Raw genomic sequence first — 144179 nt, forward strand, 5'->3', positions numbered from 1 at the left:
ACAGCTAGGAAAGTGAGTGCGGAGAGGGTAGATATGTGAAGAGTTAGAGTGAATATGATCGAATAGAGTTTCAAAAAATTAGTAATATAATTAGCTTAAAAAAACAGCATGGAGACAGTGCCTTAATATGGCCCTTTTAAGAAAGTAATGATATTCATAGAATACTTTGTCTTTGAAGTGTTTGACTTGACACTTTGAAATAATCAATGAAAGAGCCTCCCAAAGGCTGGCTTTGCCAAAAATCAAGGGTTTGTAGGTGTGTGAATTAATATCAGGGTTTTCTATTCGATTCCATTGATCTATTTTTGTGCCAATACCAAGATGTTTCAGGACTATAGCTCTATAATAGAGCTTGAAGTCAGGGATGTTATTGCCTCCAGACATTCCTTTGTTGTTGAACAGGCTTGTTTTGGCTATCTGGTTTCCTTTATTTTTCCATATAAAGTTGAGAATTGTTCTTTCAAGGTCTGTGAAGAATTGTGCTGGGATTTTGATGGGGATTGCATTGAATCTGTGCATTATGATGTTTTCTGATTTCTTTCTCAGCCCTTTTATTGTCTGTATATAGTGGGGCTACTGATTTTGATTTTGTTGATTTGATCTTGTATCCTGCCACTTTGCTGAAGGTGTTTACCAGTTTTAGGAGTTCCCTGGTAGAGTTTTTTTTTTGGTCACATATGTAAACTATATTATCATGGGCAAATAGTGAGTTTGAATTTTTATTTTCCAATTTGTATCCTCTTGATCTCCTTTTGTTGTCTTATTTCTCTAGCTAGAACTTCCAGTACAACATTGAAGAGGTGTGTAGAGTGGAAGTTTGATGTTGGCTGTTGGTTTGCTGTATATTGATTTTATCATGTTTAGGTTTGTTCCTGTTATCCCTGATTTCTCCAAGACCTTTATTATGAAGGGGATTTTTTCAAAGGCTTTTTCAGCATCTAGTGAGATGATCACGTGGTTTTTATTTCTCACTTGGTTCATATGGTGGATTACATTAATGGATTTTCTTATGTTGAGCAATCCCTGCATCACTGAGATGAAGTCTACTTGATCATGGTGGATGATTTTTCGGATGTGTTCTTGGATTCGATTTTCCAGTATTTTATTTAGTATCTTTGCATCAATGTTCATGAGGGAGACTGGTTTGCAGTTGTCTTTCTTAGTTGTGTCTTTGTGTGGCAATTAAGCCAGCCAAGAAGACCAGATTAGCCTGACTGAGAGTGTGGAGTGAGCAAATTTTTACTCAGTGATAGCCATACACCCAGATGTAGACACCAGATACCTCATGGCAAATGACTTTAAATTATGAAGTGATAAAGGCACAGTGTCCCCATAGATGTTGCTCTTCTGACACTTTTTTGAGGAAAGAATCAACTCAAGTAATGGAATCTTTACTTTCTGTATTTGATCTTACTATGGGTTCTATTGTAGTGTTTCTTTAGCTGTGCAAAATAAGCCAGTACATACAAGAAATGATGGGTATAATACTTCAGAGATACTGCCCACTCTCTGTAAAAATATTCCCCAATATAATATTAACTCAATGGTTAATATTTCTTATAGATTTATAAAACAATCTGCAAGACTGACAGAAAGTATCAGTGAGATAGACAGAGAGAGAGAGAGAGAGAGAGAGAGAGAGAGAGAGAGAGAGAGAGAATTTGAAAAAATAAAAGTGTAAATCTGGTAAGAGTTCATAATGGTAAGTTCAAATCTAAATTGCATTCAGTATATGTCTGAGTTTATCCTATATCTGAAATCTACATTCCAAATGTGCTACTAATCAGCTGATGTTCTTTTATTCTATTCACATAGCAAAGTATAAATACAAACATATCATTTGCTAATAAACAGTAAGAGACCTTTTGGTCAGTATCAAATAAGGTCTTTACCTTCCATCTCCAGATCTTGGTGCTCTGGCTTTATCTCCCAGTTGTCCAGCTCTTAGTAAATAGTGTTCAGAGCTTTGCGTGGTAGGACACTCCCTGCTCTCTTTGTTACACTAGAGGCACAATGATTCAATGCTAAAGGTTAAAGTTCCTTGTTAGTTAGAGGTGGTAGCTCTTGGGGGCTTGTCCTGACTGTTCTTGTGGCCAGGTTTGCTGATTTTTGGCTCTTTATATCACCTTGTGTTTTGATTTCAGCATTCTTTACTTTCTTAACTTCTGTGCCCTTCCACAGTCTTGCTATCTAAATTCTTCTCTGTTAGTAACTCTGTGGAGTCCTTCAGCTGACTTCTATCTACCTATCCCAGTAGTACTTGGAAGTAAGAGGTAAAATATTTTCTTCCCATTACCAACTCAGTTCACTGATACTTTGCCAAGAATCACACATACATGTTATACATTTTGATAAGCCATTTGTTAGATGCAGCACTGATTGAGATCAAGGGACAATGACAAATTTCCCAAACTGTTTCACATAGTGTGAGAGCAGCACAGCCATGCACGTGAAATAATGCCATAGGTGAGAGTGGTGTTTCTTACAACTCAGACTGGGGATCACTGTGAGGAGGTCTGGTGTGGGTGTGGCTGAGGGTCCTCCAAAACATCTTTGTGTGGGGTTATCTGAAGTTCTTATACCTAAAGGAAACTCTACTTGTACTTGTAGCATATGTGGAATAGTCTTGGCTAACACACAGCACCACCAAACAATGTAGCAGCTGGCCTACTTGCCATGACTGATGCAGTTTTCATGACTGGGTTAGACTCTTTCCAGCTGACAGAGGCTACTCTAAAGTCTTCTGACAGCAGTGGAAGAGTCAGTCTCTCTGACCATCCCCAAGGGCTATAAGAAAAGCAACGTTTGTGACACGAGGAAAAATTGACTGGGTGTGTGGGGAGCTCCTTAACTAACAGCTCCCACAGTTCCATGAGCATACTGATGTGATGGTGATTTAAACTGGTTCAGTCGAAGCAACAACATCTTCATTCTGGATGCAGTCATAAAGGAGAGCACACATTGAACCTGGCTAGGTCTTCCTCCACCAACTACCTATGGCTGTCCTAGTGTTTGCCTCCAGTCCCAGGCAGCTTCTACTGCCCCAAATTTTTAAAGAGCAGACCTGACATATATAAATAAATCAACCTAACTGCTTACATGCCAGACTTAAAGATTAAAGAGGAAAAGTGGTAAAAGTTCTTATAACAAAAATTTAATATGAACTTAACATCCTTTTTTCAGTATTTTTTTAAAGAAATTAACCTGAAAACTCCAAACATACATCCTCAGGGAAGGTTAGGGCTTTCTTATCAGTTTCACAAGGTCATTTTCATTTGTCAAAATGTTCAAGCACACTAAATGGTGTAGATAACTTATCTCCTTCCTTACTTAATGATATAAAGTTATACCAAAATTTCAATTATCTGGACATCCTTCAAATGTGTTGTGGGCAGAAGATACTAATAGCTATCAAGAAGGAGTTTCAGTGTGGATCAACAAAAGCCTACACCTGATTGGATTAAATTGGGGTTATATTTACAACGGTTTTAGTCACTTTTCTCATTGCTGGGACCAGATACCTGAGCAAAACTACTTGAGGAAGGGAAAATTTTACCTGAGGGCCTTCAGGGTTTTAATCTACTCTGATTTCTTCTATTTTTCTAAGCCTTTGATGAGGTACCAGTGTATATGTGAAGCTTTTCCAGGCCTATGATGAGGCAGCACTGTCTATGTGAAGAGTCTCCTTGTAGAAATGAAGCAGGGAGATAAAAAAATGTTTTAGAACCAGGTATGATATTTAATGTCACAAACCCTCAATGACCCCCTCCTACCCAGTAGGCCAAATATATTAGTTTCCAGAACATCCAAAACATACAGGAAGTTAAACTTGCAAAAGCCCATGGGACCTTTGAGACAATTCATCCATGCTGTTCTCTATTAAGATGTGAAATGTCTGTGAACATCTCTTCCTTCATGGGACCTTTGAGACAATGTGTCCATGCTGTTCTCTATTAAGTTGTGAAATGTCTGTGAACATCTCTTCCTTTAGGAGCCATTAGCACTTCCAGTGATACAACCTTCCTTCCTATAAGGGAAAATAGCAGAAAGTTCTGTAACTAGTTGAACCAAATATTACTGAATATGATAATTAATTACATTTTTCAGGCCTTTTCATGTTTGTGCCTAGTGTGTTTTCCATCTTTGAATTGGATACTCTATAAACGTACTTATTTTGGAGGAAGCATGTAACTTATAAACAAAACAGTATAAATCTGTTTGTCTTGGTTAACATAACATATTTATTTGTTTCTCCTTTTTAGTACAAATAATTGACCCTTCTGTTTACAACATGAGAAATGTTGGCAGAGGATTTACAGTGACATCATTCTCCATGATCTCCTAACCATATGTTATCTCTTCTAGTTGCAAATGTTATATCAAGCCAGAGGCAGACTTACAGAATATTTATGCCTAAATTTGAGTTTATATTTTATTCCATGTTCTCCTGGTGGCTGTTATGATATTATAGCTTCTTGTATTCTCATGTGGCACTATGTAGACATCACAGATTTACAATGTGTTGACATGCACATAACTGACATTTCTTTTTGTTCCATTGTAAAAGCCATTTCAAATAAAACACATCTTTCCAAGTGTTCATAAACTGGTAACATATGGCATGAAGTTCATCTTATTTTTTTCTCTCCATATTTTTAGCAAGAGATGGAAATTCACTAACTAAATTTAACATAGTTTTTGGAGATTGATCTTTTTAAATTTGTAATGCTACAAAGTATCTGTGATGAATTTTAGGAATGGTACAGAAATAATGGGGAAATTGCAATCCATACTTTCTCCCATTGTATGAAGAGTTCTTAGATATATAACATGATCTCATACTTACTGGCTATTTCTCTCTGTTCATGTTTCCATTTCTAAGTCAATGATTTTAATGAGCTACAGATTGTATTCAACAACTTATAACTATTTCTAATGATCAATTTGCATATGTAATGCTGAGATTTTAATGTGTCATCCAAAGTTCACATGCTGTTAATTTCATCCTAATGGAACAGTGTTGAAAATTATGACCTGTATGGTGTCATTAGGCTTTGCCATGTCTAATTTTATGGATGGGTTAATGTCATCATGAGTAAGTTTTTTTGTGAGAGCTTTGGTTCTTTTTCATCCTCTTTCTATTTTACATTTCTAACTTCTAGCATGGAGGACAAAGACTCTGCAGATTGTAGCCTTGGGAGTCCTCATCTTTCAGAACCAGAGAGCAAATCCCCATCTTTGTGTTAACTCCATGGTATTCTATTAGTGTTGGAAAAAACAGACTAAGACAAGCACATCGGTCAAATCTCCCCAAGCCGCAAGCATTAGAATATTTTGTGTTTCCTTCCCTTATGAAGTTGTTTCATCAATTCCAAAATATGATTGATTCCAGGAACTTCTCAGAGGATGACTGTGGTGACACCAGGAGTAGAACATTTATAATATCTTCTTCATGGCCTCACCCACAGACATTTTTCCCTAAGTAAGAAAAACACCCTCTACTCTTTAAATACTGCTACAAGTTCTCTCTGCATCCTATGTGATCCAGTTAACATCTGGTGATATGACAGCTCTACTGACTTGTTTTAGGTCATTAAAGTGCTAAAACACTAAGGAGTACTTACTAATGTCAAATTAACATTGCTATCTATGTTCTTCACAAGAAAAGCTGGATTCTTTTATTTTTATTTTTACAGACTGTTACATTTTTTCATACGATATATTTTGAACATTTCCAGCACCTTTCAGAATGCCCCCACCTCCTTATACACCTAACTTCATGTCTTTTTCCTTTCTTCCTCTCTCTCAGAAACATCAAAACAAATGAAAATGAATAAGACTGGAAATAACATACCAAAGAAAAGCAATCCAAAACAAAAAGTGCAGAGAGAAACATGGAGTGCATCTTCTGTTGTCCAAGGACTCTTTGACATGGAATATGATTGACATACCCAGTGATATGTCATTGGAGAAAACCGACTTTCCTTTTCCCAGTAGGTATTAATTGCAAATGGAAAGTTGAAATCCTTAATCAGAATTAACAAATAGTTTTGGAAATTTTATCTTTAAATTAACACTTCTTTACTTCATCTCTAAACTTCAAAATAACTATCCTGCATTTGTCAGTAATTGATAGTAAATATCCATTAACATAACTTTTGTATCAAATGCCCTTTCACTAAGAAAGTGTTTTCTGTTATTAGAATGTCTCAATATATTCTGTTATGTAGTTTTAAACCTTCATTTGACTACTACAGAGGCACTTCCACTGTTTGAGTAAGTGGTCAGGTCATAGTTATTTAAATGTATCTGTCTAGTCAAAGCTGATTTATACTGAATTAAATATGGGCATAGAAGTCCTTATAAGCTTGTTGTGTAGAAGATATGGGTATAAGAGTTTAATGCTGTAACTGTCTACTTCACTAGACTTAGATTAAATATTCATACAAGAGAGGAAAATACTTTTGTTACTATAATATTAACAAAAATGGATTTAGAATAATTGCAACATCCTTAATGACTGGCACAAGTGAAGCACACAATAAAATGAACAGAGTAACAATGTATAAAGAACATGACAAATTATTAACCTAAGGTTCCTTAGGTAGATTCAGGAATTTGGCTTGACTAATAAAATCCAAAAGTTGGTTAATACGTGATTTTAAATAAATTAATAATTGGTCATGATGTCTTTGTTTATAAATACTTCAGAACAGACACAATGATTTTATTTCTGTTCATTCAATTATACTCTAATACTAGGCTAATCAGATGTATATAGAATTCTCAATGCGAAGATTTTCAATAAATGTAACATTAGAAGCCAAGCACACTCTAAATAAAGTTACCTTATTCACATTTATACCAGGAAAATGAAAAAAAATAAAAAATCTCATCGACGGCTATAGAATTATTCTGAGTACAGTTTTTGTTAATATTACAGTAACAAAAATATTTTCCTCTCTTGTGTGAATAGTTTATCTAAGCCTAGGGAAGTATAGAGCAGCAGTATTAAACTTTTATACCCATGTCTGTAGCTGGATGATTTCTGTCCTGCCCAGTTCCCTAGATGGTTGTTCCTTAGCATGGGACTCTTTTAGTGACATTCTCAGTTCAGGCTCCATCATTTCAAGAGAATATAAACTTTCACAAGTTGAAATCTTTTATAGGTGGGGTCTAGTTTTCAGGACACATAGACAGAGTAGATATCATGGTACTAGCCCATTTAATAATCTCGGGTGATTTCTCAGTACCACTTTTTAAGCAACTTTGTTTAAAAGATTTTCTAAATATTTTTATTTATGTGTGTGGGTGTATCTTTGTGTAAGTATGTGTATGAAAGTGCAGGTTCCTGTACACCCTCATGGATGGCCTCACCCTCCCTGGGGAAATGAGGGGATATTGGGGGTGTTGGGGGGGAGGGCACAATTGGAGGGGAGGGAAAGGGAGCGGCACCTGGAACTGACTTGTGAAGCAACCTTGTTTCTCATCTAAATTTAAACTGAAAAATAAAATAAAATAAATTAAAAAAAACAAAGTGCAGGTTCCTGTAGAGACCAGAAGGTGTTGGATCCCCAGGAACTGAAATTACAGGCAGTGGTGGGGCACCGGTCCTTAATGCTGGAAACCATGCTTAGCCTCTCAGCAATCTCTCCATCCCCATCTGTCTAGGACTATAGAATCCTTCCTTCCTCCAGCAAGAGATACGGTTTCATATCTCTTTTGTTTCACTTGTGCTCTCTGTCACTGTAGAGCTGCATAAGAGGACTGAGTAGCAACCAAGACATAGTTTGATTTCTGTAGTCTTGCGATTTTGTCTATTAATACAATTAATATGATGCTTGCAAACTCACCCTGACTTGGGTTCTTAGGACACCTGTGGAACACAGTAAGATGTCTTTCTAAAATATAACAAGAGTGACCCCTAGATTAGGATTGATGGACAAGAGTCTTGTGTACCTTTGAAAACCCATTGGTAAGGCATTTGCTTTCTGGTTCTTTTTTTTTTTCTTGGCATTTTGCTCTTCTGTTCACCCACCAGAAAGTCTGTGTACAGAATTCTTGGGTATTTCTAAATTGTAGCTGCTCATTCTTCCTTACTCTTTCTACAAACCTGTTCTAGATCCTAAAGCCCACATGTTTGGGTTAATTACAGTAACATATTGTTCTAAATTATTTATATTAGTTACTTTTCTTATTACTCTGACAAAATATCCATCAAAATAATCTTAAAGAAATAGTCTATCATAGTGGGGAAGGTATGTGTCAGGTTATGAGGCAGATGGTTACATTGCATTAGATTAAACATACAGCAGGTACTCATTCAACTACACTATGAATATAAGTTATCTAAAAGAAGTTTTTACCTTAGCAGCCAGAAATGCACTAAGGTAACCTAACTTGTGAGTTTCTTAAAGTATACAAAGGAGACAGTCATTATAGGCTTGAGGTGAGAGCTGATACTAGCGAGTCCTCCAGAGATCTACAAGGATAAAACCAACTGACAAAGTAAGCAATAGTGGAGAGACTACACTAATAGCCCCTCCTTGATGATAAGGTTGATGGCTACCTTATATGCCATCCTAGAACCTTCATCCAGTGACTGATGGAAGCAGAGACAGATACCCACAGCTAAACACTGAACTGAAATCCTGGAACCCAGTGACAGGGATGGTGAAACCCACAAAGGCAGCTGAATGCATAAGGGGGAGCTCTTGAATCCCAGACTGATGCCTGAGAGGCCAACAGGGGCTGATCCAGACTCCATGAATGTAGTCTCAGTGAGGAGGCCACAGAAATCACTGGGGCCTTGGATAGTAAATCAGTGTTTATCATGGTTTATGAATGATCTTTGGGAGCCCATTCCAAATAGAGGGATGCTCTCTCAGCCTGGACACATGGGGAAGGGCCTAGGTCCTGCCCTGGATGAAATGACAGACTTTGGAGATCCCCCAAGGAGGGCCTCACCCTCCCTGGTGAATGATATGGGGATTTGGTGGGGGGATGGGGGGCTAGTGGAGGAACAAGGGAGGAGGGGTGGGAGAGGGAGCTGGGATTGATATGTGAAGCATTCATGTTTCTAATTTAAATAAAAACACATATTGAGAAAAAAAGATCTGTTAATTGAAGGCTTAACTCAAAGCAGATGTTGGTCTTATAGGATTAGTGTCATCATCACAAAAGACACTAGAGGGCTCTGCTCCCATCCCCATGAGAGGCCATACTGAGAAAACAACCAGAGAATCAGGAGGTGAGTTAAAGGCCATTTGGTCATGGACTTCTGGATTACACAGATCCAAGAGAATGCACTCATGCTCTCTAAGACCCCAGTCCTTTATATTTTATTGTGAACTGCTGAGCTTACTGCGAAGATAGAATGAATGATGTCCGATAAAATTCATCAGTTGAAGCAGCCATCTCAAGAAAAGGATGTAATTATATCCTGAGAGACATGGCCACTTGGAGCTAATGGGATGGAGGAAGCCGTATGGAAGGAAGGAGTGAGGATAGGCTGCAGAGGTTAATTCTGCAGTCAAGCTACCGTATTTCAATGTGTGGTCTTCAAGGAAAGGGAGGAACTGAGCCTCCAGGAACCGAGATTATCTTACTTGCCGCTCCCATCTCAGACACAGGGTGGAGATGGCTGGGAGGAAGGGATAGGAAGCCAAAGAAAACGGTTTTCTGTACCTCGATGCTTTAGAGTTTACAGTTGACAATGGAATAAGCAAAATGTGACTGTGTTTTGCATGTGATGAGGTCATGAGTTTTGAGTAGATCAGCAATACAGTGCTGTGGATAGAATCCACGTCTCTTAGGATTTCATAGAGAAAAGCCCTTACCCCAAAGCTGCTGTATTTGGTAGTAACTACAATTCAAACACATGATATGGTTAGGGTTTTGGTCATAAAGAGGACTCACACCAAAAAGCTGTCTATATTTGATTTGCTGTAAGTGAATGCATGTAAGAAACCCTATTTATAATATTCCTTAGGGAATCCCTAGCAGACTAATAAACATGACTAAGCAGTCCTGTTTTAAAATGCTTTGAACAAACTCTCTCTTCCTAAAATTCTCCAACCTTGATTGTATAAAGAAACTTTTGGTGAGACTGGTGATAATGTCTTCAGTCCTTTCTTTCTTTCTTTCTTTCTTTCTTTCTTTCTTTCTTTCTTTCTTTCTTTCTTTCTTCCTTTCTTTCTTGACAGGGTTTCTGTGTAGCTTTTGAGGATGTTGGAGTGCTCTTTGGAGTCATTGGAGTGAATATAGTTATTCTTATGAAGTGACCCAGTTAGCATTCACTGCAAAATAAATTTATCTTACAAATGAAGAATGTAAGATGGATGAAAGCACTGTGACATCCTAAAATAGAATAAAACTTAGTGGCACTTATCTTTTGTCAAGAAGAGTTCAAACTGTTTTGCATATACTTGCTAATTTCATTTCCTAGTGAAGGTTTGGCCTGTCCTGGAACTCACTCTGTAGACCAGGCTGGTCTCAAATTCACCTGCCTCTTCCTCCTGAGTTACAGGATTAAATCTGTGCATCACCACCTGACTTCAATTCATTTCTTATGGACTAGTGGCACAAACTGAATTTTTAAAGTGAAGCATTTCAATAAGACAGCCATGATTCTTTGAAGAAACCCAAGGGAAGTAACTAAGTCATCCACATTGCTTTTCTTATAAAATGCTTCTTTATTGTCATATCCCCACCTGAACAGACTATTACAGCCGGACTGGTAATGTAGTAATTCCTTACTGACACTCTATAGAGTGAAAATTACAAAGGAAGTCTCTGGGAAATTGCATTCTGAAGTAGGTTTTCACGTCCTAAAGCACATTTTTTCTTAAATACTTTATACACTTATGAAAATAATACCTTCCTAAAATCCCAGAGTTAACCAGATCATTGCTGTTCTATGGAGTCTAATAATTTCCCCAAAGCATGTTTGACATTTCCTTATGGTTATTATTTGAGAAATAATTTTTGTTGCTACAAAACTGTATTAATTTATAATCACTGACTAAAGAATGTTAGTAGAAGAGAGTGTGAAAGGCAACATTGTCAGAGATTGTTTGAGCTTTCTTTCTCCAGCAACTAGCGTGGATTATATTTGGTGTGTATGTGTATGTGCACAAGCTCACCATCAATAACTATAAATTACAACATTGGGCATTAGTCTTTTGTGGAACTCCCCTTGTGGATTTCCCCTTTTCTGTAATTCTTTGATTGAAGGATGTGAAGAAAATAGGAGCATATATAACATTCAACTTTTCTAAATGATAACAAATTCTTCTTTCTTGATGTTTTTAGCCCCATTTCTGCAAAATGGCAGTTACTGTAGTAGCTGTTTAAATAAAGCAAAATTTTATATCTATGTAGTATAATACTTTTTGTTAAAAGGGTAAAATTTTTTACATACTTAACAAGTTTTTATGTAACAATTTGGGCAATTAAGTTTTTTTGGTTTTTGTAATGTTTTTATTTATATTAGAAACATGAATGCTTCACATGTCAATCCCAGCTCCCTCTCCCACCCCTCCTCCCTTGTCCCTCCACAAGCACCCCCCCAGCCCCCACCCAATCCCCACAACATTCCCCAGGGAGAGTGAGGCCCTCCTTGGGGGATCTCCAAAGTCTGTCATTTCATCCAGGGCAGGACCTAGGCCCTTCCCCATGTGTCCAGGCTGAGAGAGCATCCCTCTATTTGGAATGGGCTCCCAAAGACCATTCATACACCATAGTAAACATTGCTCTACTACCCAAGCCCCAGTGATTTCTGTGGCCTCCTCACTGAGACTACATTCATGGAGTCTGTATCAGTCCCCTGTTGGCCTTTCAGGCATCAGTCTGGGATTCAGGAGCTCCCCCCTTATCCGATAGGATGTCTTTGTGGGTTCCACCATCATAGTCTTGACTTCTTTGCTCATCAATCCTCCATCTCTGTCACTAGGTTCCAGGAGTTCAGTTCAGTGTTTAGCTGTGGGTATCTGTCTCTGCTTTGATCAGTCACTGGATGAAGGTTCAAGGATGGCATATAAGGTAGTCATCAACCTTACCATCAAGGAGGGGCATTTAATGTAGTCTCTCCACTATTGCTTAGTTTGGAAAATTAAGTTTTGTTTTTGTTTTTGTTTTTTTGTTTTACGAGACAGGGTTTCTCTGTATTGTTTTGGAGGTTGTCCGTCTAGCCTGCCTCGAACTCACAGAGATCTGCCTGCCTCTGCCTCCCGAGTGCTGGGATTCAAGGCGTGTGCCACCACCGCCCGGCGGAGAATTAAGTTTTAAAGTACATTTTTAAACTTCATTTTGACTCTCACTTTTCTATGAAGGGCCATTCTTTAAAATAATATACAAAAACAAAACTTTTCACACTAATGCAGGAAGTCACAATCTACATTTAATAAATATTTTTATGGTAGCTGGGTGGTGTGTTGTGTAGCACACCAAGGAGTCCTTTCTAGCTACATAGAGTTGAGTCAAGTCTTCTGGAAATGTTCCGTATTTAACACCTGGTTTTTCTTCTGAGACAGATACTGATCAGGAACATCCTACCCACCAATCCTGCCTCACCTGTCAAAGATGTGCCAAACTCTTGAACACCAAAACCATGAACACCAAACAATTCTGCATTATCTAATATTTGAAACTAAGGACATTCCCGTGTTGTCACCTTACACTTAATTCTAAAATCAAAGAGCTGGATGAAGAAGTCATGTTTTAGATTTCTAGCAATACTTGTTTCAGAACAAGTATTTCTCTCATTGTCAAAGATAAACAGTTTACATCATTTTCCTTTCAGGTTCCAAGTAAGAGCTTCTAAACATTATCTCCATCATTTCCAACAAAGAACACAGATTATGAGAAAAGATGATCATGCCAAGTTCATGTTGGCATTGAGACTATTTGAAGAGCTGTCCACAAGTTTTTTCCAATTTTCCTTCTGTTTGTATGTCAATTATATTTACCTGGTACTTCTCAAAAAAATCAATTCACTTACACACACACACACACACACACACACATATATATATATATACACACACACATACACAAAAACATACAAATTCATGACATATTTTCATTTGAATTCAGTAGCTTATGAAGAAATTTACAAACAATATGTCTAGTGTTTATAGAAGGAGACAGCAAAATCTTGCTCATCTATCAGTTACTAAATTGGACATGTTTAGACTTCACGCATTTAAGACTTCAAACAATCACCCAAGATTAGTCAGTAACTATTGTTGGCAGTGTTTAAAATAAAATTTATGTCATACTAAGAAATATTTGGTTAGATTCCCCATGGTTCTTGCCTCCCTATTATATTCATTTCTGAAGAAAACTGTGTTTTTCTTCCTTCAGCCAAGATTTAGCATATACCTAACAACATTTTTTAGACATTGGGAAGGTAAAACACAATTAATATTACCATAATAGCAGCTTTGGTTTCTAATACAAGACCTGGACAAGTGCAAGCTGAAAAACACTGCAACATGGAGAGCAAAGGGGTTATTATTTGATAACATGAGTGGCCTGCATTTGTCACTGGAAAACTTTCAAAATGTAATTCGTAATATCCTTACCCTGGATCTTTGCAAATCATTGGTTCCTGAGTCCAACATAACAAATACAACCATTTGGAAACCTTTCAAAACGTGTTATCAAAATTGATTCTCGGTAATTTCATACATTATTATGATGCATTTAGATAGTATTTTCCTCAGATTCTCCTCCATATTCCTCCCATACAACTACGCCTACACCCACTCCCAACTCATGTCTTTTACTTTTAAAAACCTGCTGAACTGAGTTAGTGGTGGCCACATGCACATAAGTAAGGGCACTAGCAACTGGAGCATAGGCAGCCAACCCTGGGTCATACCACAGAACATAATGGACTCTCTCTTCTCCAGAAGCCATCAATTGCAACAAGCCATGAGTCAGGCCTTCTGGACCACTTTCCTCTCCATATTGTAGTATTTTTTAGATTGATCTTATACAGGTCTTATACTAGAAACCACAGCTGCTATAAGTTCCCAATGGCTACATTCTTGTCATGTCCAGAAGACAGTAATAGCTTCTGGCTCTTAGAGGCTTTCAACCTCTTTTACCACTGTTATTTCCCAAACCTAATGTCAGGCTGATATGGAAGTCCCATTTAGAGCATACCAGTACTAAATCACATATTCACTGTATGTGAATAATCATCAGTCTCTGCCACCAGCTGAATAACAAATCTTTAATCATGAAGACTTAGACTTGCCCTGTGGGTGTAAATATAAGTATTTACAAGGAGGTTTGAGACTATGTCCCTTTAGCAACACAATACTAGTGTTGTCTGTGACCTCTCAGCTAAGAGTTCTAGGTCAGGTTTACAGCATGAGTTGTGAGTTCCATTCTGGATAAGACCCTATATCAAATAAGAAAGCCACTGATTACCTTTATTTGTTGTACAACTGCCGGTCTTGCATATATTACTAGGTCAGTCAATTTTGTAGTTGAAGAGGTTCATTGCTGGGTAAGACTAGTGATTAAATGTCTCCATCAGAAGGCTCTGCAATACCGTTTGGTCCTATGATTGTTACCTAATAGGAAGGATATTTCAACATCAATGCTAGCTTGATTTCTCCATGTCCTGTTACCAAAACATGTGGTGACTTCAACAATGTGATCTTAAGCTCAATTTCTTATACCAAACTAGGATCAATGGGAAAAACCTGAGTTATTTGGGACACCTCCCTAATCACTAATTAACAACCCAAAAGAACATATCCCACTACTCCTACTGGGCTTTCATTGCTGGTATCTTGTGTCTTCTGGGAAGAGTATTGCTTTCCATGTAGGGTGACTAAAATTAAATGTGCACACGTGTGTGTGTGTATGTGTGTGTGTGTGTGTGTGTGTGTGTGCGCACGCACCTTGATGTTGATTTATTTATAAAACAGCAGTTAATATTGATCTCTTTTGAGGGTTCATTTCTACTTATTAATTTTGTTTATTTGGTTAAAATTTTTTTTTTACTTTTACCAAAAATAGAAATTTAATGTGGAACTAAGCAAACTGAGCAATATGACCTGGCACCAAGTGCTAGTGCTACTTTTTTTTTTATATTTTATTTTCCAGTTTAAATTTAGATAAGAAACGAGGTTGCTTCACAAGTCAGTTCCAGGTCCCTCTCCCATTCCCTCCCCTCCTCCCGTGCCCTCCCCCAACCCTCCCCGTTATCCCCTCATTCCCCCAGGGAGGGTGAGGCCCTCCATGGGGGTGTCCATAGTCTGTCATTTCATATTTATTTGGTTAATATTAACATTGCTTTATTAAAAATGGTCCAAGATATTTGAATCAAACTGTGCTTACTTTTCGTTGTGTGTATGTATATTCAATAAGTTATTTTGACATTTGTGAGCTGGGATTGCTTTGTAAAACATTTTAGTCCAGCTTGAAATTGAGGGGATCACTGCTTATGCTCCTTGCCAAATCCTAAAGCACAGTTTAGGGAAGAGATGGGACCCCAAAATTAAAAGAAGAGGAAAGATTATAGGAGTTAGGGGGTGGAGGACACCAAGAGAACATGGCTCACCGAGTCAACTAAACAGGGCTCATATGGATTCACCAAGCCTGAACTGACAAGTACAGAGGCCTGCGTGGGTCTATACCAAGCCACCTGCGCATGTGTTAAATCTGTTAGCCTGGTGTTCTTGTGTGACTCCTAACAGTGGGGATGACTCTTTTGCCTGCCCTTGAGACTCTTTTCCTCCTATCGGATTTGCTGTGTTCAGCCTTGATATGAGGGTGTTTTCCTTTACATTTTATATTTTATTTTGTCTGTTTGGTTGTTTTCCTTTGAAGGCCTGCTCTTTTCTGAGGGGAAACAGAGGGGCATTGGATTGGGGAGAGAAGGTAGACAGGAGAGTTGGAAGTAGTGGAGGGGAAGTAAACTGTGTTTACGATCTATTGTGTGAGAGAAGATTCTATTTTCAAAAAAAAACGAAAGCAAAAACACAAACAGAAAGATCCAAGCAGTGTTGGCTCTTTAACCTGGCCTTGTTTCCATCTTGCCATATTGTTGTCTTCTTTTCTACTTTCTCATTCCAGCAAACATATTTTTAATCTTCACAACTATTTTGCTTCCAGCTAATTTCAAGTGCTTAACTCTAACTTTCCTTAAATGGACAGAGCTCTTGGCTCTCTTCACCATGCAGCGGATTTTTGTGAGATTTAGGCATACAACTAAACAAAGCTAAAACAGTTTCAGAAGTGAGTCCAGTTCTTGCTCTCTTAGTAGCTGGTTGCCATAGGTTGATTGTTACATCTCAAATCCCAACGTATGCGGGGTCCATAGGAATTATGTATTAGAAAGAAACTATGCAAATGAATCGCTGTAGAGAGACAGTGGTTCGAACCTTCTTTGTTATGTGTGAGCTAACCCAGTCACAGAAAGACAAGTGTAATATACACTCACTCATATATGGACATTACCAGAGAAGCTAGAAAATAAGGAGGACCTTAAGAGAGACATACATGGTCTCCTTTAAAAGGGGAACGTGCTGAGAGCTGCTGAGAAAATTGGGAGCACGGGGCAGGGGAGGGGCAGGGAATAGGAGAAAAGAGAAGGGAAGAATAGGAGGGGGAAGACTACCTTAAATGACATCCTAGAGCCTTCATTTACAACAACAATACATCAATCTGGGAAAGGCAAGAATTAAAATATGTAATGGGAACACCTTCTGGTTCAGCAGCACAATCAACATAGATGGAATCATATCCTCTGAACATATACTTCTTCCATGAAACGATATTAAGTTTATAACATGTTTTTTTTAGCATGGAACTGTTTGTTTACTTTGGGAGGAAAACATTTTCCTGTTTCAGAGTTTCACCCCAGAATTCCTTTGGAAAATTATTGGATCAGGATGATACATTCTTGACAAGCAAGGCCAGAATCCATAGCTAACATAGCTGGGGTTTGACCGACATCCAAGTTTCAATAGCTGGCTTGCAAGGTAAGTCCTGCACTAAGAGAACAGACTGCTATGTAGGCTAATGGAGACATGTTATGCATAGCTGCTTAATGATTCTGAGAGTAGGTGGTTTGGATTAGCGTTGGCATTAACTGCCTGGAGGGAAAGTCTTCTTCAATTTAAAGTTGTTTTTCATGTAGAATACTTACAAAGAGATCACAAATGGCTGTGCTTTTCATATCATACCCCTTAATGAGGAGGTGGTTAGGAGTGACAGAAATGTTTGCTTAATGATACTCCAGCATGTATTAGATCACTATAGTTACCTCCACAGCATCATTGATGGCCTAGAGAGCTTCCTGCCGTGTTTCAATGCTGACTTAATGAACAGTTTTCCACCTTCACTAAACTTGATGTTGGTCCCCAAAGGCCTTCTGTTTCTTAAATAGTTACATAAGTATCTCTAGCATCAAGTTAAAAATTAAATGACTGACCTCATGCCAGACAGTAGAAAGCAAATGTTCTTTAAGTACATTATAGAGATTTATTAAGAATGGATGTTGAATATTGGGCAACAATGTTCTATATTAATTTTATCCTATGACTTTAAAATCTTATTATCTGTTTCAGACTGATGAATCTTGAATGTTAAATTTATGTATTGGTCTTGTTAGATAACTATCAATTTATTTTTCCTCTCAAAACTCAGGTTTTTAAATTTACTTTTGTAAGTTTTATATTTTCAAAGTTCACTGATTTCTATTAAAATCAAAGGTAGTATAGGAGATTAAAGTTCTCCTAGACTTCTTAGATTAGGGGTAGCATAAAGGACACATAAGAATGGTAACTTCATGGGGGAACAGGAAGTTGAGGGGGTGGGGGTAGAATAGGGGGAAGAGGGAATCATAGGATCGAAGACAGATCAGGCACCAGAGTGACCTCGAGTGATCTAAAGGTATAACATCAATTGGCAAGCTAAGCAATAGTGGAAGGACCACCTCGAATGCCCATTCCTGATAATGAACTTGATGTCTATAACTATCCGGGAGCCTTCATCCTGGGACTGATGGAAGCAGAGGCAAACACACAACTAAGCACTGAACTGAACCCAAGGAACCCAGTGACAGAGAGAGAGGAATGATGAGCAAATTGGCAAAGAATGGGCTGGCAAAACCAGCAGAGACAGCTGATCTGAACAGGGGAGTGCTCTTGGACCCTAGACCGACAGTGGGGAGGCCAGAATGGGACTGATCTGGACCCCCCAAATGTGAGTGTCAGTGAGAAGGCCTGGACAACCTATGGGGCTCTGAGCTGTGGATCAGTGTCTATCCCTGGTATACAATCTGTCTTCATGTGCCTATAGCACAAAGAGAGATGCTCTCTCAGCCTGGACTCTTAGGGGAGTGCCTTGACCCTACCAAGAGTAAAATGATAGACTCTAGACATCCCCTATGTGGAAGGATTTGGCAATAGGGTGGGAGGGAGGGTGGAAGGGGAGTGCGGGAGGAGGGGAGGGAGAGGGAACTGGGATTGACATGTAAAACAAGCTATTTAAAATTAAAAAAAAGAAATATTAAATAAAGTACAAGCTCCAGCAAAAAAAAAAAAGAATGGTAACTTGAATCATTTAAAATATTTTGTAAAGCTTTCAGTGGGTCCAAACATCAAGATTTTGAAAGCAGCTGAACCTATTTCATGGGTATTCTACTACCTGGATCTTGTGTTGATTTTGATTAATAAAGGGCGTATAAGTACCAATACACAACAGTAACAGGAAAATATATTTTAGTAGTAATGAATACTACATGCTATTTTTTATCTTATAGAAATGCTAAGGGATGATTGATATATAAGCAACAATTAAACATCTTTCATAGTGGAAGGTGGTCTACAATAGAGTCTGAGAGCTCCTATTTAGCAATATGATACATCTATTTTCATTTGTTTAGTTAATGTTTATAATATAATAATTATATGCTTCTTTTGATACTCTTATTGCTTAGACAATTAAATATGAGTGAAAGGAAACTTTAGCTAAATTGGTAAACATGTGCATTACATTGTGCTGTAACACAAACATGCTATAATATGAATGCATTTGTTCCTTTTGATGGATAAAAGATACTCTTGAAATCTAAAAATGTAAATTAAAAAATGACCCTTAAATGTTATAGTCTCTGAAATTATCATGTATGGTAAAGGGTCAATATAGACTTCAAATATGTCTTCTCTTGAATATTGTCCTCTGTGTAAGTTAAACTAGCAAAGATGTGAGAAGCCAAAGGAAATTTATACCCAACCCTAGGAATAGTTATGCAGAAGGAAATTCCAAGCATTGGAGAAATGAAACTCTCTTTTAACAATGTACTTAGAGAAGGTTTGTATTTCCTGTAAAATGCTACTAGAAAGGTATTTCTGATTCAGTATTTGAATGAAAATCCCTAATACACTTGTCCAAATCTGAGGTCTCTATGAATGAAATATATAAAGCAAACAAGTTTGGGATGTGCCCATGACTGAGTTCCACATCCCTTGGATTCTTGCAATAGAAAAATGTTTCAGACATAGTACAGAGTTTATCACTCTTACTTTTTTAAATCTTGGTTGCATTCACTGAGAAGTGTCAGATTGACACTTGATGCAGCAATGTTTAGAGGGTTATCTACTAGTTAGTAACAGAAAATTGTGCAAATATTAGGAAACTATTGTTCAAAATGTCACGTTTTTATTGGACTGACTGCAAATTCTATCCTGGACCATCAGAATCAGAATGAGAAGCAGATATAGCATGATTTTGCCATGATAACATTGTTATGTTCCGGCAGTGATTTCTCAAACACCTATAATACATCTAGCTCTGAGTTTTGAGGATAAAATATATTGAGTATAAAATCCTAAAAATACAATCCTCACCCAAAACCCACCCACCACACACTCCATAGAACATATCATTGAATTAGGAGGAAAGCTGAAAAGATGCTTGTGTGATGGCTCTAGCATAGAAAGACGCCAACATATACTCTTCTTTGCTATTAAACAGATAGCACTGCAGTAGGGAAAATTGCCCTCTAATGTGAGAAATGTGCAAAGGATAACTGGAAGGAGCTGATGAATCTGCCTGGAAATGAACATTTCCTATGTTCTCAGGATGATTCTAAATCACTCTGTTACTGAGAGTCTGTGGGCAGAACACTGTAGAGAAAGAGAAAGCACTAAATAACAGTGCAGAAAAGCTTGTACCGAGACCCTGGCTCATTCAGAGGGAGTCAAAAGCCCTCCCATTTCAGCTTCCCAATAATGTGTGATTAATAGCATTTTCCATGTATACATTATAAAGCGACTCAGACTCTTTCAGATCAGAACAGGGTTTGTTTTTAGTTTGTAACATTTCTAATCTCTGGAAGATTTCTGAATGCAATTAAATCCTCCCTGGAGAAAATATTTTCCACAGGAAAAACAATGTTAGTATTTCCATTAACGTTAAGAAGCATGTTCAGAAATATATTATTGACAGCTATAAGATCAGAAAAGCACTCTTAAGTCATCATGTCTATTAATCATTTAGGCGGGATAAATTATTAGATAGAGCAGAGATAGGAAGAAGAATTTAAACAAAATGGAATAATTAAATCTCTAAAAATTCAATTAGTAGTGAGGTATTAGCTTTTGTGTCTCAATAAAAATGAAAACTATCATGCCAACAAAAGTTTAATCTTCTGTTTTAAAAATGAATTGTGGTAACACATTAGAAACCTTGCTTAGAATATGAACCCTATAAAGTTTCTCTTTGCCCTCTATCAATTACAGATGCATTGCAAAAACTGAACATATTAACACATAACTTTGAGCTTTCAGCCAAGAACCGCTGATTCTGCTTTTTCCTGAACAAATGACAGGATATTGGAATATCATGCAGTAAAGATGCTGAGAACAGTCAAGATGCCAAGTTAGTTGCGACCAACTTGAGTTACTTTACAAGCAATTCAACAATACTTAAGCAAACACACCACATATACACCTTGCTATTAATACAGCACAATCTGTCCATGAAAAACAAGAAACCCTCCTTCCCAGGACTAAAGTACAATCTGAGTGGTTCCTAAAACAAAAGAAAGCAAACAAAAGGCAGACAAGTGAGTTTAAGAAGAATTGTCTGAACTCTGACATTTAAGTCCTTCCACTTACTTTTTAGGGGAATCTGTAATGATTGGGAAAATTCTACATTGTCAAAGGCAGGCATATGGACATGCTTTAAACCCCAGCACTGTGGAAAATTACCAGAGGGAGTAATGAGGAGGTTACAGGGTGGGGTGGTTAAGGAGAGTCTCTGTGGGAGCTGAAAAACTATTTCGTGAACCAGTTAAAATTGATTTCCTTTTCCCACGATTTATCACTGGATGTAACATCAGAGACTTAGACTTCCCTTTCACGCCATGTCAGAATTAGGGCCCACTCCCTTCTTTTTGATAAGATTAGCTTCAACAACACTACCTATCTACCTTCTCCCTAGCTATTACATGCCACTCTCCTTATGCCACAAATTCAGATCTAAAATGGCTATTTCTTTCAGTACCAGCCAAGTAATTGTTCTCTTGGTTAGTCTTACAAATCTCCTTCCAACAGCAGGTAAACATGGATTCTTTGATAATTCAATAAATTGGTAGTTTGCACACTATAAGAAACTAGGAAAGCTGAAATCTTTAAAATTATTCAAGTTTACTTACACAAAAATTTAAAATCATCATTAAAGATAGTAGTTGTACTACACAAAGTAAATATATCTATATTTCAATATTGCAATTTTGCAAATATGCAAAAATGTAAAAATGTAGTTCTTCTTAATGTTCAAGATTAATCCATAATTTTATTTTATAATTGTAGCATTGCATTGTGTGGAAGTGAAATATGTTCCCAGAATTTGTGAAGAATTATTTATTATTTGTATATAGGAGGGCTACTGATTTTTTTTAGTTAATCTTGTATCCTGCCACATTATTGAAGGTGTTTACCAGCTATCAGAGTTCCCTGGTAGAGGTTTTTTGGGGTCACTTATTCATACGATCATATCATCTGCAAATAGTGGAAGTTTTGATGTTTTCCTTTCCAATTGCTATCCTCTTGATCTCCTGTTGTCCTGTTTCTCTAGCTGTAGCGTTCAGTACTATATTTAATAGATATGGAAAGAAAACAGACTTGTGTTGTTCCTGATTTTAGAGGGTTTGAGTTTCGCTCCACTTAATTAGATGCTGGCTGTTGGCTTGCTATATATTGCCTTTATTATGGTTAGGGAGGTAGTGACTGGGAAACCCACAGAGACAGCTTACTAGAAATTGTGGAATCCCATTGTCTCTGAACATACAGCAGGGAGCCCACATGGGAACCAAATAGACACTCTGCATGTGGGTTATAGTTGTGTACCTTGGTCTGTGGGATCAGGATATTCTTGGGACATTAGCTGGATTTTGGAGACAATTCCCTATGGTGGGATATCTTGCTTAACCTTGATACAGCGGGGGAGATTGGGAGACCTGCCAGGCTTTGTTGACTCCCCATGGGATGTCTTAACCTTTCTGAGGAGTGGATGGGGGATAGGTGGGGGGAAGGGATTGGAGTGGGAGGAAGGTAAGGAGAACTGTGGTTGATATATAAAATGAATAAAAATTAAAATAAAAAGAATATGTATTAAATGAGACATTGATGGGAATATACTTCATTATTTCATGCATTGAAATTGATAAATTACATTTAATTCATAACATTTAACCAACATAATTTTGTCAACAGCATATTGCCATGAAATTGTTATTTGATGCCTTTATACTAGAGGAGGTTTTGTGTTTTGTTTTGTTTTGCTGTTTTCTTCAAGACAGGGGTTCTCTGTGTAGCTTTGGCTCTCGTGGATCTCACTCTGTAGGCCAGGATGGCCTCAAACACAAATATTTTTTATTTATCACTTTAATTTTCAGTAGCTTGCTTCACATGTCAATCCCAGTTCCCTCTCCCTCCCTTCTTCCCACAACCCCCCCCCACCATCACCCTCAGCCTCCCACCCTATCCCCACTTCCTCCCATATAGGGGATATCCAGAGTCTGTCATTTCACTCAGGGCAGGGTCCAGGCACTCCTCTAAGAGTCCAGACTGAGAGAGCATCCCTCTTTGTGTTATGGACACACGAAGGCCGTGTGTATGCCAGGGATAAACACTGATCTACTGCCCAGGGCCCCATAGGTTGCCCAGGCTTCCTCACTGACTCTCACACTCAGCGGGTCTGGATCAGGCTCATGCTGGCCTCCCAGCTGTCAGTCTGGGGTCCAAGAGCTCTCCCTTGTTCAGATCAGCTGTCTCTGCTCGTTTTGCCAGCCCATTCTTTGCCAATTTGCTCATCGCTCCTCCCTCTCTGTCACTGAGTTCCATGGGTTCAGTTCAGTGTTAACTGTGGGTGTTTGCCTGTCCTTCCATCAGTCACTGAATGAAGGTTCTAGGATGGCATATAGTGCAGATGTCAAGGACATTACCAGGAATGGGCATTTAAGGTGGTCTCTCCATTATTGCTTAGCTTGCCAGTTGGTGTCATCCCTTTAGATCACTGGAGGTCTCATTGGTGCCACATCTGTCTTCTAACCTATGACTCCCTCTCTTATGGTATTTCTCATCCTGTTCTCTTCCTATTCTACCCCCCACTCAACCTTCCTGTTCCCCCATGACCTACTCTCTCTTCCTCTTCTCCCCCTCTCTTCTTCCCAGCTCCCACTCCCCCCCCACCCCTCGCCTTGTTCCCAATCTGTTCAGAAGATCTTGCCTCATTCCTCTTCTCTGGGGTACCATGCATATCTCTCTTAGAATCTTTCCTGTTTCCCAGACTGTCTGTCAGAGGAAGTACAGACTGGCACTATCCTGATCCATGTCTAAAATCCATCTATGAGTGAGTACATACCATGTTTGTCTTTTTAGAACTGGGTTACCTCACTCAGGATGGTTTTTTCTAGTGGCATCCATTTACCTGCGAATTTCAAGATTCCATTGCTTTTTCTGCTGAGTAGTACTCCATTGTGTAAATGTACCACATTTTGTCTATCCACTCTTCAGTTGAGGGGCATTTAATAGTCAAACTCAGATATCCATCTTCCTCTGCCTCCTGAGTTCTAGGATTGAAGGCATGCACCCCAACATCTGGTAAGAGGTTTTATTCAATACAAAACTGTATCAGGGCAAAATATACTACTAAAACAGCATGTTGTAAGAGGGGGAAATAAATATTTAGAACACAATCGTGATCTTTGGGAGAACTACTCTCTCCTTCAAGTACCATAGTATCGCAGAGAAACGAGTGATTCCAATGGGGAGAATAATGGCACTTAAAACGAGCAAGCTCAGCCGGGCGGTGGTGGTGCACACCTTTAATCCCAGCACTTGGGAGGCAGAGGCAAGCGGATCTCTGTGAGTTCGAGGCCGGGCTGAACCAATAGCCTCCAAAACAATACAAAGAAACCCTGTCTTGTAAAAACCAAAAAAAAAAATGAGAAAGCTCAAAGAAAGCATGATTGCTGTTCAAAGCATGGCCCAAAGGCTGGGAGCTCTATACATTTGGTGATGAGAAAAACTGCTGTATACACCAAAAAATAGACAAAGTCATCTTGTTTTCTCAGAATGATTCCAAAGTTGTCCCACTGAAAACTGACAGATTCAAAATTTCCCAAACTGAGACATTGGAACACTTGTTCCTCAAACCTCTAAATCAGTCTCAATCAGTCAATATCCACTAAGTCCAGTGTCAATATTAATCTTGACTTGAAAAAAATTATAGTTGCAAGTATTTGGACTGATGATGCCAGAAGGAAGAAAGGAATCGCTGCTAATGTCATGGCGCTATGATGTTAGTGTCTTAGGCTACCTCAACATGCCCTTCTGTGTTCACATGCAGGAAGTGATGCTGCCCAAAGGACAGCAACTCCTGGTTCCATGTTACCTCTGATGATGTGTGAGTGCTGGGAGGAAAGCAGCCTGGAGGAGGATGAAGCTGGCAGTCAAGAGTCTGGGGTGGGGACTTGGACAAGAAGAGAACACTTAGGTGTCTATCTTCAGAGCAAGAGTATGAAGAGTCAAGATTAGGACATGGCAGCTGGGGAACTACAATCATCTAAATGCTGGAGTGTGGTCTGGGTAAAGCCTATTTACAAATAGAACTGGAAGCAAGCCAAAGTGGGAGAGGAGTAAAACTAAAGTGTTCTTTTGGGATGAGGGTACAACTATGAATATAGGAGGAAGTGTTTGGTTGGGTAAAAAGATGAGAAATTCAAATTTAACATGCTAATGCCCGGTGGAGTTATTGGTAGACTGTGGTTTGCCTGTGAGGAACTTTAAAACAAACACATTACTTATGTATGTTAATACTTCACTTCATTCACACATTTGTCACTCTATGTGAAGTAGGTTAACACATTCAGGTAATTGGACAAACACTAAATAAAATGAAGAGTTGGTTTAGAAAGGAATAAGACTTAAAATTAAGTAAATTGGCAAAGAGCTGAGATTTTTACTCATAAAGTTGACTTATAATTTCTCACTGTGGACATTACTAATTTCATAAACCAGAAAGTCCCTACAAGTCTGTGGGTTTCCTCATTTTCCAGATGGCTTTGTAGGCTTTGGGAAAATGAAAAACCAACATTGAAGGACATGTGCCAAAGTCAAGCTTAGAGTCTTGCAAAATTATGAATGAATACGGTAATGTACACAATGAGGAACTGGGGATTAGAATATGGAACAATGTCTACAGGATGAAATGAAAAAAAGTTGCACTGTCCATATAAAAGTATATGAATGTATTTGGGTAGTTGATTGAAATATTAGCTTTAAAGTGGGTATTTATTTAACACCCCAAAGGGCAAACAGGTCATTTTACTCCTGATACTGAAAAAATTACTCATAGTTATTAAGGTAAAATTCATTACAGAAAATGGATTGTCAAATTTTGTGAATTTTTTGGTAGCTTGCTTAGATTTTTTTTAGTGAACTTTAGACTTAATTATTCACAAAAAATCCCTAGCATCATTCTTTTAGCTGTGATGTTTCAGTCTTCTTTATTTGAATGCAGTAGGTAAAATATCAAAGCCTGAACATACTCAGCCTATATATTGAATTAAATTTCTAAGCAAGAAAAATTCTAAAACTTGTGCTAGTGTACATAATATGTTCTCAGTATATCCAAGTATCATGATATATTTTATTTTTGGAAATTAAAAACAAGTACATTATTTCTAATAAATACAAAGTTTTCAAAACTAAAATAAGTTTTGATTTAAAAAAACTTAGTGATGAGCATTGCCTAGGCATAAGTTCTTTAGATTTTTTTTCCTATTCAGATGAGTGTTGGCTTAGCAATTGTATAGACGGATTTTTATGTAGGTTGATGAACATATTTTGACCCCCAGCTTCAGCAGTTCTGTAAAATCATAACTGCTATGGTGATTTTAATGCAAGCCAATCAGTTTCAAAGAGTATACACAATACATTTGGTTGTAGTGATGAGAAACATGCAACAGAAGTTGGTGGCTTGTTTTGTGTACTTTCTGATTGTGAAAGAAAATGATAAAGAAATAAGGATAAGAGAAAAACATGAAGTATATCTAATATTTACATGTTCATACATATATATTGGCTCCCATAAGCTCCTAGGGAGTGGCACTATTCGAGATATGGCTTTGTTGGTGTAAGTGTGGCCTTGTTGGAGGAAGTGTATCACTGTAGGGGCAGGACTTGAGCTTTTCTGTTCTCAGGAGATCTGTGTCTCAGTCGATTTCCTGTTGCCTGGAAGATGTGGGACTCTCAGCTTCTTCTCTAGCACCGTGTCTGGCTGCTTGTCACAGTGTTCCCTGTCATGATGATAATGTACTGAACCTCTGAAACTGTAGGTGAGCCACGTCTATTAAATGTTTTCCTTATAAGAGTTGCCATGGTCATGATGTGTCTTCACAGCAAAAGATACCTAAGACAGAAGTTGGTACCAGGGACTTGATATTTCTCTGTTATGCCCGAAGATGCTTTTGTTTTGAATAATTTGGACTTAGGTAATTTTGGTTATGGAAACAGTGAAATTTTTTACGTGGTGCTAGTAGGAACATAGAAAACGGTGCCGTGAAAAATTTGAATTGTGGGATCTAACTCAAGAAGATTCAGAGGAGAAGAATTTTAGTGTGATGCTTAGAGATTGTTCTTTTGACATTTTGATGATGAAAGTGACTGCCATTTTCCTTTGTCCAAAGTGACCACCTGAGGCTAAAGTAAAGTGTTTAGGATTAATTCCATTGGCACAGGTAATCTAAAAACAGCATAGTATAGACTTTGTTGTGTGGTTATTAGTAGTAACTCAAATGAAGATTTATAATGAAAAGGAGCAAGCTGAGCATGGTAAATTACAAAATGCAAAGGATGAGGAGAAAATGAGCACCAGGAAATGGAACGGACTTGAAATCCTGTGTTCAAGGAGATAAACAGATTACGAAGGCACATGCCTTTAATCCCAGCACTCGGGAGGCAGAGGCAGGCGGATCTCTGTGAGTTCGAGGCCAGGCTGGAAAACGATACAGAGAAACCCTGTCTCGAAAAACCAAAAAAAAAAAAAAAAAAAAAAAAAGAAATGGAATAAAGGACGTGGTAAACTCAGGGTAAGATCCCACCCAGACAAATTTCCAAGTTTATAAAGGAACTAAAGAAAATCTTAGATCTGCCTATGGTGGGGCACACCCTTAATCCCAGCAGCCTGGTCTAGAGATCCAGTTTCAGGGCAGCCAATCTGCCCAGAGGACAAAAGTCTGGAAAATACATAATTGAGCAAGGGAGCCATGTTCTAGCCCTAGAAAGCAGCAGAACTCAACAGATTTGGTCATGTTGTTCTGACTTAAGATGAAAGGATAGAAGTGTGTTGTGAATTTACCTCCATGCCTAAGGAAACCTGCTGAGGCCAGCCATGGATCAGAGTTATCCCTGAATGGAAGCCTAGAGAGGACATTGCACGAAGTTATGAAGTTGAAGCCTGGATGGCCTTGGAGACCCCAAGATGTTAGAGATGCCAGACCTGTGGATACTTGCTGAGAAGAGCTGAGAACAATAGGAAAGCTGTGGAAATAGCCCAAGAGAAAGAAGTGTGTTGCAGTCAACAAAGCTGAATGGAATTGGAGATATAAAGAGCATTTTGACATAAGAATTGGAAATGCAGAGTTTAGAGTTTGCCCATATGGATTTTGGTATTTCTGTGGTCCAGTATTTCCTCAGAATGCTCTCTTTCCTACATTTTGGAATGCTAATGCATATTCTATGCTATTGTAATTAGAAGTATGTGATCTGCTTTTCACTTTTGATTTTATAAGGGATTACAGTTAAGAGACTGCATGAATCTCAGAGGAGACTTTGAACTTTGGACTTTTAAACATTGTTGAGACTGCGGTAGACTATGGGAACTTTTGAAGGTGGAATAAATGCATTTTACATTTTGGTATTGTTAAAACCGTATGGGGGCCAGGGTGTCGAATATAGTTGTTTCAAATTATTTGGCCCCATTTTCTCATAGGGAATGGCACTATTAGGAGGTGTGGCTTTGTTGGAGTGGGTATGGCCTTTCTGGAGGAAGTATGCTACTGTGTGAGCAAGTTTTGAGGTTCCCTATGCTCAGGATACCACCCAATGTCTCAGTTGAATTCCTGTTGCTTGCAAGATGTAGGATTTGCGCTTATTTCTCCAGCATCATGTCTGACTGAAAACGGTCACTCTCTCCACCATGATGATAGTGGACTGAAACCCTGAAACTGTAAGAAAGCCACTCCAACTAAATGTTTTCCTTGTAAGAGTTGCTGTGGTCATGGTGTCTCTTCACAGCAATAGACAATCTATGATACACATGAATATGGGTACACATTACATAAATACACACACAAATACATTTATATACGTATATATCATATATTAATCATTATGAAAGATCACTTGTTACTACACTGTCTTATATTTTCTATAAACTTCTAAATTGGTTATCAGTGGAATCACATAATCGCTCTGGTATGCATGTGCCTCCTATGTTTCGAAACACTCCCTAATCCAACAGTATTGAGATATGAAGTTTTGTAAGACTGTTATGGTCTTGAGAGTTCTACCTTCACTCATTGGTTAGTTGCTAAAAAGACTTGACTGGAGAAGAGAAGCTTCGAGCAATATGTCACGCCAGTACAGAGGGCTCTCTATAGTCTAACTTAATCTCCAGAACCTTCTTAGGCAGCTCAGCCTCCCCAAAGCATGAGATAATGAATTTCTACTTTCTATAAATTATCCAGCTTGTGATTATAGCAGCACTAGACAAACACCCACCAGTATAATCATGTGACCAGCTTATTCATCTTAAAATTTGTAGGGGGCATGGTTCTATGTCAGTATGTCTTTAAAATTCTTATTTTACAGGCCACGATTTTCTGTGATTAAGAACTATTAAAACAATTTATTTCCTCATTAACTTGAAAGTTAGAACAATTTATTCCCTCATTAACTTGAAAATTGAAACAATTTATTCCCTCATTAACTTGAGTTGTCCTTGAATACTCCTTTGTCCTTGCTTTCACTAACAATGGAAAATGCTTTACACTTTAGTGACCTCAATATTGAAAATAACTAATGTGTGTGTGTGTGTAAACATGTATGCTTCCTAATCATTTTAATAATGTGCTTCACATTTTAGGAGGAAAAAGAGACTAGATACATATACATACACATGCATACATACACATGTATATATTTGTGTATCCATATATATATATATATATATATATATATATATTTAAATGCTGGGTCTCTAAACATTACTGACAATTTATAGTAATTCAATTTTCTTATTTCCTCTTTGATTTGTAGTTGTAGTTGGCATTTTGAGGTACTATATTAGAGTAGATTTTACTTTTTAATCCATAAAAGTCTTTAATAAATATTAAGTTACTAACAATTTGTTTTCTCCTTGCAGAATTACTCTCAAACTTGACTTTTGCCTTCCTACATAGTTTAGTAGGATACAACAAGCAGACCTTTTTAAACATTCAAGTCTGTTGCACTATAATAACCCTTTCTCACTTCAGTTTTTGGTATCATTTTCAGCTAAGTTTGCTAGTTTGCATATGGTTTTAGTTTTTTACATTTAAGTCTTCAATCAAATAGGAATCTATTGTTTGTCAAGGTTGTGAAACAAGAATCCATCTTCCCTGCTATTTCCTCTCAAGTGTGTAGTTGACTTTGTCACCCCATTTTTTATCAGTGTGTGCTTGCCTCGTTTTTTAAATGCCACTTTGGCAATTAATTAATTTTGATATATGCAGCTGTGTATTCTTGAAATCTTAATTGAATTATTTTGAGCCATTTGTCATTTATGTCTTAGTACCACAGTCTGTTATCATGATTTAATCTGGTTTGATAATTTTTTTCCCTAACAAACCCAAGTTTAATGTGTATGTGAAACCATACTCTTCCAGGACACTGTGGGGATGGATTCCAAACACATCTTATACATCTGAACGAGGGAGAAGAACAAAAAGCTTTGAGTGATGGATTTTATACTACATGGAAACTTTACTGTCTATCACATTACTTTAAAATTTTTAAAACTACTTGCTTGTTTATGTGAATTTGTGTTTTGCCTGTATGTAAGTATGCACATCATTTATGTGCTTGGTGTCTGTGGAAGAGATAAGAGGGGGCATCAGATGCCCTGAAACTAGAGTTTGGGAAGTTGTGATTCCCTTGTAAGTGCTATAAACTGAATACAGGTCCTCTGCAAGAGCAGCAAGTACACTTAGCCTTTGAGCTATCTACCCAGCCCCTCATATAACAGCCAGTGACCATCTCTCTCCTACCCATTTCCAAAATCTTACACAGCTGTTAAAAGATTAGTTTAAGAATAAGAGGGTAATTTCAATTAACATATAGACATGCATTCTGCCCATAACTAATACTTAAATAATCCAGCAGAAGTGTTATCTCATTATGTAATCAACAGAATCAGCCACTAGAGGAAGTAAAAGCTTTGCATAGCTCAGCTATAGCACAGGAAGTGGCTCACTGGAAGCAATCCTTATACATTTCTGCCTACAGAATGCCCAGACTCTCTTGGAGACAGACACTACATTTACAGTTTGGTCACTAAGTTAACGCATATGAATAGACATAAAAATTGCTATAATTAACTAAAGGAAATTATAGAAATCTCTACACATTGTGTGCAAAGAACAAAAGCTGTCATCTCTTCTGGGGTCATATATTTTCAATTATTTAATTTACAAAATAATTCAACATCCTATTTTCCGGTTAAAACTGTGATTACTATAGAATCATAGGATGAACAGACAATAAGGAAACTTTCTCTACAGCACTGACAAAAATAGCTTTTGAGTAATTGAAGTAGTAAATGATTTTAATTGTAAAGATCATTCTGTGGAAATGGTTCGCGTCTCAGAACACTCAAATGCCATTCTGTACACAACCCCAGTTCCCCGCAAACCTAGAATAACCAGGAGACACAATCCAGCTAATGCAATATAACTAATAGATACATGTGCTCAATCACTTGATGTTATTTAGCTCTCACTGTGTCCAATTAGTGCTGCGCATGTTTTCATGGATGAGAGTAAAGCAGCAGGGGACTCCTGTCAGTGACCAAATCTTCAAAAGACCATGACATTCACCAAACAAAACTAATTATCAATTGCCAGTAGCCCCTTGGTAATGGTTGGGGCCTGCAAACCCTGTACTTAGCTATAACAGAAGTTTGACTGCTTTGGTACTGTGCAGGGTTTGTATTTGATAACTGCAGCTACCGGGAGTTCAGGAGTATGATGGCTTTGACACGTCAAGTAAAAAAGCATTGTACTGAAGCCTTTCCCATCTCTGTCTCTTACATGATGCTTCCTCTTGTATGATGTTCCCTGAGTCTAAGTGGAGGTGGCAGTGAGCTTGCTTATATAGATATCCCAAATAGGACTGAGAATTGAGCCTCTTATTTTCAATACTTTGATCAGTTATGCATCTCTCCATTAACTGCTGCCCACTGCCAAAGGAAGCTTCTCTGACTGAGGTTGAGAGCATTCCAGGACTATGGGTATACCATAAATATTTAGAAGGCACTAAAGACCATTTAACAAGGTAACACTATCAAATTCCCATGACCTCCCTGATCATGGGCACTTGACCAGAATTACAGTATCAGACATGGAATCCATTCAAAGAGTGATTGGTTTACCCCATAACAGTTGGGTCATTATTATAACAGCAGACAGATCTTTTCTGTCAGGTTGATTCTACAGTGTGTAAGACCATTGTTTGTTTTCCCTTTCAACATCCTGCATGGCACCTTCAAGCACTATGAGAGCTGGCTAGCAAAGGAGAAAGTTTCCTGATAGGTATGAGATTGATTTTTTCAATGTCCAAAAGCTAAAATGTGTGATGTCTTCAGCAATTGGGTCTCACCACGTAGTTATAGAGAATTCATGGGCGAGGACATGGTTTTCACTGTGATTGTTACTTAATTATCCCAGTCTTCTGGGGGTGACATTGTCCACCCATGCAGGATAATAGAATTGTTATTTTTTAATGGTTATATAATGAGATGCCACTGCAACTCATAATGTTTGATTCAGTCTGCTATATTAACAGAGTAAGAATTCTGTGTAAAAACGTATGGGCACACCAGTGAGGCAGATAAGTGGCTACTAAACTTGTTGACCCCAGCTTAATTCCAGCAACCTATGTAGGAGAAGAAGAAAAAACAATTACAACTTGTTGATCATAATCTGTACATGCTATGGCATGCACACACACACACACACATGCACACTGTTAAAAACATTACTTACATGGACATTTTCTTGAGAGTACATGAAACAGCAAATAATCATTCCTTAGGTATTTTCATGTATGCAACTTTTTGTACCTTTTACTATTTTCTCTATCAATATTAAAGATGACTAAATTTTCCCTTTGTTTAGGTTTGGCTGACAAGCAAAATAGAGGAATATTAGAAGCCATAATTTACTCAAGGAAATATCAGAGGGTTTAAGAAATTTTTGTTCTATATATAAAGAAAAATTTCCATTCTTGAAGTAAGATTGGTACTTGGAGAGAAGCTTGATTCTGGAGGCACTGAGCCTGTTTTTTTAATCTTGGACTCCAGGGTCTCCATGCTTTGTTGTTCATGTTAACCTGGGGAAGAAATCGTGTTTGGAGCACAGGATTGTTAAAAGTAGGCATTTGATTAACATCTGTTAAGACCTTCCCTTCTGGGGCCCGGCTTCAGACCCTTAGCCATCAAAGTCTCCACGGACTGCTCCCCACCACTGAGGTCACAGAGCCTACAGCACCGCCATCTCTCAGTGTTACAGCTCTTGTTGCATTGTCTCAGGTCTGCTTTCTGTGTGTCTTTTTCACCTTCAGCATCTCCGGTTCAGCAGAGGCGCGGGATCCCACACGTGCAGCTTAGCTACTGTAGAGGACAGCAGAAGCAACTCGTTGCAGAAGCAGCTTCACAAGGGAGAGCTGGAGAGTAAGTGCTTTCTCCTTCCTTACAACAAATAGCTGATGGGTGCCTCAGTTTACCAACCACATAGAAAACAGCACCATTGTTCAGAGTGCCTGATCCCAAAGAGAAGACAAATGAATCAGAAACCAGTTATTTTTGTTGTTGTTTTTGTTCTGTTGGCCTCCTTCACCCACTCACTCCTGTTCTCCTTCCTGCTTCATGGGATGGATGGATCCCTAGAATGAAGTGTCAGGACACAGGAGCTGCGGGAAGATCTATTTTCTGCCCTATTATGCTGAGAAAGTGCACAAACTAGGTTATGTTGAACAAATACTGCTTCATAAAAACCTCTCAGTCTGTGTGGGTTTTCAGAGCAGTCCGTTTTGAAAATTCTCTCCCCTGTGGCATCTCTAGTGCATGATGTATTGTACAATAAAGATTATTGCCTCTCTGGCTGGAATATCAACAATGTACTCTGAGACCATTTTCTTCACCATATATTTCAGTAGCAAAACTCCATTTGACAGAGCATATCTGTCATTGTTTAATGGTCTGCTAGGAGCTCTATTTGAAATTGCATCCTCCCTCTGCCTGCTTACATCAACTGTTCTTTGTCTTTTCTATTTTCCAGAGTATTTACCACTTTCTACATTATATCTAATTTGTCTTTTCTGACTTTTAATTTATTATGTATCCCACTCACTAGTCTGCAAGCTTAACAATGCCAAAGTCATTTTATGTGTGCTGTGCTTCAGTTTTGATTACCCACATATATATTCATAATGATCCCATGGACTGTGCCCCTCATATAACGAATTGTACTCAGTAGAGGAGAGTGCTCAGAGTGAGATCGATGAAGACTTTCTGTTGGTCCTATAAACACTCAACCAGAAATACTGTAATCTGAGTTCACGTGAATTCACTTGCTACAAGAAGACTCACACAATAAAACGAACAAGATTTAAGAAGAATAACATTGGACCCTAAAAAAATGCTAACAACACGTTTCAAAGTATAATGTGGCTACCAGTGTCTCCTAAAATATCTCCCAAACATTCCTGCAATTTTTAAGTTAAAATTATTTCTTTTTTGAGAGTATAATATAATTACATCACCCCATTTCCTTTCTTCCTCCAATTATCCCATATGCCTCCTCTTGCTCCCTTTCAAATCCATGGCATCTCTTTTCATTAATTGTTGTTATTCATACATTTGTCTCTGTAGTTTTTCATCTTCCCACATCTTACCTATGTATAGATTTCTTTCAAGTATATCTGTATAATGATACCTACCCATACATAATATACTAAATTATGTGGAAATGAGATGTTATTGATGTTTTCATCATTTTGGAAGACAGCTCAGAAACTGTGTAAGCAACTTTTTCTCCCTCCCCACCGCTGCTTGCATGGAGTTTGTATTTTCCTTTCTGGTACTGAGTATTGGATGATTTTGATTATAGAAAACATGATATAAATATTTAAAATGTCATAATATTAAAAATGATTCTTTTTTGTATTTTTAATTGAAACTTGTTCCTTCTCTTATACAAAGCACCCTGGCCATAGTTTCTCTACTTTCCTCTCCTATTTGCTCCCCCTCCCTCTCCTCTCCTCACAGCACACTCTCCCTCCATTTCCTCTTCAGAAGAGAGCAGGCATCCAAGAGATGACAGCCAAACATGACAAAACAAGGTACAAGAAGGCAAGGTAAAAGCCCTCACACCTAGTCTGGACAAGGCAACCAAATAGAAGGAAAGGAGTCTCAAGAGCATGTAAGAGTCAAGACATACCTGCTTTCACTGTTAGGAGCCTCAAAAATGCCAGCTTAACAGCCAAATGATTCTAATCATCACTTCTAGTTACACTCTAATATCTGGATCAAGATCCACATGCCCTCACTCTAAAGCTTCACATTAATCTACCACTGCAGGTAGAGATTCTTCAATGCCAGCATTCAGGAGACAAACTTGATCATGAGCCTAGGCCCTTGGATACCACCCTGTCTCATTGAAACAATGAAACATTTACTAAGGGAAATTTCCATTCTGGTCCTTTTCTGCATTATCTTTAAATATCACCCAACTCGGGCTTACACACTGCTAAGACTATATAGTCTATAGTTTTGCATTCTTTAGTTTTATACTGTTGTTGTTTCCTGGATTGAAATCACTTGTTCAACACCAGAAGTGGCATGTGTATCAGTGTTCAGTTTATAATAGTGCAATTTCTTCTCACATTGATTTCAGATCTTTGTATTTCAAAAGCAATTACTAGGATTTCATATGACTGTCTAAAGTCTCACCCGGGGTGTGTGCTGGGGCTTTCTTTATTGACATTGCTAATATTGATTTATACTGGTATTAAGCCTTCTCTTCCAGTGCACATGAAATACATCCATACTGTTGACCCCAGGTACAGATGAGCAACAACAAATCATTTTTACCCAATTTCAAAGAGGAACTTCACTTTTTAAAAATTAGTATTAATCTTACTGCTAATAAATAGGACAAGGGGAGTGCCACTAGCAATATCTTGGCTTAGAACTGTAATCAAACTTAGGTGAGAGACTTTCACACATTTTTTTAACCATAAAGGCAGAGCAAACCAACATGGGGAGAATGGTTTCTTGCCTGAAGTACCCAAGGCCAAGAATCTGTCAAAAGAAGAGTTTAGATTAACAAAATCTAGATGTTCAAGGACTCTGTTTTTTTATACTGTTTGTTATTACTTTAATTTTAAATAGTTTGCTTCACATGTCAATCCCAGTTCCCTCCCCCCCTTCCATAACCTCCCACCTTCCCTCCCAGCCTCCCACCCTATCCCCACTTCCTTCCACATTGGGGATATCTAGAGTCTGTCAATTCACTCAGGGCAGGGTCCAGGCAATCCCCTAAGAGTCCAGGCTGAGAGCACATCCCTCTTTTTGTTATGGACACACAAAGTCCGTGTGTATGCCAGGGATAAAAACTGATCCACTGCCCAGGGTTCCATAGGTTGCCCAGGCCTCCTCACTGACTCTCACACTCAGGGGGTCTGGATCAGTCCCATGCTGCCCTCCCAGCTGTCAGTCTGGGGTCCAAGAGCTCCCCCCTTGTTCAGATCAGCTGTCTCTGCTGATTTTGCCAGCCCATTCTTTGCCAATTTGCTCATCGCTCCTCTCTCTCTCTCTGTCACTGGGTTCCATGGGTTCAGTTCAGTGTTTAACTGTGGGTGTTTGCATCTCCTTCCATCAGTCACTGGATGAAGGCTCCAGGATGGTTATAGACATCAAGTTCATTATCAGGAATGGGCATTCGAGGTGGTCTCTCCACTATTGCTTAGCTTGCCAGTTGGTGTCATCCCTTTAGATCACTAGAGGTGTCACTGGTTTCAGATCTGTCTTCTAACCTATGATTCCCTCTTCCCCCTATTCTACCCCCCACTCAAACTTCCTGTTCCCCCATGACCTACTCTCTCTTCCTCTTCAACCCCTTCTTCCCAGTTCCTACCACCACCCCCCACCTCTCGCCGAGTTCCCAATCTGTTCAGAAAATCTTGCCTCATTCCCATGCTTATCTCTCTTATGTTCTTTCCTGTTTCCCAGACTCTCTGTCAGTGGAAGTGTAGACTGGCACTATCCTGATCCATGTCTAAAATCCATATATGAGTGAGTGCATACCATGTTTTTTTTTGTGTGTGTGTGACTGGGTTACCTCACTCAGGATGGTTTCTTCTAGTGCCATCCATTTACCTGTGAATTTCAAAATTCCATTGTTTTTTTCTGCTGAGTAGTATTCCATTGTGTAAATGTATCACATTTTCTCTATCCACTCTTCAGTTGAGGGGCATCAGGGAAGCAACGTTAACATCATGGTAAATATTCAGTCCTGGGATAGACATTGATGGCATTTGTGATACCTTAGTTTCAGAGCCACAATCTGTAAGTGGGGTTTCACGTAACTAGATGCAATACAATTGCAACTCCGAAGAGTGCAGTTTTCACTAAAGTGTATTTTTGTGGGTTCTTCTTCCATTTCTGTAATTTGTCTTTTTATAATCCACATCTTTCAATTCACTTGAAAAATCAAAAGTTATATTTAGCAACTGTATTTTAAAAATAAGAACTTATCCTCACAGATTTTGTAATTTTGTCATAAAACTGAGAATAAGATATAATATTCATAATCGTATAAATTAAAACTGAGTCATTTAACATATGTTGGGACTTTTGTAAACAAATAATAATCTTTAAAGCATCAAACTTAAGAAGGTAAAACTGATTTCAGAAGGGAAAAGTTAAAGTCCATTTTAATTGCCTACAATGAGAGTTTTATGGAGTCAACATTGCTGCCAACATTAATAATGTCAATAATAATATTGATCAGAAGTCCATAGTTATGGACATATGATATATCAGATCAAAAACTGTCACAGAGTTAAATAAACCAAGAAAAACTCTTATTTTTGCATTGAATATAATGGACTGTCACCAGTCCTGTGATTTTTGTGTTGCATAGTGTACTCCAAAAATTCAATACTAAACTAAACTTTTATGAGATTTTACAAAAATATTAAAATTACTTAAAGGTGTATTTTCTTTTGTTTGCCTCATATGCAGTTAGCTTAAGAGAAGGAAGACCTAAGTAATTTTTAAGTCATGTGATATACAATTAAGACAATGTGCTTCCTTTGTTGAATATCTTCACTTTTCAAACAACCACAATTATTTGTTGTTTGGTTTTGCTGAGAGTTTTGGCGTTACAATACTTATATTTTAAGAACAACTCATAAATGCTCAGATTTTGCGAGTTGGGAATCCTGACCATTCATATCATCTTAACTCAGATCAGAAAGGTGCATACTGGTAAAAGATGAATGGCAGCCACTCAAAAAAGACATCTGGACAGAGATGGGATTCATGTGGCAAGCTAAATGCCAGATGCTGGCTCTGTTTCAGAAAGAAATATTTAAATGGTCAGCAGTATTTCCCTACAATATTGAAAAAAATTTAAAGGCACATCATGAAAATATTTCATAAAATCCTATTAGCTTTCGCATGAAATACAGTTATATGCTTTGCCTCAGGCATACATACCTTGTATGAAAACCACAGAGCGCCAATAATGTCTTGTCAGGTTCAGCACATTCTTATTTATATGCATATTTGGGAGTTCACACAGAAAGAAGGTAATTTACACAAACACAGAGGTCACCCACAGGGCACAATTTCCTCTTACTTCAAAGGTTCTGTACAGTAATGAAAAATCTGAGCTGACTAAGTTTAGGCGGAGACCATATTTAGTCTTAGTTTTGAGGTGCATATTTAGTGGAAACTTAAGCATCAGGAAGTGATTTTCTTTAAAGGGTTAACATTAATATTGAATCATATTTAGTTGATAATTTTCTATTTTTCCGATAAAGATATTAGACACTTTCACATATTTTCCCTTCTAGTGGTCTCTCTAATAATACCAGAAAGAATGGGCTAAAAGTCAAAATTTATTCTTGCCTCTTGGATGCCATGAGACCAAGTTTGTGAAATATTTCTCAGGTTAGACATCTGAGTTAGACACCTTGGTTATATTTTTAACTAAAATACTATAATAAAGTTCTGAAGTATAATTTGTTATTGTTTTGCTGTTGTTGATATTTATATTTCATTTAGTTTGGTAAAAACCGTAATTTAGATAAATTATGAAAGTTCTATGTTCTAATTGCCTCATTAGTAACAAGGTATTAAAGAAAAATGCTGAGAAAATATGAGAAATGTTATTTTTAAAATAATTATATCTTAGCATTAGAAATTGTGACCATAAAGAGAGATTTCAAATTTCAGATGGAGAGATAGATATATTGCCATGATTAAGGGCTGAAAAGGTCCTGGTGATATCTGAGATGAATAGAGCCCTGCACTGACCATCTCTGATAAAGTGTGTCATAAACTGATCCTTGATCCCCTAAATATAAATGGCATGATGTCAGCATCAACTGTTATCTAATACCTCATTAGCTATGCACTGAATTTATATGGTCCCAAAGAATCAGGTATTTGTTTTGGATGACTCTATACTTTAAATAGATAGAATCTTCAACAAATGGTTCTGGGGAAATAAAGAAACTAGGTTTCCATTTTTCCTCCTGCATAGAAATTAACTACAAATGGATTAAATGTCTCACTTAAAAAGAGTTTGAGGGATCTAGAGATACAGTTCTGTAGTTAAGAGCACTAGCTACTCTTTCAGAGGACCGGGCTTCATTCTCAGAACCCAAAGAGTGGCTCATAGCTGTACATAACTTTACAGCCATGATCATCCAACAACCTATTCTTGCCTACATAGGCACTGAATGCATGTAATACACTTAATGCTCACAGGCAGAGCACTCATACACAAAATATTTAAAAATTAAAAAATTAATTTTAAGGGAGGAACTTTACATTGGTGGATAATACCAATCCCAGAAGCCATGAAAAATCAAATAAAATTCCAGTGAGAGGTGTGTAATACTCCCCTATGATTTGTTGGTCACAAAGTTTCCATAGATTCTCCACACAATGCAGATTGTTACACTGTTGTTTTTCTCAGTGTTCATTAGAATTAGATAATCACTGCTGAAGACATCACACACCTTGGCAAAGGATATAGAAAACCAAAGTTGGCATTGTGGACTTGTGGTGTCTTCCCTGCTGATCAGCATATATAGTAATAGAAGTGTTACCAGCCTCTTGGGAAGAATAGTCATTAAACCTTACACAGCTGTGAACGAAGTGGTCTTCAGTACAAACCTGCTAGACAAGATGTACCCACTGAATTCAGTACTGGTGGCTCTGTTATGGGGATAAGGAACCAGACCTCTGCTGAACTTGAGTCTTCCTCCACAGGCCAAAATTCATGACGGATGCTCTAAAACTGGTCTTAAGTAACTTTTAATGTAGATAGATCATAACATTACATGGTTAGTCACTATCATAGACTTATGTGGTTAGTGTGTTGAATACACACATGAATACAAAAACTTAAGGAATTATTCTTATGTTCACATGTTTCTCTGGTACAAACACCTACAGTGACCATCCATATCCTTACACATAAAACGTTCACAAATTAGAGACAAGAGATTCTAACATCACAATTGCAGTGTCATTGATATCCAAGGTATAGTTACTTTGTCTCTCATACGAGACATAATCTTGATCCTTGATGAAGTATTTTCATTATATATTTTCAGTTTCTATCCTCATTTAAAGTATACTCTTTCAACTACAGTTAAGATACTATTTCAAGTGTAGTCTAGGTACTATTTTAGCACTATTTAGGTACCATTTCAACTATGGCATGGGTCATTAAGAAATCATGATTGTTCCAACTGGCCTTTGTTTCTACTATATGCTTCACTTTGAAAATATTAACAAATATTCCAACTTCCTTGTAAAACTTTTCAATCACATTTTAGTGCCCATTATCTGCTTAGTCAAATGAATAATATTTATTATATTATTAAGGCTTTCATAAGATTCAAGACAACAGGCTAGTCACATTTGAAGGTGACTAAAACAAAACCCAACTCTACAGAACTTAGAATCAATGCTACATTATATATTGCTGTCTGTGATTAGGACAGTGGCCAAGACGAGTAATAATTGAGTGATCTGGAAGGAATTTAATTTAGATTGGTATCTGGGATTCAAATTGAGGAATATGTGTAGAGCCAAGAGTAAATCTCAGTAAGGGAGTTGAAATCACACACACTGTGTTTAATACTTGACTTTATTGTAGAATCCTGTAATTACGTATAAATTAAAAGTAAAATTATTAAGAATGGTGTATATATTAGCCAAGCAATAACACTGCTCTCTCATTTGAGGCACAGAAACAGAAGAGAATTTGTGACATTACAAACATTAGGCTTCTGAACCAAATTTTGAGGTGTGTACAGACACAGTTTACTTAAAGAACACAGCCTAGGCTCAGCCATAGCTGAAAAATGCTACATGTTCAACTGAATAGGTATATGCTCAAAACTTAGGTCTTCCCTAAGTTAGTACAAAAAAATCAGTACTTCTTTTGAGTGACACAACTGGATAAGGTTTAAATTTTAGTTATAGGGCCCCAGCAGCATTTTTAAAACCATAGTATATGTAACAAGTTAAATAATAATGTAATATTTAGTACTGTGATGAATATTTTGTATTTATATTGTTAACTTTCACATCAAACTTTCAAAGTCAATTTCTATCAGTCATGACCATTTGAGGGATAATTAATTTGTTCTTACTACCACAGACTGCTGTTTATGGAAAAATGAAGATGACTGAGCCCTAAAGCTCATGTTCTTCATGGAGATATCTTGTGTTACTTACATAAACTGAGCTAATAAAATTAATGACAAATTTCTTCATCTTGCACTGATAAAATTTTCTTTAGAATACCACACATTCTAGAAATTTGTCTGCAAGAGCAGATAATTCATGATAGGTTTCTCAGAGCTCTCTAATTCATTTACTCATAAATGAGAATTTCTTCAGTGATAAACATCTTAAGCCAGTTCAGGCAGGTTCACACCTGGGGATGAGTGATGCTCCTTGATTCATGAATCCCTGGTACAATGGAAGGGTGTGGATTCCTGGCTGAACCTGAAATTTTACTTCAGTCATTAGTCTATTCCTACTATTTACTCGGGTCTGTTATTTATCTATTTTCCAAATAATATGAATATATTTCTAATATATTCTTTGTCAAACACACTTTTAACTTTAGCTTTTGGTATAAAACTTTGAAGTAACATATTTTGCAGCAAAATATATATTTTAGTGATTAGCAAATAAACAAGAAAATCCAGGACACTCATGCTGATATCTTCATGGGCTTATTTAACGTTTTCTAAAGCTTTTAACAAGTTAAATTTGTTTAATCAATGTTTAATTCCCCAAAGAATAAGAAAAGTGAATGAGATTCCATGATCTTCACTCAGTCTAGACAATGCTAGGGTGTGATGGGATTGATTCAGCTGGACAGGTCTACTGTTCTGTAACCTGTGACAAGTCACTAAATGTCCCTGAAAGTATCTCTTATAAATTAGAGAAGTGCTGATAAAAAATAAGACCAATTCAACACGGAATTGCAAGCTCAAGGAAGGCATTTACAGCTATCTATGCATCTATATAACTACAATCTAGATTTCTACTCTTACCCAGTAGAAATATTAAATTAATATTACACATTACAGTTCTTTCAAACTAGTTATCAGCTTCCACTAAAGACCTGACTCTATCACATTTTCTATGAATTTAAATTTCTTTGCACAGTAAATATCTAACAAAGACTAAAGACTCTAGGTAATTTCCTGAATTTCCTTTTCTTTTATTGGAAAAGCAAAACTAGGTAGCTATCATCAGCTGTCCATTCTTACCTCTTCTACACTTGAGTGTCAATGAAATTCAATCCCTCATAGTCTTTCCCTTAACCTAAGGGAATATCTTGTCATACTTTAGGAATGATAGACACTTCTTTCTCATGAGAAGTTTCTTCAGATACTAGTTATTGCTTTTCTTCTTGGTGTGGCTTAGAAAAATATCCTTTGAACTCTCAGCCAAAGGAACTTTATTTTCTACCACCTGAATTGGTTAAGTAATATTCATGTGAATGAGGGATAGTTTCTGAATTCAAGTGTTCAGTCTAGGAATAAAATTTGTCTCTTATACCATAGGGAGACACTTAAAATGCAATGTATTTTTCTATACTTATCTAATGCTTCCATAGTAACAATACAAATGTCAGTGGAAAATTCATCATCTATTTCTAACTTCTTTTGTACTGACAGATGTTTTAGGATGGAAACAAATGTCTGAATCATCAGGTTATTAATTAGAATGCAAAATCCTTACAGGAACTACTAAGTTGCAGCTATTTTGTGGTGAGTACGTTCACAACTAAACATGTGTTGCTTCCAGGAAGTTCTGCTGATATTACTAGTAGATGCCACTAAACTTAGTGTGACTGTCGTCATGCATATTGTCTTGTATATTTTCCCGAAAATACCTGGAAACTTTAGGAAACAAGGAGTCCAAATCTCAAGTTAGAGCAAAAAATGCTACATACTTGAATATGTTTGTTAGAACTACATCTTATATTAAGAAATAGGAAATAGATATTCAATTAGTTTCTATATGTATTGACATTTAAGAACTTGGCATGAAAGACTGAATATACTAGTTTCTAAAATTATAGAAAATGATATTTTAATATTGTGAGTAGATCTGTAAGAACATTGAATTGATATCAAGTTATACTCTTACAGAAAGTGTGTCACTAAATGCCAAGAGGTTACAGGTTGTTATGTGGCATTTATTTTCTTTTCTTAATGCTATGGGATCCTAGTCTTTTAAATTTACAGAAGGCATTAGAATAAATGGCTTTTTTCTTTTATTTGTTTTTTATTTTAAATTTTTAATATATTCTTTCCTTTTTATTTAAATTGGAAACATGTATGCTTCAAATGTCAATCCCAGCTCTCCCCCCTTCTCCCTGCCAGACCCAATCCCACTCCCCAACCCCCAGCCCAAACCCCATATCTTTCTTCAGGGAAAGTGAGGCCCTCCTTGGGGGGATCTCCAGAGTCGGTCATTTCATTCGGGGCAGCACCTAGACCCTTCCCCATGTGTCCAGGCTGAGAGACCATCCCTCCATGTGGAATGGGCTCCTAAAGTTCATTTGTATGCCATGGTGAACACTAATCTACTACCCAAGGCCCCAGAGATTTCTGAAGCCTCCTCACTGACACTATATTCATGGAGTTTGGATCAGTCCCCTGTTGGCCTCTTAGACATGCTACCTATAATCAGGAATTTCTAGATTAACTAAATCAAAGATATAAAATGTCTACAGATCAAAGAAAAGTTATATGAAGTAACTGTCCTTATATTTAGTCTGCATTTAAATTCCAAATCTTATTTGTTACTCTAAAATATATGAAAGGTGAAACTCATATCTTACCAATAGGAACCACCAGAGCTCTGCCTCTTACTTGAATCCCAATATTCCTTTACATAATAACACTTTCAGGCAGAAATTAAATACAATACAAAAATCATTTTTTCAATAAATCTGGAACTGCAATTTTTTCACTGTTTAAAATATGTTCCTTCAAAAGGAGAGACTATCATATCCAAAGCACTGGCTTTGCCACAGTGAGAAACTGGAAGGGTTAGTTTTTTCCATTGTGACAATACCCAGATCTGAATTATTTCATCGAGGAACCAGGTCCCTTGTTTGAAGCCAAAGTAGTTTCCAACTATCACATACACAGTTTTCAATAGAAAAACATAATTGATACTTAAAGATATTAGAATATTTGGCTATACTTTCAGACCTTCAGAATTATATTTATTGACCTAAGCAGATATTTATCCATAGGTGTTATGAAATCATCATCAAAATCCAGAACAACTTCACTTTTTCTTCTCACAGTCAGAACATTATTTCCTTTTATTTTGTGACTTCCAGTCTGCGATAATACAAATTTGTAGAACTTCCCAGTCTCAAAAATACTCTGAATGTATTAAATTACTGAAAGCCTGTTAATGAACATTGCTGGTCTTATTTACAGTAATATATTCAATGGACACATACCTGCCCTGCACACTGCTTCATACACTATGAGTCCTAGGGGTAATTGGGGCAATACCTTGATTGCCTTTGGACTATTCATTGTTCCTAAGGTTATACCAACCATACTAGACACAACGTGTACTGGCTGATCCTCTTCCAAAAGCATGACCTCAGCTCAATGAAGTCCCGTAGAAAGTGAGGCATGAATTCTAACTAAAAAAGCTCACTTAGGTGATGAGCTAGCTAAAAGCATGATATGACATTAATAAATTAATCTTAAAGTGAATTTATACTCCAGTTGTGAGAAAAGCCTTGTTTGATGGCAGCATAATAAGAAAGAGAAATAATTTCTACAACTGCTGTTCATGAGACCTTAACTTTTCCTACAGTATGTGTTGTCAACTTTAGTCCCAAGTACTTAATAATGATCCAGTTGAGCAGTTATGTCTTTCAGAAGGACACATTAACAAGGAATACACACTTCTTTGTGTGACACATATGTAGTATTAGAGATGAGGAAAAAAAACAACAAAAACAATCATGAATTGAAATAGAATTGCCAGGGGGTGGGTATGTTTACAAATGTACTGTACTCACAAGCATTCAGGATTCCCAACAGATACAACTTGAAAGGAAGGACTTATTCTGGATAATGCCTCTGAGCATGCTCATAGACACAGCTTGTAGCCATAGGAGTGAGAGCCTAGGATTCTTGGCTACATATCATGGTCATTCTGGAAGGTGTTAAAGGTAAAGCAGAAAACAGAGTGATACTCTAATACATGAGTCCTGTCCCTAGGATCATCCAGAAGTCATCACTCTCAAAATATTGCATATTTTTTTTTTACTTTTTAAAAATAAAATCTTTTCTTCAGATTTTTTAAAATTTAATTTAAATTAGAAACATGCATGCTTCAATTGTCAATCCCAGCTCCCTCTCCCACTCCTCCTCTCTTCTCCCTTCACCAGCCTCCCCCAAGCATCCGGCCCAATACCCACATCATTCCCCAGGGAGGGTGAGTTTCTCCTTGGAGGGATCTCCAGAGTCTGTCATTTCATCCAGGGCAGGTCCTAGGTCCTTCCCCATGTGTCCAAGCTGAGAGAGAATCTCTCCATGTGGAATGACCTCCCAAAGTTCATTTGTACACCATGGTGAACAATAATCTACTACCCAAGGCCTCAGAAGGCCTCCTCACTGACACTACATTCATGGAGTTTGGATCAGTCCCCTGTTGTCCTCTCAGCCATCAGTCTAGGGTTCAAGAGCTCCTCCTTGTCCAGTCAGCTGTCTTGACCTCCTTGCTCATCACTCTTCCCTCTCTGTCATTGGGTTCCAGGAGTTCAGTTCAGTGTTTAGTTGTGGGTGTCTGCTTCTGATTCCATTGGCTACTGGATGAAGGTTCTAGAATGGCATATAAGGTAGTCATCAGTCTCATTATAAGGGAAGGACATTTAAGGTAGTCTCTCCACTAATGCTTAGATTGTTGTTGGTGTCATCCTTGTAGATTTCTGGACATTTCCCTACTGCCAGATTTCTCTTTAAACCTATAGTTCACAGCACTAAATACCCAATTGGGTTTGACTGATATCTATAGAACATTCCATTCAAACACAAAAGAATATACCTTCTTCTCAGCGCCACATGGGACTTTCTCAAAAATCAACCACATACTTGGCAGCATATCAAATCTCAACAGGTATAAAAAATTGGACTAACTCCATGTATCTTATCAGACCACCATGCTTTCAAGATAGAATTCAACAACAACACAAACTGCAGAAACCCTACAAACTCATGGAAATTGAATAATGCACAATTGCACCACTCCTGGGTCAGAGAAGAAATAAAAAAAGAAATTAAAGACTTCCTAGAAGGTATCCTGAGCTCCAGGATACCTTTCCACCTGAGCAGTGTAACATTCAGTATTCTGTGACTCCCGAGTGCCAGAATATCTGACCCATCTCGATCTGCCCAAAATGCTTACAGATGCTGAAAAAGCCTTTAACAAAATCCAACACCCTTTCATGATACAGGTCTTGGAGAGATCTGGGATAACAGGAACATACCTAAACATCATAAAAGCTATATACAGCAAACCAACAGCCAACATCAAACTGAGTGGAGAGGAACTCAAGGCAATTCCTCTAAAATCAGGAACAAGACAAGGCTGTCCCCTCTTCCCATACCTCTTCAATATTTTACTCGAAGTTCTAGCTAAAGCAATAAGACAACAAAAGGAAATCAAAGGAATATAAATTGGAAAAGAAGAGGTGAAACTTTCACTATTTGCAGATGATGTAATAGTTTACATAAGTGACCCAAAGAACTCTACCAGGGAACTCTTACAGCTGAAATATTGTATATTTCAAAGGAGCACTGACAACAGGGGATCAAGGGTTAGAGCATATGCACCCGTGGAGGATAACACCCATCTTCACGGAATTTTAATACAGTCTAGATGATATTTCACTGATTGTCTGCACACAGGAATTTCGTTTTCTTGTACTTGTTACTGTTGGCAATTTAAAGTTTAATCTTGACTAGAACTCTAATACATCAATTTTAATATTATTATAAATTAATATATTATATGTTGCTATATTTGTCTAGTGATTTTGTTGTCGCTATGGTAAAATACAATTACCAAGGCAACTTACAGAATAAAGCATTTAATTTGTGAATGAGGTATCCCAGAGGGTTAGACCCCACGACCATTGGGGAAAGAAGCATGTCAGCAGTCAGCAGGCATGTTTCTGGAGCAATAGCCAAGAGCTTAGATATTGACACACAGACACAATGAACTCAGAATGATGTGGGCTTTTGAAAACTCAAACCCCAATTCCTCCAACAAGGCCTCCCTCATAATCCTTTCCAAATAGTTCCCCATCTGTGGACCAAGCATTAAATATATGAACCTAAGGGGGCCAAACTCATTCAAATCACCATTATATCTCCATATTAGTTATTAGTCAGGGTTTTGTAAAAGAAAATACTTTATAATATATATATGTGTGTGTGTGTGTTCTAATACAGTTTGTTAAAAATCTATGTAGATTTTGTATACATATGCATGTTAATGACACAGATACATACAGTTAATGTATTTCATATTAAATAAATAAAAGTATTATGTCATTTTAAAATGTATTTCTTAATACTGGCTTAAACTTAAAAATTGCTTAATGTTATACTGGTCAGCTAAATTTAAGGTACTCTTAATTCTGTTATTTGGCAATTAGAATCCTCATAAAATTCACAAAAATATCATTTACTTTGGTAATGATCATTGCTGAGGCCTATTATAGACTTCGGAGAGAAATCAATAAACTTTCGCAGCAGTAGCTTGTCATATTTCAGTAAAATTTTTATCACCTGGGATATTTCAATTTAAAACACTAAACTTAAGCTTAAATTTCCATTACTCAATGAAATAGCTTCATATCTAAGGGGAAACATAATTAATTCCACATTCGCCTATACAGAGGTATTGGCTACTAAAATATGAAAATTGCCTCTATCATCTTGTTGATTTTGTAGAATTCCTTAGAAAGTTGATTCTTGTGCAGTTAACGAAGCTTGGTTAAGTTCAAGATTCTTTTGGATAATACTGTTTTTGCTACACGTAAGCGACTACTTTTGCAAGGATCATTGAATATGTGATGCATGCCAAAGTGTGGGATAGTAGTGGGGTTACCAACATATTTATAGCACATGAGAAAGAGGTCTGAGTACGAGTTGTGAGAAATCACAAACATGCTGAACTTAGACACTCTTTAAACAATGTATCAGGCACTGCATGATTCAAAGAGGGGAAGTGCTTGAGTCTGACTAGGCAGCATGATTCACCTAGACAATCAGAACTGTGGAGCAGGGTAAAGAGGAAAGGAAAATGCGTGTGTGTGCATGTGTGTATGTGTGTGTGTGTGTGTGTGTGAGAGAGAGAGAGAGAGAGAGAGAGAGAGAGAGAGAGAGAGCAAGTTGTGTGTAGCTAATCCAAAACTCCAAAGCCTGCCAGAGTGACCATGTTGAAAAATAGCTGCTCACCACAGACAGAAATGCCCATCCCCAGGGATGCACAGCTGTACTCCAGGGCCTTTTAGCCAATTAACACTTTACCCTACAAATTGTTTAGGATCGTTCGCTGAATTGAATTTCAATTAATTATAAATCTAGCTGTGTTGAAAAAATGTCTCCTCAACACACTCAGGCTTCTATTGAACTGAATCACTGGGAATCATCGCCTAGCCACATAGATATGTTAAAGAAACCCATACATTCCATTGAGGAGCCTTTGTACAAAGAAAGTGATCTGTGAAAAAGTGGACACTAGCCAGTTTGTGCTTTATACCTATAAGTTCAAAGAAAAGTGGCACCAAAACAGCCTGTATTCTAGAAAGAGTGAAAGTTGCTTCTACAAATATTGGGCAGAGGCTGTGTTCTAAACCTATGGCATCTAGCAACATATTTCCATGCTGCTTCTGCTCTAAGTGTTAATCTGAAGAGGACTTTTAATAGCAATTTCAGCAAAATAAAAACCAAAGCTACTATGAATATATCATTAGAAGATAATGATGAGAGTTATCCAAGTAAGGTACTATGCATAATACAACCTATAAATTCCAAATCATTGTCCAAGGATAAGGAAACTCTGAAAGGAACAATGAAAGGGCATGATAGAATTCATTACTAGTAGTTGCTTTATGGGCACATTATCATCCTTAAAGTTAATCATTACAGTTGAGAATAGATATTAGTTCGTGCTCCTGGAAGTTCTGGGATGGATTTAGATGTGCATCTAAATACAAACAAGATGGACGCTCTGTATAGTTTTTGTGCGTAATATCCAGTTCTTGTAATCACGCATATTTTTTTCTCTAGCTGTGCTATCCAGCTTCATAGAGTTGCCCTGGTTATCTCTTTTTCCTTCCTTACTAAAAACAAGTTCATAGTGTGAGTGTATTGTACACGAGCTGCCACAGCTTATCAGCAGTCAACAATTTACACATCATTTCCAGTTTCATTTTTCCTCACTTTGACTTGAAAAAGCAAAGCAAGGTACGCTGTAGAGCAATCAGACCAAGTATAAAATACCACACATGTTTCATGAAGAGAAAAAAAGAAACATTAATGAGCTAGAGATACAATCTATTGAATAATGAAGAACTGAACATTCAGATTAATTTTTTAAGTTTCATGGAAATTTTGATAAAAAAACATGAAGTCAATTTGCTTATGAGAGTTCACTATATGAATAACATTAAAAACAAGAGTTAAACAATGCTTATATAGCCTACATGTCTTATTTATTAGTAAAGAGATGATTGCCTAGTTTTTAGAATCAGAATCCATGAATAGAAAATTCAGAAATGATCAGTTCATTGCATATGGGGAACAAAACCAATTTATATCTATTTGCATGCATGCAAATCAATATTCAAAAGAAATCTTTCATCTTCTGTGAGTTACTAGTACAGGCACTTTTGGCTATGTTTAGAATATATTTAAGATCAGGGTACAACTTCTAAAAATTCTGTTACTATTAAATAGAGGTTTCATACATTTTACATATGCACATAATACAATTAGTAAAAAGGGAGAGTCAAGAATTTGAAGATTATCAAGGGTTTGGTTATGTGAGAGGTTTTGGAGGGAGGAGACGGGAGGAAGAAATGTTGCAATTATATTATAATCTCCAAAGCTTACAGAACATTTTGGTGCCTACCAAACAAAAATCTCAAATGTACACTGGCTTTTGAAAACCAAATAATGCAGTGTTTCTTGTGCTGCCTTTTTTAGCAAAATAAAAAAAATCAGTGAATATGTCTTAACTTGTTTTAAGACTTACTTAAAACAGATGTTATTCTAAGATAATAATTATCAATAGATATCATCCATTTGCCATTAAATTTTGCCTTACATTCACTTTACTGCCCATACGTTTCCCATCCTGGAGGACAAAATCAATAACTTAATATGATCAAATTTGTGCATTTCTACTGCTTCTTTTCTCCTTCTATCTCACCACTGTGGCAATCTGGACAGGAGAACGCCTCTAGAACAGAGGAAAACGGGCTGCAAGCATAGAGAGAGAATGCAGGCATTGTGAATGTGTAGCATCTCACCCGTTCTCTAATTCAGATATTGTGCTCACTTTGGGAATGAAGCCAATTGGAAAAGATATTGCTCTTAGGAGCTTAATCCCTGACATCTAGATCATGGCTAAGCACATAATTATAGGTTCTTCCTCTTCGAGAAAAGGAAGGAAGCTGCTCAGCCAGATGGACGTCAACAGTGCCGGAACTGCCATTGAATAGAAGCTCACCTTAAGTGGAAGGAAAATGTGCTGGTTGCTAAGCTACTGATAGGGTTTGCCCTTCCTCTGCCTCATGGGCTGTCACTAGGTCAAGGCACAATCAATGACGCCAAAGCTGCCTTTCTTTGCTAATTGAATGGTTTCATAGGAAGTGGCTAAAATTTTCCTCCAAGTTAGCTGTTACCTTTAACTACTCTCTGACTTTCACAGCCAGGGCTGAAGAATGTGGGTACAGTCACATTCTCTGCTGTGCTCAGAGCTTGGGAAATGAAAGAGATTGAAAATTTGCCAGAACAGTCATATCAGAAAAAACTAAAAATTCATCTGATTATTAAAAATTCACAAAATAAAGAGTTTCTCAACATTAAAAAAATGTCCTATGATAAAAAAGATGTTGAACACTTCTAACACACTCCTCTATTCTTCTGTGTGTCTGCAAATGTATTACTAATGACAAAATATTGGGAATATTTCTTCTCCTGGAGTTGGAATAAGGAGACAATCTCTGAAACTGGTGGAGACAATCTAGACAGTCAACATGCATATCGCATTGTGGTGAAGTATAGCGAATATGGTTTCCATCTGTTGTCTCTGGCCTAAAGCATCAAGTGCTCAGTTAGAATTAACAGCTACTGATGTCAGAATTAGAGATCTGATACCCTATCATCAGTTCCATTTCATGTTTGGACTTCTGGGTTCCTAAATTGCTGTTCACTGAAGAATTTCAAGATAAAAGGCATAATATTTTTATATCAAGTGAGAAGACATTCTGATTTTTGAGTACTTGGTGCCTGTAGGCATTGGTTGTGAACTAGGTATACAGTCAAGCAATGGTAATTACAGTGACTAAGAGTCTGAAACTACTCAGGTTAGGGCCCACAGATGGATGCTATTGATGAAGTGGGCTTTGGAGAAAGGTCATTATTTGGGCACAGTGTGCTGTGGGACTATTAGATTACTAGAGTTAGATTTTCCAACTATATGTGTGAGAACAATTCTGCCATTTGAAAACTCTTCACTGTTTTCCTCTTGAACTATACTAATTGTTATCTTACACTCAAATAATTAACAAAAGGAGTTAGAAAATATTATTGCCAACTTCTGAAAATAGATGACAAGGGCTGAGTCTTGTACCATTGGAGTAACGGTGAGCCCATGTCCCTATGTATTACTTCATATGTTGTATTATATAATTATTAGTTTAAACCTCAAGAAGTCATGTGGGATGTGATGGATTTATTTACTTTCTTGTTTAGAGGAAACATGTCCTGTGAACATGGGAAGAATAGGTTTGCTGTAGACAAGATAAATGTGAAACCAATTCACATCTTCACCTCACCCCTCTCTCTCTCTCTCTCTCTCTCTCTCTCTCTCTCTCTCTCTCTCTCTGTCTGTCTCTCTATTTCTCCACATAGGGGATGTGTAGATGGAGTAGTAGAGAGGAACAACGGTTTATTGCCTTCACCAGTGCATGATTTAGAGTCAGGTGCCCCTTTTAAGCAAAACCGGGAGTGATTTTCAATTCTCCTAACATATTCATTCTACCACCATGGAATAATTTATTTATATAAGAATAAGGCATGAATACATTTTAGGTGACTTATTTTTCCTCATGTGCTTTTCCTCTAGGGAAATTGTGATGAAGGTTGCTTCTGGCTCTCCTCATCACTATTTTTCCTACTTGCTTAGCTAAAGTGATAGGAAATCAACAATAAACAGAAAGGAACAGAGTGACATGGCTGGGACACAAGTTAGATAAATGATCAGAAAGGGTCTTTTTGAAGTAGTAGTGTGTGAATGTTGATGCAGGAATGAAATCAAAGATCCTATCGTATCATTTAGATGAGTGGGATAAAATTATACTAAGGAAATTATCATTCAGGAAGGAGACAGAAATCCAGCTAGTGTCTCGGAAGTAGGAGATGATGGCTGGAAGTGACACCATGCCAGTGGCCAGGTTCTAGAGCATAAGGAGTTTGTGATTGAAATGTTTATCTTAACATTTGTTTTTTAGAGGAACCTCAGATATTTTGTGAAGAATGACTTCCAGCTGACTTACCTGTCAATATGACTGGGTCACGGTGGCTGATGTTTGGACAGGTATTCTTCTTTCCCACCTGTAAGGCTGTCTTTTGATGATCAACATTGGAAATAATAAGCATATTGCCCTGTTTAATCAGAATGGAACAGAGTCAATCAGTATAAGACAAAAAATGGCAGATATTTGGAGTCAAAAGTTCCTCCTCAGATTGCTTCCTCTGAGATAATTAGGTTTTCTCTGCTCCAGCCTCAGTTTCAGGAATTGGTTTGTGACTGGGGCCTGATGGCTTTCAGACTAATCATAAAACCACTCACTGCCATGGATTTTAGAGCTGTGGGCTCAGGTTTGAAGTAAACTGCACACCCTCCTCATCTCTACATTATCAATAAAAACCTTGAGCTGCCCCACTTCTATATCAGAAAAGTGAATTCATCATATGACTTCTCTATGGCCTGTATCTATCTGCCGTATCATGTCTGTGTATCCAGCTACCCCCTTATCTGTGTATCATTCTTCATCAACATCATCTAACTGTTCTACTATTTCTTTTCCCCAAACTTAAGGATTACAGGAATGCTGGAGAAATAATGAATTTTATTCATGTCTTTGTGTTTTATTTTGTTGTTGTTCTCATTTTGGGTTTGGTGATAATCCGATTGTCAAGAATATATTTTAGGTTCATTATGATTGTAAAAATTATTAAATGCCAAAAGAAATTATTTAAGGGTCATTGAAGCTTATTATTAAGATATATATGAATAGCTATAGTATTAAGATACCCAAACTAATTCTGTTTTCACTGTTTTCCTTTAACAAGTCATCTTTTAAACAATATTTCTAAGTGTCTGAATTATATTAAATTGAATTGGTAATCATTATGAATGCCAAGTCCTAAATATCACATCTTATAGAATGATAGAGTAAATAAAGAAACAGAAAAGGAGTAAATAAAGAAACAGAAAAGGCTGGCATTCAAGAACCCTCAGGAGACTCAAAGACTGAAAATTTAATAGCTAACTAGGGAGCAGTAAAGGAAGTCAGTATCGGGATTTAAATTTTAGATTTTTGTCATCAGATTATATTTTATTCATTTAAATATTTGTTTATTTTATAGTATATATGTGTTCTATATGCGTGGGTTATATGAACATATGTGACGGTGTACACATTCCCACTCACATGTGCAGAGGCAGGAAAAGAGCACTGAATGTTTTTCTCTGTTACTCTGTTGTTTTCTCTTAAGACAGAGTATCTCACTAAACGTGGATATTACATTTTCCATTATCCTAGCTGGCCAGTAAGCCCTAATGATCCTCCTGTCTAAACTACGAGGCACTGGTTTCTGGATCTTGAACACAGCCCCCATAGCCTTTTACAATGTGGGTTCTCAGAATCTGTGACCAGTTCCTCATGCTTGTACAATACATGCTCTTACCTGCTGAGTATTCTCCCTGAGTACGTAAATTATATTTTATAAAACTCTGACATGCTTTATAAACAAAATAGTTTATTCATCTGAATTATACAATACAGTTTATTTAAAATGTACTTGTAAGCAAAAGAACAAGTTATATACCAATTACTACAAAACTCCTGGATAAGGGTATTGGTCACCAAATCTAAGGAGATAGCCGAGAAGACATTTAGAACTGTGAAAATCTGTGACATTTTGAAAATAATTTAAATGGGACATGATGATGATTGGAAATGTGGAGTCACAAAATATTTACATAGAATTTTATGCCTATAGTACCTCTTTATAAAGCAGGTTTTCTCTGAAATAGACGAGAACAAGGGCACCGGTCACTTGATGAGGGAAGTGAAATGTTACCTTACATATAAGTCACAATGTCAGGGTTAAAATAATGTCACACACAATGAATGCTCCATAGGCCAGACAACTGTTGGAGTTTGTTAGGGCACGCACATGGACTGTGGCTCTTTTAAGCCATAGAATGTTATGTGAGGAGTAGATGACAAATGAAAATTGGACCAGCTAGGTTTGCTGTGGCACGGCATCACTTTAATCTTCGAAAATGAGCGTATTACAAAGAAGTCTGAGCAAAAAAAACAAAAGAGATCAATGAAAACCCAGGTGATTAAAATTTCCTGGAAGTCAGATGCAAACATATTTTACAGAGGAAAGACATGGAAACTGCTAAGAAACACTGCTGGGAAGTGGTGTGGAGCAGGGAACATAAGTTCCTTTTGGCACAATGGCAATTTGTGAAAATGTCGACATTAGCATTTTCAGAGGGACAGTGAGGATGAAAACCCTGATGACACTTCAAGCAAACTTGAAGCCAGTAAAACACGCTTATTGGAAGATTTTACTGTGAGGATGAGAGTGATATAGTAGATGGAGAGAGACCAGGAGCCAAAGGAATCTTTGTGTTTCTTGTTATTGTAGTTTGTTGCGTATTATGTGTTAGTTCATTCTCATTGCATAGTATGGGCAGTTGGTGTGTTGTAGGATCATAAATGCAAGGAAAGTTCAGATTAGGGGAAAGCAAAATGAATTTATTGGAGAAATAATCATCCTGATTGCACGACAGGATCTCAGATGCAAGGGAACAGGCAGGGGGGATGCTGACCCAAGAGAGGAGAGTGGCATTCCTTCATTTTAAGAGAAAAGACAATAAATGGAGGAATAAAATTAGAAAAGCTTTCAAAGCTGGCAACCATATCTGTATGTCTTCGAAAAGAAAATAAAGGATTTCAGCTGAGAAAACAGTTAAAAGAATAATGGGGAGATACTAGACAGGCAGAGAAATCAGTGGGTTCTCCATTGCTTAGCCAGTATCATGTGTAGTCTGGCCCCAAGGCCGAGTTTTATCTTGATTTATGTCAGACAACTCCAATTTTCATACTGACTTCTCTTTTGTTATTAAGCTAAAAGTATGTCTGCTGTTTGCTGTTGAGAATTAGTTCAAGTGGAATTATGTTTTTACTCTACAGATTAGATTCTTGGAAGATTCCATGTTCTTCTCTCTCTATTAGACTTTGAGGTAAGTATCCCATCTTAACACATTTAATAATGGCCAATTGTATGTGTAGATTTCTATTTCTATAGACTGGTTGCATGGTGGTATTTCTGACAGCATGCCCAAACACTGATTTACTTTATAGTATGAATATTAAAATCATATTAGTTTATGACAAAACATTAGCCAACTTCCTGTCCTGATTTTGATTTATTTCACTTGACTTGCCATCATTAAAAATGCATATTGGCCTAATTATAGAAAGTTGACTAGCAGGGAAATCAATGGCAATTCAGCAGGCCTTTAGTGATTCTAGTAATTTACTTTTCTTTTTAATCACACCAATGAGATTTTCTTGGCCTCGGTTCTATGAAACTGGGTAAAATTTTGGCCACTATAATGTCAGAACAATGAATTGTTTTAAATTGTAAAGTTCTTTGGAAAAGCCCCATTCTGCATTAACAATGCAAAGTGAATACATATGATGAAACTTGTGGTACACACACTGTATTAGTCAGAGTTCTGCAGAAAGACCCAGCTGATAAGAGACAAAGATAGGCAAAAGAAAGTTTATTATGGGAATTGGTCCATGGATTTATGATTAGGAAGTTCCATGAGCTTCTCTCTGCCTTCAGAGAGGCAAGAGAACCAAGAAAGTCATTGTGAACATGGCATATTCTAGTAATAGCTTTTATCCTGAAGCAATGATTTTTTACCTTGAAATTTGTTTCAGTACAATACTTTCATCCCTCCTTTGAGAATTTTATACAATGTATTTTGATCATGATAATCAACTTCCAATCCTTTCTCTAATTCTCATTAGATCTACTCTTTCCCCTCTGCTCCCCATTCCATGTCCTTTGTTTTAACCAATCAATTTGAATTTGTTCTACCTATTTACTTCTGGGTGTAGTTCAATCCATTGGACCATGGCCCTCCTGCCATTAACCTAAAAAATCCCTCTTCTTCTCTCTGGAGCCATCAGTTGCTCATAGCTCCTCTATTAGAGTTAGGGGATCAAGGTTGCTCCCCAACTACACTCATGTGTTGACTGAATTTACCTTGTGGAGGAAACAACAGGTACCAGGAGCTCATGAGTACAGTGGTCCTGTCATATCCTGAAGACAGTTCGCTATAATTCTCCCTGACCTCTGGTTTTTGCAGTCTTCCTGTCTTTTTTCCAAATGAGACAAAAGGCTTTGGAGGTAGGGAATTGATAGAGATATCAGTACGCTGCTGAGAAATTGCCTGAAACAGACCACTGCACAAGGACACATCTCTAATGAATTCTGAGAGCTACAGTAATCTATAGTAAGGGAGATATGAATTTATATGGTGGTATGATACTATGTCCATTAAACTGAATAACAGTAACAATTTCACCATGGGGCATGAAAGCTCCCTAAGCATAGCTTCTTGCCCCAATTCATACCACCAGACATGTGCTTCTTTCTGTGAAACAGGCCTTAAAATCTAGCAAGAAAGTGATCAATAACCCCTATAAGCTTCGTAGCATGTTTTATAAAAATAGTTCCTTTTGTAGCTCACTGGGTTCACAGCTGGGTAAGACTGGATGACTTGTATTCCCCAGCTGCCTACATAACACCTTCAGGAACTGTGCAAGCTAGTCTTGGAGAAGGGGATTATAGATATCACGATGTGGGTCTGTTCTAACCATTCTAACCATAATCTACTTTAGAATAGAGATTAAATGATGAGAGTGGAGAGAATGATCCATGGTTATAATAATAATACATTGTTAGGAATCAGTATAACATTGTGTCCACTCAGCAAAATAAGAGTAGTAGGTTTTTCTCTAGAGACTGTGACCTTTCTAGAAACAAGTTCTTGGCCCCAAGAAAGATTCCAGGCATGAGCTTTATCCTTTAAAAGGGGCCTTAAATTCAACCAGAATGTGATTGGTTGCTTCTAAGCTATACAGGCTGCCATGTCACCTATGGACATATTTATCCAGGGCAGTCCAAATTGTGGTACATATGTGTTTGAAAGTGGTGATTGTCTTGCTCTACTGACAGCATGTTTAGCACCTATGAACACTATGGAGGATTACCAGTAGGCATAAAAGTTCCAGTTACATAACAGCATGGTTCTTCTTGTCTTGTGACTAAAGCATGCCATGTTATTAGCAATATATTTTTGGCATCTTTATCAAAAATAAGGTGACTGTGAGTGAATGGATAATTATCTAGGTGTGTGATTCTATTCCATTGATCAGTATATCTGTTCTTATGGCAGTTCTATAATGTTTTTACTATTACTTTTCTGTAGTGCAAGTTGGAGAAAGAGAACTCCTCCAGTGGCTTTATTACTCATGACTCTTTCAGCTACAGCTACCTGGGGGTCTTTTGCGTTCTCACATAAGTTTTAAGATTCTTTTTTTAAAGATCTGGCACTAGTGAGATTTCCAGAGATCTACAAGGATGACACCAACTGGCAATGTAAGCAGTAGTGGAAAGGCTACCTTAAATAACCTTCCCCGATAATGAGATTGATGACTGCTTTACATGTCTTCCTAGAAAATTCATGCATTGGCTTATGGAAGCAGAGACAGACACCCACCGCTAAACACTGAACTGAACTCCTAGAACCCAGTTCCAGAGATGGGACTAGTGAAACCCACAGAAACAGCTGACCTGAACAAGTGGGAGCTCATGAACCCCAGATTGATGGCTAACAGGCCAGCATGGGACTGATCCAGACCCCCTGAACATGGATATCAGTGAGGAGGCCTTGGCAATCTATTGGACTTCAGGTAGTAGATCCCTGGCATACAAATGGACTTTGGGAGCCCATTCTACATGGAGGGATGCTCTTTCAACCTGGACACATTGAGGAGGGCCTAGGCCCTGCCCAGGATGATATGACAGACTTTGGAGATCACCCATGGAGGGCCTCACCCTCCTTGGGGAGTGAAGGGGGGATGTGGTGGAGGGGTGGGGGTGAATGGGATTTAGGGGAAGGGGGAGAGGGAGCTGGGATTTACATGTGAAGCAAGCTTGTTTCTAACATTTTATATTTTTCTTTTTCCATGTTGTTTTTATCCCTGTAAATCTTCTAATAATCTGAACACAATGCTTTCATTTCCTAAGTTTTTCTCATAAGCTGTGCTCACATAAGCTAAGCTATTCTACTGAAGATAATCAAAAAGCTTGCACAGGAAAATCTGACATAATTTTAGAAAAGAAAAGCTTTACTAATGTATTTTACATGTCTTAAGGATCATCTCACACACACACATACATACTCATACACTTTCAATTTCATCACAGAATTGTAACTCACCACACATTTTAATTCACAACAGATATGAAAAGTGAGGTGAATTTTTGCCATCTAAATAAACATTGATTTCTGACTATGGAAACATGAAATGTATTTGAGGATCATGTCTGGTTCACTGTGCATATTGTCTCCCATCAGTACTGGAAATACTTGCCGGTTTGCCAATAATAATGCTACCTCTACACTGTAGTCACAGATATGGAGTATCCAATTCTGAAATTTTTTGTAAGTATAATTTCATAAGTAGATGGGCATCTGGTTTTCAGGCCTCCACATATGATATTGATATATACATTTTTTAATGGATGTACCAATTCAAATGCTTTTCTCTCTTACATCTAAGAAGCAGTAAGTAGAAACAAACGAAAAAGTCTCTTCTCAGACACAGGGCATTCTTCCTTCTTTCCTCTTGAGAGGTACTTGTTCCTCCCAAAGGTCATCTGGCGTTCTAAGGATGTCTTACTTAGCACATTAGAATAGAATGAGTGTTACCAGGGTGAGCTGTATAATAACTAATCTCATACTTCATTATGAAGCACTTTTTAAAATGTTTTTATTGTTATAACTTTATGAAAGTTCCATTTTGGAATCCTTTTCTGTGAACTGGATGTGCTTTTCCCGTGCCAGGGATGGCAAAGGTTAAATCCAAGTTCCCAGCTGTTTCCCACATGCTGGGCTTGCAAAGGAATGTATCCAACTTCCTTCCTCTGTTGGTACCTCCCCTGTGTTCTTATCTCTCTTCCCCACTACCCCTCCCTTAGAATGACAGCCCTGACTAGGTCTCAGGGACTTGAAGCGGGTTGATAAGAGGCAGGATGTGCAATGGTTCCTCTGAACGAAAGCTGGATTGAAAATGTGCATCCCTCCCATAGACCCGAAGGGCACACAGGACCATTGTGATTCTTCATTTGGTGAACATAGCAAGAAGATATCAAACAACAGTTTTCCAGCATTCAGTGCCCAGGCATGGTCACATTTCTGACAAGCCAGTAGGGAGGAAGGGTGGGTGGGAAAAATAATAGTGTGCCTAAAACCAAAAATGTTTTTGTAAGAATCCTACAACCTGTGACTAGTTTATGGTACATGGCAAAAATAGACTCTGCAGATGTAACCATAGGCCTGTGTTGTACCTTAAAATACAAAAATTATTTAAATTAAGCCAGTATCACATGGCTTTAAAAAGAAGAGGATTTGCTCTGGGTAATGCCAGTGGATTTCAACCTAGGCCTTCCAAGTGTGACAAAGTCCCAGGTGGCCATCATACACAACACTGAGAAGAGTACTCGGGGAAGTGTGGTCAGTTTCCAGCTCACAGGATGAGGAGTTGTGAACCTTACCTCTAACTCACAAAGTAGGAAATCTGACCAAAAGTATGAATTTCTACCCACTTCAAGTAAGGCACAACCCACTCCTGACACCTAGATTTTAGTCTGGACTTCAGACCTTTATTCTGTGTAAATGGGTTAGAATTGAGCCAGTAATGAGGGCAGAGAGTTGAATGTTGTCAAACACAAGAACAGACACATGTTTAGCATTTCAACTTCAGGAACTGATTTACAATGTATTCAAGTATCTGAGTTTTGAGCCTGCAAAACAGAACAAACAAGGTCCCCTTAAATTCCAAACTAAATCCTAACATGACAAATGCAGTCATTTATCACTTAGCAGTGTTTTTGTGAATGGCAGAAAACATATATGAGAATAGCTCCTTAAAAATTCATTGCAAAAAAAATGTTTAATTACGTAATTTCACAATCAACTGCATAGAAATGTTTTATCTTCTTACATTGACCACTTTTCCTAACAATACATTTGTTAAATATTCCCAATAATCAAGTGATGCATGATTATACTATTTCACATATATATATATATACATATATATGTATATATACACATTTATCTAAATACACACACATATATATGTATATACATATATATACATATGTATATACATATATATACATACATATATATGCATTTTACATTCTTCTCACTCCTTATTTCTCTTCACTTATAGTCCTCTGGCAAAATGGAAAGGTTATGTATTCAGTAAAAGAAAACAATATAAAGTATATTTCTTTTTATTTTTATTTAATTAAAAACAATATTATTTCACATATCAAACCCAGGTCCCTGTCCCTCCCATTCTCCCATGCCACCCCCACTACCCCATCTCATGCACCATACACTCCCCAGGGAGTGAGGGTAAGGCCTTCCATGGGAGGATCATCAATGTCTGTCACATCATTCAGGGCAGTGTCTAGGCCCTCCCCTGTGTGTCTAGGCTGAGGGAGTATGCCTCCATGTAGGAATAGGCTCCCAAAGTCTATTTGTGTTCTAGGGATAGATCCTGATTCCACTGTGTTATCTCTTATTAAGGTAAAAGTTGCTATTTTTCAGATTTCTTTAAAAGCTAACATTTGTGCCTAAAAGAAAACATGCAGTGTTTTTCTTTCTGGATCTGGGTTACTTCAGTCAGAATAATTTTACCAGCTCCAACCATTTTTCTGCAAATTTCAAAATTTCATTTTTGTTTATGTAAGTAAATTTCATTTAGAATACCCACAGAGGTCAGGTAGCTATTAAGGGACCATGGGAGAGGAAGGGTTCTTCTCAGGTAGGAGTTAGTAGAGGGCAAAGTGTATGATCAAAATATACTGTATGTGATTCTCGAGAACATATTAACACATTATTCTCTTTTTATTTTATTATTTTAATTTTAGATAGCTTGCTTCACATGTCAATCCCAGTTCCCACTCCCTCCCCTCCTCCCCTCCTCCCACAGCTCCCCACCATCCCCCCAGTCTCCCACCCTATCGCCACTTCCTTCCACATAGGGGATATCCAGAGAACACACACACACACACACACACACACACACACACACATATATATATATATACATTAATATATATGAGATATATGAGAGAGGAAGACAGAGAGAGAGAGAGAGAGAGAGAGACAGAGAGAGAGAGACAGAGAGAGAGAGAGAGAGATTGGACAAGAGGATTAAAGAATTTAGGAACAGAATTAGAACAGGAGGATTAGGGGTGTGAGGGCAGGAGGACAAGGTAGATGAGTTAATATTTGGATGGATGACTAAAACTAAAGGTCTTTTGAAAAGCCATACAGAAACCCATTACTATAGAAGTTTTCCAATATATATATATATATATATACATATATATATATATAAACATGTGGGTATGTGTGTGAGTGTATGTGTGTGGTTAATAACATTTCTATATAACAGAAGGGGGAATACCCCTACTAGACATCACATGCTTCCAAATAAAGCCTGCAGCACAAGGAAGGCTTACATCCTTTTGAGTTGCTGACCATACAGTCTTCAAACATCACAAGTGATTAGCAATGCAATTGGTTACTCTCCCCAACTTGACAGGAAAATCCTGAAGATACATCATCCATATTTCTACTACTACTGCTAGCATTCACAGTATGGAGAAATACTATACATGATACTAGAGGATAAAAATAATTATCAATTTTACCCAACTCTGAATTCTGCAATTATAACAACAATCTACTTACAAGACATATCCACAGTACAACAGGGACACAAATGATAAGGGATTAGCCAACCATTCCTCACTTGGATGGGACACATATTCCATGAGATAAATCCTGTAAGTGACATGAGTCCAAGAATGTGTGATTAAATAAGTCAAGGGCCTGGGAGAACATCTACTACTATTATCCCTACTACTATTGTTCTGCTATATGAACATGGAAAACAACTTCTAATGACCTGTCATACCAACGGAGCACTGCATTGTTCATCCTTCATCAGATAATCTGCTTTTGCTGTGAATAGTAATTAACACAGACACCCACACTTGGACAGCTTACAGAGAATGAGAGACCTTGGGGTTTTCAGCCCTTAGTAGTATATCTATAGCATATGTCTCCCTTCAACCCTCAGGAATCTATGTGGAACATGTGGGTAGAAAGATTCTAAGAGCCAGAGATGGTACTTAACTTTGAGGAAATAGCACTTTCAAGATACAACAGGGCATTTGCAGATATGAACTCATAATTACGGGGACAGCATGCACAATAATCTGTATAAGCTCAAGTCTGAAAAACAATTCCCACTGGGAGGAAGGGAAGTAGGTGCAAAGTTTCATCCCTACCAAAAGAGTTTCTGATAGAGGGAAAATCAGTTTTTACATCCAATGGAATGATATTAGGTTTACCAACCACACTCCAGAGTAGACTCCGTTCTCAGCAGTAATTGGTCAACACATATCTGGCTCCATTTTTTAGAAAGAAAGAAAGAAAGAAAGAAAGAAAGAAAGAAAGAAAGAAAGAAAGAAAGAAAGAAAGAAAGAAAGAACATGAAATTGGGCGGTTACAGAGGTGGGGTAATCAGGTAGGAGTTAGTAGAGGGCAAAGTGTACAATCAAAATATACTGTATGTGATTCTTGAGAACAAATTAACACATTATTCTCTCTTTTTATTTTATTATTTTAATTTTAAATAGCTTGATTCACATGTCAATCCCAGTTCCCACTCCCTCCCCTCCTCCCACAGCTCCCCATCATCCCCCCCAATCTCCCACCCTATCGCCACTTCCTTCCACATAGGGGATATCCAGAGACTGTCATTTCACTCTCTCCGTGTGTGTGTGTGTGTGTGTGTGTGTGTGTGTGTGTGTGTGTAATGTAACCTGCAGGTGGTCATAGAGGTTAGAAGAAGGCTCCAGATCACTTGGACCTGGAGTTATGAACCATTTAGTTTGGATGATGGGAATAAGACTGAGAAAAGCACAAACTCCCTTAGCTACTGAGTCAAAAGTAAGAAAAGAGAAAATGTACTAAAAATCTTGATAGTTCCTTGTTAAATATATTTTGTTTACATTTTGAAATTTTCATACTTGTACACAATGTATATTTATCATATTCAATGTACCACTTGTCATGTCTTCCAAAGTATAGTGATTTTCTATCAACAGCCGCTAACTACTAATAGCTCTTCCTTGTCAAAAAGGAGTCTATGGGCACCCTGCCCATCCTACTTGAAATTATCAGTAGGTATTGTTATGTGAAGTCTGCATATTTTGTGTCTGTCCTCCTAAGAAACACCTTCCTCTAGTTTACATAATTGCAGAATGAAGGTGCTTACAAGTCACATTACACCAGTAAAAATCAAAGTTTTGAGACGATACAATGAAAAATAAAACAACGTGGTCATATTTTCACTTTAAGAGTCTGATGGAGAATTTTTCTAGATCCCCTCACTAACATTAAGAAGCTAGAGACATCAACAGAACTATGGTGTTGGTGGGAGAGTTAACCATCTCAACATCACACAAAACCTGAATAAGACCCAAAGTAAATGCCACACGGTTCTGCAGCTCACCAGATCACCACGTCTGGAATTTACAGGCTGGCAAATATCAGAGAAGAGAGAGCATGTACTCGGCTGCTTTGTAACCAGGAGGAAGCCAGTGAATGCCAAGAAAAATGGCAAAGCAAACACTTTGCTACTGACAGTCTGGATCCAACTTTCTTGCCATAACAGAACTGGGTCAAATTGTCCTGGTAACGTTCAGAAAGCACTCCTAAGAATAAGTAAATCAATGAAGGCTTGCATTTATGAGGAGAGATTAAAGAAATTTTACAAGTGTTACTTGGCTGTATGAACTTGAAATGAGAATATGAAAACTACGAGTAAATACATGAAAGTCCCCAGGGTCTGGGAGGAAATGAATTGTTTATGTAATGGACAAACGCTGAGAATGGGCATCTTAAACCTCAATGATGTTAAAAGAATTATGAAAAGCCAAGTAATTTCCAAGTTAAAAATTATGAGAAGACAGCAACATATAAGTACATGCTCCTCATATTAGGAAGGTCTTAGCAGAAGTCACAGGGCTCAGGTAAGTCTTAGTCAGTGCCCTGATATGGCTGGTTGCGTAAACACAACACTGTTTTTGAGACTGATAGGCTCTATGTGGGGTCGCACACTCAACACTGTATCATCCGACTATCCAGGGTGTATTTTAAAGTATAGATGATTCACCATGCCTATAAGACACGAGGCAAGTGGAAAGTTGACTGTCAACTGATCCCAAAAATTTTACCCAGTTTGTCTTGAAAAAGAGATTCTATGTCTCCCAGAGTATGTTTTCAAAGTGGACAATGTAATGTTTTCTTCTCTATCTCATCTTGCAGCACTGCTTAGTTTCTTATCCTTATTGGAAGACTACAGGCTTTGCTCATGTTTAAAAATTATGTATTTTCCTTACCCTCCTTAATATAAAATGCATAGATAATAAGACTGGTCAAGCTGATATAAAACCTCAACCCAAAAGAAAAATTGATTTAATAAGTGCCTCTTCCCCACCAGCTCCCCCAGAGAATGTGAAATCCTTACTAATTATGCCATGAGATCTTCTGGAAAAGGGTAGCTACTGACTGGGGCAATCTGTTCCCCAGAACTTGCAAAATTTATCTCAGGGGGCAGGGCCCACATTACTTAAAATACAAGAAAAGTATTCTTCAGTTTACACATAAAGAGAGAGATGAAAAAAGTACTTAAAATTTCACTTATTCTGGAGAAATATGAGTTTAGGAGATGTCATGTATTTAATGATTGCAATAGTTTATATAATTTGTGATTAAGCATCACTATGAGGGTACATGTTAAATGCTCTCAACTTCCAGAAAAAGTATATGAATCAAGATGCTGTATTAAGCCATTTGGTCTACTCAGTTCACAACACACACTAATGTCAAAAGATAACATGGCATCCCACAAATATGTATAACTGCACATTAAAGTTAAATAAATAATAAATTTATGTGAAGCAGGTAATATTTATATGGAGTCCATAGAGATGGCTGACTCAAAGCTCAGAAATGTTGATTGCAGTGAGCCCCTTGCTAAGCACTAAAGTTGATGTTACCTTTGTGATGTATGTCTTTCTCAAAGCCAAAACCTTATGTTAAAATTCAGAACAGTCTTAAAATCAGGCACTCTGTAGCCTTCAATATAGAACTGAAATTCTATATTATAGAAAAGTAAAAAATAACATGATCAATACAAATTACTTCAAGCAGTTAAAATATGAGTGATTAAAATATGAAGTAATCATTAGACATAGTCTTAATATTTATAAAGTATACAGTGATCAATGCATATTTAAGACAAAAAGAAAGTTTTGTTCAGTGTTGATTGATGCAATAATGTTTCATGCTTGATTTTTATCAATGTGCTAAAGTTGTTGCAAAGTATATTTCTTTCTAAATTATTGCTTTCTTTCTTTTTCTTTTGTTTGTTTTTCTTTTTGGTTTTTGAGTCAGAGTTTCTCAGTGTAGTCCCGTCTGTCCTAAAACTCACTATGTAGACCAGACTGGCCTTAAACTCATGTAGTTCAGTCTGCCTTTGTCTCCCAAGTGCTGGGACTAAAGATGTGCCACACTGTGCCTGGGTTTTGCTTTGTTTGATTTTTATTTTTTGTTTGTTTATGTTTGGTAATTTATTTTCTTTCTTTCATATACATATATTTTTTAAATTTAAATTTAAATTAAAACCAAGGTTGTTTCACATGTCAATTCCAGATCCCTCTCTGTTGCTCTCCCATCCTCCTGTGCCCTCCCACCAACCCCCGCAATATCCCCTCGTTTCCCCAGGAAGGGTGAGGCCCTACATGGGGGTGTCCGTAGTCTGTCATTTCATCCAGGGCAGGGCCTAGACCCTCCCCTAAGAGTTCAGGGTGAGAATGCATCCTTTATTGTTGGATGGGAGTCCAAAGTCCATTTGTTTTCATTGTTTCCTTTGTTGTTGCTTTTATTAGTTTTTTGAGAATTTCAAACAACCTATCTGATCATATCTATATCCTTATCTCCATTCCTGAAGTCTTCCCAAATCTATGCTCCACTCACCAAAGTTTGTGTCCTTTTCTTTTGTTGTTGCTATTGTTTAATCCCATCAAGAATGATTTGTGCTGTACTGGACTATGGTAGACTTACCAGGACTATACCCTTAAAGAAAGATTCTCTCTCTCTCTCTCTCTCTCTCTCTCTCTCTCTCTCTCTCTCTCTCTCTCTCTCTCTCTCTCTCTCTCTCTCTCTCTCTCCCTCTCTCTCTCTCTCTCTCCCAGAAACTATCAATTGTCAGTAGCTCTGAGCTAGAAATGGACCTCGTGCCTATCCTCTATCTCCATGACTTGTTGAGGTCTTGCACATACTGTCATAACCACCACTTATTTACAGCTGTCCTGTTTGCCCAGAGGATTCTGTTTCCTTGCAGTCATCCACCATACCCTTTTTCCCGCATTCTTCCACAATGATCCCTGAGGCTTGGGAGCACTGTGTGTGGTACAAGTGTCTCATTTCCGGCTGATGTCTCCACAGACTCTTATTCTCTGCAACTTTTCAGTTGTGGGTTTGTTTGTTAACTACTACTGCTACAGACAGAAGATCGTCTGACACTAATCTATATGTAATAGAATAAGACACACATTGCAGAGTGGTCCTTATTCCCAATCAGAAAGTGACTGGCTATGCAGCCACGATATTTGGGTCATAGCAACAGTGGGCCTGTCTACCAAGCAGGTCATTATGTAGATCTCACTGCTCATAGTTGGACAATATTGCTTACTTTTCTCCTCCAGTAGGCTTCATAACACTTTCCATGAATTATTCTGTGTTTATGCCCATGCATGAGAGCATGTATGCATCACAGTGTGAATATAAACATCCGAGAACAACACGGGGATGTCCACTGTTGTCTACCAACATGTGGGCCTCTGAGTCTGAATTCAGCTTGACAGCATTGGCAGCTAGAGCCTTTATCAGCTGAGGCACCTCGCCAGGCCAAATTCCGGGACATTTCTTAAGATTTTTCATTGGAATTTTTCTTATGTGGGTTTAGAGGATAGAGACAATGATACTGTCCCTTCAGGAAGTAGAAGCTGAAGCCATCGTTTCCACAGAAAACAAGGCTGGTGTGGTGGTGCTGTGCATACAGTTCTTGCATCTGGCAGTTGAGATAGATTGGGGCTTGTTAATGAGATCCATCACAATACATAAAAGAAAAGAAGTAAACAGCAGGAAAACTACTACCAATACCAATAGCAGTAACAAAAGAGGATACATTCCTTCAAAAATATCGTCTAACATGGATGTCAAATTAAGACATTTCTACAGCCTTTAGATTCAAAAGTGATAGCCTCATGTTTACAAATGAAAACCCATATTAACTGATGTCTACTTCCTACACATTATTCTTTCCAAATAACTTATCATGAGACTTTATTTTAAACATATTAAAAGTATTTAAATGGACACTTGATATGGTGCTGTATGCAAGTAATCACATATCCAGAAGGCTGTGGAGGATGCTGGGTTTGAAGTCAGCATAGGCAGTTTCGGGAGACTCTATCCTTGCTGCCCCCTTCAAACAAGCACAAGGAGACAAAAATCAGTCTTTAAATGAACGTGCAAGGCTTTATTTAGATTTCATTCAGACATACGGCTCACTACGTATTTCATGAGGTTTAGTCACTAGGTTAGTCTCTTTTGTTTGCATTTTTCTTTCCCATCTATTTCTTCATTTATACAATTTTCCTGTTATTGTGTACTGGTTATTTGAAAACAGCCCCAAGTTCTTTTCAAAGCCAATAATTATCTTGTTCCGACACAAGAAATACAGAATCATGTGATCTGAATTGCAGTATTATGTCAAAACATCCTTAATCCAAGACAGAACTATATTACACAACTGTTAGCTATTTTAAACATGAGCTTTAATTCAATGTTACTCTTCTGGTTTCATTTAATAAAGCTGTTAATCTCCCCATAAGCAGAAACATGACTCAGTTTATCTGAGATTATACTTCACCTGGAGTTTGTCAACTGCATTTTTCTGCCTCGTGTGCATGCTCTTTGAAAATGACAATATTCTTGTCAGTATAGTTCCAATCACAGTACTTTCAATTTGCATGTTACCAGTATAAAATCTCCAATGAAATGTTTTCTTTTTCTTCCTTCCTTCCTTCCTTCATTTCTTTTTTCTTTCTTTCTGTCTCTCTGTCTCTCTGTCTCTGTCTCTGTCTCTGTCTGTCTCTCTCTCCCTTCCTTTTTACTGGTTTTTTGAGACAGTGGCTCTCTGTATAATATCTCTGGCCATCCTGGAAACTACTCTATAGACCAGACTCACCTTGAACTCCCAGAGAACCTACTGCCTCCACCTGCTGAATGCTGGGATTAAAGGCGTGCACTACCACTGCCTCGTCAATTATTTCTTTTTAATTTACCTCAAATTGGACTTGCCTTTAAAGGTATGCAACAGCTAAGGAGCACAAAAAGAAGAAAATTTACAAAAGATTTTAGAGACATATTTTTAAGTTTACTTTTAGCATTTCATTCAGAACAGCAAACAGGGAAAAGAAAATCTTCAAAATATTTTTAAAGTTCACTTCTAGCTCTTTTTCCTTTTGGTTACTTAATTTTGATTTTGTTGTTCATCTATTCTACCAACATTTTCTTCTTTACATTGTAGTATTCTGTTGTGTGTTTTAATTATTCAGTCTTGTATATTCAGAAAACTTTGCTTGTTATGTGTCTCTGTGGGTGAGTCAGAATTACTGTAATTTTACAACATACATTTATTGAAACTCTTTTTAAAAGAATTATCAGTCTTTCATGTATTAGCACTCTTATCATTTTGGAGCAGAGAGGAAGGATTTACTTGGCTTACACTTCCATACAAGAGTTAATCATTAAAGGAAGTCAGAACAGGAACTCATACAGGGCAGGTACCCTGAGGCAGGATCTGATGCACAGGGGTGCTGCTCACTGCCTGCTCTCCATGCCTTGCTCCATCTGCTTTTTTAAATTTTGTATTCATTTATTTGTGCTTATACATATAGGAATATATGTAAGTAACAATAATAATCAAAGAAAAGGAGCTATAATCTTTGGGATGGCACATGGGAGGGAATGGGGAACAAGAGAGATTGGGATAAACTGGAGCAAAAAAGAAAGGAGGGAGTTATATAATTCCATGAAATCCATTAAATTAAAATGGCGTGACTTTTCATGTGAGAGCTGCTGATTCTTATATTTAACCTTGCAAACTCTACTTTCCAGTGTGGCTCAAAATGGTTAAGCCATTTTGAAGAATTCTAATCCTAATTGCTAATTCTCTAGAACTCATTTCTTTCATATGCTACAATTTCTGGAAAGAAAGAAAACCTGAGTGTATCATAACTCTAGAAAACATTTATTTTTCTCCAAAACTCATTCTGAGTAGTCATGCCAACAGTGTTCTGGATCAAGTTAGAAGGCTCAGATGGTTTAGTAAAGATTAAAGAGACTGACTTTCAGGGTGATTGGAGAACCCAAATAAGCTTCCTAACCAACTCCCTATGCTTTTCTTCTCTTATAAATTAGACTAGGGTCCTTGATCATTTCAAATGGTATTAAAACAGTAAATGAAGAAATGTACCGTTGTTAAAGCAAAGCAGTAATTCTGCATGCATGTTTTCTTTGAAAGATATTTTAGATGCAATGCCTTAATTCCAATTGGAAAAAAGGCATATAATATTACTATCAGTACTGACTACACTAGCATATAATTCTTTAATTATAAAAAAGCTTAGAGAGATTGAAGAAATCAGTACCACTAGTTTGCTTTGTATTGTTAAAGATGGGGTCTTTTCACCCATGTTGGTCTGAAACCTATAATCTGTATACCCCAGCCTCTTGAATTCTGGGATTGTGGGCACTGACACACACACACACACACACACATACCCCACAATAATAATAGTGAAAGTTTCAGAACATTTCACAATGATAGCTGTAAACACCTATCCACACAGAGCCCTCTCCTGTGTTGACATTGTGGTTAAGAGATACATAAATGACAACTGCTGCATAAATCCTCTTATTTATAAAACGATAGAGTTTGGACATGACAGCCCTCACATTTGCAGCTACTCATGGTTCTGAAATTCTGAGGGTAAGTTTTTCTAAAATCCGGGTCATGATGATTTACTTCAAAATGGCATCAGTTAACTTCTACTGTCATGGAATTTCCATACTTAGTAAAAATTTGCTTCTCAGTGGTTGGATAAGGCACTGTTCACAGCCTTTCTGTCTCCAGTTTTCATTAATGTGGGTGATAATTTTCCTTTTTTCTGTCAGATGTGATCACATTTGGTGTTCTCTTTGCTTTTGATGGGGTTTTAGTGACTGTGTTTGGTCTCTTGTGCATTTGACACCTTTTGAAATATAGTTTAATTATAATATAGCTCCCTTCTCTTTCTTCCCTGCAAACCATCCTATGTTCCCCTCTCCATTCTTCTTCAAATTCATGATCTCTCTTTTATTGTTATTGCATACATATATACATTTCCATATATGTATGTATACAAATATACATATTTCCATATTTATATATATGTATATTTCCTATAAATAACCTTCTCAGTCCTTATAATGTTACTTGTATTTACATACTCAGGGATGACCATTCATAACTGTGCCACCAATTGATACAGTCTTTCCTGGGAAGGACCACTTTCCCATTCCCAGCATTACTCATTTTCTGTAGTTCTCTGTGTAGGGTTGAGGCATCATGAAGTTTTCCCCATATATTTTGACATGTTCATTGGTGTCATCATGGTTCAGCTCATGTCTGGAAGGTCATGTTGTTAAGACAGCTACTGATGATACTGTAAGACACAACCTCACAATAATGACCTTGATCCTCTGGTTCCTTCAATATTCCCACTCCTCCTTCTGTGGTGTTCCCTGAGCCTTAGGTTTGGGAGTGTTTCGTAGATGCATCCATCGGGACTGAGTTCCAAAACTCTGCATTTTGATTGATTGTGGTTTTCTGCAATGGTCCCCTTCTGTTGTAGAGAGACGCTATCCTGGTAATAGGTGAAGATACCTATTTGTGGGTATAAGGACAAATGTTGATAGCTTGTTGTTGTTAGGCGTTTTACTGGTGTATTAAGTTCATGCTCCTCTAGTAACCATGATTTCAGGAGCACTAATTAGTTAGCCCATCTTCCAGTATCAAACACATTATCTATCTCATTGAGCAGAAAGCTGTTGGTTGCTGTCATGGTATGTGTGCTACTACTGCACCTGTGGCGTTATCATGCCATATGAGTCATGATATGCTTCATAGCCACCATAGCTGTGTAAGGCTGCTGGTTGCCTCCCTCGAATGGCACCTTCTGGTACCATGAGAGCTTGTCTGCAAGGAGAGGCATTCAGGTCAGTTCCGATGTAGGAGTCTCTGAACCTTCCTCTAAAGACCACAGTGGGCTTGTTTAAAGACTACATTGATCTAGGTGGATACACAGGCTCATACAGTATGTAAACTCGTTAGGAAAAAATACCTGAGAACACACTTAATGGGCCTTAGATTGGTGAGAATGCTGCAAACCTTAGGACTGGGGCCCTGAAATGAGCTTCAAACTCTAATGCTCTTTACTGATATGCATCACAGCCGCAAGTGATTTTGAAGTTTCCCACTGAAGTGTCACATAACCAAGCCTACTCTATCACTATGTATAGTCATCCAACTCATATAGGGAGAGATCTAAGGTGACTGTGCCACCGACCACGCCCATTTTGGGCGTGGCTTGAGGTGCCTATGGATGTGGTAATAAAAGGCGTTGGAGGAGAGACCCGTGCTCTCTATCGGACTTCCTATCCAGTATATGGAAGCTGCTGGCTCACCGGGTTGCCAGTTTCTCTTTTAAGTACCTTCCACAATAAATGGTTACCTATGCCCTCATCAAGCGTGCCATTTATCTTTACAAACTCAAACAATTCTAAGAAAATAAGTCGATCAAAGCATAAATGAAGACGTGGAATTTGTGTGGCAGGCTGCGAGAAAGCAAGCTGTGAAGGTCTCTCCTTAGATTTCCGTCTTTGCCTCAAATCATCATTGGGTAACCTTTCGGCTTTCCGACATGTGCAGTGAGGCTTTCAACTTCTGGTGACAAAGCACACCGAAGTAACCTGGAATCACACTCTGTGTCTACAGCATCTTTAGAAGGAAGCGTTACTTTTCCTGGCTGTTGTCTAAAGTCTAGCAAGTGACTCTCAGTGACATTGTAATTGGGTTGCATGAATGTCTTAGGACCATGGCGACCAGGAGGAAGCAAAGCTGTGATGACAGTCTGGTTATGTTATCTCAAACTCTGTGATATCTACAGCATCCAAGCCATATGGGTATTCACAGTGCTAATACAAAGGACATATCAGAGTGTACACACACATTTTTCATCATGGATCCTCTTTTATATTGAACTGGGAGAGAGAAAAAAAATACGACTAACCTTCCTAGGCAGGCATGTTAAGGAATAAAGTTAATAATGAAAAGAATGAGGCAGTAAGGCATTATTGCAATGGATCCTGATATTTTTAAAAATTTAGTTGGTGCCCCTGTTGTAATTTAAGGAAAGCAGCACATGAGAGAAGGACACCATGCAACAGGGTTCAAGCAGAGGGATGTTTTTATTATGGAAAAGGGATCAAAAAGGGGGAGGGGGAAGGGGGAGAGACCAGTGGAAGAGAGGAAAGAGAGGCACAGAGAGAGAGAGAGAGAGAGAGAGAGAGAGAGAGAGAGAGGGAGGGAGGGAGGGAGGGAGGGAGGGAGGGAGGGAGGATGGAGAGGATGGGAGATAGGCAGGGCCCTTTTAAAAGGGAAATGTAGTGAATGTACACAGGCGGTGCTCTTAGTGGCTGCAACTGAGGGTGTACCGTGTCAGAGCCCAATGACAGGCCAGTACAGATGCCTATTTTGGGATCATGTAGACTGAACGGCCCAGGCCTTCACACAGCTCCTTGCTCTGGCAGCCATGACAGCTGTAGAAAAGACCCAGCAAGATGTAAGCCCCTCACTCAGCAGATGTGCTGAGCCCAATCCCCACCCACAACCTTGCCTTACCTTGCCCTAATTAGTGGGAAGAAACTTCCAGATACCTCCCATATGGTAAGGCACCAATCAAAAGTTAGCTGACAAGATTTGGATATGCTTTACTGATAAAGGGGGAATGCAGTAGATAGCAATGCCCTCAGAGGGTGGATGGTCTCCAGGCATAGCAACCTTTCTGCGGCTGCAGGTAACCAATCAACTCAGGACAGGAACCCCCAGCCTGGAATGTGCACCAATCCTGAGACTGTTGCTATGCAACTAGCAGGCCCCCCAAAACCCCCCTTGCTCTACCCCCAAAATATACCCTGCCCCGCTGAGTGTAGGGGGGCCTCCTACTCCACCTGCTGTGTGAGAGCCTGGGGACCTGAGTTAATTCATGATTGCAAAGGCTCTTTGCTTTTGCATCGGATACGGTCTCTTGGTAATTTTGGGGGCTCACAGTCTGGGCACAACAGACAAATACATTTTTATTGTTCAATTTGTTTACTTCGCAGTTTCATGGAGAATGAATCATCTATGATGTATTGTTTAATGTTTCATAATCTTTCAAGTTTTTCTTTACTAAGAGTATCTTCGTCTCATTTCTCATTTAATTAGAGTGTACTGTTTGCAGCCCTGAATGTTAAACGTAAGGAAATACAAAGCCTACTTGTGTGAGACCATCTTTTGAAACAACATGGGCTTCCACAAATGTTATTTATACTATAATCTTATCCCCCGAGGCACCTGCCCATGGTTGCATTTAATAATCCCTGCTGATCCTCTAGAGGGTCCATTTAGTTCTCAGCACACACTTTGGGCAACTTACAACTGTTACTCCAGCTTGGGGCATCCTACACCCTCTTTGGCCTTCCCTGCACACTTGCACATAGAAGGTGTATTATACATGCTCAGATAGACAGACAGATAGAGACACAAAACAAGTATATTTTAAAAAGATGCACGTCTGTCTAGTCCACAAACATTTATTTATAACATATTCATAAAAGCATATTGTACTAGAATTTTAATGGTCTAATTTCAGAACAAATTATTGTCAGACTTTCATGTATACATTGAGCTTAAATGTGAACTGTGCTTTTAGTGTAATAGTTCCTACTGGAGCTAAAACAAACAAATAATCAAAACAAAACCCCTGACAACAAAGTGTATAAATCCCAGTAGAATGGAGATGAATGAAAACGTGGAGAAAGACAGGTGGTTGTTGATAGCATTGTCTATGTCCTTGTGTGTATGCACATGAAGCTACATATTTTGCCTTACCTTTATTTCTCTAAACTTTTTAGTTAGTGGAATAAATAGGAACATTGGCACTTTCATACAAGGCCTATGAAAGGGGAAGATGTTTGCTCACTAACTAAGAAAGGCAGCTGGTGAGGCTAGTGGTCCTTTATTGCACCCCTGGGGATGAAATAGATGTGTTTCACAGTAGCACCAGTCCGAGTGCTTTGAGAGCACCCCGTGTTCCTCATGCCTGCACCAGCTTCTAGCCATCCAGGAAAGCAGTGCAGACTTGTTCCTCCTTTCCCACAACGTCAGCTGATTTTATTATTTTCTTCATGCCACCCATTCTAATCGCAGTGAGATGGAACCTCAAAGCAACTCTCCTGTCTGTTTCTCTGACAGTCGAAGACATGCAAGTTTGAAAATATCCAGTGGCCGTTTGTGTCTCCATTCATTTCACTGGCCCACTAATTGAGTGGGAGGAGTAACTTTATACCTGTGCATTGGTATGTGTGGTCATTGTGTGGCCATAGGTCATAACACAAGTCAGTAATCATAAGGGGAAAGGAGGTCTGAAATGAACAAGGAAAACAAAGCTTGACAATAGAATACAGCTGGCCCTCCCACCGATCCTTCTACAAGCCTGAGTGACTGATGCTAACTTCAGTAGCTGAAGAGGATGGGATATTGAAGGTCCCGAGCCTAACCACAGTTTACCTTGAATCATCTTCAGCTGCCTTTATAGCTGTTCCTTGCCTATTCGAGATTGTGTCTGATCTAAAATCCTTGTGACTATAAGGTGGAATGTTTTGAAACATACTGAAGGCCACTACGTTCTACCAACTGAATGTCACGACTGCTATCAAAAGTTTCTGAGGACTCCGAGATTTTCCAGGTTTGCTCTAACCTACTTGCTGTGGGAAAATCCCTTTGTACACTGTGAAGATTTGTTGATATGATTGGTTTAATAAACAAACTGACTGGGCAATAGCTGAACAGAATAAGGTTAGGAAGGAGAGCCAGACTGAGAATGCTGGGAAGGAGAAGGCCACAGTGAGTAGAGGCCAGCCCAAGGCAGAGGGAGCAGGAGATGAATGTGTCATGCTAATAAAGATACTGCTACATTGCAGAGCATAAATAAGGAATATGGGTTAATATAAAATATAAGTGTTAGCTAGTAACAAGCCTGAGCTATCAGCTGAGCATTTATAAGGAGTATAAGTCAATTATTTGGAAGACAGCCACTGGGTATTTTAGAACACGCAATCAGGAGAGAAATTTCCAGTTACACCTACCTATCCAATGTTTCCACCTATGTATTGAAAGGTGTGTCACTATTTTCCCTGTTCTCTCCTTATAAACCTGCATTAAACACTTAATGTGTTGGAACAAGCGATTTGCAGAAACTGTGTTCCCAGGCTGAGGACACCCATATTTGGTTTCAGGATAAGCTATCCTGTGTCCACCTTGATCTGATAATTGTGGTTTTGTGCCAATAGCAAATGTGACATGAAAGCAGAAAGAGAGGTATTGAGGGAGGAAGAGAAAGAGAGAGAGAGACAGTGGAGGGACGGAAGTTTCAACAAACATCCTTTATGTGTTAAAGGTCATAATGAAACCATTGCATTGCATGTTAATTTTTAAACAGTCATGAAAAAGGACATGGCTGGTAATGATATAATGTGTTTTACCATAATAGTATTAAATGCATGTAACTATATATTTCAATTATCAGTATAGGAATTACATCCTATTAAAAAAGAGAACATTACAATTACCTACTTGAAGCCCGAAGCTCAACCATGGATTTGTGGGAATATGATAAAAAGTGTACACCGCGCTGCGGACACATCTGTGGGAACTGCTGACATAAGCATTGAAAATGACAAGTGAAAAAAGAAACTACAAATAAGTAGAAAAAAGTGCCTAGAAATCCTTTATGATAAAGATACTTTATAGAAGAGGGGCTTGGATCCCACTCATTCATTCTGTTTGGTAACATTAGACTGAACAGTAAAAATTTCAAAAATCCTAACAACTGTGCAGTTGCCAAGGGGACTGAAAATATACATTCTGGACAATAATAGGGTTATACCTCATTCATGTTAGCACTTACAGATTGATGGAAACTTGTAAAGTCTACTTCTGCAAATATGATACACCAGAGAATCACAACTAACAACATAAGGGCACATTATAATACAGAAAGTTCTAATAGCTACTTCAATGTAACTGGAAAAGCTAAGTTGGATATCACTGGATTTAAATTATATTTATCATCTTTAATAAATACTCTTGTATTTATTATATCACTCTTTATATACAGTAAACAGGTTAGATGATTACTGAAACTACGACAAAGTCTGCAGTAGGGCGATTGCATGAGGATCAAAGGGTTAAGTTCAATTCCAGGATAATATGCAGATGTTTGCCATAGTAAAGTCAACCTTGTTTGTTTAACTACTTCAAGAATTGTTAAGACCATCAGTTTCACAGAGAATATATGCTGAGACTAAATATAAGTGGCACATTATAGGGAAAAGGGACCAGTCAAAGAAACACACCCTGAGCAGAGCCACAGAAACACACTTTGGCCCTGCAACCAGAGCCAAAGAAATGTACCCTGACCCTGAAACCAGTGCCAAGGGAACACACTTTGTCCCTGGAATCTGAGTCAGTGAAAGAAATGCACCCTGGCCCTAAAATTGGAGCCAAAAGGCTAAAAAGGACCAAAGGAAGAAACACACTTTGGCCCTGAAACCAGAGCCAAATGTGACCCTAACCCTGTGCAGAAAACTAACCAATCCCGGAGCAGCAGCATTCTGAGCTCAGCATTAAAATCTGACCAATCCCCACCGCAGAAGCCCTATATAAACCCTGTGTCTGTTCAGCTTGTGGCTGTTCATGCTACCTGGCTGTCCTCTGCCCCTCTGGCAGAGGGCAGCCACTCTTCTGGATTCTCCCCTCCCAATAAACCCCTTTGGTGAGCTTTAGGTGAAGATGTTCTTATGCAGCTGCGGAAACTGCTACACTGGGCAAACATCCCCAGCTGGAAGAACCTATCCTGCCAGAGTGGAGCCGATACACAGGGAAGCCTTTCCCTGAAGCAGGGCTGTAAACTGCTAAGCTTACTACAACCTGTGGTAGCCCTTGGTTCCCGAGTTCCAGGGTACCTTTCCATCTGAGCTGTGTAACACTCAGTATTCTGTGACTTCTGAGACAGAATACTAAGTGTTACATTTTGGACGGATCCTACCTAATCAGTCCAAAATGCCTACACACATCAAATCCAATATTGTATCTATTATGTACATTGTGTGTGACTGTCACTAGAGTTCTCCTTCCTTAAGAGGGTTAGGCATTCTACAAAGCAAACTTTCAGTGTGAGAGCCACTTGTGCCTAGTGGCCCTAACAACATGTCTGTCTACTCCAGAGTCTTCATGAGTAATGATCCCTCTGTAAAGGAAGAGTTGGAATTATTTGACCATTCATGTCTGAGAAACAGGATAATTCTATGTGCATCTGCACTAACTACAGACTGTGACTTAGCATTCTAAGGTAGACTGTGTGTTGGTGTTTGTGAATGCAACAAGAGTTGCCTGTTCTTTACTCAGCATCATTTAAGGGTAGAAACTTACAATAATTTCTTATACGGAAAGGATATCGCACAACATTTTTAGAGTATAAGTTTGAAATTTCCATGAATTATTTGTACGTGTGTGTGTGAAGCAATTCAGTTAGTGTCAAATCATGTGTTGTGTAAAATTTTCAAAATTAAATTACTGAGAAGGCATTTGGGGAAATCCTGAGTGGCATGATTAACCACAAAGACAGGGGGCAGAGTAAGCAAGAAACTTCATCAGAAAACATGGTAATGTTTTAGCAATTGTGTTACTAATTGTTCAAAAATTAAAACATATACCACACTTTCTTTTTGTCCTAGAATATTGATTCAACTTTTATAAATATTTCTTTGTATACAGAGAAATGAAGAAAATAAACAAAAGCAGATTAAATGGAGTTATCTTTAAATAGCTGCATTTGGTTGAATGAAAGGACAGGGGAAAAATCACAGAAGCGAGAAGAGTGAGACTCAAAAAACATTGACAATGAATGAAGAAGGGAGGCCAAGGGTGACTCACACAGAGGAGAATGACTCTTAAAATCTGCCTGTGCTATACCTCAGATGAACTTGCCCACATGAAGAAAGCAAGGTAACTTCTTTTCTCATTGACCTCGAAACACTTATTTCAATGTCAAACAATGTTTGCTTATTTTAAAACTATATTTCTTGTGTAGAGTCAGAGAACATCCATTTCCCTAACATTTCTAAGTGTGCTCTCTCTATGAAAATATGTTTTAAAAGGTCTGTGCTGGGATGTCTCTGTTCCAGGCACATCTGGCCCCATCCCTTTTTCTCCTCCATGTTGAAGCACAAGTATCTTTTGCCAGGATTCTGCACAGGCCTGAGTCAGAACATCTGGATTCTGATCTCATGGCCCCTGAAGATAAGCAGAAAATAAAAATTGTTCTGAATTCCCAATGTCTTCACTAATAGGCATTTTGTAAAAGAATAATCGTCCCTCTGGGCAATGGAAAAATGATGGAAATGATCACATTTAACCCTAAAGCATTTGAAGAAATGGAGCATCATTTCAGACAGTTCAGTGCTTTGACATTTGTACTCAAACTGAAGGAGTGACAGCAAGAGTCAGTCACAGAAAGACTCAAACTTTTGGCATTTGAAAAAAAATATTTATCTTGGCAAATTAGCAAATTTCAGTCTAATGACTTGAACAAGTCTATTTGGAAAACACGACATACTGGATTACAAAACTGTAGCAAAACCCTTTTACATGCAAACAGGAACACATCTGCTCAGCAGGGATGCCTGCTGTGGAACCTTGAGTCAAGAAAACATAGATACACAATTATTTTTCCCATTTAGACAAAAATTAAGAAAGTATTGCAGCAGACAGATCATTAAAATAGCTGAGTCAACCTATTGGCTTGAACAAAATGTACATGTAGTACCATTTTATATAGTAATGTCAAAGCAATCACATTTTGGGACAGGAACTATGTGACTTAAAAAAGATTCAAGACAAATGCTTCCTATTAGATTTTTCCACAAGAATTCTTTTGTCTTTCAAAAAAATATTTAAAGCCTTTGCAATGGGCAGAATGGGTTTAATAAATATATGTTGGCACCAACTTCCTCTGGGTTGCCTCTATGTCACTTACATTGAGTTCTCAAATTTAAACAATACAAATATTGAAAGAGGAAAGCATAAAATTCCTCTTTATCTCCTGCAGTAGGGCTTTTTAAGTTTAAGCATTTCCCCCACAGTATCCAATTTCTCTGTCCATTTGTGTTTCTTTCCATACACATTTCACACACATGCTAATACACACATACATGCCCAGTGAGTCTTTCAAAAGTATGATCAAGACTTATTTGCAATTGTACTAGTGCCCTGTCAAATCTTCTAATCTGAAAGCATTTGTGGATAACTGTTTGTAGTTGGTTGTGATTGAGATCAATAAAGCAAAACAAAAACTCATTCTGGCATCTTAGAATAGGTAATAAGATGACATGATATGTGTGGTGACTTCCAAATGGAATAACACGGCAGCTTTACTTTAACCTTAGGTCCCGGACTTTTATTTCCTGTGTGTTTTTTGTTCAGTGTGGGTCCAAAGGATTCCAGCTAGATAACTCCCAAGAAGAGAGCAAAGCAGAAGCCAGACTGTATGCCATCGAGAGTATGTTGCTGCTCACTCAACGTACTGTCAAGACAAAGATGTTATGCCTGTGTTTTCCTCTGCTTCTAGAACATTCTTTACCTTCATATATTTGTAGGAAAGGTGAGCATGTTTATCTCATTATGAAAGCTTCTGTGGGATACTCTTATTATCAAGCACAAAGCCAGAGCCTTCCAGGTCACTCTGAGAGAGCTCATTAACACTTTCAGCAAAATACAAAACCAAACAGTAGCTCTTCTGCAAAAAGCATTCCAAGAAAGAACCCCCAGAAACAGCTGACCAGACAAAGGTTAACTCTTGAATCCCAGGCATCAGCCTGGGAATCCAGCATGGGACTGATCAAGAGCCCCCGAATCTGGGTGTCAGTGAGGAGGCCTAGGTAATCTATTGAGCCTTGGGCAGCAGATCATTACCCATCCCAAGTATACACACGGACTTTGGACTCCCATAGAACAATGTGAGGTGCACTCTCACCCTGAACTCTTGGGGAAGGGTCTAGGCCCTGCCCTATATGAAATGACAGACTATGGACACCCCCATGGAGGGCCTCACCCTCCCTGGGGGAATGAGGGGATAATGGAGGGGATGGGGGGAGGGCACAGGAGGAGGGGAGGGAAAGGGAGAGAGACCTGGAACTGACTTGTGAAGCAACCTTGTTTCTTATCTAAATTTAAACTGGAAAATAAAAGAAAAAAAAAGAAAAAAAAGAAAGAAATCAAAACAATTTCTCAAATAACTTAAAAAGTAAACAAATAAAATACCTAGAGATGAGCCTACCAAAGAAATGAAAGGCATCTACAATGACAGTGTGAGTCATTAATGAATAATTGAAGAAGGCAAGACATTGAACAGCACTTCTATGCTTCTGGATTGACATAATTTAATATTGTGAGAATGGCTGTGTGACCAGAGTCAATTTACAGACTCGATAGAATCCTCATTAAAATCTGATGACATTCTTCACAGCTGTAGAAGAAAAAAATCTGAATGTTAGTGTTAATATGGAATCACAAACCCCAAACAATCCTAAGCAAAATGAACCCTGAAAGAAGTATAAAAATACCTGACCTCAAATTATACTACGGAGCCCTAGTTATAACAGCATGATAATAGCACAATGGAATATAATAGAGGACCCAGAAATAAATATAAACAGCTATAATTACCTAATCTTTGACAATGATGTCAGAATCATGTATAAGATGGGGGGGAGAGAGGATAGAGAGAAAGAGAGAGAGAGAGAGAGAGAGAGAGAGAGAGAGAGAGAGAGAGAGAGAGAGAGAGAGAGAGAGAGAGAGAGAACAATGAACTAAGAATTCACAATGGGGAACGCTGGCTGACTTTCTCTTTTCTTATTTTCCCCAGGCAGTCTAACAATGACTGTCTCCAATAGTTGTTCAGTTTACAAGGCTGGATGTCTTTGCTGGTTTTCAGTATATCCAATAATCCTGAAGATGTATGCTCTAATGCTAGTGAAAGAATGGACTTGCTAGCAAGAGCAAGAGCAAACCTTTCATGTCCTTTTTATAGGCTGCCAGCCTGACTTGTAGTCCAGATTATAGGTGTATGCTCCCATTTCAAGGATCCAGATTAGAAGTGGACCTTCCCTACTTCTAAGAGATTTCTTTATTTTCCACAGTAGTAAGGAATTTAATTTATCAAGCTTTCTGATAGTAAAACCCTGATACTGAAAATCTCATATACTCCATAAATATGTCCAATACCACATGCTAATTAATATTTAAAACTTACATCATCAGCATGAGTAAAGTTATCATCTAGTTACTATAGTTTAAAAAGTTAATCTTAATTGCCCTGGGGTTGATATGGAAATCAATGCATAAACTCTAGGGCTTTATATGATTCACATATGCAGGGTCATAATCATTGAAATGTTTGATTTCTTTTTACTGTATTTGTATTTGAAGTTCCCGGAACTCAATAGACTCAACACATTGTTTTTCTTCTCGGGGAGCAGATATCCAGATTATCAATATTGTGCCTGGGCTTTTTGAAATGATTATCAATTTCAAAAGTAGTGATTATCATTTTGACATTTACATATATGATCCATCATATTCTAACCCTTCTATCACTTTCTGTTTTGCACCCCTAACAACTTCTCCTCTTATTTTCCTATCCTTCTTTTCCACACATATTCCACACATGAGAGAGAAGCATGTGACACATTTCATTGTGAGAGTGGCTCATTTTGGTTAAGATGTGAGCTTCTTAGTTTGGGCTTCTTGAGAACTTAACAGACTCATGTGGAAGAATGACTAAGCATCCCATAGTCCACAATGTAGAATCAGCTGAGTCTCCCCCAAAGCAAAATATCTTATGATCCATTTCCTTCCATTCTGTAGGTAAAAAAGAATTTTCTGTGTAAAACCTTTAAACTTACTCATCAGCCATGGCTGCTATTTATATAGAGTCTTATATTTTTCTCCCCTACCCTTTTCTTTTCTTGTTTGTTGAACTGAAGGAATTATGGGCATATCTGCCTTCCTGTGGGATGTCTCCTGTTCACTGTTAATGCAAATCACAAGCAAATTTGAATAAATGTAGGAGCACAGCCATGCATAGCCCAGGACAAGTCACAGGCTGGCAGGTTAGAGATACTTAGTATAAAACGTGACGTGCCCAGGAGGAGAAGTTAAGTTCCATGCTTGACTTGGATATATCATGGAACGCATACTTCCTTCCCAATGCTGACTCGTGCCCATCATATCAACTTGGATAAAAGTTTGTCTTCTGCTTAGAACCATCTCATTTGTGAATATATAAAAGGATATTTTTAAATTTCCTGTTTGAGCTACTGAAATTCACTAGAAAATACGCATCTTACTTTTCCAGGAAAATATTTTCAACATAACAAGTTTAACAAAAATTTTGGAAGTACGGCAGTATTTTCATGCAGTATGCCAATTCTGTCCTGTTTTGTAAGCTCAGATGTTTGCAGTGTGGTGAGACTGTTAAACCACAACTAATAAAATGAAAGAGCTAACAGAAAATCTCACTTGTATTTCTGAAATATGCCAAGCGTTTATATTTACATGTTTTACTTCCCAAGTCAAATTCTAACATCATATAATTCTGTGCATTACACATGGAATTTGTGGACTCAGGCATCTTCCTAATTGTGTCAGAGTTAAAGCTTAAAGTAAAAAATATGTATAACACAAAGCTGTCCAGTGTAAATCAAATGAAATCATTTCACACTTGAAACGTTCTGAAAAAATAATTATATAGTCACCCTTCCTAGAAGAGGCATTAAATACATCAAGTATAGCCTTTTCTAATCTGATACTTAAAAGATATACAATAGCTAGAGAAACAGAAAAGGTAAATCTTAAAGGTTTGCTGTAAGAAGTGAAACCATTGAATTTCAATTTAGAGCTTAAGCATTTCACTTTTTATTTGTTCTTACTTTACATTCATATTACTTTATAAATTGGGGCATAGAGGAAGCAGTTGTCATGTTTTTAAACTTTGTTATCTCATGACTACCGGGGACAGAAGTTTGACAGAAGATAACTCAGCATCCAAACAATATGGTAAACAAATAAAACAACAAAGAGCTTCCATTAAACTGAGATGGTTAAAGACAACATCTCTGACAAATATGAATGAAAAGATGTCTAACCTCAAAAAGCTGAAATGCATCTGTTGCTAATTTTTTGATGATATATAATACTTAATTTTATTTTTAAGGAAGCCATTTATTCTTGTGTACAGTCAGCTAGGTTTCTGAGTCAGTGTTTTGTTTACCAGAACATATTGAAACAATAAGCAAATTCTTAACTTTCTCTCATTTATTTGTTACTTTAGCTATGTGATGCTATGATAGCATGAAAAACTATGCTTGATAGCCATTGCTTGCTAAGGCTAGCAGAAACGTTAAAATATTCCCTCTCTTTGCTTTCTCTGTTTTGAAACTAGGTGACAATACACTTTTCTGAAAGAAGCAAGCAAGGGTGAGTGACAGTCCTGAAAGAAAACATGAAGACATGTTGCTTCTCAAGATCTATGACAGACGGTGCTGCTGGTTACTCTAGGGAACAAGTGATCTCTGCTGTGGAACTGGGTTGTGCAACAGAAGGGAAATCACAGGGAACAAGCAACAGTGTCTGTTTCTGCCATCACTAGACATGTTAGCAACCTCAAACAAGGCAGTATCACATGATGTATGCTGTAGATGAGAGACGGGTGGAGACGGTGGACACAAGAATAATCAAGGGTAGCTTCCTTTAGTGGAATTGAAAAGCCCTCATGGAGTCATAGTATTAGAGGTAGGCTGTGAAAAATATGAGTTGTACTGGAAAAACAGATGGTCAGGAACATGATGTCAGAGACCACAACACTTTCAACAGTAGATATGGAGTTCCAGAAAACTTTACTTGACAAAGAAAATATGCTCATCATTAAATATCATAAAACACAATGACTAAAAATACCACACATCTGTCACCAGAACCAACTAATAAATCATTCAAGCTACCATGACATCTAGGTAATGGCTGGGTAGTAACTGAGTTGATGAGTAACAGAGTCTAGACATAGAAATACACCTCTGGTTTGTCCTAGACTATCCTTCATCAGCAATACTACTGAATGACCAGATTTGCCAGACTCTGGACTTGTATGTATGTCATACCACAGTTAACTATCCCAAGCAAGCAGATTGGATTGCTCAAGACCTTTTGAGGACTGGATTTGAAGTCATCATAGAGCAGTGTTTTTCTGTATTTCACTGATAAGAACATTTCACAAGAACAGTTCAGAGGGAGTAGGACCCATAGGGAGAGACTAAGTAACATGAACATGTTGTATTTGGGATGTATGTGAAGTACACAGTCATAGTCACAAACCATATGCAGTGTAAACTCTCATGTCATCATATACCGGGGGCTTTAGATTGGCCAAGAAATTACAACAGAGGCACCTGGTTTTGAACTATTAGTCAACAAGTCAGTCCAGGGTTATGACTTGTAGATCTCTTTCATTGTTTCCTATAAATGACCCAGGATTTAGTTAACCAAGTGAGGCCAGGTGACAATAGACACTGCAAAGAGCAGATCTCAATCTGTCCTGTGTTGATGGTCAAGAGTTAACTGATAAGGATATAATGAAGAATTGATATAGTTGAAGGCCCTAGGTATAGTTTAGGTTTCTTACCATACACATTTAGTTTGTTTTCAGCAACATTTATTTATTTTAATGACATTTTCAAATAACTTTATTTTTTGAAATTATAATATAGTTACACAACTTCCCTTTCTGTTTATTCCTCCTTGCTCTATTTCAAATCTGGGGCCTCTTTTTTCACTAATTGTTGCTATTTGCACATACATGTACACACATATGTTCCTTAATTTAACCTTCTAAGTATGTATAATGTAACTTGTATGTGTGTTTTCAGGGCTCACTTTTTTATAAAGAGATGTGTTTAAGGTTAACAGATAATTTTGTTTGCTTGAGTTGAGGTGTATCTTACTTAAGTAATATATTGCCTTTTATATTTTCATACAGTGTGCTAAGCATGAGCACATACTTCTTCACTCAGAGTCCACATTGTTCACTGTTACTCAAGGGAAACCACACGTGTTATTCATTCAATATCATGACTTTCAATGGACATTGGATGCCTGAGCCGTTCCACGTAGCAGCTGACGCCCTTGCCATACACTGTAGAGCTGTTAGGAGAGAGAGATGCTGATCATCTTGATGCATGAGGTGCCCATCAAGGGAAAAAACCATAGCAGAGGAGGATAGGGCAGATGCAGCATGATGCTGATGCTGGAAATAGATTCCTGTGCACTCATAAGAGTAGCTTAGCTTACCAAACAGGTCTTCCCAGGTCTAACTTGACTTCTCACTATCTTGGAAGTTCTGTGGGAAGAGTTTTTTTTAATTTAAATTAGAAACAAGATTGCTTCCCATGTCAACTCCAGGTCACTCTCCCTTTCCCTCCCATCCCCCAGCGCCCTCCCACCAACTCCCCCAATATCACCTCATTTTCCCAGGAAGGGTGAGGCCCTCCATGGGGGTGTCCATAGTCTGTCATTTCATCCAGGGCAGAGCCTAGACCCTCCCACAAGAGTCCAGGGTGAGAGTGCATCTCTCATTGTTGGATGGGACCCCAAAGTCCATTTGTATACCCGGGATAAATACTGATCTACTACCCAAGGCTCAATAGATTACCTAGGCCTCCTGACAGTCACCCACATTTAGGGGGACTTCATCAATCCCATGCTAGATTCCCAGCCATCAGTCTGGGATTCAAGAGCTAAACCTTGTCAGGTCAGCTGTTTCTTGGGTTAAACCAGCCCAGTCTTAACCCTTTGGTCATCAGTCTTCCCTCTCTGTCACTGGATTTCTTGAGTTCAGCTCAGTGCTTAGCCATGGGAGACTGCCTCTGCTCCCATGAGCCATTGAATGAAGGTTCTGTTTCCCAGACTCTGGCCATGGGATTGTAGGCTGGCAATCCCCAGATCTATGGCTAAAATATATATATGAGACAGTACATGCCATATTTCTCTTTTTGTGACTGTGTTACCTCACTCAGGATGGTTTCTTCTAGTGCCATCCATTTGCCTGCAAATCTCAGGATTCCATTGTTTTTTTTCTGCTAAATACTACTCCATTGTGTAAATGTACCACATTTTCTCTAACCACTCTTCGGTTCAGGGGCATCTAGGTTGTTTCCAAGTTCTGGCTATTACAAATAATGCTGCTGTGAACACAGTGGAACAGACATCCTTGTTGTATGAATGGGCATCTTTTAGATATATACCTAAGAGTGGAGTTGCTGGGTCTTGTGATAGGTTTATTCCCATTTTTCTGAGGAATCTCCATACTGATTTCCAAAGTGGCTGTACAAGTTGGTACTCCCACCAGAAGTGGAGAAGTGTTCCCCTTTCACCACAACCACTCCAGCATAAATTGTCATTGGTGTTTTTGATTTTAGCCAATCTGACAGGAGTAAGATGGTACCTCGGAGTTGTTTTGATTTGCATTTCCCAGATGGCTAAGGATGTTGAGCACTTTCTCAAGTGCCTCTCAGCCATTTTAGACTCCTCTATTGAGAATTCTCTATTTAGTTCTGCAGCCCACTTTTTAATTGGATCCTTTGGTGTTTTGGAGACTTGCTTCGTGAGTTCTTTGTAAATTTTGGAGATCAGTCCTCTGTCAGATGTGGGGTTAGTGAGTATATTTTCCCATTCGGTGGGCTGCCTTTTCATCTTGCTGACTGTGTCATTTGCCTTACAGAAGCTTCTCAGTTTCAGAAGGTCTCATTTATTAATTGTTATTCTCACTGTCTGTGCTACTGGCATTATGTGCAGGAAGCTGTCTCCTGTACCAATTCATTCAAGGGTATCACCCACTTTCTCTTCTAAGAGGTTCATTGTGGCTGTATTTATGTTGAGGTCTTTGATCCATTTCGACTTAAGTTTTGTGCATACCTATAGACATGGGTCTATCCACATTCTTCTACATACCAGCATCCAGTTATGCCAGCACCATTTGTTAAAGATGTTTTATTTTTTCCATTGTATATTTTTAGCTTCTTTGTCAAAGATCAGATGTTCATACATGAATGGGTTAATATCAGGGTTTTCAATTCGATTCCATTGGTCTACCTGTCTATTTTTGTGCCAATACCAAACTGTTTTCAGGAATACAGCTCTGTAATAGAGCTTGAGGTCAGGGATAGTGATGCTTGCAGATATTGCTTTGTTGAGTAAGGTTGTTTTGCCTATTCTGGGTTTTTGTTTTTCCATAAAAAATTGATTATTGTTCTTTCAATGACTGTGAAGAATTGCACTGGTACTTTAATGGGGATTGCATTGAATCTGTAGATTGCTTTTGGCAGTATTGCCATTTTTACTACATTGATCCTACCTATCCAAGAGCATGGGAGATCTTTCCATTTTCTGAGGGCTTCTTTAATTTTTTTCTTTAAAGACTCAAAGTTCTTGGGATACAGGTCTTCACTTGTTTGGTTAGCATTACCCCAAGATATTTTATATTGTTTGTTCCTCAGCCCTTTTATCATCTGTATATAGTAGGGCTACTGATTTTCTTGAGTTGATCTTGTAGTCTGCCATTTTGCTGAAGGAGTTAATCAGCTGTAAGATTTCCCTGGTAGAGTTCTTTGGGTAATTTATGTAAACTATCATATCATCTGCAAATAGTGAAAGTTTGACCTCTTCCTTTTCAATTTGTATCCTCTTGATCTCCTTTTGTTGTCATATGTCTCTGGCTAGAACTTCAAGTACAATATTGGAAATGTATGGATAGAGTGGACAGCCTTGTCTTGTTCTGATTTTAGAGGAATTGCTTTGAGTTTCTGTCCATTTAGTTTGATGTTGGCTGTTGGTTTGCTGTATATAGCTTTTATTGTGTTTAGGTATGTTCCAGATCTCTCCAAGTCCTTTATCATGAAGCGGTGTTGGATTTTGTCAAAGGCTTTTTCTGCATCTAGTGAGATGATCATGTGATTTTTGTTTTTCACCTTGTTTAGATTTTAGAATTCATTGATGGATTTTCGTATGTTGAACCATCCCTGCATCTCTGGGATGAAACCTACTTGATCGTGTTGAATGATTGTTTTGATGTGTTCTTGGATCATATTTGCCAGTATTTTATTGAGTATTTTTGCATCAATGATCATGAGGGAAATTGGTCTGATGTTCTCTTTCTTAGTTGTGTCTATATGTGGCTTGGGGATCAAGGTTATTGAAACCTTGTAGAAAGAGTTTGGCAAACACCCTTCTGCTTCTATTGTGTGGAATATTTTGACCAGAATTGGTATAAGCTGCTCTTTGAATTTCTGGTAGAATTCTGCACTGAGGCTATCTGGACCTGGGCTTTTTTTGGTTGGGAGACATTTGATGACTGCTTCTATTTCTATAGGAGTTATACATCTTTTTAAATTGCTTATCTGCTCTTGGTTTAATTTTGACAAGTTATAGCTATACAGGAAGTCACCCATTTCCTTTAAATTTTCAAATTTTGTGGAGTACAGGTTTTCAAAGTATGACCTGATGATTCTCTGGATTTTCTCAGAGTCTGTTGATATATCCCCCTTTTCATTTCTGATTTTGTTAATTTGCATGGTCACACTTTGCTTTTTGGTAAGTTTGGACAAAGGTTTGTCTGTCTTGTTGATTTTCTCAAAGAACCAACTCTTCATTTCATTGATTCTTTGTATTGTTTTCCTAATTTTCACTTTATTGATTTCAGGCCTCAGTTTGCTTATTTCCTGGCATCTACTCCTGCTAACGGAGTTTGCTTCTTTTGTTCTAGAGCTTTCAGCTCTGCTGTTAATTCTCTAGTATAACTATTCTCCAGTTTCTTCATGTGGGCAGTTAGTGATATGAACTTTCCTCTTAGCACTGCTTTCAAAGTGTCCCATAGGTTTGGATATGTTGTGTCTTCATTCTCATTGAATTCTAGGAAGTCTTTAATTTTTTTTATTTCTTCTTTGACCCAGGAATGGTGCAGTTGTGCATTATTCAATTTCCATGAGTTTGTTGGGTTTCTGCAATTTGTGTTGTTGTTGAATTCTAGTTTTAATATAGTGGTCTGATAAGATGCATGGAGTTATTCCAATTTTTTTGTAGCTGCTGAGTTTTGATATCTTGTCAAGTATGTGGTCTATTTTTGAGAAGGTTCCATGTGGTGGTGAGAAGAAGGTATATTCTTTTTTATGTGGATGGAATGTTCTATAGATGTCTGTTAATCCCAATTGGGTCATAACTTCAACTAGTCCCTTTGATTCTTTGTTGAATTTCTGCCTGATATTTCTATCTAGTGGTGAGAGTAGGGTGTTGCAGTCTCCCACTATAAGTGTTTGGGGATTTATATGTGATTTAAGTTTTAGTAACATTTCTTTTACAAATGTGGATGCCTTTGTATTTGGGGCAGAAATGTTCAGAATTGAAATTTCATCTTGGTGGATTTTGCCTGTGATGAGTATGTAATGACCTCCTTCATCTCTTTTGATTGATTTTATTTTAATGTCTAATTTGTTAGATATTAGGATTGCTACCCCCATTTTTTACTTGGGTCCATCTGATTGGAAAATATTTTCCCAACCTTTAACTCTCAGGTAGTACTGTCTTTGAGGGTGAGGTGTGTTTGTTGTATGCAGCAGAAGATAGGTACTGTCTTCAAATCCATTCTGTTAGCCTGTGTCTTTTTATGGGTGAGTTAAAGCCATTAATATTGAGGTATATTAGTGAACATTGATTGCTCATTCTTCTTTGATTTGGAATGGTTGTTGTCAGTGGAAAAATGTGTGGAATTCCACCCCTTTTTTCTTTTGGCTGTTGGTAAAGTGGGATTGTCTAATGCCTATGTTTTCTGGTTGTAGTTAACTTCCTTGGGTTGGAGTTTTCCTTCCAGAACTTTCTATAGGGCTGGGTTTGTGGATATGTATTGCTTGAATCTAGTTTTGTCATGGAACATCTAGTTTTCTCCATCTATAGTGATTGAGAGCTTTGCCAGGTATAATAGTCTGGGCTGGCATCCATGGTCTCTTTGTGTTGGTAGAATGTCTATCCAGGACCTTCTGGCTTTCAGAGTTTCCATGGAGAAGTCAGGTGTAATTCTGATAGGTCTGCCTTTATATGTTATTTGGCCTTTTTCCTTAGCTGCTCTTATTATTCTTTATTTATTCTGTGTATTTGGAGTCTTGATTATTATGTGGCGAGGGGAATTTTTTTGTGATCCACTCTATTTGGTGTTCTGTAAGCTTCTTGTGTCTTCATTGGCATGTCTTTCTTTAGGTTGGGAAAGTTTTCTTCTATGATTTTGTTGAATATGTTTTCTGCCCCTTTGAGGTAGTTTTCTTCACCTTCTTCTATACCTATTATCCTTAGATTTGGTTTCTTCATGGTGTCCCATATTTCCTGGATGTTTTGTGTTAGGGGTTTGTTGGACTTAAGATTTTCTTTGGTTGATGAATCTATTTCTCCTAGTGTATCTTCAACACCTGAGATTCTCTCTTTCATCTCTTGTATTCTGTTGATAATGCTTGTATTTTTAGTACTTGACTGTTTGCCCAGCATTTCTATTTCCAGCCTTTCTTCAGATTGTGGTTTTTTTATTGTCTGTATTTCAGTTTTCAATCATTGCACTGTTTTAATTGTTTCTTGCAATTTTCGGTTTGTCTTTTCATCCATTTGTTGCATTTTATGCATTTTTTGGTTTGTTTTTTCTTCCATTTCTTGCATTTTTTGGTTTGTTTTTTCTTCCATTTCTTGCATTTTTTGGTTTGTTTTTTCTTCCATTTATTTGAGGGATTTCCCTATATTCTCTTTTAGGGCCTCTATCATTTTCATGAAGTTGTTTTTAAGGTCATTCTCTTCTGCTTCATTTGCATTATAATGTTGTAGTCTTGCTGGTGTGAAGTCTCTACAATCTGGTGGTGTAATATTTTTTTTCTTTTGCTGAGTGTGTTTTTGTATTGTCTCTTTCCCACCTCTTCTTCTAGTGGGTGCAGAAAGAGCCCCTTACTGGTCTGGTGGTTTGTTGACTAGAGTTCCCTTTTGGTGGGTGCATGCAAGTCCAATACTTTGGTAGTTCTTATATTCCTCATCCTAGTTCTGTTCCCGTGGCTGGAGAAGAATACCAGGAATCTGGGGTGCATAGTCTCCCACCTGGTCCCCTGGCCCCTTTGTTGGAAGAGAAGACCTGGGATCTGGGGTACGTGGCTCCTGCCAGGATGGGAAGCTCTGTGGTAGGCCCCCTGTGAGAAGAGTTTTTAAAAACATGATTTCACAGGCACATTAGGCAATGTCAATATGGGGAGGAAAATTCAAATCTTCCTACTGCATCTTGCTGCTCTAGAACGTGCAGGTGTCCAAGCAGGATGAAAAATTTGAAGCTCAGAGCTTCCAATGACCATTTTCATAGAACCTTACAAAGCCATCATTTTTGGAACAGGATCCTTGAGCAGAATATTATTTTATGTGTATTTAGCATGGACAGATCCTTCCAGTTTGCTGACCATGAAATGCCCAGTTTTTAAAAGTTTCCTTCTGCCTTTCTTCCTCTCCTTCATGTTCATTTTTATAGTCCTTACATACATGAAGGCCTTAGCAAAATTTGCTATCTACTGTTATTTTTTTCTAACAATTATAAGATTAAAAGAAAAATGAGTTTTCTTCCTCACAGAACAGTGTATTTGTTTTAGTCATGTGGAACACTATTTACATTTTCATGATCTTCCAAACTAGGGCAACAGTAATGCAGAATGAGGACAATATTAAGTGATGTAGTGGGATTCACCTTTGCACCCACAGAAAAGTAGTAAGTTCATTGCTACTTCCCATCTCATCTTCAGGCTCAGTCAGCCCCTTTCCAGGATCTGTGTCAGGGATTTCACATTTCCTCTCACACGTCTGTTGTTTTAAGACCTGATTTTTACCTCTAAGCAAATATTTCCACATCCTGCTGAGTAGACACATGCTTTTGATATAATAACTGGAAATCACAGTCATTGGTGTCATCAGTTCTGCTTTGGGCACATGAACATGCCAATTAAACTCTAGATTATGATAGCAAAAGTCATTGAGTGTAATTAAATGGAATGACCGCTGGAAGTTGCACATGAATTATAAAATAAGATGTGAACGATTAAAAGCAAGGACAAAGATATATTTAATACACAGTTAATCCATTAAAGTTAAGTTGAAAATGAATCCTACATACTACATAAAAGAGATGTTAAAGAAAAGCTTTGTAAGACAATCATGCATTTTGTCCATGACTCTGACTGCCATACCCAGGACACATATGAAGACAGAGTGTAAGGGGGGCTGGTAGATTTCTCTTCCTTTTATCTGAGATAGAGAGTGTCAGAAACAGAGAGAGTGGGAGAATGAGAGGGGGGGAACAAGAGAGAGAAGAGGGGATGGGAGGAGAGAAGTACCTTGAAGTTGTAATTCATTAATATTTCCATGAAATTTATGAATTTATTTCTATTCATGCATCCTAAGTCCTATGACTTTAAAAAAAAGCACTGACTTCAAGACTGTTGCTGTTTGGACTGTAACACACATAAGATAATATTTCTCTGAGCTTCAAGTTATTTTTCAATGTATTGCTGTGACAGATATTAAATATCATATTTAGATAAAAGCTTTATTTTATTCCACAAGTGGAATCATAAAATGTATCGCAATTAAGTAAATATATGCATTTTATTTATACTTGTGTGTCTTGTGTTCAAGACTTGGTTGGTGGCTTCTCTCCCTGGTATCATTCATAAGACCCAGAGCCTAAGTGTTAAAGCCATTCTTTGTGTTTCTATCTTTTTAGCAGAGCACCAGTAAGAATTTAGACCTCCCATATTTTGTTTAGCTGGTCATCATTTGCTCTCTCTCTGTGCTGTAATTTCATTGCCTTTAGGTAATATGTGTGTTCCTAAGTGTAGCAGCTTCCCAGATCGGGTTGTAAATCTTTGCTGCATGCCCCACTTTTAATGTACAAACAGTAATTCAATTGTAAGTTCAACCAGAAGCTTATCTAAACTTAAAGCATAAACAGGAGGGGTTTCCCCCCAGTTTAATCACACGCAAGGATCCAAGGAGCAGAGATTATTTACAGGTGGTCACTGGACCAGGAATTCTGTGAGGAGGGTTGCTAGATTTCTAGTAGTCCTTTCAAAAGGCTGGAAGTGCCATAAACTAATGAGAGGGAATTTCACACATATTCCCTGCAGCTTGACATGTGTTCTCCCCACTGGGAGCCCCAATGCTGACTCACACCAGAGGAAGACAGATAGAGTATCCTTGGCAGCAGAGTGGAGAAATGCAGCTGGGGAGTAACTGTGCTTCCAGCTGGGAAGAGACAGGTCAAAGTGCATGCCTCTTGGCACCTGGGTGTGATGCATGTGAGCAATAGGGCAGGAGCCTGAGGTCAACACAGTGATCTCTACCTAGATGAAGGCCTCTCATAGAAATATGGTTTCATTAGCTAATGGCTACTTTTGGCCAAAGCAAATACCCAAAATTTCCTAGTGGCTGGGCCACAGAGACATATCACTCACATCATGGAAGCCATAGTTTAGTTGAACCAGCAAACTTTCAGGAAACATACAAAATACAGAAGAGGCTTTAAATGCTTGATAGACACAGGATGCTAGAGAAGTAACTGAAGAGCCAGCCAGAAGGAAAGGTCTTCATCCACTTTGTCGCTGTCCCTCCTTACAACTGATCAAGGACTGCACTGGCTTGAGTGTGAAATCCTTCCCCAAGTTCTCATGTGTTTGAGCTTTGATCCCAGCTGGGGATTGGGACCCAGTTGTTTGGGAAGGTTGTGGAACCTCTAAGAGGAGAATGACCAAAGGAAATGATACGTGGGAGGAGGCCGGGTGATGTTATAGGCCAGCCTCATATCATGTTTCGTCTCTGCTTCAGAGTGTGGCTGCAATATGACCAGCTGCCCACCAGCTTCTGCTGCCATGTCTGTCTCCAAGGTGTGCTATGCCCCCATATACTAAAACCCATCCTCCTTTAATTTGCTCCCTGTTCGGTCAGTAACAAGATAAGTAACTAATGCACAGGTGGAGAAATAGCATGTACTACTGGAAACAAGATGGTGTCACAAAAACTGTAAGACTCACCCCAATTGTTTTAGCTGCTGGCCAGATGTCATTTTGAGTCTGATAGTTTGCAGAGGAATAGGAAGTCTCATTGCCTTGATAAAAAGAATGAAAGTACAATCCTGAAACTTGGCACTTCAATGTGCTATAATCATGAGTTTTCAGTTTTAATCACAGGTTTATCACTATCTAAAGGAGAAAAAATGTTTCTGCACACTATCTATGTAGCTTCAAGTGATTAAAAATGAACCATTCTATTAATCAAATTAAAGTTATCTGAGAAACAAAAAAATTGCATTATCTTTCTTCACCATGGCATAGAAACTCAGGGATTTGGGGGAATAGCCTGTTGCCTAGTGCTATAGTTTTTATATGAAATGTCCCCACATTTTATGGCTTTAGAGGCCTGTTTTCCGAGGAGGTAATATTGGTAGGTGGCAAAACTTAAATATGGCAGCCTCCTGAAAAGTCTTTAGGCCCTGGGAACACATCATGAAAGAAATTATGGAAGTCAACTTCTCCTTTTTCACTCCTTATTTTCTTCCCAGTCACGATGAAACTTGTTTGACCTATAACAACAGGAACATGGGAATGGAATTTTGAAATCTGTGAGCCAAAATAAACCTTTTACTTTATATAACTTGGTTATATAGAAAGACAGTATATGCATGTATATGCACTTAGGAGTATCAAGAATTCAAGTAGGTATATAAGCAACTCACAGAGATGTTTTGTAGGTTACTCACTGACAAGGCTTATTTGTATACACCCAGGTCTTTAAATAACCATGTTTTAAAAGAATTTCTCTTGTGCTATTTTATTAGTTACATGGAGTACAGTTTGGAATTTATAAAAATTCCAATCCTTTAATACCCTGCTGCTGCTTGTCTGTCATTATTGGGGCTTCTGACTCATGCCCATGCTTGATGTAGCCAGTCATTTTATGTAAACTCTATTCTGGGATCTAATTCCTTCCCATCATATTCGTGCACCACACCTGCCTAGTCAAATGCTCATACTCTGATCAGTTTCACCACTTGTTTTCAGTCTATCAATTCTCCGGAGGCTGAGCATTGTTCGGGAATGTTTCATCAGCTTGCTGATTGGCAGGAATTCAGGTTCTTATTCAACCTCAGCTGCTCCCTCGACGTTCTTTAGCAAATTATGTTTTTCAAAACCCTAATGACATCGTTTATTGAACCCTAAAGTCTAGTAACCTCAGATTACTCTCATTGCTAAGACTGGTTTAAGTTCTACTTCTCAGGAGGAAAAAACAAAAAATAAAAATAAAAAAAATAAATAATGACAAACCAGAGACATTAAGTAGTGGACATATCCTGACAAACCTAGAACTTTGTCCCTTTCTTTTGTCTTTCCTCACCGTCAGCCATCTCAGATTACGTTCTATGCAGAATGTCTCCATATTCATATCATTCGCAGATTTTACTTCATTTGTCATTATGTCATGTGATCTTTCCCAGGGTACATGTGGGATGTCTAGTCATTCAAGATAGAGAGGAAATGGCAAAGAAAGGATTCCATGCAAATCCAGAGTAGTAAACCAATGTGGTTATTGTGGTTCTATATAGGGTTAAGATTGATAGACAGCTATAGTTAAGAAATAATGAGAAACAAGCAAGGTGATATTCAGAAGCAGCTCTGCCTCCTAGAAGTTCCCTGGGCCATTTGTAGAAGTCTACATTTTGAAAGAATCCCATGCTGGTCTATTGTTTTCCCTTGTATAACTCTGGGGAGCCAAGGGACCTCCGGACACTATCCCGAAGATTTTGGAACTACATAAGCTTCACTATTGTTTATGCTTCCTCATGAAGGAATGGGAATAGGTCAGACACTCTGAGGCTCTCCCCACAGCTCTGAATCAGGATGTCAATGATGAAGTCCAACTCAAAAGGAAACAGCTACGTATCATATTCTCACTAATATCACTGTCCTTTTTCTTAATTTATCTTTATATATATTATTTTTAAATTTAAATTTGAAACAAGGTTGCTTTACATGTCAATTCCAGGTCCCTCTGCGTTTCCCTCCCCTCATCCCGAGCTCCCCCAACAATCCTCCCAATATCCCCTCATTTCCTCAGGGAGGGTGAGGCTCTCCATGGGGGTGTCCATAGTCTGGCATTTCATCCAGGGCAGGCCCTAGACCCTCCACCAAGAGTCCAGGGTGAGAGTGCATCTCTCATTGTTGTATGGGAGTCCAAAGTCCATTTGTATACCCAGGATAAATACTCTAAAGTTTAAACGGAGGATTTGGAAATGGAGATTTTCCTGCTCTTTTGCTCTAGCATCGTGAAGCATCTCCCCGGTCACTCTTCCCAGCTGCAGGGTGGCTTGGCCCTGCTCTAGCTTCATCAGTTGAGAAAAACAAGAACACATTTTCTATCTCGCTTGACTTTTCCAGGATCTGTGCTTGCCACATCCCTTCTTGTCCGAGTTAATCACAAGGGTGGGAACACAGAAGATTCCAGACTTCAACAATTACTTCTTCAGCCTCACACCCATGAGACAAGTCTTTATAGATAAAGTCATGCTCTGCAGCACAAGGGAGGTACTTCTCGGGACAACTTTGGGAGAAGAAAATGACAGGGGACATAAACACTGAGAGACACTATTCTTTTCAAGTATTGGGATAAATAAAGTTTACTTATGCATCAAGTTTGCATATGATGAAACGAGTATTGTTTTATTTTCATTTTACGAATGGTTGCCCTTGAATCACTTTTTTTTTCTTCTTTGGTTATCTTTGCTGTTAAAGAAAATCCCTTTGAGTAGTTAATGCATCATGGTCTTTATGATAAAAGATTTGACCACTTTTCAAACTATGGTTCATTTAAAGGCACAGGTTATTAAACCAATTATGCAATCAGTTTGGAAATATTCTGAGTAAACTATTTTCTCTTCAATACATTCTGATTATTGTCTTGAAAGTCTTTAAAATATTTCCATGAGCATCTGAATTTTAAGAGCAGAGGGATTTACCAAGCTTTTAAATTTGAGTAAATTTACAAGACATGTCTTATTCAAGGGAGGTAATTTCTGGTTGTGAAATCTATCATTCTGTTTGAACTGTACTTTCTGTATGCATGGCCTTTCCTTCAAAATTTGCTCTGTGTGTAGTGGATTTCAAAATCACTGTTTATTTATTTTGGCATTTCATATTCATATACAGCAGATTTCCTCAAGTTTATATGTGGTGAATTTTATCTTATGCCTTCATGAACATTTATGATTAAAGAATGGTAAATAAAACACAGCTCTGGGTTACATGGCATGTATGTTAAACAAAATAGACATTTGATCAATGGATTGGTTCCTCAGTTTTCATTTGATTTCTTGACAGTAAGGCATCTAATGTTAGGTTTCCTTTATAAACAGCTTGTGTTTGTATCACAGAGATAAACAAATCATATTTTGTTTTAAAAATGCACAACCATAATAGTAGTGTTTTCCAAACACTACTACCTAAAAGACAGATAAAGAACTTAGGTGCACACAAAAAGAAATAAGACAGGGATTATAATTAGTAATGATATACTTAAAACATATATGTTGATATTGTTATTTTCCAAGTTAAAACAAAAATTGCTTCTTACTGTATTCTACTTACCAATCCCACTTTGACCCCTAACCCTTTGAAACACACGCATTTTACTTTTATTGTGTTTCCACAGTTTGAGAGTAAATTTGAAAATATTAGAAATATTATTTAACTAGCTGATGACTTTACTTTTACATCCTGAACAATTATTTTTCTACTTATTTATCTCTACAATTTCTGTAAATGATATATGAGTGCTAAGAGCATTGAATTTTATATATTTGTCAGGGTAAGAAAATTTTAACTTGTGCTAAGATCATGAAAGGAAGATCTTATATTACAAATCATTGAATCACATAACTCACCAAGGAGTTCAAACTTTAAATATAGTCTGCATTTTCCCATAATTGAGCAATAAACCCATTCACAAACATGTAAATCTAAAGGTGTGTTTTTTCCAAAATATACTAAGACGACTTCATACCCATAAGTCATACCTTTTAATTGACTACCATTGAAAATTTTTGTTCAGTGAAGTCATGAAATACTCTTTAAGTTTATATCCATTCTTACAACAAGCATTTTATTATAATGGACTTATTCAGTTTTTAGCACATTGGATAGTAACTTCCTTCAGTGTTTTATCAGTTATGGCCTGGTTTTAAGATAATGAGTCACACAGCTCTTACTTTTCTGAGCTTACAGAGTTCTTTGTGATTGTCCTTTCCTTGGACTAACAAGGTCTGTGATATTTTCTGGCACAGTACTTGCCACTCTGTAGATATACAAAGAGAAAAGGGGGTGTTGATGAATTACACACTTGCCCCAGCAGGAATGCATAGAACTCTTAGAAGTGGGTATTAAGTAATTTCCAGAAAGAACACTATACTAAATGTAAATGTAACTAAGAAAATTTGTGTTTCATTTGTTCATATACAGGGTCTCATGTAACCCAGGTTAGTCTTGAACTCACTGTGTAGTTGAGGCTGGCACTGATGTCTTCATCTTCCAATCTTTACATTTCAAGGGCTGGACATAGGCATGTGTCAATATATCACTTTAAACAAAATAACTTACCTCAAGCAATTTGCTTCAGTGCATGTGTAGGATGGCTGGCAAGTGCAAAGTAAACAAGGCAGAGCTTATGTTTCTTACAATGGAGGCTGGGACTTTATGATAAAAACTGTTTTTAAGCCTACCAGAAGAATCTCATCTTTTCAAAGAAGCCCTAGTACTCTATGACTTTTAACTGACTGAATGAGGCACATCCACATGTAATACCACAACATCCATTGTATAAGTGATTGTAAACATCAATTGTACCTGAAATATCTTCATAGAAATACCTATATTGTTGTTTATGTCACTGAATAATACAGCCTACTCAAGCTGGCAGAATACTGATTGTGACTGAGTCCATGCCAGCTTTTCTCGGTATTTCATAATAAAAACACCTCAAATATGAAAAAGATAGATGTACGAGAAATAGCTACCATCTAGGTTTGAAATATGCTAGCATTTTTCTCCTTTAGCATATTGTTCATTAAACATGTGAGTGTGTATGTTTCATAAAGGATTTGAAAATGTGCTGTAGTTATTACACTGTGTCTCTAGAATTTCAGTGTGTACCTGCTAAGAATAATAATTCTTGCACATCACCATGATTCCATTGTTTAATTTAAAGTAAGTTGCAGTAACCCTATAAAAACAATCAGAAATGAGTTCCACATTAAAAATTTCATAGTTATTCCAAAACAGAGGGGGGGGAAGAAATTCAAGAATTTACAGAAAGAAAAGTGAAAAAAAGAGCAAGAAAGTAATAATCAAAGGAAGCTTGAGGTTTCCTTCTAAGATTTAAAGTTTTGTAAGGGATGTGTGGGTACAAAATGCTTCTGTGTTATGTTGACTACCAATCAAAGTTTAATATTAGGGAAGACTAACTGTGACAGGATCTAACAGAGGAATAGTGTTACCTCTGACTACCCTTCAGACTTCTGTAGATTTCATTGGTTATAGAATAATGAATACATTCCAACTCTGTATGAAATACACATGCTAATGGTTCATGTGTTTGAAGCTATGAGTTTATTTAAAATTGAGTCATTTCCTTGAAACTAGTTATTGATTCCTTGTGCCAAATCAGTTATTCCTTACAAACACCAAGCATTGTAAAGAAGGACATGTAGATGATTCCTTTCTTTTATTTCCCATGCCAATTCTATGCTCTGCATTCTATTAAGTAATTTTTATGTTATCTAAGACAAGAACAATACTATCTGCTGAAGACATGAATTTTTAAGTAACATATTATTTAAAAATAGGATCTTTACTATCATTCCCCTTGAAATAAAATTTGAAATTGGGTTATGCTTTAGTTACTATGATTATTATCATTCTTGATATACATTATTTTATAATACTAGAACTATCTTGTACTTAATTAGCAATGTAGTTATGAATTAAAATGTATTAAGCCATTAGAGATATAAATGTAGACCAGTATCAGAACACTAGTCTAGTATGTGCAGGGCCCCTGATTAGGCTTTCCATCACCACAAATATCTGTCATGGTTCTTACTAGAATTCAACAGTGCTTGAAAACATAGATGCTGTGATGAAGAAACAGTGCAAGTATTAAATGAAGAGATGGAAGAAAGAAATGAAAAGTCATACAATTTGATGAGTTAATAGTAACTATCTGGGCAATTAAATATTCCAACTCTCTGCTCCATTTAAATTTACTTTCCATAAATACTTATCACTTTCCACACCACACATTAGGAATTATATGGTTGACCAATTCTGAATCTCATGACTCAGAGTTTAAGGAAGAAATTCCAACATAGACATTCCTCTAAAGATAAGAACCTAGCATATGACAAAATGCATTTTCTCCTTCATCCATTTAATTCCACTATGTGTTTACACACTTCAGCATTGTATAAATCTAGTTTCAAAGGGATTTGAAGGAGGATTACTTCAAAGAATTTTTCTGAAATACTTTAAAATGGTAATTGGCAACATCAGTATTTGCTTAGGCAGACTAGCTCTTCGGGAAAGTAGAGAGAACACTTTGTACTAAGGAGGTAGTTTACAATACTGGAGAACACAGGGAAGATAACAAACAGAAAATTGCTAACCTTGTTAGTTTTCAATTCAATTTTAGAATTTGTGGCAGGATTCTACCACACAACTGTACTTTGCCACCTTCATACATTGAGAGGTTTGTTGAATTTGTCAGCAATCAGTACTGCAGACAAAATATCACTGAGTTTCCACCATAAATTAGTTCCTGCACCATGAACATTCATAGCATTAGTATTGGGTAGATATTTTCTGAGGCTTGCCAATGGCAAGCCAAGGTATTACTCCACAGAATCACAGCACCTTACAGCTTTGAGGGAGTGGAGAAAATTAGTTTTTTATGACAGTATGAGTTAAGTTGAGTATCTAGATATTTGGATTTGGAAGTGCTCAGAAAGTCCTTCGAAATAGGAGAGATGTGTTCTATTCAGCAGTCGTGTCAACTTCAAATGAATCCACTCGAATATTACACATTATCCTATAGAGGCTTATCTTTGTTTTCAAAGTTTCTGAATTCAGATCCAAAAATAATGTTTAAGACATTATATCAACTCTGGTAATAAAGTACAACACCTCCCTTTATTTTCAAAGAGCCCTAGGACATAATCTTGTCCACATGAGTACATCTCACCTTCAATTTGAATTGTTTCTTATCATGGAGTGGGGAAGACTTATTTAGGGGGAATGAAATAGCAAAACACAGAAGGTGGAGGAAGGATTGATAAAACTAACGATGGCTGAAAAGCCTCTAGATATGATACTACCCGGGATCACAAGTTTCATCCTTAAGCTATAGACTAAACAACAACCCCATTTCTAGGCATAGAAAACATATTTTCAAGTTTTTGTTAATAAAAGTCAAGAGTCCCCAAAACAGCTCAGGTTATTGCCAAGTCTTCGGTTGTCTTCTAGAAAGAAGGTTAAGACACCATAAACTTTGTTTATAATACAGGACTTGGAGAAACTGATCTGCATCAGACCAACAATGGAACAGTAGCTCTCATAGTATCAGCAGATGACAAGAGAAGAAACACAGTTCTATCCCTGTGGATGCTTACAAACCACAATATTTACCAAAGGGGAAACATAATTAGTAAAGTACAAAAATAGTACTTTCGTCCTTGGGGTAAACAATAGCCACCTTATAGGATTTAAGTTTCAACAAGTAGGAATGAATTCATGCCTGATACTATAAAATTAGCCAACTACCCACAGCTGGTGAAAATATGAAACTTAGGTGATAACTACAGGTGTAGTGTCTAACTTCATTATAAATTCATATCATTCTATCCACAGATAAGTGTAGTTCCCTTCTCTTATCAAAGAGTCTTCTTTGTAGCAGATGGTAACCATTAAAAAAGAAACACAACTGGTCCACAGAAGAGAACAATTGACTGTGGGTTACCTGGTCCCAGTGCATACATTCACACCACAATCTCTACTCCTAAAGTTCAGAGAATGCTGTTGAAGGACCTTTGAACAGCTTTTAAGAGCCGGGGGACCAGAGTATTTGTTGTGAGATAGTTACTTCTTTAAAAAAGAAAAGATAAAGGGAAGTGGGGAGGGATGTGTGGAGGGGACAAGGGAAGAGGGGTGGATCTGGGAACAGGGGGAGGTAATTATGATCAACATGCATTGTATACAATTCCTGAAGAATTAATAAAATTATTACATCATTTAAAAAGAATAAATCCCTTAAAATACCTCTGTAAAAGTTCAAGTTTCCATTTATATAACAGTTTCAAATTCTAATATAACCAATCATTTCATTGCCTTAACACAGTAGTTAATGAGAATAGGTTTTAAAACACAGTAAAATACCTCCCAAGTATCTTTGGGCAAAATTCACCTGCCTCTTCTTTTAGTGTGTTTATGAAATGTTTATGTGTTTTGCACAATCAGCTTTATTGTTGGTCTTTATTGTCAGACAGAAGCATCTTTTGTTTTGAAGGAAAATCTCACAAGATGAGAAGGAACACTGTGAAATACTGTCTTCTAGAAGAAAAGGGACTAGCATAACCATTGAATATAGCTGCTGCAATTCTGAATTCCTGCATAGATGGTGGGGATGTTCCAGGCCCCATCCCATATTGAAGAGTAACTGTCAGAGGATAGTTTCTGGGGGAGGGATATTCATTCATTGTTTGCTTGATTCAGGATCTTTTTATGTAGTCCTGCTTGGCTTAAAACTCACTACATAAAACAGTTTTCCTTGAACTCCTGGAGACCTACAGTGCTCTGCCTCCAGAGTGCTGGGATTCAAGGTGAGCACAACCATGCCCAGCTCAGAGATTCATTATTAAGGACATGGACACCTACTGGTTTCTCATGCTATGGTGCTTGGACCCACGTTCACTAGTAGAGGGGAAGTTCTGACTGGACTTAGTGCATTAAGTAAAAATAATGTCATGAACTTCAGAGGATGCTACTTTGATGGGAAGTTGGAGGGGTAAATGTGGATAGATATGGTATTTTTATGAATACATACATGAAATTCTAAAAATTAAAAAAGCAAAATATTTTACATGATAGGGAATATTCAAATAAAATGTATCCACAATTACCATCCTACTAACAATAATTATTCTTAAAGCAGTCACATTGGAGTTATGTGCTTTATTTAGTGATTATTTCTTAATAGATAATAGTAAAATCATTTCACATATTTTAAAAGGAAATTTATTCATTTTCCTCTATTGGATAGAATGCAAATTCAGTCTTTGTTCTGCCTTGCCACTCATGTGCAACAATTCTTTAGACATAAAAAATAGTCATAAAGGGGAAAGCTGGAAGTGGGAAGACCTCATCTAGTATAAAAAGTTAATAATGCAAGCTACACATATGTGGTGGTTTGGAAGAAAACGGTCCCCAAAGAGAGTGACCCTATGAGGGGGTGTGACCTTGTTGGAGGAAGTGTGTCACCGTGAGGGTGGACCTTGAGGTCTCTTTTTTTCAAGCTTCCCTCAGTGTGACAGTCAGTCACGTTCTGTTGCCTGTAAGATGCAACGCTCTCAGCTCCAGCGCCACATCTGCCTGCACACTGACGTGTTCCCCGTCATGATGATAGCGGACTGAACCTCTGAAACTACAAGGAAGCCACCCCAATTAAGCGTTTTCTTCATAACAGTTGCCATGATCATAGTGTCTCTTCATAGCAAACAAAAACAAAAACAAAAAAACTCTAAGACGAAAGTTGGTACCCGCGTAGTGGGGTATTGCTGAGATAGGACCGACCATGCTTTGTTTAGAGTAATTTTGGCTTTGTTGCTTTGGGTTAGGAAAGCAGAAGAATGCAGTAATCACATCTTAATGAGGCACACTTGTAGAAGCATGAAAGACGACGATGTGGAATGATAAGAAATGTTGAGAGCTGGCTAAAGAGGTTTCAGAGAATTTCAGCATGCTGCCTAGAAACCATTCCTATGATACTTTGATGAAGGAAACAACTACCTTTTGCCCTTTTCCAAAGAGTCTGCTTGAGACTAGCATGATGTAATCAGACTCACAGCTAATGTTTTACTTAGGCATCTTATGGATTTCTACACTGTATTTCCCCCAAAGTACTTTCTGTCATTTTCACAATAGTAAGAAATGTTCAACTTTAGCTGAATAATGGAAACAGTGACTGTCCCTCAATGGCTTCATTGCCATTTACATAAGTAGGTAAGTAAAACTTAGTAATAATGATATTATCATAGTAAAGGATTCCATTGGACTGTTTTATAAAATTATTAATTTGTCAGTGTTATCCAAATGCCTCCCATTCTTGCCCAGAATGAATGACTTTGGCACAGTTGGAATTGGTCAGTATTGGCCTTCACATGATGAAATCCCAGGAATGTTAAACAGCTGACATTTGACACATAAGCCTGGAGGACGTAAAACTAAAAGATGCTAATGTGAGAAACAGCTTCTATTGGCAGCAATGTGAGAATGCTTAACTGTCTTAAACGGGATGAAGATGTAGACACAAATAGAAAACCTAAACAGACGATCGCAGTCACGCTGAGCTCTGGGGTCATTAATGATCTCAAAGATACTGTACATAACGTCTGTGTATGAAGAAAGTATTAATTTATGCCAGTTTGACCTACACACACACACACTGTTCGCACTCACATGAGGTAGAATTTGTTTTGAGTAAATACTTACATGTAAAACCCCAGTCTTTCCTGCTTCCTCCATCACATTAGTTTCCAAATGTACCCTAACGAAACTCTGGATATTTCCTTTTATGCAATTCACTTTTCCCTGCCATCCAAGTCACTTTCAAACAAAGGAAATATTGAAAGGATGGCTGGCACCAGAGGAGAGCTGAGTCTCTCAGTCTCTATGGGGAGGGTGAATCAGCAGGGACAAATGGGTGAACCAGCATGATAAACATGCAGCACGTGGTGGCCTGTCTTCCCTCAATTCGGTTTCCACTGTTCGTAACTACTATTCAAACAACTGTAAATCCTGCAGCTGCATCAGTGTTTATATGTTGTGGTCAGCCATCAAATGAAATGAATTTAACCAGAAGAACAAAATGTGGGTTTTGTGTCATTGGATGGAACACTGTCCTTCAAAGAGTTTATGTTTATTTTTGAACAATATTGACCATTTTTCTTTGGGTTTGGTTTAGAATGTGAGAGACAACCAAGGAAACAGAAACGGTAGTAAGTGTTTTCTATTTGTCAGTGTTAAATGTGGCCATTGAACATGTTATGAAATGTATAAGAATTTAAAACATGGGACATCAACATAGCCAAAAACCTTTAACCTACAATCTGTCCTGCCTGCAAGATGTGCTGGGGCTAAGGGATCACAGAGTGGCCAGCCCGTGACACATCTAACTTGAGGTCCACGCCACGAGAGGGAGCTCATGCCCGACACTGCCTAGATAGCCAGGAACCAGAGGCAGGACATACAAGAGACCAGTGATAGAATCAAACACGACTAGCAAAAAGTTTTTTAAAAAGTCAATGAAGTGATCCCTAATATTATTCTGTTATGCTCATAAATTAGTGCCTAGCTCAATTGTAATCATATGGAGATCATCTAGAAACTGATGGGAGCAGATAGAGAGACCCATAGCCAAACACTAGGCAGAGTCAGGGGAACCCCGCAAAGGAGATGGAGGAAGGATTATAGGAGCCAGAGGTGTCCAGGATATGAAGAGAGCACAGCATACAGAATTACCTAAGCAGGGCTGATAGGGCCTCGAAGAAACTGAAGTGACAAGCATGGACCCTGTATGTGTCTGAGCTTGCTCTTCTGCACATACCTTATGGTTGTGTAGCTTGGTGTTCTTGTGGGACTCAAACAATGGGGAGTGGAGGGATGTCTCTGACTCTTTTGCCAGCACTTGGGACCATTTTCCATCTACTGGGTTTCCATCTCTAGCTTTGGCATGAAGGTTTGTGCCCCATCTTTTTCTACCTTTAGGCCATGTTCTGTGGATATCCCTGGGAGGTTTGCTACCTTTTTTTAAAAGAGAAACTGAGGAAAAGTTGCCGGACAGGGGGAAGGTAGTGGGAGGAACTGAAAGGAGTACAGGGAGTAGTAACTGTGGTCATGTTGTGATGTATGAGAGAAGAATAAACTTAAAAAAGAATTAAGAACAAAATACTCAATATAAAACTTAGTTCAGTATTCTAATAAGTTCATTGTAAAACTTGGATGCAGTCATTTCCTTCCAAGAATGACAGAATTGATTTATCTCTCCCTTGAGTATGTGCTGTCCTTGTGACATATAATGATACATATGTTAGTGCAGATGTAGTGCAGTATACGCTTTCTGCTGAGGTCTCAAGAAATCTGTTAGTTCTGCACACTGTTATAAAAAAGTGTCCAGACAAACATGCCAGAGAATAAGAACTCTGGTAGCTTGGCAGCAACTGACCTTTTGTCCTGAACTGTGCCATTCTATGCCAAATTTCAGTCAGCCAAAGTCCAAGCAGGTGGCCCAGCCAGGATCAGCAGAGCGGCCAATGAAAAATCACAACTACAGCTGGGATGAGGAATTCTTACCTGACAAGGACTCACAAATATTAAAATAAGAATGCTTTCAGAGTCTCTTCAGTCAACAGTAATATTGTGTCTACAGATCAGTAATTGTGCAAATGACAACATAGTCAAAGAAGCAAGTCATGGTTCCTCTGGAGTTTTCGTATCTGCATGCCATAGAACCATTCATTGCTGCCATTGGATACAACATGAATTGATGTAGGTGGTGAATACTTATCCACAATATACTTATCTACAATAATATATATATATTCACATGGGATGTGCCATGATATATATTTATAACTTTCCTTCTGGGGTTCAGTTTACATAAATAAAATGTTAAGTATATGAAATGTCAGGAAAATTTTTCAGAGTACGGCAGTAGTTATTGATGGTACTACATGAGTCAGACTAATATTTTAAAATAATATTTAATTTCTTTATTGTAACTAGAATGAGTGTATTTGTTCTCATCTTCATTACTTTGGCCAGTTCAGAAGCCAAATTTGCACTCTATGAATTGATGACCAACAACAAGCATGTCAAGATAGTAAGGTGAAGAAGACTAAACCATTCATAATTAAATGTCAGAGCCATCCTTGGGTCATTTTAACTATTCTCTGTGGGTAGTCGCACATTCTGCCCTTCTGTGGTAGGAAAGAATAGAAAGAATAGAATGTCACCTATCACATTCAAGCAAATCTTATCAAGGCCACACTGACAAAAGTAGAAATGATAGAGCTATCATATAAAGATACAATCTGCTATTAAACATGTGTTTGTCACATTGCTACTTAAATGTTGATACAATTAGCAAGTGACACTTCCCTTTTGAATATACAGTAACATCTCACTAAATGAGTATCATACATTGGGTATCAAATATTTTTCCAATTTAAGTATGGGGTCTTCTAAGTCCAAGCACGATACTCAGGGACGCAGAAACATTGCATTTATTTATAGACGACCAGGTGACATGTTTGTGTATATATTCACTTGTTGAACACATATTATCATGTGCTGAACCCTGACACTAAGATATTTACCATATAAAACTACTTTGTTTAAAAAAATCCTACCAGATACAACAATTTTATTACTTATGTATAAAATGACAAGCAATTTTCATCCAGGAAAAAAAGTGTATTATCTTAAAGGTTGTTGTTTGTCTATGTACCACTTGACTGCCATTAAGTAAATCTAACAAGTACAATATGCTTTCTGGGGATGGATTCAGAGAAGGAATTGCCGTTTCTTTTTTTCAGGTGGTGTTGTTGTTTTTATGCAGTTGTTTCCCAGACATTTTCATTTTTGAGTTACACTAACCAACAAATCCAACTTCTTAGAAGGAGTAGAAACTTAAGACAATGTTCCCTGATGTGGAGATGGCACACCCCTTTCCCTAACATAAGCCACGTTCAGTGCATTATACCAATCACCCAGCAATGGCAAATATCTTTTTCTCAGTAATATTTCCTGAGGTAGCTATTGTTCTGTTCCTAATTATTCCTTCTTTGGTGGCTTTCAGTGGAATGTTAATACAGGAAAGTGCTAGAAAACTTCAGAGCAAGGAGATAATGGTAGAAAGTAAACGTAGGAATGTAGGTCATCTTGAAGATGGCCTTTTTCCTCTACTTGGGTGTCCAGTTGAAGAAAATTGCTGAAATATTGACAGCAGAATATCCTATAGAGTTGAGACTCTGAATAACTACAGGGACTAGGCCATTGAATATATGCACCAGCCTTGACACAGAAAGATCACATGTTTTGGCTAGCTGACAGCTGAACCGTCTAATTTTACAGCAATTAATTAATAGAGTTGTTACCACATGATAGAAAGTAGGGCTTGAGTTGGCTTTTCATCTGTTGAACAAAAGTATTAATGATGTGTGATGAAGGTTATCTACACTTTAGTAGAGTAAGTACAGATGTGAACTCTGTACTTTGTTATACACATCAAGAATCATTGTCATCCTATTATCTTCATATTTGGTTTTAAAGCAGACTTGGGATCTGTTTTAGTTTTCTGTGGGGCAAAGATAATTATAGCTCATGGTCTTTCCAAAAATCCATACTACCATTGCTCTAGTTTCAACCCCAGAAGCTGAGCATGAAACTATGGGTCATATTTATGTGGTCAGACTAGACACGTGAGAGAGCTGAATTTTGTGACTTCCAGCAAGATCAAATTATACATGCTAGAAGTGTATATAAATCCAGCTTCCTTGTGACACACTGATTCTAAAGAGAAACATGATATTGGGTTTTAAATAAAATTTTAGAAATGTAAATATGAAATGCTCATCCAGTACAAGTTCATTCCTCTTGTAAAACACCACATTTTGTTACTTACAAAACTCTAATTTGGAAAAATGACACTTAAATACAAAATCATTTCAGTGGATAAAAACTAATATTAACACTATGTAATTTGCATCTTCAAGCTAGAAATAAGATAGTTTAAAGCTGAAGTGGGCAGGCATACTTTTCTATAGTTATGGGAGATATCTGAGTACTGCATTTCTAAGTTATAAAATTGTAATTATAAATTAGCCTTGTAATTTAGCCATGCAATATTTAACAAACAAATCATAGGCTAAAATGTCAAATATTAAAATATTAGTGTTAAAATAATATATAAGAAGTTAAATTGGGCCACACACACACCTGAAAAATGAAGCTTTGAATAAATAGTTAAATTGGAAAACTACCATATTACACAAAGGAATTGATATTCTATCTTATTTTAGCAAATTACAGTTGAGTGGTGGCCAACATATTCTTATGTATATTTGTATATCTTCAACTCTACCAGAAAAGTAACTGATAAATATTCAACCAAACTGTATCCTGAACCTCAGCTTAAACAGTCTGTTTAGATTTTTTTGTTTGTCTTTGGTGTTTTGATTCATTGGGGGGGGCACAAAACTAGTTGTAACTACTAAAAGTTAAGATTACTGCTCTTGTTGTTTTAAATTTCAGTATTGTGTGTTGTATTTGATACATAGTAGACAATTAAGATTTGTGATTTTAATCTCAAATGAAAAGTAAACATTTAATGTATGTAAAGTCACTTAAAAAGTGTGACAGTAAATGAGTAGCCCTATCTTAACATTTCCATCCCTGATTCTGTCTTTCCCATCACATCTGTTTATACATGTCTACCTTCGTAACATTCTCTACATTGACCTGGAAAATGACTTTCTCATGCACAGAGGATTCAATGTCCATTTTACTCCAAGGTTCCATTTTTTTCACCAACAATGGGTCATGAGAGCCATGGCTGCTTGGGCTTGACTTACAGAGCAGGAACTCCACTGAATTTATACAACAGTTGCTGGACAAGTGAATGACGCATGTTTACTTTAAAGCTGATATCCTAATTTAGTGTAATACTGTATCTACTGACTCCAAACTCTTAAGTAAAAAAAAAAAAGAAAAGAAAAAAATTGGTTTGTTTTGGTTTTTGTAGTTTTTCTTTTTTCTTTTTCTTTTAAAAGTATGGGTATAGATTCCAAAGCTTTGTAGGATACCTAAAGCACCAATATACCATTCATTCACCTCCTCTTCAGCTCTTTTATTTTGAACTATGAAAAATCTTTACAATGTTTACAAGGATATCACATGAAGAGTACACTTTGAGCCCTTGAATGATGATTCTGAGACACCATGATTCACTTCCAGATGCGTTTTGTCAGGCAATGTAAGCTTTCATGGGAAAAAGATCACTTGAGGATAAAGAACCTTGGATTGTTGCACGGCCATAAATTACAAATTCCAACCAGTTGACAGACTCAGCAGAGAAAAAATGCAAACTCTAAAGTTTAAAGTATAAATATGTTGCCTAAAACCATTAAACAGTCTGTTTGTGTGAAACCCTCATAATCGTACTCTGAAAAGGCTGTTGAACAAAGACAGGATTGCTTTTCCTCTGAGGCTGCTTCTCAGAACTAGTGATCTGAGTTTCCTCTACTGCCAATGAAAAATAAAAACATAAATACTTGACCTACTTCACTCTTAGAGTTGCCGTAGGCCTGTTCTCATTATTTCTCATTATGTCTGTAGGAGTCAGTAGACAGCCATTGAAACAAGGAATATCTTTGCTCATGGCCTTTATCTAGGTGGTAACACCACTGCAGTACAGCTCTGTTAGAGCCCCATGGAGGAGCTTTACTAGGCAAGCTAAGAGGGGGCAAAGGAAGAAAAGATGGAGTTTTTCTGACTGAGAGAAACTCAGTAAAACTCGATGAGCTGATAGCAACGCACCATTTTGAACATAAGTATCTGGTCCTTTCTGTAAGGTGATTTTGCAATGAGATTTGGGACCAAAGTGCCCTGTTTACCGTCACTCATAAGTTGTGCAGTATTTAATTTTATGGCCCTAATTCTATACAAAGTTGGGTGGCAGTAGGTGTAGCCCTGGACATGAAGGAAAGCTGCAGTGTCTGTCATAGGAGCACACAACCTCGGCTGACAATGGCTTTCCAGGAAGTGGAAGGGCCTTGTGATTGGCATATTCTCTTGTTCCCTAAGTTGTTCTCCTGGGACTGTGCCATGAAGACAAATAGCAAAGCCTCTGCCACCTCACTGGCTGAAGGATATTTCTTTTCAAGGAAGGCAGAATGTAGAGGAGAAGTTAATAAATACAAGGTGGAATGGACAAAAGTTAAAATGTTATTTCTGGAAATGCTCTGAAGATCTTAGCACATAAAAACAAGGCAAGAACAACTCTTGTGAGGGAGGGGTCTTTCAGCGAATGTAGAATTGGCAGCAGCTGAAGGAAGGCAGAAATGTGTTTAAATTGGATTTCATTCAGGCTTAATGAATATAAAAAAACAGAAATAGGCTCAGCAAAAAAATAAAACATGTATACAATATAATTGATCATATTCATCCACCATAACCTACTTACAACTCCCCCTAATGTCACCTACTCCCAGCTTTGTGTCTTATTTTTTATTGTCATTAAGAATCCTGGAGTCCAGTTAGTGCTATCCATATGAGGCTTAGGTGCTGAGACCGCCAATGTAGCATGATCATCCTTCCAGCCTTCACATGCCCCAAAGCAGAGTGCATCTCCCTCCCTTTGCAGCCCTCAACTCTCAATAGTTCTACCTTGTGGGAAAATTCTGTCAAAAGACTTTTCCTCCAGTTTTTTATATTCATCCATCATTGCCTCCCAGGGCACATAAGGTATTTATAAAGATGTGTGATAGGTAGGAGGTTCTCAATTAAAACATTTGTCTATTCTCTCCATGTCAGCAAAACTGCACACTGAGGCTTTGCTTATCAATACATTATCAGTTCAGCTTTCATCATTATCTTAAAATATGAATGCTACAGCTTTGAATTACTATAGACCAAGAAAATGTAAGACATTATATAGGAGCCATTAAAATTGAGTTTCGAATGATGCTTAGTCTTCTCGATGCTGTGCAATCTTGCTTTCTTTCTTTTCATGGCATATATCAACATCTGTCCTTTGGTTCTCTAGAGGCAGAAAGAAATGTTGTTTCTAACCAATTGCTGCATTGTGAACTCCAGCAGACTATATTCTGCTCTCTGAAGGAGATGAAAAGGGACATGTGCTATACGAGGGTACAGTCTTCTGACGGCAGGCTTTCTCTACCATTCCACTGTCCAGCTAGACTGAGGTGAACCGTGTTGGATACAGGACTGCATTCCTTTGCCATGTTTCTGCTCAAACTCGTGGACTCCATAAACTTATTTTAATACTGAGCCAAATGGTCCTAATATTATCCACGTGCTCATAACTGAATAGGATGTGTTTTCTTGCCTCTCCATGGAGTAGTGTCAAATATCTTCTGCTGCTGCAAAAACTATTGATTTATGCATGTTGAACCAATTTATAGATCTTCACTTTTTATTAACTTTTAATTTAAATCAAAAACAATCTTATTCTACATACCAATCCCAGTTCTCTCTCTCTCTCTCTCTCTCTCTCTCTCTCTCTCTCTCTCTCTCTCTCTCTCTCTCTCTCTCTCTCTCTCCTGTCCTTCTATCCTCCACTTATCTCCATCCCACCTCCTATACACACCTCAGATAGGGTGAAGCCTCCCATGGGGGAAATCATCAAAGTCCATTACATCATTTGGGGCAGAACCAAGGCCCTTCCCCCTGTATTTAGGCTGGGAGAGTATCCCATCATAGGGAATGGGCTACAAAAATCCTGTTCATGCAATAGGGACAAAACTGATCCCACTGCCAGTTGCCCCATAGACTGCCAAAGCCCCCTACTGACACCTGAAGTGAGCAAAGAGGTCAAGACCATGCTGTGGAAACCCACAGAAGCAACTGATCTAAGCAAGTGGGAGCTCGTGGACTCCAGACCGACATCTGGGGAACCTGCATAAGACACTTCTAAAATTAAGCTAATTTCTTTTCATAAAACAACTAAAATACCCTGCTTAGAAAAGCATGAAATGTATCAAATATGCCATATATGATTTTAGTTTTAGATTCACTACATCACTTAATTGAAGCACAAACTTACCTTAAGTTTTTGCCTAAGTGTATACACACACACACCATTAATTGCATCCCATGTTAAAGTAGATGAATTTATTAAATTTTTGTTCTTGGGTTAACACATTAATACTTCTAAATTCATAGTATTTATTAGGGTTCATTCTTGTATAGTATACCAGTTATGATAATTGTATAACAATGCCCATTCAACACTAGAGTAACATGATATCATGGCACACAGAGTAGATCTATTTCCTGAAACTCCTCTGTGCTCTGACTATGTAGTTATCCCTCAGCTGCAATCCCCACAAAGCATTGTTCTTTACTTTCTCTGTAGTCCATGGTGTCTGTCACTTTTTCACTGAACATTTTTCCATTTTGCATACATTAATCTTCTCTCCTACCAAGGACATAGTTCACTTCTATTTTATTTCCTCCTCTCAGTCTTAGCAATAAGTAAAGCCTCTATAAGCACTCCTGAGTGGTATTTGCTTGCACATAACTTTTCAGTTCATTTGAATAAATATGAAAGATTGTGTTCCCTGGATCACCATCTGAATAATGCTAGCATTATTCTGAAAGTTTTCTAATACCCTAGCCTTTGATGCACTAAATTTTCAAGTACTACGCAATCCATATGTTAATTACTCAAGTCCTTTAATAATTGAATCTTATTATAAAATTGACAATTATAGGGCACTAACAAGATATTACATGTAACCTTTAGTTTAATTGTAATTAACCTTTTACAAAAAGGCATAATAAAGTATCATTTTACATAAGGTGGCATGACTGGAAGTGAAAGAAAAATATTCCCAAACTTATTACATTTCTAGCATTTTCACAAAACTGGAAATAATAATTCAGCAGTCTGACTTTTAGATGTAGAAGCTGAGATGCAGGAAGGTTGAGCCATCCCTGTAGAAGTCACACTGCTGTTCCCTCTGTCAGACTGAGCTCACATCTTCTGAGAGCCTAGAAGACATGACATTGGTGGTGACTCCTTTCAGATTTATTAGCTCACTTCAGCTTTACTCCCCCACCCGACAAGAAACTTTTAAACTACATACTTAGGAATGTATCCCTTGTGACTGTCTCGCTCTAAAAGTGGAAGGTGTGTCTGCCAATAATTTCATAATACACAATTTAAGAATCTAAACCATATGGTTTTATTCTTTGTTTTCACAAACAGAGAGTGTTATCTCTACACAGCAATAGCAGTACATATCTAATTACATCCTCACGCAGCAAGCATCTACACCTCTAACAGAATCAGTAGCAAATATGGGGACAGAAACAATGTGATTCTATATTCTTAAGATGGGAGAATGAAAATGGAAGCTCCCTGAGAAATAAAAACTTTCTTGGATGCAAATTATATTTATAGTAATAGGGATTGTAGCAAATTTTCTCACATAGGTTATTAAGCACAGAAGTTCTAAATACATTTCCTTAGTAATTAGCATTTTCTTTAGTGTGTAGCTGAAGTTTTATTCCATCTGCAGCAGCTAAGCATGTGTCTTTAGAAACAAAATAATACCTGTCCTTTTTCCCTCGATAGCTTGCAATTTGCTACAGTGTTCACTCTTAAAGTTGCTTGAGTAAATAAACTCCACTATCAAATGTGAAATTTCTTACAGTTTTAGCCATGCAACTGAAAAAGAAGAGGAGGCTTCAGGCCCCCCCAGTGTAGTTGGGAAAAGGAATGCTCCTCACCCTGCTCCCCATCCTGGTGGAAGTAAAAGCAGTATAAGGACTCACTCAATATGGGCTGCCTGTGGAAAAGAAAAGAGCCCTCTCAACTCCCCCAGTGTCATGAATGAAGGCAAATTAACAAGTAGAGGCCTCTTCTGGAAACCTGGAATGACCTTCCCTTAGTCACCAACCTAAACCATCCATACACAAGCAACTCAGATGGAACTACTTGGTGTTACCCAACGAAGAAAAAAAAAACAACTTTCCTCAAGTATTACTGTGAGGGTATAAAATGTACTTCTAGCTTAAATGTAATGGAGCAAAATATTTATCCATTAGATGCTATAACAAGTACAAAAACACCAAATACTTATACCTTTTACAAACCAGTAGAATGATAATATAGCCATGTTATCTGAGTGTATCGCCTTAGCTGGGTTTGATTACAAGAATAAGTGTTTGGACACTGAATCAGTGACACATAAGTGAGCAAGAAGCATAAGATTTTTCCTTTTAAACAGTGAGTTGTTTGCCATGGATTTAAAGTTGAACATTGCTTGTAAAAACATTGCATTCTGTTTTTGGCTAGTACACTGTCCAAAAATAAAAAAAGGGCATTAAATATTTAGAAATAAGATGTTTAGCCAAAAAATAATCCTCTGAATTCCACACTATTTTCTTATATAGCTATTTATGTATATTAAAAATATTTTAAGTATTTGAAACATTATGGGGAGTATTTTGCTGATTTAATCGTAAAGGTTTCCAAAATATATGGGTCATATTTCTCAGTTCCACTAAAGTCCCATTGGGTTTTCAGATAATGGGGAAAATTTTCAATGAAAAAAATGTGAAAAATAACTTGAAGATTTCAACAAACTCACAATCAGCAGGATGTGGCCTTCCCACATACACAGTTGACCTAAATCAGAGCCTTCCTGGAACAAGGAAGCTTCCTTTCCTTGTCAGCTTGTTCAACATCATCTATTAGGCAAAAATCACAGCAGCATCTTTGTTTTTACATGCATTTTTTAAAGCTGATACTGAACTGAAGTTGCAAGCAGCATTCCATAAGTGCTGCAAATCCGGAAGAAACCAGCAAATAAAACCAACTGACCCAATCGATCTTGTGTGTCAACTGTTTTTAAAAATAACTTTGCAAGTGAAAATAGACTTACTAAGAAAGGTCACTACCCTCCACCCACATCTCCTTTTCCTGATTTTGACACACAGGCTGAAAATACAATTAGTATCATGTAAATTTCAGACTCATGCTATTGAGAAGCATCTTATCAAAAATGTAGTTCAATTCTATTTGTCTTGCATTGGTAATTGTTATGTTTCCAAACATATACACTGTGTAGTTTCTCACAATAATGAGAAAATGCAAAATCCACTCAGCTTGCAAAGAACTCACGATTCCATGAATTTTGTACTGAACTAAAGTAGCTCCTTAGTTTTATACAGAGAATGTGTTTATACTACTGTGAATTTAAGAGAGGAGCAAGCCTCCTCTATATCCACATCTCCTCAAAGGTAATTGTGATCCAAGCACAGAGCATCCATTGCACTCTGGTTTGCTTCCTTAAGCCTAAGTAAATATCTTCTTACATTTGCTATAACCTTTAGGATGCTCTCCTTCCATTGTCTCCAAGTTAAGTTTTTCTTCCTTGATTCCAGACTTTTCCTCACTTCCCTACTTCCAGCCACATTCCAAGTCCTGTCAGTACTCTGGATTCAAGTGTGTATGATCTCCCTAATGTTCTGTCTCTTATTACTTTGGTCTGAATTCTCCTCCTCTTCTACCAAAACCATCTTACAGGACATCTCAAATATCTCGATTCAATCCCAATTCAGAACCTTTATCCAAGATGTTTTTCATTCTCTGAAATATTTATGTCCTGGCTATGAAATGATCCACATCTAATAATTTCTTAAGGACAAACTTACATTGTTTACCAGAACTCTGAAAACAATAAAAGTAGGGATGAAATATGATCTTTCTCTATAATTTAAAAGAACTGGAATCATTTTATATGTTTTGTAAACTTTCTTCAAAGTTTAACACCATGCTGACTTAATACAGTATACATTTATGACTTTACCACTGAATGTACTTCAGTGACTTAGAAACTTTGAAGTAGGGTTGAACAGAGAGATGTAAATTGGAATATTTTGCATCCAAAATAAATGTGTGAAAGCCTCTGTTATCACAATCTAACTATATGGAAGGCTCCTTTTCTCCACAATATCCAGGAATATCTTTGTTAGTATCCTGAACAAAGGATTTAGAATATCTATAAGGAGATCTAGTTCATTAAAAATTTAAGTCATTTCGTCATCTTAAAGTGATGATAACTAAAGATATTTAAATTTTTGAGACTATTTGAAATATTTAAAGAAAAGTTTTTTTGGGTCTTGAAATATAGTTTGATGGTAGAGCATTTACTAAGGTGTACAAAACACAAGGGTTGAACCTCATTATCAAGGTGTAAAGAAACAAACCCAGAAAGTTTTAGTAACCACATATATTCTACTCTCCTTCTGAAACAGGACTCAGTTCCCCTTTTATAATGTATACTCTTTTCCATCAGCTGCCTGAGTCTCACCACTGTCTCTGACACCAAATAAAACTGTATTAATTATGAAGCTGTTGGCTCTTTCCTATGGTTACTCATTAGTTAGCTCTGACTTAATTATTAACCCATAACCACTAATACATATTTTTATAAGGTCTTGTCTTACCAAGGACACAGCCTCATGCTTCCTCTCTTCCCAGGATCACATGGTGACTCTCTACTTTTGACTACATTTCCCAGAATCCTCATTGACTCCTAGTCCCACCTATCTTGCTTCCCTGTTGGCCAACAATGCTTTATTTATCAACCAATAGGACAACAAATACACAGAAGGACTTCTCCCATCATTTTTGGTGCAGTAGCATATGTATTATCAACCTGGACTGCGGCATGTTATCTACATATGTTCTTTGCTAAGATCTCCAGACTTACATACCCAAAAGTCTTGGGATATGAACATTACTTCAAATGTCTTCATCTTCTTGATTTCAAATTAGGAACCTACTATATCACTCCAAAGTGTACAGATGCATGATGCAGGTTAGTATATATAATTACTCTTAAACAGAGACTCATTCACCTTCATAATAATCAAAGGATGGCAAGGCCATCCTGACATCCCTACAGCATAGACTGAGGATGATAAACACTGGCATTTTGTTTGTTTGTTTCTTTGTTTCCAAGCATTTGTGAAGAAACTCTGAAAGGGAAAGATTTCACTGTTTAAACATTAACATTTCTTGCAGTTCTAAAATTTCTAAGGTTCCTTGGTCATAGCAAAGGTCTTTCAAAAGGCAATAGCAACACAAAAAGAGTAAAGATACACACCATACCTAAGATTAAAATGTGAGCACACTCATCATCTATTTGCTATTATAACTTAGTCATTTGCTTTTCAGCAATCAAATGAAAGATCATATCCAGCCAGTATAATAATGAAGAAAATCAAATCAGGGTTTATTAAGACCCCATCAAAGAGTTTCTTAGAACACATCCATGATTCTAGGATCTCCTGGTCTGGGGACTGCAGGCAGGTCAATTCGCCCCTAGCAGAACAAGCAACCACCAGTCTGCTGATATCGCTGGGCTACTCCCACCCCCACTCAGAGAAGAGGTGAGGTTGGATTCCTGTCTCAGGCCCAACATCCACTTGCCCACTCTGGGATCTCCTGGCCTGGGCATTGCAGGCAGGTCGACTCGACCCCAGAGAGTCAAACAACTGCAAATTTGGTGATGTGACTGTGTTAGCCCTGCTCCCACCCACTAGGAGAGGGGGTGCCTCAAACCTCCCTGTACCCATCAGAGTATTGGACCTGCTTGCACCTACTGGAAGAGAACCTTGGACCCGTACACACCAGGAGAGGAAGAGAGTCTACCTGCACCCACTGGAAGAATGGATGGGAATATGACAAAATAAGAACACATTCAACAATAGAAAAACCAGTACGACACCACCAGACTCTAGGGAACCTACACCAGCAAAACCTGAACATCGCAACACAGATGAAGCAGAAAAGAATGACATTAAAAACTTCATGAGGATGATAGAGACACTAAAAGACAAAATGAGAACATCCTTTAAAGAAATGGAAGAAAAGACAAACCAAAAGTTGCAAGAAACAATTCAGACAACATCGGGCGCATTCAGGGTGTTATGGCCTTAGACTGCAAGAAACAATTCAAACTGTAAGGTTTGAAAGCTGAAATAGAGACAATTAAAAAAACAGTCTGGAAGAATGGTGGAATTATAAAAGGTGGGTAAATGATAAGGAACTGCAGATGCAAGAATAACAAACAGATTATAAGAAATGTAAGAGAGAACCTAAAGCATTGAAGATACACTAAGAGAAATAGATTCATCGACCCAAGAAAATCTTAAGACCAATAAATCCCTAACAAAAAATATACAGGAAACATAGGACTCTGTGAAAAGGCCAAACCTAAGAATAATAGATATAGAAGAGGTGAAGACACCCAACTCAAAGGTGCAGAAAACATATTCAATAAAATCATAGAAGAAAACTTTCCCAACCTAAAAAAAGTTATACCAACGAAAGTACAAGAAGCCTAAAGAAAACCAAATAGAGTGGACCATAAAAATAGTGCCCTCAACACATAAAAATTAAAACACAAAACATACAGAATAAAAAAGAATATTAAGAGCAGCAAAGGAAAAAGACCAAGTAACATATAAAGACAAACCTATCAGAATCACACCTGACTTTTCCATGGAAAAACTCTGAAAGCCAGAAGGTCCTGGATAGATATTTTGCCAACACTAATGGACTATGGGTGCAAGCCCAGACTACTATACTCAGAAAAGCTTTCAATCACTATAGCTGGAGAAAACAAGATATTCCATGAAAGAACCACAACCAGTACATATCCACCAATCCAGTCCTACAGAAAATTCTGGAAGAAAAACTCCAACCCAAAGACATTAACTGCACTCACAAAAACATAGGAAATAGATAATTCCATTTTGCCAAGAGCCAAAATAAAAAGTGGCATAAATCCATAAGCAATACCACCACCAACAACAAATCTAAAAGAAACAAGAATTAACAGTCAATGGTCCTTAATTTCCTTCAATATTAATGGTCTTAATTTACCTATAAAAAGACACAGGCTAACAGAATGGATAGGAAGACAGAATCGGTCCTTCTGCTGCATACAAAAAACACACCTCAACTTCAAAGACATATGTTCCACATGTTCATAGCATCATTATTTGTAATAGCCAGAACCTGGAAGTAACTTAGATGCCCCTCAACTGAAGAATGGATGGAGAAAATGTTGTACATTTACACAATAAGTATTACTCAGGGGACAAAAAAAACAAAACAAAACAATGGAATCTTGAACTAGAAGAAACCATCTTAAGTGAGGTAACCCAGTCACAAAAAGACAAACATGGCATTTATACACTCATACATGGGTTTTAGACTTAGAGCAAAGGATTACCAGTCTACAATCCCAAAGCCAGAGAAGCTAGGAAACTAAGAAACCCTAAAAGAGACATACATGTTTCCCCTTAGAAGGGGAAAGGGACAAGATCTCCTGAGCAAATAGGGAGCATGGGGGGGGGAGGAGAGGGAGCTAGGAGAAAGAGGAGAGGGAAAGAGGGAGGGATAGGAAGACATGAGGGAGCAGGAATTTTGAGTTGGGGGAAGAATAGACAAGAGCAAGAAAAGAGATACCATAATGTAGGGAACCACTATAGGTTTAAAGAGAAATCTGGCAGTAGGGAAATATCCAGAAGTCTACAAGGATGGCACCAATAACAATCTAAGCAATAGTGGAGAGACTACCTTAAATGCCCTTCTCTGATAACGAGACTGATGACTACCACATATGCCATCTTAGAACCTTTATCCAGTAGCTAATGGAAGCAGAAGCAGACACCCACAGCTAAATACTGAGCTGAATTCCTGGAATCCAGTTGCAGAGAAGGAGGAGTGATGACCAAAGGGCTCAAGACCAGGAGAAACCCACAGAAACAGCTGACCTGAACAAGGAGGAGCTCATGGACCCTAGACTGACAGCTGGGAAATCAGCATAGGACTGAGCCAAACCCCCTTAACATGGGTGTTAGTGAGGAGTCCTCAGCAATCTATGGGCCCTCTGGTAGTGGATCAGTATTTATCCCTAGCATACGAAGGAGCCACTCCACATAGAGGGATACTGTCTCAACCTATACACACAGGGCAGGCCTATGCCCTTCTCCAAATGATTTGGCACACTTTGAAGATCCACCTGGAGGGCATCACCCTCCCTGAGGTGCAGGAAGGTGATGGGATAGGGTTTAGTGGTGGGCAGGGAAGAAGGTGAGGGAGAGGGAACTGGGATTGACATGTAAAACAAGCTTGTTTCTAATTTGAATAAAAACCATAAAAAAGAACACACCCATGAAATAACTAGTTTCATAAAAAATAAATAAACAGGGGTCTTTGGCTGGAAGAGACCACACTTTTGCCTGTGAGCAGTTTTTTTTATCTTGTATCTTTCCTTTTGCCACTATCAAACACTGGGTTGAAAACAGTGGATATAATCTGCGTCATAAGGGGCCTGAACAGTGGACTCGTCCAACCTCTTTCCCATTGCATCCTAATTAAATATGTGCATGGTACAGTGTCTGGAGGATTTATTAAGAGCTAATTAGACCATGCTGAGGAGGTCTTAATAGTGAATAACTCAAAAGGATTTATAGACATGGCTCTGGGACTCCGCAGCACTGATTGCTGAGGAAATGGGAGCAAAAGGAACGTGAGTTGTCCATGTGAAGAAATAAAATAGCTGCAGATGCACGTGGGTTGTTAACTAGCACTGACTCTTGCTCTAAGAGCTCTCAGGACTTTGCTATGCAGCACTGAAACAGCTGGGAATGTTCTGTCCAAGACCCAAGGGAGAAGTACTTTATTTAGTTTGAAACATAAAAAGTAGATGTTTGCTAAAATCATAAAAGCCACATGTTTTAAAATGTTTGCTTCCTTCATTTAACATGCACTAAACATTGGTAATGTGACAAGAGCAGTGAACACGTGACACATCAACCCTAACCTGATTAAAAGAAAGAATTGAGCCCATTATTTAAAATTCTCTGTGAATTATGAAAAAATGGGCACATAGGTTGGAGTATTGCAAAATAGACTTGAGGAAACACATGCTCAGTAGACTAGAAGTTTACTTCCAAATCACACTTAGATTTTGGGAAACACATTCAAACTGAAGGATTTGTCTCCACCTATGCTGCTAGTCCTGTATTTTGTCCCTTATTCCATTATCCTTCCATTCCAGAGTACTTCTCTTCAATCCAGCATCAGCCAGAAAAGCAGGCTATGTCAGGGAGGAAACTACCCCCTTCTAGAAAGTTTCATAGCATTGTGGCACACCCAACTTCTACTATATGTCCCATGAGTTCCTAGATCAAGGACCTAACACAATAATTTAAGGACAGTGGAACTAGAGCAACATGGAGTCTTCAATCAATTAATTACTTTCCTGCTGCAATTTTATAAAATGAACAAGGAGACGAGACAAAAGAACAGTTAGGCATTTTTTATTTTACCATTACAGAAATGCCAAAAGCATGTATATGGAAGTTAATATGTAAAAGGCTTAGTGTCAAAGGTGTTTTTACAGCCACTATGTTTTCTGCAAGAAAGCTGTACTTGTGAATTCACAGCTCTATGACAGCATGACAAGACTATCCAATCCCAAGTCAAACTAAATCACAGCATAAAGAAGTAAGTGGGCTGGGAATCTCCAACCACAGTTAAGGAACTAGTGACAACTGTTAGCAGATGGGGGAGAAAGGGTTCCTTTTCTACAAGAGTGTAATCAGTCAGTCATATTAGATCACATTAGTATAAGGCCATACATCCAGAATTACTTGGACAACACAAATTGGTCTTGATGGGATGGGGAGCACAAAACTGTGTGGGAAGCAAAGCACGGTGGATTTGGGAAGAGTTGGAAGTGGGAGAGGGAATATGCTCAAAAGTGATCAGAAGTCTATACAATCACATCGACTTTGGGTAGTGAGACCTGAAGAGAAATAGGCAAAGGGTTTCCTACAACAGCTGCTTTCTCACTATAAGGGCACAGGGTCAGCCAGTGTAAATCAATTGCCTTCATTACTTTTGATGTTGTGATAAAATAGCCTGGCCATTCAGTTCAAGAAAGGAAGGGCCTAAATGTGGTTTATAGTTTGGGGGTGCAGTCCCTCATGTGGAGAAGACACTTTTCATAGCCTATCAGCAATCGAGAAGCAGAGAAGGATAGATTCCTATGCTCAGTTATCACTCACATTTCATTCAGCCCAAGACGGAAGCCTGGGGAATACTGCTGCACAGTGTTAGGATTTGTTTTCTTACTACCATTAGACTAATCTAGATACTCTCTCATAGGTATATACCAAATTTTGTCTTCTAGCTTTATCCTTAGATACTCTATAGTTGATAAAGGATAGCAACCATAAAACCAGGATAACTCCCCTTTTCTGACAGTGTCTCTCTGTACTTCTGTGGGGGTCAGAGTTATCAGAAGGAACCCAGGGCCTTACCTAGGCTTTTCAAGAGCTCTACCACTGATCCATAATCCCAGTCTTGGAGTTACTTAGATCTGATACAGCTAAGTGCCACAAAAGCTACTACAACCTGATGCATTGTTTAAAAAATAAAATGTATATTGTCACAAAATTCTGGGCATTAGAAATTCTAAATCAAGTTATCTACAGGGTGCATGAGGACTTACAGGAAAAAAGGTGATTCAGAACACATTTCCCAGTATGAACATGCTTTTTTTGGGGAGGGTGGGAGTTGTCTCTGTATAATATCTTCTTCTCTATGTCTGTTTATATCTGAATCCTTTTAAATAAGGATCTCAAGCCTGACATTTCTTTTAAACCTTACAGTCTAAATTTGTTCCCTGGTCCCAGATGACAGACTGAGAAGTTTGACTATCACAGATTATCCTTTAACATTCCAGCATGTCCTAGGGCATACACATGCCCCCACAATATATAAATAAATTTGATGAGTTTAATAACTATTTCAAACTTATTTAAAAAAGAACACATCTACAGATACTTGAGATTCTATTCCTTAATATTGGTGTCCTTCAAATTCATGTGAAATTCTAATCCTGTAGGGAATTTTATGAGGAGTTGAGCTCCTTGGGAGAACACTAAGTCATGATAGTGAAGCCATCATGAATGAAAACATCACCCTTATAAAACAGGTCCACAGGAGCTCTCTATACATTTCTATCCTGTGACACCACAATTGGAAAGCACTGTCTCTTCATTGACACGAAAAGCTCATGAGATGCTGGCATTGCTGGAGTTTGTCTTGTACTTCACAATATATAAAACTGTTAGACATCAAGTATTATTAATGTATGCTCAAATAACTTATGAAGAAATCATACCTTTGGTTAAGCTCTTTTGAAATACAAGTGATTAATCAGTATCATACATTTAATTGCATTCAAATAGCTTGAAATTATCACAAAGTTGCAGTATAAAGATTATACAAAAGAAAAATTCCCTCACATTAATTCCATGAGCAAAAGATTATATGGCTGGAGAGAATGCTGGTGGTTGTGCCAAGCAGTACCACTGGTTATACTTTAGCCAAGTAGGTGGGGCTTGTGCCAAAGGATGCAATAACATGGAGATTGTGCAGGAAAAAAGGCTCAGGGGCAGTTTGTTTTTTGTATCATAACCCTTTCTCACAGGTGCTCGCTTCCTGACCAAGTCTATTTGAGGAAACCAGAATGAACTTACACATGATATTGGAGCTCCATTATGTCATTATCTTCCATTAAGATCCATATCTAGGCCGGGCGGTGGTGGCGCATGCCTTTAACCCCAGCACTCGGGAGGCAGAGGCAGGCGGATCTCTGTGAATTCGAGGCCAGGCTGGACCGACAGCCTCCAAAACAATACAGAGAAACCCTGTCTCATAAAACCAAAAAAAAAAAGATCCATATCTAAAAGATGATAGTACTGGAAGCAGGAGACCAGTTTTCCTGCAAATGCATCTTGAGAGACATTACCTTAATGTTCTGAAGGCCATTCATGTTTAAGTCAAAGTACTCTTTCCCGTGTTGTTCCTGGTATACTTACCATAATCTATTGACCATGGCTGTTAAAATATGTTTTAATTTGGACTGATTTTTTTGTTTTGTTTTGAATGAAAAATGATCTTTCCATTTCCATTTTGATTTTAGAGTTTTTAAATTGTCCCTAGAATTATACACACGGATAAATCATATTGCTTCATTTTCTCTAGCTTTCAGCTTTTCTTATTTACCTGTAGTTCTTTTTCTAAGGGCTGGGACCTCATGAGACTCCCCCTCCCCTTATATTTTAGCTATCTATTGGTGTTATACTTGTTCAGGTCCTGTTTAGATGACATTATGTTGTGACACCATGGGTGATAATGTCACTTTTAGTAGCTACAGTCTCACAGATTTCCCATTCCTCTGGTTTTTACACTCTTTCTGCCCCCTTTTCTATTCTCTCAGCTTTAGGTGCAAGAGTTGTGCTGTTGCTCTGTCTACTGGGACTAGGCACCTTACTTCTAATCACGTGTTCTCTACTGTCTCACCAGTTTTGGTTCTTTTTGTAATGGACTCCATTTGTTACAATGATAATTTCTTTGATGGGGAACAAAAGGTAAGCTTACCTGTATAAACACACTGAGAAATGTTTACGATATAGTTAGGAGTTGTGCTGGTATGGTAATGTAGCAGTTGTAGCTTCTCCTCTAAAGTCCATAAGCTTAGTAGCCTAGAAAGCTGGCTGTGTTTCCAGCATTAGACATTGTTTCCCTCCTGATGAGCAAGCTTTAAGTCATTTAGGGAGCTATTGGTTACCACCAATGTAGGAGCATTGCCCCCTTGGCGCTTCCACGCCATGGCCATCGTTGTGGTGCTTCACAGCTGTCACAGCTATCTGGGACTATTAGCTGTTTCTCCCCTTGAGAAACTTACAAAGTAACTTCTGGTACTATGGAAACTAGTCATCAATGGGAAGGTTTTCAGATCAAATGCAGCTTTAATCCTCTGGGTCCTGCATGTGAAGGACATGATCTCTTGAGCAACGGTGACTAACTATCAACCTCTACAAGGCAACCAAGGGCAACAGCAATACTGTGTATTGTTTGGGGAGTCTCTTAGACTGACAACTGAAAAGAAGGTTTCCCACATCTGGTGTTAGTGTTCTCATTAGATAGCCCCCTTGTGTGTCCTGTAGAATATGTAAATTTTTCAATTCAAAAGCCATAGCCTTTCTCTGCAATGGCTAATTTCAGTCATTGTCCAAACAATATATAGAATGTGGTGTTTCTATTCTTTGTTTATTTTTTTCTTCCTTTTTGTTACAGGGTCTTTCCAAATAGCCTAGGATGTGTTTGAAATTATCATCTTCCTGCTTCAGCCTCTTGAGTACCCAGACTGATTAGCTATGATTAAATGCAGAATTTTCACACACGTCTAAACTTTCCCCATTGTTGTGTTGATTTACTTTCCTCTGCACCAATTAGTTTACAAATGTAGAACAGGAAAAAAAGAAAAGCAAACAATGTCCATGTGCCCACAGGTCTGTGTTTGTCTACAGACAGGATGCAGAAGGGAATTCATTGCTTCAGAAACCCTGAGGACAGTCTTTTGGGAAAACTGGAAATTGTCCTAAGAAAGTAGGTCATGTACATGCAAGAGCGTTATTGGTTTGTGGCTTTGACATCACTCTGTGATGCTTCCTTCAGTGAAAACAGCTTAGCCACACAAGACAAAATCTTTTGTTTAAAATTACAATAGGCTGTAGGCATGAATTTTGAAGCCATTGTATGTACATAGATGTACATATATAGTGAAGAATGGGTTTTCGATTTAAAAACACCTTTGCTGTATAACATTCATAAATATTAAATATCAATTTTTTTCAAAAACTTTTTGTTTTTCTTTTTCTTTACTTCTCTTTTTTAAATAGCCAATGCATTTTCTAACTCAGAAGGTATTGGGCGTGGCTATTTTTTGTCTAGTTTTTATATAAAGGGACATATTTTTCCTGAGTCTATTGTAGTTAATAAAATGTTACCCATGTCAAATAAACCAAGAAATAAATAAATTTGCAAATCCATCATTACTCTTATTCACAGAATATTTTCTCTTTGGAGAAAGGAAAATAAATTTGTAAACACAGGTATGATGTCATTTAACTGTATGGGAAACACGCATTATAACTTGTATTTTCATTAGTAAGGAATTCTTCTTTTTTTAATTTATGTTAGAAACAAGCTTGTTTCACATGTCAATCCCAGCTCCCTCTCCCTTCCCTCCCCCCCCCTGCCCTACCCACCAGGTCCCCAGTCCCCCACCCAATCTCCACTCCAATGCCCAGGGAGGGTGTGAGGCCCTCCATGGTGGATCTCCAGTGACCCTCATTTCATCCAAGGCAGGGCCTAGGCCCTCTCCAAAGAGTTCCGGCTGAGAGAACATTTCATATTGTGGGATGGGCACTCAAAATCTATTTGTACGCCAGGGATAAATACTACCCAAGGCCCCATGGATTGCCTAGGCCTCCTCACTGATGCTGGTCTTCAGGGGCTCTGGATCAGTCCAATGCTTTCCACACAGCCATCAGCTTGGGGTCCAAGAACTCCCCCCTTGTTCAGGTCAACTGTTTCTGTGGGTTAAACCAGCCCAGCCTTAACTCTCTTTTTCTGACACTGGATTCCAGGAGTTCAGTTCAGTGTTTGTCTGTGGGTATCTGCCTCTGCTTTCATCAGTTGCTGAATGAAGGCTTTGTACAAGTCACAGCTACACTGAAGGAAATGCCAAATAAGTCAAACTCCCATTAGCATATTTTTTACACTTTTTTATTTAAATTAGAAACAAGCTTGCTTCACATGTCATCCCATCTCCCTCTACCTCCCCTCCCTCCCACCCCCAACTCCCCCAAGTCCCCACCCAATCCCCACTCTTTTCCCCAGGGAGGGTGAGGCCCTCCATGGGGGAATCTCCAGTCTGTCATTTCATCCAGGGCAGGGCCTAGGCCCTCCCCCAAGTGTCAAGGCTGAGAGAGCAGAGCATCCCTCATTGTAGGATGGGCACCCAAAGTCCATTATGTCAGAGATAAATACTAATCTACTAACCAATGCCCCATAGATTGCCTAGGCCTCCTCACTAATACCCACATTCAGGGAGTCTGGATCAGTCCCATGCTGACATCTCAGCTATCAGTCGGGTCCAAGAACTCCCCCTTGTTCAGGTCAGCTGTTTCTGTGGGTTTCACCAGCCCGGTCTTGATCCCTTTGCTCATCACTCCTCCCTCTCACTGTCACTGGGTTCCAGGAGTTCAGTTCAGTGTTTAGTTGTGGGTGTCTGCCTTTGTTTCTGTCAGTCACTGGATGAAACTAAGCAGTAGTGGAGAAACTACTTTAAATGCCCCTCCCTGATAATGAGTTTGAAGACTACCTTATATGTCATCCTAGAACCATTAGCATATCTTTACAAATTATTTCACAACTATTGGAATTCATGAGTTGATAGAGGAAAGATGTGGTGTATTTTATCTAGCACAATGAGTGCTTTATCCATAGGCAAAACCAATGTACATTTTCTAAACTGAATAAATGTTAGTTCAGGCTGTCATGTTATGTTGCTGGATATGTTTCAGGCTTTGTTAGGCCCTCATATTTCCTCCATCATTTTACATCTGCTTATTTTTATTCTTCTGGGAGATAATCTAACTTGCCTTTTGTTTGTTTGTTTGTTTGTTTTGTCACAAAACAACCCAGGACAACTCACAATAGCGTCTAATACAATGCTGTTTTGAATATGTTCTAAATGAACACCAGAATTCTATGGCTAATTGAGACCAAATCCTCAAACCAAAGTTAATTATGTTTGTCTTACTCATTGAAGTCAGACAAATTCAGACAATTTCAGCAATACAAATGTTGGAAACTTGGCTTCGGCTTGATTTAACTTCCTCTTTCTGGTACGTGTGATTTTATAACACAAATATATTTTCTAGAATGAATATGCATAGAAAATTTGGCTAAGTGGTAGATTATGTTTAAGGTTAAGCACTACCCAGGGAAAACATTAAGTTGCAATGGGAGCACCATTATTTCCGGTCCTCTGAGAAACAGTCAGAGAAGGACAAATGAATGGGGTCTTAAATCTGTATCCAATTATAACCTCATGCATATCCTTTAATTTGACATATTGAAATGATTAAACTATTCTATTGGAACTTTATTTTACTTGAGTACAAATTGATCTTATATTTTTTACAATATTTTTCTGTAATTTGAGGCTTCTAGAATTTTGGCTTCCATTGGACTTAGATGTTTTTGCTTGAATGAATTCAAACCCTATACTTTTTTAAACTGACACAGGTTTCCAATATATCATCTATATACCCATCATTCTCATGTTCCCTCATCCATTCATTGTCTTGATATACATGTAATTTATACATTAAACCCACACTGACTATATATTGTGTATGATAATACCTTAGTATCATGAATTAATACATTTAAACTTAATATCTCTTCTTAAGCTTACTCTCTGTCCCTGAAATATGAATTGCACACTTATGAAGGGTAAAGATGACTATTTCTTATGCAAGGTACTTATAAGAGAAACCGACAATCCAAGTTGGTCTCAGTGGCTTCTGAGACCCGACTCGAATCCCCAGCAAGCCGAGCCTCTCTCTTCCCAGTCCTTTATTCCCTGGCCAGTGCTAAGGGTATGTAAGATCTCTCTCTACAATTCCCCTTTCAGTCTAAAGAAAAGATTTAGACTTGAAACAAAACCAAGTTGTGTCAATATGCAAAATGTCTCACACATACATACAGCATATATACGTAGAAGATGATAAACAAATTATCATCTGATGATGAGGGGAAGTCCTTCTGTGTATATGTTTATCTTATTGGTTGATAAATAAAAGACTGTTGGCCAATAGGGAAGCAATATAGGTGAGAGTAGGTGTTGAGGGGGATTCTGGGAAACACCACGTAGGATATTAGAGAAGTAAGAGGTTCAGACCCTTTCTCTGGTAAGAGAAGACCACGTGGAAAACTCAGATTAGCAGTTATGGGTTAATAATTGAGTCAGAGCTAGCTAATAAGAAACCATTACAAATGGCCAACAGCTTCATAATTAATATAGTGTCTGGTGTGTTAGTTTGGGCCTGAGTCAGTGGCGGGACCCAGGCAGCTGGTGGGAAAGAGTACACATGACAACTCTCCTTTATTCTTCTGGAAAACTTGAGTGCACACTTGTTTAATTAATGTAAAAATGGACAACATATTAAGGAATGAATAGTAACCAGCAGAGACACCAGAAGGCGAGACTTTCACAACATGTAGCAGAAACAAAGTTGGGCAGCTGAAGCAGTCAGTTGGAGTTTCCGGTTGAACTTTCTCGCTGTAAATAAGGCACACGTGACGGAAGGTACAGCTTTTCTTTCCCACCCCAAACATTTGTACAATGTGGGATAAATAGCAGCTTCCATTGGAGATGGCTTGCGTTCTAGCTGCTCTCTTTCTTTTCTGTCACAAAGTTAGGGAGGGAATTCCATCTCCAGACAAGGGACCCTTGTCTGGGGGCCACATTAAGATAAGCATGTTTGTCTGAAATAGGGAGCAAGTAAATCTTCTTCCAGAGACAGCTTCTCAGGGAACACAAGATACACATGATAATTTAACCTTATAATGTGCCCTTTACCTGTCCAGAGAGCTTTTCTCTACAGAAGTTCATGCTTATCTGGGATTCATATTTCTTCTCCATTTTGCAAAATTGTCTCGTGAACTCTAAGGAACCATTTGTACTTTTACCAATGATTTTAGTGTTGGTTTGTCACAAAGACATTATGATGTGATTGATAAAATTTACAAAGAAACACACATTGGATAAAATATATGTAAATGCTGAAATAATCATTCAGAATAGGTTTCAGTCCGGCATGGTCCCCGATTTGAGTATGCCTGTCCTTCATAAAGTCTCAGTTTCTTCACACACATAATTCTTCCCATGCTCAAGGCTACATCTAGGCTCTTCATGATCTTGAATTACCTTCTTCTTATTAATTAAAATAGTTTATCTATTTTACATCCCAACCTCAGTTTCCCCTGCCTCCTCTCCTCCTGTTCCCATTCCCCACCTCCCCTCCTCCTCCTTCCCATTCTCTCCTCACCTGTCACCATTAAGAAAGGGGCAGGCCTCCCATGGGCTTCACCAAAGAATGGCCTATGAAGTTGAGGCAGGACCAAGCTCCTCTCCCTTCATCAAGACTGGGGGAAGCAATGCAGTGTAGCCACATGCCCACGGACTGAGTGTATACTCTGGATTTTATTTTATGGCAGTTCACTATGATTATGATCTTGATCAAATCTTTAAATCTCATTGTATCTGCATCAATGCTGATAAAGTAGTGATAAAAGTAACAATAACAGCCTGGCAAGTTGGCATGTTTTAATAAATTGTAAATAATCTATCACCACATTATCATATTTCTATGCAATATTTTTCAGCTTTTACACTAACTTCCAAAAGAAAAGTCTATGAAATCTTTGAGTTTCCAGGAAGCAGTCATATGCATCATTCTAACTTTCCTGAAGTCTAGTGGAGAAAGCAAATGTGTAACATAGGTATAGTTAACCGTGACAGGTAGCACATTTCTACCATCCAATATTTGGGAGGTAGAGGACTCTGAATCACAAGTGTGAGGCCAGCTTTAGTTATGTATAGACAAATATAAAAATTCTCTCTCTCTCTCTCTCTCTCTCTCTCTCTCTCTCTCTCTCTCTCTCTCTCTCTCTCTCTGCCTTTCCCTCTTCTTCCCCTCCCTCTCCTTCTCTCCCATATATATTTGCACAAATGTAATGTTAGTCATTCAAAATCATTATCATCATATGTTGGGTATTTGTACATTAAGTGAACTAGTGTTCAATCAACTTTTCTAGAAGAATATGTTAAGCTTAAATCACATTGCTAAGCTAGTCTAGTATCACATATAGTATATAATCAGTGTGAATTTAATGTGCAAATAACATGAATACCAAGCCAAAGAATATGCATATACATACATACACATGAATATATATGTATATATATGACCTATCATGTGTGAGAAGCTATCATCGCTTATATAAATGCTTTCTCTAAATAGATACATATTTAAATAGTTAATACTATAGTGACATATTAACAGATTTCCATAACTTCAGTCTTTGTCCATGGCTTTATATTACAGTGTAACTGTTCACATATACTCTTTCTTCTGAAGTGGATAGTTTTACATAATTCACTTTTGTGTTTTACATTTTTCCATATGTTTCTTGAACTCTAAGAACCTGTTTATACTGGATATGTTTTGTTTTGATTGTTTGTTTTCATGCCTGCTACATCTCAGTCTGGCCTTATTCTTTCTCTGTGGCAGAGTAGCCTCTAATTTCTTTATCTTCCTAACTCTACCTTCTCAGTGGTGGACTTTCAGTCATTTACCACCATATCTGGTCTATATGGTTCTAAGAACCAAACCCAGACTACACAAACAACTGAACTGTTTCTTCAGTCCTGATTCTATATATTTGAAATATAGAAACACCAGAAACCTCTAATTCTTCAAAGAAAGAAATAATCTGCACAGCACTTACATGGTTTCAGATCTGTTGACTGTAACCTAAAGGAAGCTGCGGGACTGAAGCTCTTATAGGGTTGCTGGTCTTAAGATTTCATTTTTCTGTGAGCAACTCCCGGCACCTTGAGTCAGCATCTCAAGATGAACCCTTGATGAGCTCCATAACTTGGGGCCATCAGCCCCTCACTGATGAACTGCATGGACAATAAGAACCCAAAGGATAACTGACCGTAGGGGTCACTTTGAGATTAAGAATATAAATGAGCCCCACTTTGAGGAGCTTCTGGTTTCAAACCCAAGAAAGATTCCTGTAAATGTTCCTTCACTATAACTATTCTACATACCCTGCACTGATGGAACATTGCACAGAAATGTCATAATGTGAAAATAATACACTCCTGGACCTGGTCAGCAGTCAGTGCTGATTACCATTCATGACACTGAATTTATCTTACAGATCATTCTTGCAGAGGACAGGGAATTTTAGATTCCTTTCTCTGCATCTCCACCCTCAGTGTTATCCTGTATTTTCTTAGTGGATTACATGTACAATTTATGCCAAAGGTACTGCCTCAAAATTTAAAAGGAAAATACAATACAACAGAGACAAGAAGCAACCAGGCACATATCTTGTTATCAAATGTCTTTGTCTAAAGGAGTCAACAGTCTTCAACCCTTTCTTCACTTAGGAGTGGCCTCAGCTATTATGTGTTCATAACACGCCTGTGTCCGAACAATGAGAAAGCCATGCTTGTTAAGGTTAAAGGTCTGAAGTATTTCTTTGTTTAAGGTCCAAATATCTAGCCACCTAAATGATCTAATTTTGAACCTAGAAATGTTTTCTTTTTAGGAGTGGATGTCCATGACAAATACAGAGATTGAGAAAGTGGAGTCTGCATACTGTGCTCAGAAACATTCCCAAACCACATTCTCTCAAGCCTAATGCAATGCATGTTTCATAAACGACTTTTACAGACTCATTTAGATTTTGTTACACCCATTGGGGAGTTAACATAGAAAGTGTTCTGTAACATCCAAATGTTTGGGATGCATTCTTTAGAAATTAATATCCTATTGGCATATGAGATAGATTACCTCATCCTTTTCTCTGCCTGAAACTTTATGACATTTTGGGAGGGGTAAGAAAAGAGCAGCCTATCAGTGACATTTTGTCACCCTATTAGTGTTATTAATTTAAACAAAATGAACTCTACCATCATGTGTTAATTGTGGGGTCACATTAGAGATACAAACCACAATATTCAAAGTTGATGTGCATAAGAGTAGAATTGGATAAAAAAGAGGCATTTCCAGTCTATTGTAAACATAGAATCTATTTTGAAATACAAAAACCAAGAATCAATAGGTTTCTTCAGCTCTATGTGCATTTCAGATATTTTTGACTTTGTTGTTCTGACATCCAACATTTTCAAGCTACATTCATTGGAGCCAAAGAAGAAAAGTTCTTTTTATCTGTAAATTTCTACAACATGGACCAAGTCCAGTCAATTTTTTGTGACATGTTTATTCTCATAGGAGAATTTCAGCTTGTTCATATTCGTTCTTCTTTTGTTCAAAAAAAGTCATCCAGATAGATGCTCTTTTCTGTCCTCTTGAGGAATGTGCTCATTTGGGGAATCTTGAAAAGTCGTACGAACCCATTAATGGATGCATTTCAACAAATTTTGATACTTTGCTCTCTTTACAGCAGCTAAAAGTATAGCAGATGTCCGTCTCAGCATTAGCTTTCTGTTGCCTAAAGAATCTTGAAGCAATTGAATCTTTTATTTAATTAAATAATACAATTATTACATTACCTCTTCCTCTCCCTTTTCCCTCCTACCAGTCCTGTTCCCTCCTTCCTCTTCCCTCACCCACACTCCGCCTAAATCCATAGTCTCCTCTTTTAAGCAATTATTATTATATATAAATGTGAATGAATCAATATACAAATACCCATTGCTGAATCCTGTCAGGATTGCCTGCATTAATTAAGCACCGAGGCAATGACAAGAGATCACTTAAAGGGATCTATTTGAGATTTCAGGCTCATGTGAACAATAGCTATTACAATTGCATTTAATAGCTATGAATTTGCGGCCATGAATGATTCATGTTTTGCTCTTGAAATGCACATGTTGGGGAATCAATGGCATTAAAATATAACAGTTAGGATTTCCACAGTCTCTGAAGGGAGACTGATTATCAGCAATGAATAGCATAAGCCGGGGTCAAGTCAGTGACAAGAAAGATAAAAAGGTGATCTAAATTAGAAAGAAAAAAAAAACAGTGAAGCTCCTTCACTTTATAGCTGGCAAAGAAGTTTATGAGCAATGTGTTGAACTGGGAGTGGGAATAAACGTTTCTGCAACACACTAATCCAGATATAAAATAGGATATATTTAAATGTCTCCATAGAGAAACATCAACTTTCCTAAGAGATTGTGCACTTCATTCTGCCTTGTCTGGAGAATCTGCTAACCATCTCTGTTGCAGAATGAAGCAAGAGCCCTAAATGTCACCAGCATTAAGGTTATTATTCTCTATGTTCCAACTGTGGGAGGAAAGCAAGGATCTTTGAATCTCCACATTGTTATTGTTGAAGACAAGTTTATGTGTTTCTTTGTCCTCAATACTGTCATAAAAACAAAGACCAAGAGAGAGGTGATGATAGCTTTTGATGGGCTTAGCCTCTGAGGTCTTCCTGGTGGGGAATAAGTAGGAGCTTATGCTATAGCAGAGTACACATGCTTCTTTTAAGGGAGGTGGGATGCCAAAATCACTTTGATTTTGTGAAATTTGGGTCTTAAATATAACATAACTTTCAAGTTAGTACCAAAGTTGGTATTGTAGATATATGTGTACAATATAAATCATGGTATTTTTCATGATATGGTGATACCTTCGTCACTGGAGTCTAAAGAATTTTCTAGGTCCTTCCACATATAAACCAGTACTAAACTACTGAAGATTGCTTTAGAGGATGAGAGTGAAGCAATGGCTATTGACAACCCAGGTTGTTAATCATTGGCTAAGAACTGTACATCACCAGTCATTAGTGAGGTTGACTAGAAGGAGCATATTTTATTTGGGCTATTGCTCTATTTAGTCATTTGTGCTGTGACCTCATAACTGCACAAAATAATGACATATTACATGTTTCTAATGTCAATAGCAGGTCATACACTAGTTCCAATGCTAACCAAGTTTCCTTTGAATACATTCATTTTTCCATGTTGTCTTTGTAAAGAGTATCTTTGTCTATTATGGTTTGACGTGTATCCTACCTTATTAAAAATAACTATACTCTAAGACAATATTTTCCATAATTTTAAAGCAGAAATAAAAATCTAATTAGCATAGCTTACATGAAGTGTCTATTATAATGTATTGCTGCCACCAGAAATTAAATTAAACATGAAACATATACAATGGGAAAAATCACTGAACTGGGTCCACTCACCATATAGATTGCATTTAAATAGAGTTTTAAAGCATATTGAATTTTTTCATCATCACTTACACTTTTTTGTAAAGTACAACTAGTTTTTTAATTTAAATTTAAATTAGAAACAAGGTTGTTTCACATGTCAATTCCAGGTCCCTCTCCCTTTCCCTCCCCTCCTCCCGAGCTCTCCCACCAACCTCCCCCCACTATCCCCTCACTTCCCCAGGGAGGGTGAGGCCCTCCATGGGGGTGTCCATAGTCTGTCATTTCATCCAGGGCAGGGCCTAGACCCTCCCCCAAGTGTTCAGGGTGAGAGTACATCTCTCATTGTTGGATGGGATATCAAATAAAGTCAACATGTGTCATTCTTTTCTGCCCAGCTAGAGTTTTTCAGTGTTGAGAAAAACATGATTAGAAACACACACACACACACACACACACACACACTACATTTTCAAACCAAATTCCTTAAGTTTGGAATCTAGAATTATTTTAATCACAATGAAAGACCTACAATAAGACACTTTTGTATTTATTTATTACAATATTTAGAAATGTATACATGGAAGAACAGGAAAAATTATGTATGTCTTCTAAATGTTGAATCAAACAAAAATCCTCAATGTTTGAAAAGCACAAATGAAATAACCCTGATACTTTTATTGATACAGAATAATTGCACATATTTTTGAAACTGAGGGATAGCATAGCACTTGTGTGCGGTGTACAAAGATAAGATTTTCAGTTGTTACTTTAAGCTTTCATCCCTTTTTGTGTTAGGAGCAATCAAAATATTCTCACGCAGCTATTTTGATGCATACTAATATTGTCAGCCATAGAGATTTACTGTTCTACAGGATATGAAAAGTAAGTCGTCCTTTTCATCTGCACTCCTGTCTCTACTCAGAATCCTTGAGATCTGTCTACTGCAGTCCTGAAATCCTTTCCCTTAATTAAATGTTCTTTTATCTTTTTGTATAGAATTGTCTACTGATGAGTTGGGTCAAGGTTCATCCATAGGATAATTTAAGATTGAACAGGGATTAATTGATGTGTCAATTCTGACAATGTATTGCCTGATATGATAACACTTTTAAAAATCACTGTCTATCAGAGTGGAAGATTCTATTCTCTCTCTTCTTAGTTATGAGGACACAGGGACCATCTCTAGCCTTATCCCACAAGCATTTACTGTACTGATGTGAAGTATGCTACTGTCTTCTCTATGGTACTAAACATGCTATTATGAGACTATGTGCTGCCACTACCTTAAAGAACATATTCCTGTGTTATAGGGGAAGGCAACAGAGTAAATCAAATCCATCCCAATCATTTTCATGTAAATAACTTTATAAAGGCTAGTTTTGATTTTTTTCATTTAATCCTATTATATGTGTGTATTTATATCAGTGTTTATACCTATTTTTATGCTATCACCAAATTAATATTTCAGAAATGTTTACTTAGATTTTATAGGTGTTAAGCATGTGTTATTAATTAATATTTTAATATATTAATTACAATAGACTGATATATCCCCCAAAATACCAGTGAACAAACATATTTTGTGGCTGTAAATCTCACCATTTATTTGGATGACCTTGTCTTCTACGTAGTAACTCAATAAACATGATTCCTCATCCTACTGAAACCAATTCCTTAGAAACAACTAATCTATTAAATATCTTGGGCAATGTGACAGACAGGAGCTCCCCCATTGTTTTTGCCTAAGAAAGCCATCCATTTCTTACTTTTGGAAGTAGCACCTGCATGAACTTCTTCCCAGAAACACCTAGAGCATCAACAAGAGTAACACCACACTATTCAGTCACCCATTTTCTTCCCCTCAGCTTTGAGTGTAAATCACATGCAAGACTTTGAACTTGTTGCCTGTACTCCCAAGAAAGAAAGGACAGTCAAATACTGTTGAGGACTATTACATTCTGATTGAGACCATGTAAATGTTTCTTCCTTCCCCTATCCATATCTACTCAAACTGCTTTGTCGTCACTTATTCTTGTCACGTTCATTAAAAAAGCCACTTCCCCAAGCTTTTAATTCAGAAACTTGATGACTTGACACAAAATATTGAAAAGTTATCAAAACAGTCTCGGAATTAGGCTTGTACTTTGGTTCATCTGGTTACTTCTACTTTTTACTTCTTTTTCTGGAGTATTGCGTTACATAATCTTTATACAACATATTCTTGTTAGGTCAGTTTATCTACAGAATTATTTAAAAGCAAGACAGTTTTTTGAACTCCTGTTTATACAACACAATGAGACTAGATGCAAATTAGAGGGAAAATGCTAGTTTTTTTCTTGATCAATTTGTGAAGAAACGTTACCTAAAATGTAAGAGATCTTAGATATTAAACACAAACCATTGTCAGATAAGTGAATTTTCCCTCACAAACTTAAAGAATTAATTTCCTTTTGGACTCTTGGAATTCACTTTTTAATTATTTCTTTTATTTTTGAGATTATTATATAATTGCAACATTTATCCCTTTTGCTTCCCCCTCTCTCTTTCAAATTCACTACTTATTTTTTCATTAATTGTGTGTGCATGTCTGTGTGGGGGGGGGAGTGTGTGTACAAGTACAACCTCCTAAGTCTGAATAAAGTTACTTGTATGTATGTTTTCAATCTGACCTTTGGTATACACTTTCACAGGCACAACTATTTCTCCTTCTCTCAATGATCCTTAGTTGCCTGTAGTTCTTTGTGAAGTGTTGAGGACTCTTGGGCTACCCTGTTCACATTAGCATGCATAAATCTGTCACTGTTCTTGATAAGCACATGCAGAAGACAATAACCAATGAAAATTCAGACTCTCCAAGTCCAGTCACAAGGAATATCCCACAATACAGCCTCACACTCAAGGCTCACAAATGGTTGCAGAAGCAGAGTCATAAATTATAAGAGCCAGAATAACAGTTTGTATTGAGATTGTATCTCTTAGGAAATAGAAATAATTTTTTATCCTTGGTTCTTATTCTCCTCACATTACTCGTCCTTGTAGGTTAAGTCCTTGTAGGAGTGTTAAATACCTTTGTGTGGCAACTCATGCCTCAGGGATATATCCTTGACAAATTCAGTGCTATGAATGCCTGTGACTTTGATGACCATAGTCTCTCACGAAGAATGTCTCTAGGAATACCAGTCCCAGTAAAGATATTCACAGTGTTATAATTAAATTGCAAAGTTTGGATGTACTCTCATTTCATTGAGAAATTAACCAAAAAGATCGTTGTTAATACAAAAAGAAGACTAGGGTTAACCATTCCTGGAACAGATAAAAACCAATAAGGCAATGTAAACAAAGCACAACAAATACATTGTCAATGTGCCTGATAATCATTAGGTTAAGTGATAAGTAACTACAGTCAGTTCTTTGCTATCTTGAAAGATCTCAGAGCCCATAGTCATTGTCATGGTTACACAAACATCCTCATTTGCTTTCCCAAGCGTGCCTGCAAATCCATGTGACTGGGCTTCTTCTGTCGGCCTATTATTTGATTGCTCATAGCTCACACACTATATGAACCCTACAGCTTAATATATTTATAATTATATTTGATTCTATTCTTGGCAATATGACATATATACTTTTATTTAAAATGATATTCAAGCTGTTACCTAAAATTTATGTTCTTCTTAAAATTCACTTTCTTACCTTGACCCCATCAACCCTGATCAAGAGGTACATGTTAGCATATAATTCAGTTTTGGGAGATTTCTTTCAAACTTTAAAAATTACATGGGAAAGTACTTAGGCATGACTCATGCAAAAACTATTCATGTCTTTAGTTTAAAATACACTATGAAAGAAATATGATAGTTACCTACAACTTCTGGATAAAGAATCTCTGAGTTTCTCAGACATTTGAAGAGTCTTTGATGAAGACTGCTCTGTTCTCTCTATTTTTTGATGTGTGGAGGTCAACACTGGAAAAAAAGGAAATTGGTTCAAGAAAAGTACCCAAGAAAAGCAACTGACCTACATTTTTACAGATTATGAGGTGACTTTTTTAAGTACTATAATAGACCATTAAACCTAACATATACTGGAAATTAATTTAGATGCATTCTTCTTTCTGTGTATACATTTCCTAGAATCATAGGTAGTTGCATTATTTGAGAAACAACTATGAGGAAATTGTTTCTTACCATTGCTTTATCACAACTTCTCACCAGTTGGAAAATGATCTTAGATACTCTCTAGTTTTAATAAGATTTGTGGCAAGACCTGTATGCAAATTTCCAGCCACTGAAGGTGCTGCATCAGACACAAAGGAGACAAAGTCCTAGAAGTGATTATTTGCACAAAATATTTTGGTTCAGCTGTTCCACTAGTGTGGTCATACCATTAGTGTCACTTTGTCTAGGACGAATACCACTTGAGATTATGATACTCTTTATATGTCTTTTAAAAAAATCAAGTCCAAAGCATGTACGTACGCGTGCATACACACACACACACACACACACACACACACACACACACACACACACACACAAAACACCGAGGGAACTAAAAGAAAAACATTTAGTGAATATAGAGTCTTTTGTCTCTGCTATTTACTTTGCTTATGAAAACAAAAGACATTGAAAACACTCAACTTCACTGAGCCTAATAAGTAGAAGAAACTGCAGGACTTATTTATATTTTAGTCAGGATTATAAATAAATCCCAAGTTACATGATAACTGAATCTAATTATTTTTTAAATACTGCCAGAATTCAATTAGTGCATCCTCAATAATGTGCCTTAAGATTAATTTTTAATCCTCCCCTGGATATTGGGAACGCTAACTTCACCTAGCATTCTAGGTGAAGTAAAGATGTTGTTATTAGCATGAAAACAAATTCTGTGCTAGATACTATATGAAAAACAACAACAAAAAGGATCTATGATGTTAAAGCAAAAAGAAAAGGAAAAGAAAACTCAAAGAATGTCAGATACCCAGACCAAGCACAGAAAGGTGAACAGAAGGGAATTTTCCACATCCTTGATGTATCTCCAGTACATTTCAACCCAGAGTGTTGCTAATAAAGCGTCATAAAGGGACATATTGGCTAGTTTCCACTGCAGATAGTGGAGTGGATTATGAATGAATTAAACAGCTAACACAAAATTCATAGATATAGAGCTGCTCAGTATTCCATGGGGCACATTGTTAGAAGAGCTTGCTTGATGAGAATGATTAACATAGCAAAGAAATTTCCCACAAAGGTAGTGTTGGAGAGATAACTCGGCTGATAAATTATATCAAGCAAATGGAAAGTGTTTGGTGTGGCAAAGAGAGAAATGCTCAGGAATTTACTGGGCATATCACTAAAGGATTAATCTAGAGAATATATTAAAGAAATGACAGAAACCAAGGTAGAGCAATGTTGGACCTCACTAATACGGAGATGAAAGGTAAGTAGGGACAGAAGAAATATGAGATTTCCATGCTTTTGACTTCAGTGAGAATTTTGCAAATCAGTAAAGAATTAATTTAATCTGAGATTTAAATTCTCCATCTGTGAAGTAATGATTATAATTTGGTGGGGCAAATGGAAAAAGTAAATATAGAGTTATGAAGACCTAATTCAAACTGAAGAATCCAGTGAGGTATTTTAATTGGTGCTGATTTCAAACATGTATAAAATGAAAGTTGCCAAGGTTAAGCAAATTTATAATAATGGTTGTAATGACAGGTCATAAAACGAAAGGATTCAAGTTTGCCAAAATATTTCAGTTATCTTAGGTTTAAAATTCTTATAGCATATTAATTGTAACTTCTGAAATTAGTTTGAATGGTGATAACAGGCATATTTCCCAAGTATGGGAGTTACATATTACTACCAAATTCACAGGTTCATTTACTATATTTAGTAAC

Source organism: Mesocricetus auratus, unplaced genomic scaffold (assembly GCF_017639785.1).
Source record: "Mesocricetus auratus isolate SY011 unplaced genomic scaffold, BCM_Maur_2.0 Super-Scaffold_100008, whole genome shotgun sequence".
Taxonomy (NCBI): Eukaryota; Metazoa; Chordata; class Mammalia; order Rodentia; family Cricetidae; genus Mesocricetus; species Mesocricetus auratus.